A 126,912-nucleotide genomic window follows, 5' to 3' on the forward strand; every position below is an offset into this window, starting at 1 on the left:
TGTGAATTTTTCCTTTTTTAATTGTGCATTGGAAGACCTCTCTGACAGGTGTTTTAGAGAAGTTTTTGAATTTAACAAGGTTGTTCAAGATGAGCGCTTTAATAAGCTTTAAAGATTAAATTTTAGATTTTTATGTCTGAGGTGTGAGAAAGGTCGTGATATAAACACCAGACGAATTGTAGAATTTGCATCCGAAGTTTATGAAAAAATGGTAAGTTATCATGTCTCCTGAGTCACAGGAGTGAGACATCTAGCAAATACAAAAAAATTGAAATAATATTACTAATTTCTTTAATATGAGACTTTTTATAATATGCTGAAAGAATTGATGTATACTCGAGTTAAAAACACAGTACTGCTTTATTACGCAGTTAAGAATTTGTTAATTGTTAATATAAAATTCAGAATAAAATAAATACACCAATCAATCAATATACTTATATAAAGGAGAAGCGAGGGGCGTGTAGGTGGCGCCTCTCACATCGCTCCGTTCTATTTTTCTAATTTTCTGGAATTTTCGGATGAAAAATATCAAAAATTAGAATTTCCTTTTTTAGTTTTGGATATATTAGAAGCAAGTTTCGGAATCTGATTTTGTTTCAGAATATTTATGGAATATAGTAGCTTGAAAGTTTTAATCTGATTTTGTTTCAGATTATTTAATTATGGGAAAGAGTAGCACACAAGTCTCTCTGCACCTATAAATACCCTTATAGGTTGTAGGGTTTTGGATCATCTAAACACAACCTCCTCTCTCTCAATACCACAACCCTACCTCTCTCTACCTCTTCTTTCTCAATACCACAACCCTACCTCTCTCTGTTGATAGTTCTCTTGCTCGATTTCTAACTTGGTGGTGTCGTTCTTCGGCAACGATAAGTGATGGCTGTTTATACGGTATTAAAAAATCAAAGGTTGTTGCAAGCAAAATTAGTTATAGACCGCTACGTGGGAGTCGACAAATCCAAATACGGGAGAAGGTTATAGTCTTGACATGATATTGATGGATGATATCAATAAATTAACTATTAGTGATGTATTTGTTGTTGTTAATTTTTATATAATTTACTTTGTATACAGGAAAATATCATTCATGCATTATCTGTTTGCTCCGTTCAAGCAACTTTTAAGTGAAGGCTGTTTATACAGTATTAGAAAATAAAGTTTGTTACAAGTAAGGGTAGTTATAAACCGCTATCTCACGGATTTAAGTTAGATATTTTTGTGCACAATCAATCCAAAAAAATTGGAGGAAGGTGACAATGTAGGAACATAATTACTTTTTTAAAAAAACACAAATAAAATTAAGATTCGTCGTGCTTTAAATTGTTAATTGCGTGTAGAAATTTATTTACATTTTTTCACCATGAATTGTAATCCAATTTTGCAATTTTATATATTAGTATTGGTATTACATCAAGATTTTTATAATATAAAATTTATTTTATTCTACAAATATTACTTTTGAATCATTAATATTTTTTTATAGACAGCCATAAAATTATTACATTCTACACATATTAATATTAAATTATTAATATAATTTTTATAGGCCGCCGCAACGCGCGGCTTCTCAACTAGTCAAATAAAAGGAACAAAATTTGATACCAAATACAAGTGCCGGATACTTGTGCAGCTGTGCTGATCTTGCTTGGAAAAAGGGGGTTAATTCCTGAAGCAAAGACAATATGCAAAATGCATGTGTTTTATATCTTTCGCAAAGACAGCTGCTTAATTATTTGTTTAGTTTTATCTCGCTGTCTTTGAGATTGAGTATTCTAGTAATACGGCATTTAGTCAATGGCAGAACACGTATAATACATACGTTAACTACTTAACTTACACCAGACCTTTGACGCTTCAGACTTCCAAGGGTGGATACAATACGTGCAAAATGCAAATCGGGTTGTTCTTTTTATAATTTTAACTTCTGGTTTTGACAATAGAGTTAAAAATACATTTTAATCTTTCTGTAACTTAAACAAACGTAAACCATTATATATAGAACCACCATGATTCCAAAAATGGAATTCGAAAATTAATCGGTTAATTATGATCCGAATTTATTAGGTATATAAGTCTTCAAGTCCTGCATATGATATGACAGTGTGTTTGGCCTAACTTAGACCCGGCAAATTTTCACACGACACGAAAATTTAGTGTTTGTGTTTGTATTTTGAGTACACGACACGAAGTATACGATTGAGATGTCGTGTCGGTTTTGTGTTTATCCTTCGGGTACACGACACGACACGAGGTACACGAAATAAATATTATTTAATAGTTAAATATTAATATTTAATTATAAATATGTATATTTATAATAAATATATGTATATTTTCTTTTAAAATAATATATAGTTTATTATATTGTAAGTGTAAATGACTTAAATATATATATTTCACACTATTTTGTAAATTTTTTGCCTAGAAATCTAATATTTACATTAATTTAGATATTTATTTATATTTATATTTAAATTTGATTTTACACGAAATACGACACGAGAACGACACGAAAACAGAGGTACACGACACGAAAATACACGAACGCTAAACGGGTCGGTTTTGTGTTTGGCCTTTGAGTACACGACACGAAAAAGTACACGACACGAGGGTACACGATCTGCACGAATTGCCGGGTCCTAACTGACTTCTCAGAAAACCCTTGTTCTTCGCGCCAGAAAACCTAACTGACAGTGTGTTTGTACTTCTTTTTGGCAGGAGAAGAACCTTGTTCGGAACTTTAGGCTCTTTTGTTAGTTACATTATTTCATTTTTACAGGTAAATCCCTGGCAAAATATAAAACCCAAAGAACTGGCACAAACAAAGTTATCCACATTCCCAAATCATCCTCTCTCATTATAAACAAAGGGCCAGAAATCTTAGGTAGCCTGTTTAGACTGCAAAGGTTTAACTACAAAGACACAGATAATGTTTCTTTCAAAAATATCTGTGTCATCTACAAACAACATCAATTAAGCAGGAGACAATGGTCAACCCCGTCTACTCTCGCCATATAAACCAGTAACAGTAAGAGAGATTGCTAGAACACAACATGATTCTGAAAACCAACAAATCATCCTCTTCACAGTTCCACGACTTTGCTTCATTTTAGATGCATGTCTTCTTCTGTTTTCCATACTACATCATCAAGGCTTGTTGACAGGCTCTTGTAGAACTGTAAAGTACAAGCGCAATATCATATATTAAAAAGTCATCAGATGTCATTTGATGAAATGGAGCATATAGATACAGTACCAGAATATATTTTTAAAGTGTGTATCAACTACTTGAGACAGTAGACTAGATTAAAGCTTTTAATTTATTACAGTATAAGTGTTAGCATCCTACTTCTTGTTAGGTGGGTAAAATAAGTGCAAGTATTGGACTCATCTAGTGTTTTTATGTCAACTCGGGCATATATATCAAATTAGATCAACACATACGGCATTAGTGGTGATCAGTAACTAGAAACATATTTAGTAGGGAGCAAGGACCAACATGTATTACTCACCTACTAGGTACTTGAGAAACTCTTTCCCCTGGTAATAGATACTCTAGTGGCATATATGGCTGAACTTAAAATACAAAATCTATCAATGGATTCTTTCTTCGTTCAATAAACTATTTGCTATTGGCATATAGTTCCACAATCACAGACGCATTGAAGTTATTATGTTCGGTCACTGTTATAACTTCAACATACGACACAATAAATTCGTAGCACCAAAGTAATAGTAGAACCTTTTGCTGCGCAAAAATCACAAATAAAAAAACTCCCCATATTTATAATCAGATGGCGCTTAACAGATTTAGAATACGGTACCTTATGAAATTCCAAAGTGTCGCCTTTAGCTTTTCGCACCTCGACCATATGAAGAGAAGGTGCCACTTGAAACACCTGACCACAAATATCACCATAACTCTTAGAATGTATTAAGATAAAATTTGACTCAAAATTTATTAAATTGAATTGTTGCAGCTTTTACTTACCTCGGTGGCAACATTGAGGTTTCCTTTTCTCCCAGCTTTTATATTTTCAAGCCTCATCTGGAGAGAGTAAAATATGCAGATGAAAATCAATCCAGAATCATCATAGTACAAGTCAGTCATACTTTAAAGAGAAAAAGAACTCAAGTGTTTGTGTGTAAGATGTGCCAATTACAACACATACATTTCTAAATATTCTATGTTTTAGTTGGAAAGTATAGAAAATTTCTGCTCAGCTGAACTGTTGCAAATTATGAATATGTAAAGACATTTTCGTACTCCAGCTACTCTACATTGTAGATACAGAATAAACTCAGGGGGGCTGCTTATTATAATACTGTAACCAAAACAAGGCATTTTTACTGTGGAAAGCAGAAAGCTAGTTAGCATTGATCAGAAGTCAGAACCACTTTATCATTTTAACAAAAGGTTAATTATAAAGCTAATGCAAGAAAGATTGACAAATGAATGTATCTACTTAGAAGTTGTAAGGTTCCTAATTTCCAAGATATTATAATTCATCAATTAAAAAGATGTAATGATACTGTGCAAGTTATTCTACTGTTAGATGAAGTATATAATACCAAGAATTACCAATGAAACTATATGATATTCTCTAACAAATCCACTTCTTATATGGTTCAATAATTAGAGAAAGATTATATATTAAGTTGTTTCACAGCAAAAAATACTGCCATGTATTCCAGTTTTCTGGAATATAAGATATATTTTCTCTGGAACTTCTCTCGAACAGAGCTTAATTTACCTTATAGTTTTTCTTGTGAACATCAAAACCAAGAGGTTTTGCAGCTTCTTCAATCTTACTGATTATCTCGTTGGCTGGGCTTCTGGAAGTAAACATCGTCTCCCTCTTGAATCCCTGTAGCCAAAAATCACATATAGAGAAAAAGGTGGAAAATGAAATTATTATTACACCAACAATCTGAGTGTCTTACAGAGAAATCACAATGTAATTATATAAATTTTCTACTGCCAAGTATAGTCATATAATAAGTGTTCCATCTAACAAAACTACTACAACGTATATTCCAGGAGCAATTAAGAAAATTTCATCAAAAAACCATGTAAGATTAAGATTTTATCAGATACTAATTTTTAAAACTTGAGGGTGACTGGGAGACAATATACGTCAACAGAATGGAAGCAATACAAAATCTTATCTATAAGATCACCAAGGGGAAGAGTTAGTAAAAACTGGCAATATACCTCTGCCATATACCTTGTAAAAAGCTAAAACACATCACAGTAGTGATCTCAACAGAGAGAAAGTCAAAATCAAGAACTTTATGTACCACCACACAGATAAACAGCCAGAATCATTCAGAATCATTCAATATATGTAGCAAATTGTCACATCCAAAACACACACAGATAAAGTAGAATCCTAGAATGCTGAGATGCTACCAAAATCTAACCTGCTCTACATCGAAAAGATTTCCAAGATTGAGCCCCTTTGACATGGATATTAACTCAAATGCATTCATGGCTGCTGGCCTTTCTTCTGTTTTCTCAGTCACATGGAACTCCTGTTGCAAGAAACATCAATGAAAAGAAAAACAAAGGTAAAAAGATTCCAATTGGTCTACATTCCAAATCCCTTATCAGAGTTAAATCAGTCAATCTGATATGTCAAAGTAATCGCACCTCAGAATCCTTAAAAACAGCTTCGACATCATCCAAATTAGTTTCTAATTTTTCGTCAAACACGGGTGGTTTATAGTCTTTCTTAAACCATTCATTCTCCAGAACTTCAGGTATTGTTATTCGCTGCAAATGGATGCATATAAAGTTAAGAAATTGTTTGATGTCAATGACTATGCAATATGCCTAATTAGGAGTAATTATACATTTGAAAACCAGACACAAGTCTGAACTTCTACAAAAGATAAAACAAACAGAGATGCAATATCATAATTTTTCATCTTTAGCAGAAGAATTGTCTTTATAATAAAGCCTCGAGCTTTGAGGCATCGAGCAACTCATTTTCTTTAACCCCAGGTCCTACGTCAGTCAACCTATATAAAATGAATATCCTTGTTGACTTAAATATTGGGGTGAAAATGTCCTGGTTGAGAGTGTTGTTAATGTCCTTCTTTTCCCGATCATTGCTCACTCATTCATATTCTAGAAGTTTCCCAGATTCAAGTTGACATCTTTTTCAAAAATCTAAGTAGCACCTAGAGTAAAAATTGCCAACTTGAGAGAAATTGGACGGTTCAGTAAAGATCGCACAATGGTATGATTTCAATGCCTGACTTATTCTCATTTTGCCTCTTGTTATATAAATTTATTTCTAAAATTTTTATCTTCAACAGTATGTACATATATAATCACTGTCACTAATTATTTTACAAAATATAAAAATGCAATTCATCTGCAAGGCTTGGCTTAGCTTAGCGGATACCCTCTCCTCATGGTAATAAGGGTGAAGGTTTCAAGCCCCAGTGGAGGCATGTGAATTTTGTAATTATTTGAATCTTGTAATTGACTATAACCAAAAGATTTAGTGTGAGCTATTTATCATCAAGTACCAGTCAGCTACATAATTCCAAGGTCAACAATAGAATACAATTTGAGTACAATTTCTTACAGTGGTAGGATTGGGATCCAGGATTCTAGTGATCAATTTCATTGCACCAAAGGAGAGCCAGGGAGGACAAGTGAACTCTGCAGCAGAAATCTACAAACAGGTGTGCAAATTGAGACATACGATAAACTGGAAGGATGAACTGGGTAGAGTGAATGTGTATAAGGCTCACTTTTTTATACAGATTCACAAGATTAGAATCATCAAAAGGCAAGTACCCTGCAAGTAAAACAAAGAGTATCACTCCACATGACCACAAGTCTGCGGTTGACCCATCATATCCTCGATCGTTCAAGACCTGTAGAAAGATTGTGAAGTCATTATCGTATCATACACAAGCAAATAGAATTTGAAACAAAAGAAAGAGATATACAACTGCAGATAGAGCATAAATTACTGTTAACTACCTCAGGAGCAACATAATTTGGAGTTCCACAGGTAGTATGAAGCAAGCCATCATCCTTCAAGAAGAAATCAATATGCGAGAGTTAAAAGCTTAGACCTCTTAGTAACATCTCATTCAAGTTAAGATTCAGCAATCACTTTTTTCAAAAGAACATAAAAGTCATTTGGCATCAAATATTCTTACAACTGTGCATAGAACTCGAGAGAATTGTTGTTTTACAAGTACAACCAATCACAATTAGTTTACAAACGATACATTTAAGTTTTAACAGATGAATTACAACCTATTGTTTATTAATTCTAAACTTGTAGTCAATTGTTATTATCCCTATTAAGTTCTTTTTGTTTTTAGATATTAGTCTGACCATCTACTTCTTTTGTTGTGGGGGAAGGGGATAAAATGCCATTTGGGCCAACTACTTAAAATGAAGAAAGTGACTCATACAGGACATGGTTGAGTAGACACGTACACGATCCAGAATCATGAGCTATGCCAGTAAAGTCTATATAGTTGTGCTTGTAAAGGCTATACAAGAGCGTACAATAATAGTACATCTGTTACTGACATTTGCATATCCAATATTAACTCATCTATTTAGGTCGTGTTCACTTGGATGGAATGGAATGAGGAGAAAATGGAATGGAAGATCATAAAGAAAACTAATAGAGAAAGAAGAATGTATGAGACAATATAGTGAATCAACATGAGTGAGTCTAATTTTTCTATGATGAAGATTGTAGGGGAAATGATAGAGAAAAGGAATGAAACATTCCTTCCAAACACTTGAGTTAGATTTCTAGTTCAATTAGTTTGGAATGGAATTAGGGAAGGAATAAAATTATGAACATTGTCCTCTATTTCCCCCAAATAATAGTACAAATTCCATTCCATTTAAGTGAAAATAGTAGTATATATATTTCATATTTAATCGATCAATCTTTTGATGACTGAAGCTTCCAGCACCATATCATTGGATATTCACATGGCCAACCGCAGGGTGCAGGTACCATACCAGACCCACAAACATGGCAACAGATCTTAGATTTGTGTAGATACCCAATTACGTTACCCTAAGTACAGCTAAGTTAGGTCCCAGCTTTAAGCTCTCTTTGCAAACCATTCAGACTATGTGCAGTAAACGATATGAATATTATTTTCCCACAGAATCCTACAGTGCCATGAAATTAAGACTTCAGTTTTATAAGTTGATTGACATGAGCCACACATGCATTATGCACGTGAATGAAAATGTGACTTGTGATAAAGTGGACACTGTTGGTAAAATAAATGTCAATAGACAATTTTATGAAAACAAAAAACCATGGAATTACTTAGAAGAAGAGATGTGGAGGCTACAATAGTAAGTTTTGGATAAGCAGAAATTCTTATTACCCTGACTTGCTGAGATAATGCGCTCAATCCAAAATCTGAAATTTTGAGGTTTCCAGAAGCATCCAGTAGCAAATTCTCAGGCTGTTAAAGAAATGGAACTTTATTAGGCAAAAAAAGATTAAGTAGATTCTAAACCTAAACAATTTTTAGATATTCGAAGGATAAGGTTAAGCACTTTCAAATCTCTGTGGAAGACACCCCTGCTATGACAATAATCTACAGTATTAATGAGCTGCTGAAAATATTTCCGAGCTTCATCTTCTTGCATTCGTCCATTGTTTACCTTCATAAATAAAAGGCCAGTTAATTATTAATATATGTTTATTACAAAATATCAAAGTTAATGTCAAATAAAAATGAACTTTATTAAGCCCATTAATCTTTATAAATTAAAACTTGAAGAGAGATGACAATTAACTAAGATAAATTTCACTAGCCCCTAAGCCCATTAATCTTTATATATTAAAACTTGCCATAATAAATTAAAAAGTTCTTCTCTGTGTATTCAAAGTACACCAATTGCCATTCCCAGTAAACTCATTTACTTAGTTTGTATAACCAAATACTAATAGCCTCACTGTAATAACAGCCTAATGAGCAGTAAATTTGTTTGCAAGAAATTATTGACTTACAATTTTGTCAAACAGCTCGCCTCCAGTGACAAACTCGAGAACAATAAATATCTTGGTCCTGCTACCCATTACCTGTACAAAAAATCAATCATATGGTTATGCATGTCAAGTCATCAACAAAAAGATAAATACATCAAAAAAAAAAAAACTGCATAAAAAGTTGGTACTACTGAAAATATTGTACAAGTTGTCACTTGGGTTTCGTATGTTAATCTTTCTTCTAGTATCAAACAGACAGTGTGAAGATGTCATAAAACTGAAAATCAGCCAAACTGTTGATGGTTGACTTTAACAGAAAATATGAACATCAAAAGCGAACATCTACGAATAAGCATCCAATTATCACAAAATCAAAAGCAAACATCTACGAATATTGCCTAGACATTCAGATGCCGTGACTGAGACACAAACTTTATTCTCCCTGTACTAGTTTTAAGCAACACAACAGAAACCATGACCATGACCATGACCATGGATTGTGGAACGGTAAAACATAAATTGGTTGTACTTCTATCAGTACGAAGAAAAACCATATATTCAGATGTAGGTGTAACCAAGTAGAACAACAGAGGACGCATTCAGACTTGTCGAATTCTGTTATGGCCTTCTTGGGAATAAGGAATTCATTTTGAATGGTGACTGGGTCCAAATGACATATTTGGATTTTCAAAATAAAAAGGATAGGTCCAACTCCACGTCATTCAAATATAAGCACAAATTTATAAATCTGAAATGAAAACTCAATTCTTCATTTTTGAAATTGATTCCATGATTCCAAACACGACACGAATTATTTTCTTTTCTAATTAATATAAAACAGATCATATCCGACCCTCAATATTAATCATTAGCAACTGTTTAGTGAGATGCCTGCAGACCAAAAACTAGAGACTGAGTGCAACAATAATAACGATGCCTGAGCAATATTTATAGAGGTGGGTACTTTTTGAGGCAGTAATAGATCCTTGATTAGTTTTTTTGTTGAAGAGAGCGTCGAAGAAATATGGTATATACACAAGTAAAGATGATGATGATATGGAACTAGTAATCATATTCTACAACCAAATGAAGCATATAGAGTGAAAACCCCTAAACTCCATAATGAGATTTCAAAACTTCTATTTACAATCATATCTATACTTCTTTCTTTAAGTAAGCAGCTTTTTGATGTAAGAATAACACCAGCTTGATGTTCCCACATTATAACTCGTGATAGCATTGAAGAAGACTTATCATGCAAAGCTTAGTTACATAATTTGACTAAGAAGAGCCACAGAAAACATCTACAGAAGCACATTGCTATTACTTTAAAAAAAGGAACTTAATAGAGCCATAAAAAATATGCTGAGGGAGGGAGACCTCAAATAGACGAACAACGTGCGGATGCTTTATCAGCTTCATTGTTGCAACTTCCCTCTTTATCTGCAAATATTGCCGATCATATCATATGTAAGACCTCTGCTTTTTTTGGGAAATTTCGTACATTAAAGAAGTAAATTCTTTAATAAACATAACACACCAATGAACTTCTTTTAGGCAAGACGAGAGGAAATATGTAAGCAAAGTACGCATAACAGTCAGTCTAAGGCTTAGACATGAGAGCTCAAAGAAAGAATGACAAACCTGTTCAGCCATTTTGTGTTTCAGAACCTTTTCCTTGTCTAGAATTTTGAGAGCCACCGGATCCCCATTCTCTGTATTCCTAGCAAACTTCACTTTTGCAAACGTACCCTCCCCAATAGTCCTTCCGACCTCATACTTACCGACTAAACGCTTAATTTTTGGCTTATTCATTATCAAATAACTCCTTGAATTTATCAACAAATTCAGCCGGGAATGCTTACACCTTCTAACAAACAATCAGCCTTCAATTAGAGAGTCTTATTCTTAAAGAAAATACTACTATCAAGGAATAGGATATATGTTACTCGTAAACATAATATCAATATTTTTCATTACATTAATTTGGAAAGAAGAACTGAAATTAACTATGTCATATATATTACATATATTCGATATGAATCACGACTTGTCGGAGCAGCTAATCTATATTGTACGATAATTAAAAACAAACACTATATTATAACTCTACAGATCACATCGAACATGCTATAAATAATTAAATGACTAACAAGCTGAAATATAACGACAGTACAGGCCAAAACCACGAGTTTAATCGAGCTCACAACAATTAAACTATATAAACTACACGTCTACACACATAAAGACGAGTACTTATTAAGACATACACACATGCAATAATTTGATTCACTGACAAAACTACATAAACTAGGCACAGACTCGTACACAATAATTTGATTTATTAAAACACACAAACACGCAATAATCTGATTAATTAATTACCAAAACATAACATACTCGCACACAATAATTTGATTAATTACAAAGGAATAAAAACTTCACACACACACACACACACACTATAATTAGATTAATTAACAAAACGATACTTGTGAGTGCAGCTAATCTAAAATTAATTAGAGGTGAAAGCAACACTTGAGTCCAAAACACAGCTTATATATATAATAATAAACACAAATACAAACATATTACTATATACACAACTTACGATTATCAACAGAATCACATCGAAATTCTAAACAATCTCTGCAGAGAGGGAGAGGAGGGAGGGAGAGGGAGGGAGAGGAGGGAGGGAGAGAGAGAGAGAGAGAGAGAGAGAGAGAGAGAGAGAGAGAGCAAACCTTGAAATGACACAGAACCGAACCAAGTGAGAGTAAAAGAGTGATGATATATGTTTATATCAGAAACATGTGTATAGACAAGCTTAAAGGTGCTTGTGTGTTTGTGTGTGTATAGGCAGGCAAAATATATTGAGATAGGAGAGAGAGTGGGGAGAATTTATGGAGAACAGAATGGGAAGGAGATAAGAGAGGGTGAGTTGTTTGAGACGAGTCGAGCTGAGTTCACAATTATGGGGTCACCGAGTCGAACTCGAGAGCCAGAGATGATTAGATACTCTATAAACAGATGAGTATCAAGTAGCTGTCACCAAATCATATTTCTGTGACTGCTAAATTTATACCTACTGCTTGCGTACTAAAATAATTTTAATGCGATATAGATTAGTGCGATTAAAAATATAATAATATATGATGGGTTTGTCTAGTGTGTGCCGATGGGCACATGCTAAGTATCAAAATCTATAATTTTGGTAAATTTTGATTGGTGTGATTGATGAATTTGCAGGGGGCCCACCATTATAAAGAAGCATGAACCAATCAAAATCCCACCAAATTTGTAGAATTTGGTGCTTAGTGTGTGCACACACTAGAAAAACCGATATATCATATACTAGAATTCATATCTATTTTTTATCAGTATTAAATTAATTAGTGGGACCTCCAATGTAGTAATGCTCTGGTGGGCTGTAAAGTAATTACGCCAAAAGCCCAAATCATGTAGTTATAGTTTTAAATGAGCCACCTGACATGTACTAATTCGGTAGCGATTAATTGTTGACTATAATCTTAAAAAAAAACGTTTCTAAAAATAAATGAAAATGGAGTGTAACCGAAATGAAAATCGAGATTTCACAGAATGGGAAAGGCATGTGGTCCAGGTGTTCTTGTGGTGCAAAGTACAGGGTGCGAATTTGGAGCTGAGAGTACCAAACAAGAGGCCAAACTATACGGGGCTATGGGTGCAAATCACTTTGCTTTGTATGTGTCCATATCTGTGTGTGTAATGTGATTCCCTGTCTATCGTATGTTTCTCTTCCATCTTAGGAACCTTCCTGCCACATTCCTAGCAAATATTTGGCCTGTTTTCTTGCAGGTGAAAGTGAGCCACGTAGAATTTTGAATTCGATTTTGTTTTAGAATTATGTCGATGGATGAATTTGGGTGTTCTAGAATTATATGTAGTCGACAAATAGATTTTTCAATTATAGAATGTTTTTGGGTGTCGTAGAATTATACATCGATGATAAATAATTTTTCAATTATAGGATATAATATCTAATGTAGTCTGTGTGTGTATAATTATCGACTATCGTTGTGGATAAATAGGATAATAAAGATCAGAAAAAAACAAATTTACAGTTTTATTGAGAAAAAACAAGGCTATTTTATATATATAATGGTAAACCATAGACTTCTCACAAAACAGTCACGGATACAAGAAACTGGAATATTTGGTGGTGAAGTTGAAGAGGTTAAAAATGTGCATGTTGATTGTGGTAGTCTCAGTCTGTGATGAACGAAGGATGAACGTATTTATCACTTTTCAGACCGGTCATGCTACAACATAAATCCCCCCACCATGCTTCCATGGACCATATGCATGTGGTTTAGAACACCTTTCCAATCGTTTCTCGATTTGAATTTTATGAATGAGGGGTCGTTCGATTTGAATTTTATGAAAGAGGGGTCGTTTGGTTCGACGGGTGGTATAAGGTTGAAATGATGAATCGAGTTGAGCTGATATGGGTTTGAGGTATCAAATTTTGGTTGAGTGCTGCAATCAATATATATGATTTTTATAAAAAATAAGTTATTAATTTATATTAATTAAAAATATTAATAAAATTATTAAAGTTATATATTTTTGCATCATTGATTTTATTTTGTAACAAATGTTAATATTTCATTACTTAAATATAGACAAAAAAAATAAAAAATGATTGCATCTCGTACCTCCATCTGATACCCACCTTCACATTTGGGTATCAAAAACTCATACTTGGGAGTTTAAGATATGAGTTTTAGATTATATTTTTTCCAACCAAACACCAGGTATGGGTTTGGAATGGACAAACCCCATATCTGATTCCTCGTACCTATAAATCAAACGACCCTTGAATGTTTTTTTTATTAATATTGATATAATATTGCATTAACGATGTTTTTACATGTTAAAATAAAAATATGTTTCAATTATAACTTCATAACTAATTTCAAATTTAATCATCCTCTTAGTTTTTATTCACTTTAATGTGATTTTAATATTTAGTGATATGGTCTATGTAAGTTTTGAGTCCGTTTGTAGCTACGGACGGCATTGAATTGAAGGATGGATCTATACTGTACAAATATAGGATCAAAAGCACATATTTTTCACAAATGCGTCCAGATCTAAAAATATAATTAAACTTTTTAATATTTTAAATCAATCAGAAATACATTTTATAATCAAAATATGATTTTTATTTCTTTTTATGTTCTAAGCTAAATAAAAAGAGATTTTGTATATAGAATACGATTCTTATTATAAAATTCATAACTACTTTTTTATTTTCTGTTTTCTGATACAATTCAAACGCAATTGTTAAATCAGCACGATCTATTTATTTCATTAAAACGAAATTCTTTACTTTAGTCGTGTATAAATCAATATTTAATATAGGATTTTTTTCCCAAAAATACCCAAGCTGCTTTTCTTATCGTATGTAGTTTGGTAAATTTCCCATTAAAAAAATTAGTAAGATGATTTCTAAAGGAAATCATTTTTGGCTAATAATACATTGTATATATTGATAATAAAACTAGAAAAAATCCGTATATCACGTGAATTATTAAAATAAAATTATACTCCATCCATCCCATTTCAGTCTATACGTTCACTATTTGACACGCATTTTAATGTTTCTATAAAATATAGTTCTATAATTTATTATAATTTTTTTTTATAAAAGTTTAATAATTAATTTTTATTTAAGAAGAGAAAATTTAAATATATAGAACCTTACTTAAAAGAACATTAAAATATGTGCCCCTGCATCATGTGGCAGCTGAGGCGGTAATTTCAGAAAACGCTCATGCATAGCACTGAGTCATAAAATTAGTGTAAATAAATTGAATATGGATCAACCATTTAAGAATCCGAACACGATCTGATCCGATGAAATCGAACAATTAGGATATAAATTTATGCTAACGTAGTGCATGTCAAATCTAGGGACGAACATCGGGTCGTTATTTGGAGCCGTGAAATGTTATTCTCGTTCCCAATTTTGAATCTGATACTTACTTTGGACGGGAGATTGTTTTTTTTTTGAGAATGAGAATATCATTAAAACTCCAAAGCATCCGACAATAATGTCCCCAACAAACATGATGGAGGAGACGTGAAAACAATAAAGCAATTACGCTCACAAGGCACCCTAGCAAGATTATGCGCTACCTTATTCGCTTGCTTTTTAACATGTCTAACTGAGATTCTAGAGTTGTTACTTAACACCTCTTGACACTGCTGTACCAAGTCTTCAGCTTCCAGAGAGCTATCGTGGCCATGGTTTATTGCATTAGTACTGATCAGAGAGTCAGATTCAATGGTTACAGAGCAACCTGCAATTTCTTGAGCCCAAAGAATAGCTTCCAGAATACCTTTCAATTCTGCTTCAAGTACTGAAACCATGCCTGCAAACCTCATTATTTTACCCGCTTTGTACTGGCTGTGATGATTTCTAATAACCATACCAACTGCATATGAGTTCTGGCCTGTTGTCAAAACTGCATCCACATTAATTTTGAGTTGATCAACTTCTGGGGGTTTCCATTTGATGTTGTCTGCTATACTGTTCTCCCTTGAATTCTGCAGAACACCTGATTTTTTGTTTGCTACCTGCCATTCATCAATTTGCCTTTTACTCCACAATATTCCAACTGCTGGAGGCATGTTCTTACTCTCAAATATTTGCTTATTTCTAGCAAACCAAATACTCCACAACACAGTCGAAATCTTTATCAATGTATTTTCAGGCGCCTTAGACAGCATGTTGAGTAACCAGACTATTAAAGACAAGATTACATAATATTCTCCCGTCATTATGTGATTTATTTTGTAACAGTCTGTAATGATTCTCATGCTTAGACTTAGCCTTATTCTTTGCCTTTGTATTCTCCTTTCCATTCATTGATGTTGTAAAGCTTAGTACAGGCTATTTAAAGCCATTGTAATTATGTATTGTATCATTCTGCTTCTTCAATATTAACCAACCTTTATATGATATCAGAGCTCCTCAACTCAAACGAGTCTGATCCTTTTCTTTCTGGTCACTACTTCCGAAATCGCCATGGCACCCCAATCCATTGTCCAAATCAATGCAGTCAACCACTTCAACACCATCCTAACACCCGAAAACTTCTCAGTTTGGCGCAAACAAGTCCAATCTACGTTAATAGGATTTGACTTGGCCCATTTTGTCACCGGCTCAACACCAGTACCGGCGGAATTCTTAGACGCCGAGAAAACCAAACGAAACCCAGATTTTTCTGCTTGGTATAGACAAGATCAAGTCATCCTTGCTGCCCTCATTGGCAGCTGCTCACCAACCATTCAATCACTAATCGCATCAGCCGAAACCTCACAACAGGCTTGGGAACGCCTCGTTATGAGCTATGCGAACTCATCCCGATCCAGAATCATATCCTTAAAATCAAAACTTGCTTCTAACCCAAAAGGAAATCGCCCTGTTGCGGAGTACCTCCGAGATATGAAGAGTATTGCTGACGAGCTAGCTTTAGTTCAAAGTCCTGTCACAGATGAGGATCTTATGGTCCACATTTTACGTCAACTAGGGGAAGATTACAAACCCATTGCAATTTCCCTAAGCCTACTTGACACCAAAATCACATTTCCTGTCTTGTTTGAAAAGCTGATTGATTTTGAACGTGAACTTAACCTCACATCGGTCTCCTCACTACCAATTGTGGCCACAGCTAATTACACGCAACGACAACCACGATCTGGACGGCGCGACAATTATGGAAACTCCAACTTCAAATCTGCCCGCAATCAGTGGTCCACCGGATCTGCCCGCAATCAGTGGTCTCTTGGTTCAAATTCTAATGGTGGTAATCGTGACAATCGTAACAAGCTTTATTGTCAATATTGTCATTTTGCAGGTCATGAAGCGAAAGAATGTAGAAAACTTGCGCGGTTCCTTAAAGAAAATCAAGTTACTACAGAAAGTTCAATGACCCAAAACAAATTCTCTCCCACTGCTAATGTCACTACTTCACCTTACATGTTTGATTCTGGTGCTTCTCATCATGTTGATCCCAATCGTGCGTCCTTCCACTCCATATCTGAATACGGAGGTCCAGATGAAATTGTCCTTGGAAATGGTAACACTCTTTCCATCACTCATATTGGTCAAACATATCTGCAAACACCAAATGGTTCACTTTCTTTAAAAGATGTCTTATGTGTTCCTCATTTCAAAAACAAGTTAATTTCAGTTGCAAAACTATGCAAAACTAATCAGGTTTCTGTGGAATTTTTTCCAACTCATTTCTTTGTCAAGGATCTTCGCACGGGGGCACGTCTAATGCGGGGGGAGAACTACCTTGATGTTTATTATGCAAATCTGCCTTCTTCACCTCAAATAAATGCGGTCTCAACCACATCACCTCTCGATTGGCATCATAAACTTGGGCACCCTTCAGTTCGAATCCTCAAAAAGATAGCCAAATGTTTAGGTCTACAATTTAATCTTTCAAACTTTCATTGTAATTCGTGTTCCATCAATAAATGTCACAAAGATCCTTTTGGTGTGAATTCTTTTACCACCACAAAACCATTGCAACTAATCTATTCGGATGTTTGGGGACCTGTAGAAAAATCAATTGATGGTTTCACCTATTATGTAATTTTTGTAGACTATCACACCAAATACATTTGGTTTTATCCAATGAAACACAAATCTGATGTTTCCGTCTTATTTCCTAAATTCAAGTTGCTAGTAGAAAAATTCTTTCAAACACCAGTAATCTCTCTTTTCACCGACAATGGTGGAGAATATGTCGGTCTCACTCCTTTTCTACAATCTCAAGGCATCTCTCATTTCACTACTCCCCCGCATACTCCAGAACAGAATGGCGTAGCCGAACGTCGTCACCGTCACATTGTGGAGACCGGTCTAGCACTTATTCATTTTGCCCATTTGCCTCTCTCCTTTTGGACACACGCTTTCCAAACCGCGGTGTATCTCATAAATCGTCTCCCTACTCCAATCCTAAATTTTCAATGCCCATATTCCTTACTTTACAAAACAGACCCAACTTACAGTAAATTCAAACCTTTCGGATGCTTATGCTACCCGTGGCTTCGGCCATATGCAAAATCTAAACTTCACCCTCGTTCCGAACCATGTCTGTTCCTAGGATACTCGCCATCCAAGTCGGCTTATAAATGTTATGATTACAAAAGTCGACGCTTGTATCACTCCCGTCACGTGGAATTCATTGAGTCTGCCTTTCCACTAAAACCTTCCATCAACTCTCCAACAAAACCTCTCGTCCATACCACTGTTGATGATTTTCTCGGTTTGACAAAAACCTACTCATCCACTACTGTCTCAAACACCCCTGTCACATCGACGGTACCCTGTACATCACCAGTTTTATCCCCACATTACACACATATTCCTACTGTCCCACCTATATATCACCAGCCACCTCACACTCCTACTGGCCACACAACAGCCCACTCAGACAATACAGCCACACCAACCCCCTCACATACCTCTATCTCTACCTCTCCCGACGACGTCCAACCTAACATACCATCTTCTACACCCGACTTTACTCCTGTTTCTCCTTCGACATCCACAACCTCTACTAATGAACCCATCATCCACAACACCGCTCCCACACCCTCCTCTCTACCTCCTCGCACTCGCATAGCAAACCCGAAGTACTACAACTCAGCCTTTGTCAACCACACCACTACCCATTCCATTCCTTCCACAATTGAACCATCCACCCATCACCAAGCCCTGAAAGACCCAGACTGGCGGAAAGCTATGGATAATGAGTTCAATGCTTTACTAGCTAATGGAACTTGGGAACTTGTTCCGCCCTCCCAACACAAAGCCATCGGTTGCAAATGGGTGTTCCGTGTGAAACGACGTCCTGATGGGTCCATTGACAAATATAAAGCCCGCCTCGTTGCCAAAGGTTTTCTTCAAGAATATGGTAAGGACTATTTTGAAACATTTAGTCCCGTTGCTAAACCTGTTACAATACGTACTGTTCTTACCATTGCATTGTCTCAAAATTGGCCTATTCGGCAAATTGATGTTAACAATGCTTTCTTGCATGGCACCTTACATGAGAATGTTTACATGACTCAACCTCCGGGTTATGTCAATCCGGACTTTCCCCATCATCTTTGTCGCTTAAAAAAATCCATCTATGGACTCAGGCAAGCTTCACGTGATTGGTACCTGGAGCTCACTTCCTTTCTTATTGAACTTGGCTTCCACAAGTCCTTAGCCGATCCATCTATGTTCTACTATAAAAGGGATGGTATTATCTCATATATTTTGGTTTATGTTGATGACATTGTCTTAACAGGTAGCGATGATGCTTTTGTTCAACATATCATTAGTGCTTTATCTAAAAAGTTCTCAATCAAAGATCTGGGTATGTTGCACCATTTTCTTGGCATTGAGGTTATCTCTACCACCAAAGGTTTATTTTTATCTCAGCATGCTCACATTCAAAATATTCTCACCAAGTTTAAAATGGATGGTGCTAAACCAGTTGCCACACCCCTCAACTCTTCTGAACCGCTGTCCCCAGTTGATGGTTCACCTTGTGTCGATCCAACCCCATACCGCCAATTGGTGGGTTCTTTACAATATCTTGCCTTCACTCGCCCGGATGTATCTTTTGCCGTCAACAAACTGTCCCAATACATGCATGCTCCCACTCAACTACATTGGCAAGCCTTAAAACGAGTTCTTCGCTATCTCAAAGGCACCATTCATCATGGTTTATTCCTGAACCGTGCCTCGCCAATCACTCTAACAGCATTCACAGATTCTGACTGGGGTGGAATTACTGATGGGGGTCGTTCCACAACTGCCTACATCATCTATCTTGGGTCCAACATCATCTCCTGGCGCTCGTCGCGTCAAAAATCTGTTTCTAGATCTTCCACAGAAGCGGAATATAAAGCATTAGCCAACGGTGCAGCTGAACTATCTTGGGTCCAGAATCTCTTATTGGAACTTGGTTTACATATACCAAAACCCCCTACATTACTGTGTGACAATGCCGGTGCTACTTATCTATGTGCCAACTGATAAGTGGTATTTATACACACTTATAGGCCTTCATTTCCACTTAAATTGGTTGGTTGTACTTAAGTGATTAGTGTCTTTTGATGTGTTTTTAGTGTTTTTCTGTGCAGGTCACGAGTTGAGGTGATGAAGTGATTTTCTATCATTTTAGGTTGGTTTTGGTGCATTATTTGCAAGAATAGAGAATTGTGGATTCATTACGACTTGGGATTTTGTGGGTACATCTTCTACAAACCCTCACGAGAGCACACTCGTCCACTAGAGCTATCTAGGGGTTTAAAGGGCTTGTTGCATATGCTAAATGCAACCGTGATCACCTACGGAAGTGGTACTAGAGCGAGGAAGGACATGCACGCGAGAACGAGCTGAAAACGAAGAAACAGAGCTGCCAAGGCAGACAGTAGCGCGCCCGCGCTACCTTCTGCTGCCACTAGCGCGCCTGCGCTAGTTTAGCGCGGCCGCGCCCAGCAGAAGTGCCCCGGGCCGATTTTTACAGCTTATCTGACGGATTTTCGCAGCGGTCGAGGCCCGGTTGACTTGGTCAATGTAATTTAATTTCTCGTGTGTAAAAACCCTAGCCTCGAAGAAGTAGTTAGAGTAGAGAACAATATCATAGTTTCAGTTTAATCAGTCAAGCACATTATCAGTTTGTATTAGATCGTTCTTCGCGAGGAAGTGACAGTGTCAAGCGAGATCGTGAACATCAAATCTGTAACGTGTGATCTTTATTATTAATTCAAGCATCTTTATTCCGTTTAATTCTTGTCTTTTATTTATCATGCTTTCATTAGAACCCACGATGTCGATTAGTTCGATTATGAACTAACCGCCTTCATGGGATTTTAATGGATTTATCGATGTAGTCTAGTAACGAATATTAATTACTCGATTTTGTGACGTACGTTGAGTTCTTTGCATGAGCCGTGCTTATTCTTCTTAGGAGCGTAGCTAACTTCTAAGTTGTTTGTTAATTCTTTCTGAAGCGAGAGTGGATGATTGAATTTAGAACTATGCCATGTAAACATAGGATTATGTGAATGAAACATAATTTGTGGTAGACTTGAACTATTTTTATCACCCTGTGTAATCACGATAGACGACTTGCTATTAAACCTCTCTGCTTACACTACCGCTATAGAGATATAGGGTCTGAGCTTTGTTGGTGTCCATGAGATTTCTATCTTTATTGTGGATTTTGATTGGTATGATATGTGTGCAACGAGAGTTGGCATGTATTACTTTCGTGTTGTCTGATTAGGATCAACAGTCACATGTTAATCAGTAATTTCAATTCTAGATGAATTCGATAATGAAGTTAGAATCCCATGTGTTTTCCTATTCTGAATTTGATTAGTAATTTTAGTTATTAGTATAAAAGAAACCATCTTTGTTAATTGTCTTGGCAGTGATAATTGATCATACATTGTTGCATAGGTGCGTATTCTTAATTCACCAGTCTCTGTGGGATCGAACTTAATATATTACTTGTGATCACGTGCGCTTGCGTGTAGATTTTTGCGAACACCAACCCAGTTTACCACTCACGCATGAAACATGTGGCACTTGACTACCATTTTGTTCGAGAAAAAATCGCCAATGGTTCATTAAAGGTCCTTCACATACACTCGGCAGATCAACTTGCCGACATGCTCACCAAACCATTGGGACGGGGTCCTTTTCAGAACTTACGGTCCAAGATTGGAGTCTCCGATGGATCCTCCATCTTGCGGGGGCATATTAAAGACAAGATTACATAATATTCTCCCGTCATTATGTGATTTATTTTGTAACAGTCTGTAATGATTCTCATGCTTAGACTTAGCCTTATTCTTTGCCTTTGTATTCTCCTTTCCATTCATTGATGTTGTAAAGCTTAGTACAGGCTATTTAAAGCCATTGTAATTATGTATTGTATCATTCTGCTTCTTCAATATTAACCAACCTTTATACAGACATGAGCATATTCCTCCTCTCTCGAGTTAAAATCAAGACCTACAGCTTGCCAGCACTCTTTAGCATACTGGCAGTCAATGAACAGATGATTCATGTGTTCTACGTCCCCCTCACACGATGAACATCTAAGTGGGACTATCACACCTCGACCCCTGAGCAGATGTCTAACTGGTAGCGTATTCCGGCAGAATCTCCACAGAAACACCTTGATTTTGTGAGGAACCTACAGGCGCCATATTTTGTTCCAACCATTAGATTGGTGAGCACCTTCTTGCACAGCTTGGTCCTTGCACCATTGTAAATACCCTGATTTCACCGTGTACTGGCCATTGCTAGAATGAACCCAGGCAATCCTGTCTTTAGTACATCTCTGTGGAATACGGGTGTTCAGAATGGCTTCAGCATCGTCAACATTAAAATTAAGTCTCACTTTTGCTTCATCCCAGACCTTGTCATTTCCTAAAAAAATTCACAGACTTTCCGTAGAGCCAACTGGTTTGTCATATCTGAGCTATCAACACAGTATCCTTCCTTTGCTTTTAACCATCTGTCTTTGTCAATGTTAATGGTTTTACCATCACCTAGAACCCATCTCAACCTTTTCTTTATTTCTTCCTTAGCTTGCCAAATACCAGACCATGTGAAGCTAGCACCTCCAGTTCTTTGGGCTTGCAGAAAATGACAATTTGGGTAGTATCTCGCCTTCAAAACTCTAGTAACTAGAGCAGTTGGTCTGTTTAACAAGCTCCAGCATTGCTTACCTAGAAGAGCTAGATTAAACCCTTGTATGTCTCGGAATCCCAACCCACCATACCATGCTTTTACTTTCCGATTTCTGTCTTGAATGGGAACGAGCTGCGAAAATTCAAAGAATTCATCTTCAAGAAAAACACATATTATAATATATTTTAAATGATAACTTTTTAATAACATTAAATAGTAATCATGTTGCATAAATTTCTTATACTTTTATACAATATTTAAGTACCAAATCAAATTAATACTTATTTGCTGAAAAAAAAAAGAGAAGTCTAAATTTAATATAATCAAATTGCAGTCAAATATAAAACAATTTAACCAATAAAATGAAGTAAATTGTTTAAATTTATAAATATATACAAGTATAATATATTTATCATTTTTTATAATATTATATATAAATATTATAGCCACATTATATATGAAAACGAGGACATGTCAGGTTTTAAAGACCCTAATTCTTGAAAGTTGAAACCATCCCGAGTTCCTTGTCTGTTCACACACATTCATGTTGTTGAGATCAATTGGACGGCTGGACTCTGGACGCTGGATAATATTGGAGTTTTATTGTTTGTTCCATTGTGTTGTTAAACGGGCTTGACTGTTATCATTTTCAATCCAAATTTAATTAGTGGGCTTGAGGTTTTTGTAAAGGACTGATCAAGCCACTGTGTTATTCAGGCCCAGTTTCAACGTTAGCTAGCCTTTTTAGCTAAGCAATTGCAACTTTTAGGAAAACAGCCCTTACAAATTCGTCATCTTATTTCTTTTCCCTGTACACGTATTTATATGATTTTATCTAAAAAAATAGTACACGCAAATCTGTTTATTTAAAGAAGGATCCATATATTAAATTCGTGTTGCGTATATTATTAACATCCAAATCTCTATCTACCTTTATTCTCTATTCTACGTGTTTATTTAAAAATATGATAATATAAATATATTAGCTGATAATATATAGCTGTTTGGCTTATAAAATGAATTAAATCATAATTAATATAGATTATATAAAATTACAAAGTATCAATATATATATATAAAGGAGCATGCGAGCGTCTCTAGGATCGTTCGATTCAGTCTTCTAAATTTTCTTGAATTTCGGAGAGAAAATATAATTATAATTCAAAAAATCAGGTCCAAGAATTCTAAAATAATTCTTTTCTTATTTAATTCTAAAGATGATACAGTTCTTTTCTTATTTGGTATTTCTTATTAAATTCTAAAGATGATACTATAGTATTTCTTATAGAATTCTAACGATGATACAATTCTTTTCTTATTTAGTAATCCTAAAAGAAATAGGATTATATTTATTCAAACTAATAATAATAGATAAAATACAATTTATATTTAAGTTATGTAAAGTAATATATACAATTCTTATTTTCGATAATATATAATACATTGAAGATATGTTTAACGGAAACACGACTGAAAATAACTTTTATGGAATTATAATATTATTTCGTATCAAAATTTATAAAAAAGATTATTTATTAGTATTGTGTTTAAGGGGAGGACGGCCCAAATTAATTTTTACCTTAATAATAATATTTTTTTATTAGTATTATGTTTGAAGGGAAAGTAGCTAAAACAATATTTTATCTAAATTTATAAAAAATTCATAACGCCGCCGCGAAGCGCGGAGTCTTCTGATTTTTCTTAAATTTCGGATAGAAACTATATAACTATAATTCAAAAAAAATCAAGTTCAAGGATTCTAAAAATTATACAATTATTTTCTGATTAAATTCTAAAGAAGATAGAATTCTTTTCTTATTTGATTTCCACCTTCAATAACACTATTTAAACACAAAATAGTTAATAGTTATTGAATCTGCTCATATTTATTTATCATTGTTTTTGATTAAGCTACTCATATTTTGAGTAACAAAAAACCGAGCTTTAACTGAAAACACGACGTCGCATCCAACATCCAACACAAGGCACAATCTTATCCGAGTCCGAGCTTTAACTGAAATCAGGTTTAAGAATTCTAAAAATAATACAATTTTTTTCTTATTAAATTCTAAAGATGATACAATTCTTTTTTTTTTATTTAGTATTTCTTATTGAATTCTAAAGATGATACAATTCTTTTCTTATTTAGTAATCCTAAAAGAAATAGGATTATATTTATTCAAACTAACAATAATAAATAAAATAAAATTTATATTTAAGATTTGTAAGGTAATATGCACAATTCTTATTTTCGATAAGATACATAGAAGATGTACGTAGTTGAATTTTATATTATAAAATTTTATTTTCGATAATATATATTGAAGAATAATCTAATACTAGGTCCGTAATCAAAACTGTGTTTAAGAGTCTAAATAGTAGTTCGAATCATAAAATTTATTAACTCAGCGTGTCTAGAATTATTGAATTTAGTCTTATAATTTTTTTAATTATATTTCAAATTGAAAATAAAATTTTAACCTAATCATATATTGATTTTATGATAATCAAAATGATTCTTGATTAGTATTGTGTTTGACGGGCACGGGAGGCGGCCCAAACTAATTTTTATCTAAGTAATAATAATTTTTCTATTAGTATTATGTTTGACAGAAAAGTGGCTAAAATAATTTTTTATCTATGTTATAATATATTTTTTGTTAAAACAGGACCACAGTTCAAAATAATCTTTGTCCAATTATAATCCTCTCAACAACAACTTTCACGTCTTCTCGAACTTAGAGGGTGGGATTGTATCATCATTTTTAATGATCTTTAAAATCTAGGTGTATTCAATTAAGATTTTTAAATACTCTTTAAAAGTAAGTAGGTATTGTATGAGGATTTTTAAAAAGTCTTTCAAAATTTGAGGTATTGAATTACAACTTTTAAAGAGTTATTAAAATTCAGTTATTATTCAATATATCAATGATTTTGGTGGAAAAATATAATTGATAGACTTTTAATGACTTTTTATGAAAAATTGTATATATTTTTTGATGAAATTGTGAGGCCATTATTGAAAAGATTTGACATGACTTTGTATTCTCCCAATTAACCAGTTGCTAGAGCTACAGCTTATCACTTCCGGTTCTTCTATGCCACAAGTTTTCTATCAGTATTATGTTCGACGGGAAAGTGGCTAAAATAATTTTTTATCTATGTTATAATATATTTTTTTTGTTAAAACGTGTACACGGTTTTAAATAATTTTTATCCAATTATAATTTTTAATTTTACCATAATTAAAATAATTTTTATCAGTATTGTTTTTGACAGTAAGGGGACTCAAACTAATATTTAAATTATAATGTTCTGTTATTAGTATTGTGTTTGACAAGAGAGCGGTTCAAACTAATTTTGATCTAAATTATAATATTTAATTTTATCATAAAAATAATAATTATGGATTAATATTGTCTTTGACGGGAGGGCGGTTCGAACTAATTTTATTATTAGTATTGTGTTTGACAGGATGACCACCTAAACAAATTTTTACACTAATTATAATACTTTTTATTAGTGAGATATTTAACCGGAAGATGACTCAAAATAATTTTTATGTTATTGTAATATTAATTCGTATCAAAATTTATACAAAATTTATAACGCCGCCGCGAAGCGCGGCTTTTTTCACTAGTTATATATTATAAATTAGTATTATCTCTATCACACTCAACTGTTTCTTTGGGAGAACGAAATCCGACACAAATTTTAAAACTCTCAAAAAGTATATTTTAATAATTTAATTTGTCTGAATAAAGATTCAATATATAATTTTATACACTGTAAAAGAATTTTAAAAATGTATCTGTATTTTATATCAAAAAAATTCAAAAACTGAGATAGAGCAAGAGTAATTAGTAATTTACCGTTTCACCTTAAAGGGAAAAAAAGAAAAAAAAAAGGGTAAAACAAAAAAAAAAACAAGCTTACGCGTACATACATCATCTCTATTCTCATATACCATTATCATCTGGACTAATCCAATCCAATCTTCTAAACCCTAGCCTCCACATCTTCTTTCTCAACCAAATCTCCGTCTTCTCCATGGCCAAGAAACGAAAGGTCCGCTCCACCCCCGCTGCTCAACAACCAATCAAAACCGAGCACGTGGAGGAACAGCCACAATCAAGCGAGCAATTGGAGCCCCAGCCAATTGAAGATCCCCAAATCGAACAACACGAAGAAGAGATCGAAGAAGAACAAGAAGAAGAGATCGAAGAAGAACAAGTGGAGGAAGATCCACAGGAGAATCAAGACGACGGTGAAGCCGACGCCGATGAAGATGATGAAGACAAGGATGTGAAAGACAAGGGTGTGATTAACGGCTCTGATGTGAAAACGGAACAGGAGGATGACGTGGGGCCGGATGAGCAGGAACCGGTGGAGAAGTTAATTGAACCGTTTTCGAAAGAACAGCTGGCGGTGTTAGTTAGAGAAGCGGTTGAGAAGCATCCCGACTTTATCGAGAATGTGCAGAGGCTTGCTGACGCGGATCCAGCTCACCGGAAGATCTTTGTGCACGGATTGGGGTGGGATACGAATGCGGAGACGCTGATTTCGGAGTTTTCGAAGTACGGAGAGGTGGAGGATTGTAAGGCGGTTACGGATAAGGTGTCGGGGAAGTCGAAGGGGTACGGGTTTATTTTGTTTAAGCATAGGGGTGGGGCGCAGAAGGCTTTGAAGGAGCCACAGAAGAAGATTGGGAATAGGGTTACGTCGTGTCAGTTGGCGTCGGCTGGGCCTGTGCCTGCGCCTGCGCCTGCTCCTGTTGCGGCGCCTGTGAGTGAGTACACGCAGAGGAAGATTTTTGTGAGTAATGTGTCTGCGGATATTGAGCCGGGGAAGTTGGTTGAGTTTTTTAGTAAGTTTGGGGAGATTGAGGATGGGCCGTTGGGGTTGGATAAGCAGACAGGGAAGCCTAAGGGGTTTGCGTTGTTTGTGTATAAGAGTATTGAGAGTGCCAAGAAGGCGCTGGAGGAGCCGCATAAGACGTTTGAGGGGCATACATTGCATTGTCAGAGGGCTATTGATGGGCCTAAACCCGGGAAAGGAGGGTTTCATCAGCAGCATCAGCCACAGCAACATCATCACCAGGGTGGTTATCATCATGTGGCTAAGAAGGGGAGGTATTCGACTGGTGGTGGTGGGCATTTGATGGCGCCTTCGGGTCCTAGTGTTGGGTATAATCCGGGTGTGGCGCCTGCTGGAGCGCTCACACCTGCTTTGGGGCAGGCTTTAACTGCTCTGCTTGCTACTCAGGGTGCTGGTTTGGGGAATCTGCTTGGAGGCTTAGGTGGAGCAGTTAACCAGGGTATGCCGGGGATGAATAATGTTGGTTATGGAAATCAAGGTGGGTATGGAGCTCAGCATGGAATGCAAGGAGGGTACCAGAACCCGCAGATGGGTCCGGGCAGCAGTCGACCTCAGCAGGGTGGTGGATCCTATATGGGTCACGGTCATTAGAAAGGTACAGCTGTTAATTTGTGGATTGTGATTACATAGTTGCTTTTATCTGGCTACTTGTGCAATTTTATGAAGAAATCAATTAAACAAGGTATTAAGGTTTGCACACTTTTGGTACTTGGTAGATGTATATGCACATTACCCGCATAAGATGTACTTGTTCTTTAGATATTAATTAGATCATGAATACCTATTATAACTGGAGGACTACAATTAGAGGTTAATAACAGTATGAATATAGTGGGAAATTGAATTCAAATATTGCTGATCCATTAAGTACTCAACACTCCTCATTAGCTCCAATTTCTCTTTTCAGCTCTTGGCCTTCCTTTTTCTTCATTTTTTTAATATGTTGTTGCCATATTAATTGATAGTATATATTTGATGAGTTTCTTGTTGTGTGGGAGTGTACTCCAGTTATTTGACAAGGGTACTCTGGTCTTTCTATGTGACGTGCGTTAACAATAGCATTTTGCAGAGAATAACCAACTATTTAGTTGCTAATGCTTTAGCCATAGTCTCATAGTTAACTTTTTTTATTTTTTCAAATGTGAAAAATGTAACTTGTAAGCGAATATCCCTCATACTAATATGACTTCTTTGCATTTAACTTGCTCGATCCTCATCCTGGCCATTATCCTGCAGTTTACTTGTAATGTGATGCAGTTTTAGTCTGAATGCTGCCAAATTTTTTCTGTCATATTGCTTTCTCTTGCAACTGTTATTTGATATATGTTAATTTGTGATTGATTTTGTTACAAGTTTTTTTAATTATTGAATTCCTACATGGGCTATTATTTGTGTTTCAATTAAAACTCCTTTTTTGTTTCACCAGGAAACGACAGATTGTCTTGTGCTGCGGTGAGAATTGCTACATAATTTTTGTGCATCTTCTGCTTCTCTCTGTTTTACCCCTACCCTTGATTCCCTTGACATTGAAAGAAAATATTTCGTTTTAGTGTTGAGTAGATAACATATTTTACAACTGTTTTTGTGATTTAAACTAACTGAGCTTTTTGGCTTATGTTTTCATGTGTTCTACTTGAAATTATTGGATTTGAAATAAAGCTGTTTTTGCAAATTCGTTGTGCAGATTGCTTCATATTATGCATCTGTGTTTTTCTTTTGGAATCTGGTGAATCTTCTGAAGTTCCGAGCATCATGCAAATGACGTCTTCATATTTCTAGCAAAAAGTTAGTGTTTGCCAAAAGACGAGAATCTTAAACTTGTATTTCGTTTTTATTCAGTACTTTGGTCTTTTTCAAATACTTTTAAAACGATGTAATTCCATTCTCGTACTTTGTTTCCTAAAAATCTCTGAGAGCATGTGGATGTTCCTACAGAGAAGTCATAACTTTTAACTTTCTAGTCCTTAATCAGATATGTTCTTATTATTAAATCATCTACTTACTGTGCTTTTTTATCATTCCCTGTCTTGTGCAAGTGCATCCTCCTGGTATTATATTGTTAGATTATACCTTTTTTTCCAGAAAACTTCATCACTAAAACATATTAAGTTTATCATTTTGCTTCTATCTGCATATGATTTTTTTTTTCCCTTTTGGCATCTGCATTTGTTGTCAAATTTATTTCATGTGTTGGTTATATTCATGTGCCACCGCAGTTATATTGCCTTAATACAATTATTGCAGGGTAAGAAGTCCCATTCCTACGCAGGTGATCTCTTTTGTTACCTTGTATGAGTTTTGTGACTGCATGCTTCTCGAAAGATATATTTTCTTTTTCGGGCAAATTTATTTTATATTACAAAAAAATAGATAATGATGACTGCACTGGGCGACCATTTCAAGTTAGTTCCACAGAGTTCATCTCTTTTATGACTAGTTATCAATTCCTCAAAAACCAGGGGTACTTTGATACTGTTACTTATAAATATTAGATTTTCAAGTGTGAAGTATTTATTAATATCTACTTTGATCGGTGGTAAATATCATGATTTTGACCGTGGTGATGAGGTTTTGCATCTAATATTTACTTACCTGAGGGGTGGTTTTTTACTTTTTGTCCTTTTAATTAATTTTTACCTCAATGTGAGAGTGAGAGATGTGTATGGTATGAAAAGCCTGACATATGAACCTGAAGTTGAAAGAATCCGTGGTAGGATGCAAGACTATGGTCTCCAAGATTTAGTAATTGAGAAGCAACTTCTCAGGCATACAAAGGTAATGTTTTCTTTCTGAGCTGTGGTGGGTTGGAATTGAAATTAAATGTTTGTTAGAAAATCAGAAGCTCCTTGGTTGACAGTTTGTTTTGTAATACTTGTCAAGAATGTCAAAGTGCTACATTGGACTGCTAGTATTGAGAGAGTTGTTGTCTTGTTGATGCTTTGGTAAACCTCCACTAAGACTCTAAGAGTGCTTTCAAGAAATGTATTGACAACTAGAAAAATCTGTTCGAATTATGTCATTATACAGTTGAACCTTGATTACTAAAAGTAATGATCGATAAAGTAATATACCTACTAAAGTATTTTTTATTTTTTTTCCTGCTTCCAACATAATGTAGATAGTGTTTTTTCACCCTCGATAAAAAGTAATAAACTCGATCAGGTAATATATTTTGTTGGTCATAACATTATCATTACTAAGAGGTTTAACTGTAGTAATAAGCCATTGTTAAAAGTTTGATAGAAATGGCGGAATGTCCACATATCTGACTGGATAATGTCGATTATGGTAAGCTGGTAAGAATCTTTTTGGCGGAAATGATAGAATGTCGACTTATTATAGTTTTTTCAGAAAGGCACACATCCACCTGACTATTAAAGGAAACAGGGCAAGGAGCAAGTCATCTTTAGGTCCAGTTAATATGTGGTTTATATATTTGATTTCCATGCAATTTATTTAATGGTTTATGCTTCAGCCCAAAAGTGTATGGTTTTCTGTATTATCACAAAGTTTAAATGTTTATATGTATATCTTGACCAGGATTAATATTGTGCCAGCTACTTTTCAATGATGTCCAAGATAGTGTCTGTGTCTATCTTGGGTTGTAGTATTGGTGACGGTTAATGGTATTATATAACTGTCACTGTTCCTTTAGCTTTGTTGGTGACAGGGAAAGTTGAATTTCTGGTAGCTCTCCTAATTCATCATATCTGGCTGCATTTCTCCGGGGTCATGGTGCTGAGAAAGTTGTGTATGAAAAGCTTTGTTTGGGCTGGTAATATATGATGGTATAAATACAGTTCTCTTTTGGGTGTGTGCCTTGCATTCTCCTACTAATGATTGCACAATTCCTGATCCTATAGTATAAAAATATTTAAAAACACATACTCCCGAGAGATCTCAGTACAGCCCGAGGTAGGGCTGTAAACGAACCGAGCTGTTCGCGAACAAGTTCGGCTCGACTCGTTTAAAGCTCGACTCGGTTCGACTCGGTTCATTATTGAGCTCGAGTTCGAACAAAAAAATTTGATCGTTAAGAAACTCGAGTCGAGTTGAGTTTTACTAGTGTTCGACTCGTAATCGACTCGAGCTCGACTCGACTCGTTTTATAATTTTTAATGTGTAAAAAAATATGGATAATGAAATGTATTTTTTTTTTCATTTTTGATATTTTTCTAATATCATTAAAATAACTAGATTTTAACATCCTTACGGTTAAATTGTCAATAATTTTTTTGAGAAAAAAATATAACATCAATTCAAGACCAGACATATATACTAGTTATTTCACTAGTTGATTATTAAAATTTCACATTAAAGATATTTTTTGTTTTGTGATATTCTTGTAAAATCATTAAAATAAGAATATCCAAACATTTGTGTGGTTGAATCTTCAAGAAATATTTTAAAAACCTTTTTAATATTAATTATTTTTAAAAAAAAAATCAAATTTTAGCGAACGGCTCGACTCGAATTGTTCGCGACCAGCTCGAGCTCGGCTTGATTCCTAACGAACTCGAGTTCGAACAACAAAAAATGATTGTTTATTTTATCGATCAAGCTCGACTCGTTTAGCAAAAACTCGAACTCGACTAGCAAAAACTCGACTCGGTTCATTTACAGCCTCGGTTCATTTACAGCCCTAGCCTGAGGCAAATGAAACAAATGTGTATCAACGTCTGATATTTTGAATATAGAAGATATAACGAAGATAGAAACAAGTTCGGCGATTGTGATATATTGTCATACTTATCTTTCAAGAAATAAGTCACTTATTTCAGTAAAAGTGTTTAAATGTTTGTTTTATTTAAAAGAACGATTTATTTTTGCAAAAAACAAATATTATATTCTTATCAAATGGTCCTCAATCTCTTTTAGATCTCTATTGTGGTTTTCAAAGAGTGAAATTGACTAAATTTTAAAAATTGGCCGTATTTGGAAGTGTCAGAGGTTTGAGATAAAATTAGAGGTATGAGCTCACAAAGCAATGAGATTAGAGATTTTAGTATGTGTCATAAAAAATTAATTAAACAGCTATTTATTAAACAGTTTTATAAAAAATTGATAGTTCCACTATAAACTTTTTTTGTCAGACAAGTTCCACTATAAACTACGAAATCGGTTGGGTAAACTTAAAATGAGTGTATTTTGTTTAAAATAAAAAAATAAAATACAAATCAAAATTAAGTTAAGACTTATAAGTGATTAAAGTATTTGAAAAAAAAGAGTAAAAGTCATGAACTAAAAGCCAGTATTCTTAAGTTTTTCTAAATATTTTTTGTTTTTTACGCAAACGATATAAATAAGTATTTCTAATTTATAAACTCAAAAGCCAGAATTTTAAGCGTAGCCAAACACAACATGTAATTGCTACCATTGTCATAGCCTTAGAACAAGTCCAACAGTTGTCCTATTTAGTATCCTAACTTGTAATATAGGGCATTTGATAAAAAGAATTGCTCCAACAATGTCCTAGTGATGCCTTAGAGCAAGTCCAACAGTGTCCTAGTTGGAGCCCTAAATATAATATAAAAAATTATGTCCTAGTAGTTTAGGACATATTCTACTAGCTTCAACTCCAACAATGTGCCTTATTATCACTATATGTTTAATATTTTACTATTAAAAGTTCACTTTCATCATTAAAACATAATATAAAATAGAGAGAGAAAGGAAGTGTTAGTAAAAATTTATTATAAAATATGGGATAGGGCAAGGAGAGAGAGTGCCTCAAAAATAGGGCTTGAATGGATTGTCCTAGTGATATAGGGCATCACTAGGACATTGTTGGAGCAAGTTTTTTCATCAAATGCCCTATATTATGACTTAGGACAACAAATAGGGCAGCTGTTGGACTTGCTCTTATATCACTAGCACAACTCATTGAAGCCCTATTTTTGAGGCACTCTTTCCTTGCCCTGTCCCATATTTTATAATAAGTTCTTACTAACACTCTCTTTCTCTCTCTATTTTATATTGTGTTTTAATGATGAAAATGAACTTTTAATAATAAAATATTAAATATATAGTGAAAATAAGGCAAGTTGTTGGCGTTGAAATTAGTAGAATATATCCTAAACTACTAAGAAATAATTTTTTAGTTGTTGGCGTTGAAATTAGTAGAATATATCCTAAACTACTAAGAAATAATTTTTTATATTATATTTAAGGTTCTAGTATGACATGCTCTTACGGGTCTTGTTTGGTCCATTGATGTTGTAGCTTTAGGACTTGTTTTGTTAACTGGTTTTGTAGTTACGGAGTTGCGGTAGACTGTAGTAATAAGTGGTGTGTTTTAGGTCACAGTGTTTTCTACTGTTTTGAATTACTATGTTATTTTAAACATGTCTACAGTAGTGTTTTGTCTAGATTTTTAAATATAATTTAAAATTATGGTTGGATACCACCAAATTTTATTGGATAATTTAAAATTTAATTAAAACTAGTGTAAAATATCCGGAATCTCGTGATGGAAGAAAAAATATTCAAAAATGTCAATTGAATACAACCCTAAACATTTTAACTACTCTATGTTACAAAGTTGATCATTTATATTATTATTTTATCTAAAAAATTGGAATTTAATTATGTGTTTCTGTTTTGAAAATAAAAAATATTGTCTTAACTATACATCAAAACACATAAAATTACGTGTCAAAATTCATAATATCAAATATTAAAAAATATAAATTAATTACAATAATATTTTTCCAATTCTTATCACAGGACAATACATTCTCTTCTGCTCGATACAGACCAGAATATTTTAACCCTGTGCTGTGGAGGACAGAGCAGTAGTAGAGTCCAGAGTACGCAGGGGTCCTTCCGAAATTCAACGGTAAAGTAGTCAACAATCAGAATTCAGAAGGTCGCTCAGCAAAAAGATAAAATAAAGCAGAATGTAATTTGTTCTCTTTGCGAGTATATCCGAAGTTTAGAAGTTGAAGAGTCAGAAAGCCATTTGTTTTGTTACTCTATTTAACCTTGTGCTAGCTGGATTATTTTAAGCCGTATTACACGTGAGTGGCAGTTACGGACTTACAGCTTAGGCGTGATTGCAGGGGAACATAGCTTTAAATATTTATTTTTTTGAGGCAACTGTTTTTAATTCGATTATCACCCTCACATTTAAAGCTGCTTATTCCATTTATGTAAATGCCGTTACGCTTTTCAGTGAACCGTTCAAGTTATATACTGTGGAATTTTTGGAAGAAAAGTTTAGTACTCATACAGTGATACGTGAATTATTTATCTCGTCCATGGTTCAATGGGGAAGTTCTTGATTTTTTAATCCTTTTTTCAGTTTCATAATTTTCAATCTACAATGAAAGGTAACAGCAGGCTCCTAAAAACTCATTAAAATGATAAATTTATAATAATTAGTTTATTATCGATTTTGAATATTCTTGAGATGTTGTCCAGGTTTATAGCCCAACTTAGAACATCTCCAACCCATCAAAACTCTTACCTTAAATCATGCCATAAATAAAAATTATAAAAACTCTTACCTTAAATCATGCCATAAATAAAAATTATAAATAACAGATAAAATTTGCTCCACTCCCACCAGAGATAACCCTTATCAAAAAACATAGCCGACCAATTGATGTTGGCTATATTGACCAACCATTACATGCCTTTAGCAATATCTGTAGTAAGATTTTTTATATCATTTATTACCGTATGATAATATACGTTCTATTTGTAACAACTTGAAGGAGCAATAACTTATTATTTCTGAAATATAGCCAGTACCACCGAAGCAAAATAACTTGCAACTTCGACAAATTTTACGTAATCCAATTTAACCAACCACTTTTAGCGAAAACCGTTGAAGATGCTCTTACAGGTGTATAATTCAGAAGCAATTTTTTCGTAATATTTATTCAACGAATATATGAATCAATATTTTACTTAAAAATTAAAATTCGAGAAGTTAAAATCTTGTTTTTTTTATTTTTAATTTTTGAAATCTAATTTTACAAACATGTAAATGACCACTTTAAAATATAATCTATAATAATTTAATATTAAATTAATAATTTTTATACCCAATAAGTTGTAAACACCCCAAAAACTATCCAAATCTAAAAAAAATAAATTTCTCACTTATAACCAACTTCGCATTTATAAGCCATAAGCACTCATTTTAAATTTCGTCAAACAACATTTGAAGTTTAAAATCTGTAATACTTATTTAAAAATTTAGATTTTAGTTCAAATAAAAAACATTATAAAAATATTTATCAAACAATTCCTTTTGAAGAATTTTGAAAATTCATATACAATTTATATTAATTTTTAAAATCACATAAATATTTCCATATTCAGATTGCATATAATATGGAGTAATTTTTTTGGAAATGTATACATATCATTATTTACGTTATCGATCAAAAAACAATTATTTTGATAATGCCGTGTTGGCTGTCAAATCCCCGATTTCTAGTAAACCAAACCTACTCAGTATATCCCGCTTAGAGCAGGGTCTGAGGAGGGTAAGATGTACGCGCAATATGGGTAAATAAATATGTAAAGTTACCGCTTTTGTGTACAAATAAGGAAAACGAAAGGTAAAGACCAAAAATAATCAACGAGACTCTGCTAAGTAGAATCGAAAAAGATTATGGTAATTATACAAAATCTTTTGAATCAACTGATACCGTGCTATATGATTCCTATTTCTATACACGCCAACAGTTTATATTCACAGAATCACAGTCTAGCCATCAATTACCTTTTCTAATGCCAAGATATATTCTAATTATTATTGGACATTTTACGTTGAAGATACTCATTACTTTCCTTTAATAAATTGGATCAAAACTTTTACACCAATATATCCTGTACACATCGGATAGTTTATGTAACGTAAAGAACATTAAATAAACAAGTTCTGTATATTCGAGAATCATTGAGTTTATATATGGGTTAAATATCAAAGTGGTCACTGAAGTGGAGGTCACATATCACTTTGCTCACTAATCTTATCGGGGTCTCATTTCAATCATTAAAGTCTCAATAAATATCAATTAAGTACCTCCAAATTTCAGTTCAAAGAGTAAAAATATTATTTATAGAGTTTGACACATTATTTTTGAATACTACCACAACCAAGTGAAAGGTTATGATTTCTACTATTTATGATATTATATTTAGATTTTTTAAATTTTATTTACTATTTATTTTTTATTATATTAATACAGTTTTTTGTTTAAATTAAAAATAAATACTAAATAAAATTGATAAAATCTGAATATATTGTCATAAATGCTAGAAGTTATAACCTTTTAATTGGTTGTGGTAGTATTTAAATATAATGTGTCAAACTCTCTAAATAATATTTTTATTCCTTGAACGGAAATTTTGAGGTACTTGATTGATATTTATTGTGACTTTAATGATTGAAATGAGACCCCGATAAGATTAGTGATCAAAGTGATATATGACCTCCACTTCAGTGACCACTTTGATATTTAACCCGTTTATATATATTTTTAAAGAACAAGTTACCATAATTACGATCTCCATACATGAATCATAATTACGATCTTCATACATGAATAATATCTAGATATATGTCACTCGTATATATTTTACTAAGTAAAATAGGATATTTTTTAAGAATACTTTAATCACGCATATAAAAGATGTGATCGTTGTTTAAAAACAATGAAATATATTATTTTTAAGAATAATTGATTCACGCGTATAATATACGGATCATAGGACGTCCATGTCTATTTTTAACAACAATCAATCACGCGCATAATAATAGCGTTAATGTCACGCTCGCAAAACAAAATTTGAAAAATTTTTATCGTAAAATTTTAACTGCCCCTTAATATTAACTATGATAGATGATGCAAATTGCCAAATTTTTATTTTTCCCCGACGAATTACAAATCATTTGTTTACTCTCTACTCGTGCAAGATTAATTGAACATATTTTCTAGCATGATACAGTCATATGTAATGTAACAATCTAAATTGTGGAACATAAACTGTTTAAATACGTGTCATAAAAATATGTTAAAGTAAAGCATACGTGTCGCTTCACGAACATTTCGTAGAGCGTGAGCCGTGATACATATCAACATCCACATATACACACAGACTCACTCTCTATATATACACCACTCCACTCTCAAACGACTCATCCTATTTTCACTTTCTCTCTCTACAAGCTCAGTTTGTGTTTGAGTAGCCGACTCTCAATTAGGGTTTTTCGATTTTTTCGGAGGTAACAATTTACGCCTCTCCGCTCTCAAATCTCTCTATCCCTCTCGTTTACGTCCTTGATTAGCTCTGTTTGCTTCGTTTAATTCGGTGATTTGTGTGTTTTTTGAGGTTTTGTTTGTGTTTTTTAGTGATTTTTGTGTGTTTTTTGTGTTTACATGATTTTAGAGCTTGAATTTGTTGTTTAATTTAATTTATTTGTTTTTGTCGGAGTTATTGTGTTGATTTTGGTGGACATTTTAGGGCTTTGTGGATGAAGTTGTATTTATAGGCTTGCTTTGTACACGTGAGCATTTTGATAGTGTAGATCTGTGTGTATACATGTTTTGTGTGTGTAGAGGTTAGGGTTTGAAAATTTTGTTCGAGGTTTTTGTGTCTTAATTGTGTTTATTATGGAATTTCTGTGTGTGTGTTTGTGTTATTTGAGGTCTGATGTTTATTGTAATAGTAACATGTGTTTGAAAAATTTGTTCGAAATTTTTTGGTTCTAATTTTGTTTATTACAGTATATGTTAGGGTTTGAAAATTTTGTTCGAGATTTATTGTGTTTTACTGTGTTTATTATAGAATTTGTGTGTGCGTGTGTTATTTTGAGGTCTGCTGTTTATAGTAACACGTGTTTGAAAATTCTGTTCGAGATTTGTGTTGTAATTGTGTTTATTATAGAATTTGTGCGTGTGTTATTTGAAAGTCTGCTGTTTATAGTAACACGTGTTTGAAAATTCTGTTCAAGATTTTTTTGTTCTAATTGTGTTTATCATAGAATTTGTGTGTGTTAGTGTTATCTGAGGTCTGATGTTTATTGTAATAGTAACACGTGTGATTTTGTACATATGATGGATAATATACTTTTAGGTGTTGATTTGTAGCATGCATGTGGTTGTTTATTTGATTATATACATGTATGTGTATGAATGATTCAGGGAATAACACTAGCACTTCTTCTCTTGAACAGTTTTTGAAACTTGTACATGCGCTGTTGTCAGTGGATATAGTATGCCATAGTTTTTTAGTTTTTGTTATCAGACATATATATTGTTTTTTGTGTTTTTGTACCTTGTTTGAAGGTCTCACTGCTTTTGTTTTTCATGCTTGAGAAAGAAATATATGTGATGATGTGTAGTTCTTAGAGTCTATAAAAATGATCTGTTATGCTTGTTTATGTTATGTTCTAATACTCTTTTGAACTTTGATGCTTTCAATTGTACCTGCTATTCATGGAAATATTTTCTATATTTTGGATGTAGGAAGTGTGATAATGGAAGCATCTGATGCAGAAGTTAATGGAGCTAATGGTAATGGTGTTAATGGGAATGGTGTTAACGGGACTAACGGTGTTAACGGGAATGGTAATGGTGCAGTAGAGGAGGCTTTGCCACCGCCTCCTCCCATACCTGAAGATGTTGTTCCCATTCGTGTAGTAGAAGATCCTGAGCCGCCTGTGGTGAAGAAGCCTCCACGAGTGCCTATTGCGAGGCGTGGCCTTGCATCAAAAGGGAACAAAGTTCAGCTCCTAACTAATCACTTCAAAGTGAATGTCACAAATGTTGATGGACACTTTTTCCACTACAGTGTGAGTTTCTTCTACCATTGTTTTAAATTGTCAGCTGACTATATATCATGGTGTACCTGCTTTGTGTTTTTCCAATTGTGTTGTACTTTCATTCAGCAAAAAAAATAAAAATAAAAATTGTGTTGTACTTTAACTGTCTTATCCTTGTGCTTTTGTGAATTATGTTGGGCTGGTATGCATATCTAATCCTGACAACTTCATTAGGTTGCCCTGTTTTATGAAGATGGACGCCCAGTAGATGGGAAAGGTATCGGTAGGAAAGTGCTTGATCGTGTGCATGACACTTACAAGGCGGAGTTGGAAGGGAAGGACTTCGCTTATGATGGGGAAAAGAGCCTGTTCACCGTTGGATCTCTCCCAAGGAACAAGCTTGAGTTCACTGTTGTGCTTGAGGACATGTCCTCTAATAAGTAAAATCCTTCTAATTTTGATTTTACAATTGTTTACTGTTGTGCTTGAGAATATCTCATCTAATGTGCCATGTCCTTATAGCATGATGATGATGATTGTTGTTATCTTCAGGGTCAAAGGGAATAGCAGTCCTGCTGCTGATGGAAGCCCCCATGAGAGCGATCGCAAGAGAATGAGGCGCCCATACCAATCGAAGACTTACAAGGTGGAGATCTCTTACGCTGCAAAGATCCCAATGCAGGCCATTGCACAAGCTTTACGTGGTCAGGAATCTGAGAACTCTCAAGAAGCCCTAAGGGTTCTGGACATCATCCTCCGACAGCATGCAGCTAAACAGTATGTTATTGTTCCTGATCATGTTTAGGTTTGTCCTGCATAATTGATTGGTAACAAGGTGAACTGCAGGGGCTGCCTCCTGGTGCGACAATCATTCTTTCACAATGATGTGAATAATTTTACTGATGTTGGTGGTGGTGTTCTTGGTTGTCGTGGATTTCATTCGAGTTTCCGTACCACACAGGGTGGCTTGTCTTTGAATATAGGTGCTTCTGTTAGTATATTAGATTATAAATGAATACATGGTTTATATTATTTACCTTATCAATACTGGCATGATGTCACCACAGATGACTTATTTATTTAGTTTTATTTATGACACTCAGATGTATCTACCACGATGATTATTCAGCCTGGACCAGTTGTTGATTTCTTGATAGCGAACCAGAATGCCAAGGACCCATTCACTCTTGACTGGGCAAAGGTAATCTGAGGTTTACCGTCTTCTCTCTCTTCAGCTATTTGTTTCGAAGTTCTAATATTACCCTCTGTGCAGGCCAAGCGAGTTCTGAAAAATTTGAGGGTCAAGACAATTCCAACTAACACTGAGTTCAAGATTACTGGACTTAGCGATAAGAGCTGCAAAGAACTTATGTATACTTCCAGTGCTTTCTAATACTCCTTTTATTGTAACAACCTGATGGATATGTTCCTGGATCCTCTTAGAAACAACTGTTCACCAGTGACCAGTCTCACCTTTTTGTCATTCCATTTTCAACTTTTTAATTTTACTTGTCTAACTGAATGTTTTGTGTTTATTTTGGTTCTGTAGGTTTTCGATGAAGCAAAGAGGTGAGACAGATGAGAACGGGGAGCCGCTGACGACTGAATTATCTGTCTATGATTATTTTGTGAATGTTAGGAAAATCTCCCTGAAATATTCTGGTGATCTTCCATGCATTAACGTAGGAAAACCGAAGCGACCAACATATATCCCCCTGGAGGTGAATTTCTTTCTCCTTCATTTTAGTTTGTTCTCAGGTTCTTTATACAATAAGAATTACTCTCTGACGTGTGGACTTTTGTTCAACTTTCTGCAGCTTTGTTCCCTGGTTTCCTTGCAACGGTATACAAAAGCTTTGACCACTCTCCAGAGAGCCCAGTTGGTGGAAAAATCAAGGCAAAAACCTCAAGATAGGATGAAGACACTTACCAATGTAATAAAGAACCTTTTGAATCAGACGATTGTGGTGGAATTGTTTTATTTACTTATATCATGGTGTTTGCAGGCTTTGAGAATCAACAACTATGCTGATGAGCCTTTGCTGCGTGCTTGTGGGGTTTCAGTTAGCAATAACTTTACTCAAGTTGAAGGGCGCATTCTTGCAGCACCAAGGGTACCCACTTTTCCAGTGCTCTCCCTATATCATTTACTCTACTGATACCTCTCAGCTTAGTTTTGTGACAGAAGATACTTTATTAGTGAGTTGGTGGTACTTGATGTAGAGAATGTGGGGCTTATGTATACATTTTCGAAGTATCCATAAGCTCACATTCTTAAGTTTCAATGTTACTAATTGTTTTTAGACTTTAATTTTTATACGGAAGTCTTTATCTTTTACATTATTTTATATGTAGTTGAGGGTGGGTAATGGAGAGGACTTCTTTCCTCGTAATGGGCGCTGGAACTTTAACAATAAGGTGTGTATTATGAATATTACATACTACTTAAAGATTTTAATAATCTCCATCTTTCTCTAAAAGATTTTGTATGTGATTGAATAGAAATTGGTGGAGCCCACTACAATAGATCGCTGGGCTGTTGTTAACTTCTCTGCTCGCTGCAACATTCAAGGCCTTATTACTGATCTTATCAAATGTGGAGGGTTGAAAGGAATTGTATGTATGCTTCGTTAATTAATAATGTGCTATGTTCAAGTTTGGAATGCTAATGTTTAGTGTTTTCTCCTATATGTTCTTTTTAATAGAATATCGCTCGCCCTTTTGATGTGTTTGAGGAGAATCCCCAGCATAGGCGTGCCCCTCCTCTTGTTAGGGTTGAGAAAATGTTTGAGTCTATGATGTCAAAGCTACCGGGTGCTCCACAGTTTCTTCTCTGTTTACTTCCAGAGAGGAAAAATTCCCTTCTTTATGGTTTGTTCCCAGTTAAATAAATTTCCGGGCTCTTATAATTTCACATTTATCATTGATAATTCAGTGTTAGCTGATGCAACTCTTCTCTGTTAGGTCCCTGGAAAAGGAAGAATCTGGCTGAGTATGGAATTGTTACACAGTGCATTGCTCCAACAAGAGTCAATGACCAGTATTTGACAAATGTGCTTCTTAAGATAAATGCCAAGGTTATTTTGATATAATCCAAACACTGGTCATTGTGATAATGTGATATTTTATTGGGGGTCTGAAGTTTAGGTTTTTAACTAGTTCTTTTCATTGTCCTGGCAGCTTGGCGGTCTAAATTCGAAGTTGTGCATTGAAAATTCCCCTAGTATTCCGTTAGTATCGAAAGTTCCTACAATTATTCTAGGGATGGATGTCTCCCATGGATCTCCTGGGCAATCTGATGTTCCATCGATTGCTGCGGTAAAGTCTCTTCTTAACTAAAATTTTACATTTGGAGGTAACATTTGTAGGAAGGTTATATTGTTTCTGAATTTGACACAGGTTGTTAGTTCAAGGCATTGGCCATTGATCTCAAAGTATAGGGCATCAGTTCGAACACAGTCCCCAAAGGTTGAAATGATCGATTCTTTGTTTAAAAAGGTTGCTGATGACAAAGATGATGGGATAATGAGGTATATGTTCATTTTAGTAGTTCACTAGTTGTTCTATTGATTGAGCATCATGAATCTTTATTTGATTGGCAAGCCTGTGGAACTGCAGTTTTAGCTGTGAATGATCAAGGCTTCTCTGTTTTTGCAGGGAACTTTTGCTGGATTTTTACACAAGTTCTGGAAAGAGGAAACCTGATCAAATAATCATATTTAGGTATTTTCTGTTCAATATCTTTTTTGTTTGAATAACTGAATCATGAGTTGTCGAATTTCTATATGCACTTGGTATTCAGACAACTCACTTGTCGAATTTTTCTGGAGTGCAATGTCCTTTTATTTGCTCAGTTGTCGAATTTTTCTGGAGTGTAATGTACTTCTATTTGCTCAGCAGTAAGAAACTAAGTTGTATGCTTTTTACGTATTTCAATACTTCTTTAAGTGTGCACAATTATACTAGTATACAATGTATATTTATATGTACAGTACTACAGTAGTAATGTTTTGTTTCTCCCTAAAAACATCAGGGATGGTGTCAGTGAGTCTCAGTTTAATCAGGTTCTGAATGTGGAACTGAACCAAATCATCGAGGTATGTGTGGTGCATGTATGAAATTGTTTCATTTGTGTTCCATAATTGTATAGACTTATTTCTATAATATTTACAGGCCTGCAAGTTCTTGGATGAGAAATGGTGCCCGAAGTTTACTGTTATCATTGCACAGAAGAATCATCATACCAAGTTCTTCCAGCCGGCATCTCCGGATAATGTTCCACCTGGTAGAAATGCTTTAAAATATTGATAACTTCAGAGGCTTATATGCCAATAGTTAGCTTATATGATATGCTTTTTTTCTCTCAGGTACTGTGATTGACAACAGGATCTGTCATCCGAGAAACAATGATTTCTACCTCTGTGCTCAGGCTGGAATGATTGTGAGTACTTTAACCTGCTAGTTTTGAATTTATATAGTCATTTTTCAACTCCCACCAGATTCTCTTAATTTTATGAGATTATGTTTGCTTGATTGACATTGTGAATTCTATATGTTTGTCTGCTAAATTGAACTTTTAAAATTATGTTGCTTGATTGACATTGTGGATTCTATATGTGTTTGCCTGCTAAATTGAACTTCTATCTACGATAGGGCACCACAAGGCCGACCCACTATCATGTTCTGTTGGACGAAATTGGTTTTTCCCCTGATGATCTCCAGGAATTTGTTCATTCTCTTTCTTATGTGTAAGTATTTCTCTCTCTGGTTTTTTGGCTCTGTTATCTTCTGTGATAGATTTGTAACATTTAAGTTTGCGTGATGATGTAATTTCAGGTACCAGAGAAGCACAACTGCTATTTCTGTGGGTATGTAACTTTTCAACCTGTGCAAATCTTTTCTTGACTTGTATATATTTCCACCTATCCATTGGTATTTTTCATTCTGGGATTTGATTTCTGTTCTCTCCTTGTTGCAGTTGCTCCAATATGTTATGCTCACTTGGCAGCTACTCAGATGGGCCAGTTCATGAAGTTCGATGATATGTCTGAAACGTCTTCAAGCCATGGTGGAGTGACTGCTGCTGGACCCGCTCCTGTGGCTCAGTTGCCACGTTTGCAGGAGAAAGTGTGCAACTCTATGTTCTTCGTCTAAAGACTGCTGAATGTTTGAACTTTAGATGGTCTTTTTATGTATATATGGTCTCCAGTCTAAACTTCTAGTCAGTTTGAGCAAGTTGTTAGAATGCTTTTGGACAGCAAGCCTGTATGGCTTTAGTTTATGCTGCTTCTATTTTGCCAGTATGGAATTTGGATGAGATGCTAAGAGTTTCTGATCTCGCAGTGTTTTTTGTTAATGTGCATGGTACTTCTAGTTGAAATTGCTGGGTTTTGATTTGCTATCTGCTATTTTACCTGGCTATATCGTTGCAATGCTGTGAGTATTACTTTTGATTAGGAAGGATAGAGGTTCCAATTTTTTGGATGTGTCGATAGGTTAAGTTTCATCTTGGAGTGCAAATACCTGCTTAGGCAATGTGAATCTTCACTCTCTACTTTCAACTTTCTGGCTAGAAATAAAGTTTTCATACTTTTTCTCGGTCAGAAAACTTCATTTTTAGCCAGAAAGTTGAAAAAACTTGCCTGTTGGTCGAAATTCCTACTCTTTTTAACGGAATTATGTGAAAGTAATATTCCCATCTTATTTTTGTTCATTGGAAATGTATATTTTTTAAAGAAAATTTTAGATAATTGAAAATTAATACTTTTCGTTTATTAAAAATTCTCTTTTTCCCCCCCGGAAACTTTTAGATGTTAGAAAACTAGTGTTTATCATAGATTTTAGGTTCAACCAAAGATGTTTTTCGAGATGATTTCCGGGCCCTTGGACAACTTTCTTCACGTAAATTGTTGTTCATACAGATGATTGAATTTGTACTTGTCGGAATTCTTCATAGTTGGAATAGTAATTTGTAATTTGTATCCGTAACTGATAAACAACGCCAGAACAAACTATTCCGCACTGAACTAAAATGCGGGAGATACAAAATGATACGATGGATCTTTGGAGGACAACAATCCGGATTCTTCACTCGTAAAGAAGCACAACGAAAATTAATTTACGAGGTGAAATCTCCGAACTAGTGTTTCCTGTCCATGAACATTTTTCCTGTTAAGCCGCAAGTCAGTGCTTCCTTTGGTATGTTCTTAAGTCGATAGATGCCTTCTGCAAACACTACTCCCATTCCCATATGCAAATGTGGTTCTATGTGACAATGAAACGCCCATGCACCTGGATTATCAGCCACAAATCTCAATGCAGTCCATCCATACGGAAATATAACCACCGAGTTCCTCAAAGGCGGATTCTTCAAATTAAATTTCACCACGTCTTTGTCCGTAAACTTTTCCTCTCCGTATCCCAACACCCAAAAATCGTGTCCGTGCAAGTGCCAAGGATGGATTTCGCTCACATTATCAGCTAACGCGTTTGCATTTTGTAGTATCACGTCGATAGTTGAGTTAAATTTGAGCATGTAGATCCCGTCTCCATGTGTTGTGTTTGGATTAACCGGCGGTCTCATAACATCGTAAGATGGCGAGAAAGAGTCAGGAGGCTGAGAGTTCGCGAATGCATTTTTGAGATTGTACTTGATAGAACCTAAATAAGGTGTTACCGGTAGACTTAATGAAATATTATTGATCGCCCATTTTGTAAAGCCATCGATTCTGTTTTGAGTATTGAGTAGCATGATGCGACGATTGTAAGTTGTGGGTGGCTTTGGTGATCCACGTAAGGCTTTGATTCGGTTAGTGAATGACTTGCTATGGTAATAATCATTCCAAAGCGGCGTCGTTGGAGGCCTAGAAGTGGGAAGCTTGGTGGACAATGTTGGGCTATAGTTTAGAATGGTTAGGGCTTGTGGTGTGTTGGGCTTTCGGCCTCTTACTCCAACTGAAATCCAGTAGTTCTGTGATGGGTTTTGATCTGCTTTGAACAAGATTGAGTAACTTTCTCCTGAATATATGTCCATGTCGTATACTGAAAATGGCTCAACGTAGTTTCCATCAGCCTCTACTACCACCATTTTGTGACCCTGTGAAAACATCATGAAAAATGAAGTTTAGAAATAAATTCAAATATAATTTTCATGCAAATATAATTTTCGAACATAAATAGTTATTACGTTAGCACAAACAACCGATCTTGGTAAATAACTAAATTAGTTAATATTTAAACTAAAATGATGAAGAACCCCAGAGTAGTTTACTAAACTACTTTAGATAAAGCACAATACAGATACTTTGTTAAGAACCTCAGTTCACAAACAGATAATTTGTTAAGAACTTTTGTGATGAAATAGAACGACGAAGAATGAACTAGAGATCTAACCTACATAATTCAGAGGGAAGACTCATTTCACTTTTTATTAATGTTTTCTTGCAATCTTGATCATAAAAATTTTGTTTCCTACAATTTTCATCATAAATTATTTGTATTCACTCAAATTTATTGATTATTATTTCATAATTTCTTATTTTTCAAAAAATTTATATATTTTTTCATTCAGTTATCTTCCTATACTATACCATTCCATCCATGTTACATTCATGCCACACTTTAAAAAGAAACAAAAGAAGTGACATGCGTGATCTCTCTTGTAGAATCATTACTAGTAATTGAGTGGGGGTATCATCAAGCATGTTCATTGTTCACTCATGGTCTACTATTCCTTTTCTTTTTGTTCCCTTGTCCCTACCCTACCCTCCATGAAGCAACATATATTCTTCATCATAATTCAAAGCACGAAAAGAATGTGTGTGGTACTATGTTGACGACATATATCTTTTCATTTTTTCTTTTCTAGAAAGGAGTAAAAAAAAATGCATACGAGTTTACTTTAATGAGTGAACTTTAAGTGATTTTTGTTATAAAAAGCCATTTTTAATGATCATCATGTTTCATTACGAACATTAACAAAACTATGTTAGCATGGTTCCAAGGTGAGATTTTTTACACACTACAGATCTTCTAGATTTTTTACACACTACAGATCTTCTAAAGTCTCGAGATGTTAGGTAAAATACTTAAAGCGGGGATTTGAAAATGAAACAATTTAATAATTTGAGGTGGGTTAAGAAGTCTCGAGATGTTAGGTAAAATACTTAAAGCGGGGATTTGAAAATGAAACAATTTAATAATTTGAGGTGGGTTAAGACTAGCATGCTTACCCCAATGGCTAAGTTGAGGGAAGCCAAGGCAGTGGTGCTTGCAATGCGGAGCCTGTAAATTTTGTTTGGCTGCACAGTCATGGTCTGAGGTGCACATTGTTCCGTCCCCGTAAACTTGCACTGACTTAACGGAGGATTGCTAAATTGCGCAGCTAAAGAACAATTGTATTGTCCCCTCCCGTTCAACAGCAAGCTCTACATAATTTCACAAATAAAATCAGCAAAAATTTATGTGTATTAAAGATCTTTTGTTAAACAAGCGGATTACTCGTCAGTGTTCTAAAAATCAGGCTAGACAAAACATTTATTCGCTACAAAAGAGATTATTAGGTATTTTCCGATCGAGAGTTGCAACTTGCAAGGCACCTTAACCGTTTCGGCCCGAATTTACTAAATCTTGATTATTATTATTAGCTGTATCGAAACACAACATCAACATATTTAGGAATTTGATACTTTTCTTTTTCGGTTGGTTTGCTAAAGATGCTATGATCTGGGGGAAAGTAAAGCATATCCTATTTAATGGGTAAATATATTTAGGCACATGACTTGGTCTTGTTAATAATGCCTTAACAAGTACTACCAGTTGTTTTGGTGTAAGTTTTATCTTTTGTATCAACATTTTTTGTCTTGAATCATTTGGCTGATTAGCTAGTCTGTATAGTGCCTTTTAAAGTAACAGTATTATATAGACGAACTACTTTCTGTTGAACTATTTCTTGTTGATTTATTTGTGCAATTGCCGAATGCCGATTAGTGTCATTTCATAAATTCGGCCTGCAAAAGTAGTCATTTATCATATTTGTACAAGAGGGGTAGTTAGAAATTTTTGTAGTCCTCTACCATTCTTGTTAAAGAGATTCATATTTCGGTCGCGATTAATCGATGAAATTTTTAAGATTTATCAAATAACCGAGGTATTAGTAGTAACCGTGAATTCGATAAATTACCTGGGGTTCGCCTATCCAACGAAACGGTTTGGATGAGAGATCAAGCTCTTGTTCATGTGCATTTTTGTGCCACCAATCGCTGAGCAGTAAATTGAATTCTCCATCATAATGGAAAGGCTCCTTCTTGTATTCTGCTACATCCACTATGAGTGATCCGTACAAACCTGCAGATCTCTGCATCCCGTAGTGTCCATGATAGAAATACGTACCAGCCTACAAGTGCGCATTGTCACACCGTTATTTTTAAAGTGCAGAACAATTATTCTCGCTTGTAACACATGTCTTCATAGAACGCGTATGTTCCGAAAAACATCATGATTCAATATTTTGAATTAAAATTAGCTGGGAAAAGCAGTAGGTCATGTACTCATGTTGGGGTATATACAAATTCCACTAGTGATTGTAGTGATCCTAGTGCTTTCTAAAGTTACATGCACGTTCTCAAATTATGATGTCAATAATAAAATAAAATATTAAAAATAATTCTTTACCTTGTCAACTATGAACTTATAAATGAAGGTCTCTCCAGGGTTTATAGCACACTGTGAAATGGCTGCAGTTCCGTCTGCCCACGGTGTTCCCATCTGAATTAGTTCGAAAGTAAGTAAATAAATATATTTGTAACGTATCAAACGACGATACTTGTGTCACCTAAATGTTTCGAGAGAGATGCTGGTATAAAAAGTGTTGTTATTGGAAATTTTCGGAAACGTAACAACTAAAAGTGAAATAAACCTGTCTGATTCCATGCCAATGGATCACGACTCCTTCCGTGGGAAGCTTGTTCGTCAATTCGACGACGACAGTGTCCCCGGCACGAGCACGGATCGTCGGGCCCGGAAACTGGCCATTGATCCCCATCACAACGCCTTCATTACAATCCGGTGACCAATGCATGTACTCCACTTCCCATTTGAAATTAACAACTTTGGTACTAGACCTCTTAGCCTCGATCGATATCGACAAAAAACACAAACCGAAAACAATGACAAGAACACACGATCTAGCAGCCAGAGAGGCCAAGGCCATGTTGTGTTGAGAATGAGAAAAAGAACCACACTAGTGGAGATAGTATTGCAAGTAAGATAGAGCAAATTGGAGTGTATTTATATGGTTATGTTGTGGTCTATTTGGCGTACGTAGACATGTTTGTATTGGTGGTATGCGTATGGCTGAGAGCTGTGAGGATATATTCCACTTTATTTGACGAATTATTTTTTCATTCTTTGCTATTTAACGAATCAAAAGAAAACACAAGTTGATCTGTGGGGTTAGATCACTAGTGAACTATAAGCTGCTCTCGAATGGAATCTTTCAAAACTTGCAACTTTAGAATTATAATGTAGACGCAAGACAAACTAAAAGTATATCATTTCCGGAATCACTATTATATTGTGCTAAATGTAGCTTATACATCATTGAAACTTTGATAACTATGGATTTTTAGTATAAATCACTGCCAACACGAAATTGTATAGTCCATTCTGATAATACTTATTGGATTGCGCAACGCTCGTTAACTTCACTACGCTCTGAACCGTGTCAAATTTGGACGGATTTTTCAGAGCTCCTTCATAAAATCCTCGTACTAATAAAGTTTTTTTGACTGCATATGTGTTTAAGATGAATTATTCTTGTATTATCTGGGACTTAGATTGACGCAACATCAAAGTTAATCTTCGTGACAATGAAACAATAAAATTTCAATACTGGGTTTTTGTTTAACAATCTGAGCATATTGAAGATGACATGACTTCAGACATAAGCAATGTGATCCGCGTTTCATTTTTTTCCAAAATAAACAAACAATATAGTCTAAAGGATGGACACAATTACTTTATATCTCAAAACATCCCATGTTTTCTTTTAAATTCACGACTTGCTACAAAAAGGAAATTAAAAGATGCTGCGAAACTTCCACATTGTATGATCTACCTAACAGTAAAATCATTATTTGTGGAATGCACAATAATTGCAAGAGCAAATGTTCATTTCTATTTTAAACTTATTTATTGAATCATCTGTTACAAATATTATATATTATTATTTAAATACTCGTAAACTCGAAATTTCGAGCACTGCTGAAGACGGGTGGATGATACAGGCATGTAAATATTTCTTGGTAAAAGGTACAGTAATCTCTATTCGTCTTTGCTGTTTAATGCACGCTTTGCTGACTAACAATGTACATGTGCTGCAAGATTGTACAATTACAACTTTTTGTCTCTGTGTTTTGTGCTTGAGTACAATGTCCACCTTGCCTCGATTCATTGCATTTGTCGGAAAGCTATTAAAATTAATATTCAAATTTATGTGATGCTGTTGGATTGAAAAAGAACCCATAAGTAGGGCTGGCAATTTCAGACACGACCCGATAACCCGACACGAATTCGACCCGCAAAATACGAATTCGGGTCAGGATATTTCGGGTTCGGGTCGATTTCGGGTCGATCCAAAATTGACCCGAAAAAATCGGGTCATTTTCGGGTCGGGTTCGGGTAACCCGAAATCAACCCGCATATATATTTATTATATTATATTATTTAAAAGTTTATACATAAGAGCATCTCCAATAAGCTCTTTAAACAAGCTCTTAAATGAAAAAATAGAGAGCATTAACAAAATGGAAGCTCCAATAGACTCTTAAAGGCTCTTCAAAACCTTAAGAGTCTATTCTCTCTCCTCTCTTTTAAGAGTCTCTCACTCACTCTTAAGTTATATTTTATTATAAAGTAATACAAGCATCCACTTTCTCTTTCCACTCTAGTATTGTAGTCCTATTCATTTAATAATAAAATATTGTTTAAGAGTGGATGTAAAGAGTGTTATTGGAGATGAATATACATTAAATTGTTAAGAGTGAATATTTTATATTATATTTGAGGAATGACTTAAGAGACTATTGGAGATGCTCTAATATACCAAACCCTACAAACACTCTTTCATTTTCTTTGTTTTACAGATCTGAGGATGCCACTGCCGCCTCAACTTCAAGTCTTAACCCTAAATCTCAAGACTTTTGCTTGCCCTCTCTTCTTTCGGTCTCCAAATAAAAACCATCTCTTCAAATCTTGTCAAAGATTACTCATCCCATCAATATGCCGCTAGATGCTCTGTTATTATAAAACCTGAATATCAAAATCCATCTTCTTGGAATTGTTGTTTTCTTTTTCAGAGATTCTTGAGATCCACTTCAACAATAAACCCCTCCCCTTTTTTGCTCATACTTTCAATTCCGATCCGCCTCTTGAACTTGCAAAAACTGAATAAAGAAGAAAGAAGAAGGAAGGTGGGTAAATACACAAGGAGAGAGCAGATGTGTGGTAATAATAGACGAGTTTCGGGTTATTTCGGGTCGTGTCGGGTAACCCGAATTTAAATCGTGTCGGGTTCGGGTTTGACCCCTGTACCCATTAAATTTTCGGGTCGGGTTCGGGTTGGGTTGAAAGTACTGCCCGAGTATGTTGACCCGACACGAACCCGACCCACGACCCGTAATTGCCAGCCCTACCCATAAGAGTATCTCCAACCATAAAAACCCCTTAACTAAAATCTTAGTTGTCATACCAAAAATAAAATTATAGCCAATGGCTTCAAAAATTTGCGCTCCAACCATCCCCACCTGTTATCTATAATTATAGCCAACCTCCTATGGATGACTATATTTGTCGATCCGCTACAGGTCTGTAAGAAAATATGTAGGAAGATTACACATCACTTATTACCATATTAAAGTGATATATTCTATTTATAACAATTGAAAATATTAATAACATACTATTTTTAAATTATAGCCAACCAATATAGCCAGTACTATCGAAGCAAAATGTCTTACAGGTTCAGCAAATTTTACATAATGTCTTACAGGTCCAAATTTAGCCAACAATTATAGTCAACGCCGTTGGAGATGTAATAGCCGCTATTATTGATATTATATAACTTTTTGGCACGATTGGATAGCCCAGTGGTGGGTTTATCCTCTGTTGACCCGGGGCACCCGGGTTCGACTCTGGCTCACCCCGAAAATTATTAGAACAGATACTAAGTTGTAAGGCATATAAGCCTGCATTGTCAAAAAAAAAAAAAAAAAAAAAAAATCTTGTTTTCAATGTGTAGTTAAGATAACAACTGACTAATTATAAATCTACCTACATTCTGCTTTCATATTTATATAAAACGGATTACCTGGCGTTGCATCGCTATCGTTTTATTTGGTTTAACGATATGATAAGATTGTCTATAATCATATATTTAGAAATTAGTAGGATATTTTTAAAAAATAGAAGTAGACATTATATGTTTTTGGATTTCCAAATGAAAAATTCATTTCTCTACCTTTTTACACGGTCTATGCTATTTTATGCTTTCTCTATTTTTCATCTCCACTATTTTTATGTACTTGTTCAAATATATAATATAAAATTATTGTGGAAATTAACGTATAAAATAATGATACCAAAATACTTAATTTCTTCAATAGAGAATAGCCAGCTATAGATAAAATAATGATCAATGAATAGAATTCTATATTGTAACTGTTACAATTAAATATAGTTATGTATTGATCAGGAATGCATCAAACGGGGAGCTAGACCTAATTATCCAAGTAAAGAACACGTTTTTAATATTGATGCTCGATAAGAAAAATAAAGTAGGTAAAAAGTAATTATCTAATAAAAAGTACCAGAGAGTAAGGTTTCTCCTCATCCGTCCCAGTCAATTTTATACAGTTTCTTTTTTAAGATGTCTCATCATTTTTATACATTCCCAAAATAACAACTTTTTACAATATAAAACACTATTACACCCACTGTATTTTTCCACTATCTCCATTCTATAATAATAAAAATACTATTACACGTACTATATCTTAAATCTATTATTAAAAATAAATGAGTTCCACTATTATACTCACTTTTCATCTAATTTTACTCATTTTTTATATTTTTTTCGGTTTCTGTGTCTAATCCCATTATATATCATTTATTCGGACAGAGGGAGTACTAGAGAAGCAAAAAAACCTGCTTCACTTTTTGAATAGAAGTGATAGAACTGGAGTCTGGATGGAACCTGGCACTTGGCAGTAGGGATGGCATTTTTACCCGACCCGATGGATACCCGACCCGTTTCGACCCGATTGGGTCTATCCGAACCCGATTTTTTTGGATTTGGATCTTATTTTTGGACCCGAAAAAGTTTGGATCTGGATCTGGATCTCAGGTATTCCGAACCGAGACCCGACCCGAAACCCGAAACCCGATTTAAACCCGATCCGAACCCGAAACCCGATAAAAACCCGATACAAAATCTTATATATATATATATATATATATATATATATGTTAAATGTAAAGTATATATATTGAAATATTATGAATTATTAGGTATGAATATTAACATTTTACTTAATTTTATATTTGCAATATAGAATTTATAATTATTTCATCAATATTTTATTTTTCTCAATTATTGTGCATTAAAAATCTAAATACAATAAAAATAATAAAATATAATGATAAGTTGAATGATTGTATACAATTGAGTCAACATGTTTCACGTGTTTATTGTAATAAATGAAGCCTGTAATTCTCTTTTTTATATTTCCAAAGTTGAAAATAATAATCCATAATCACATTTTTATAGATATATAATTTTTAATTTGTATTTAATTTTATTTTTTTATATATCCGAATTAGACCCGAACCCGAACCGAAATCCGAAAAAATCCGACGGATCGGATCTGGATCTTCATTTTTCAGACCCGGATCCGAACCCGACCCGACTCGAAATATAATGGATCGGGTCTGGATCTCAAGAAACCCGACCCGATCCAACCCGTTGCCATCCCTACTTGGCAGTGTTATCGGTTGTGCAGTGATCATGTTGGGCCCATATCAGACCATTGTCTGAGTGGGCTTAAACTTGTTTTGGCCCGATTTGTAAGATGGCGAGATGAAAAGTTGCAGATTGTTAGAAGTTGGCAAGGTGTACCCGATCAGGCTTTGTGAAAAACAATATCGGAATGTGCATCACAAGAGCATTCCTTCCCAAATTGTTGTAAAAAGAGGATAAAGAAATTTTTATGCACTAATTTTAAATTTCGGAAATCAAAATTAATCCGTTGATCTTTCGAGTTATAAAAAAAAGGTGGAATAAAGAAAGTAAAAAACTTTTATGTGGTAATTTGAAAATTGGAAATCAAAACTAATTAGTTGACCGCTCAAATTTGAATTTATTACAAATATATCATAAATTTATTTACAAATCTGAATTTTTTAATCAATAAGAATTAACTAGTAATTCAACAAAATATGTTATAAAAACCAATGAAAAATTATTCAGAATTTTTAAACACCGCTGGGAAGCATGTTTACGTTACATTTGACTCATCTTTTCTTTCTTGGGTGACCAAAGATGAAACAGATTTTTGATTATATTACTCAGCTTCGCCGGCTAAGCAAGCAATTAGCGAGCAATTGATTAAACCGAAGCAGCAATTTCTCCCGCATGAAATGGAAATGGAAAAGGGCGTGAAGAGATGGTTAGTTGATATTTCAAATTGGAATCCATCGCCCCTCGCTTTCTCCCACGCCATTTCTCTGCTCCCCCCGTATACTCACTCTTCTATTACCAGGTATTCCCTCCCTCTTCATTTTTCACACATCAACACCCACCAATTTAACACATCTATTTTCTCTAGAACACGTTTTAGCGCGAGAACACCGAGAACTGATACAAAGATGCTTGGACACCTTACTAGTATATTAATTCTAATTGACTGAGAACTATATATATATGTGTGCTCATGTTTACTAGCTTCTTGAAAATTCGGAGTCTGTTTGATAAATTACTTATAATTATCAACCAACTAACTGTATGATTTGGCTGAAATGAGAGATGCTCTGCTTCTGAGCGGCTCGATGAAATTTTGAGACACGAGTCAGAAATGAGCTCTTGGCATTAAAGCTTGCCAGAGAGCTTGTTACAGGTGAACAAGTTCGTGAGCGATTTGTAGGCAATATTTATACTGAATGCAGACGTTACACGTTTATTTTAAGTATTTACACTTAAAGACATGTTACAAATTTTGTTTGACTTAATTTGTTTATGTATTGATCATCTTAACTTATGTTATGTCCTTTTCTTAACAATATAAGCTCGTAAACACAGTAAATAAGCAGCTCTCACTCTATCATAAGTTTGCAAACTTTATAACACCGAGAATTATATGCTTCTGAATTACATAAATGAATGGCTCGTAAACAAAGTGAATGATAGGGTCACCAAGAACTTGTTTTTGAAACAAGTCAAAGTTGAATGAGATTTAAAGCTCAAACAGAAATTAAGCTCAGCTTTTTGCCAATGAGCCCAGCTTGAGCAGAGAAAAGCTTAGCTCGTCTCAATTATAATCCCAACTGTATTGTGATATCTACATAAGATGTTTGTAAGATAACAAATTATGACTTGTTCAATTTCAATTATTATTTTATAAAAAATGATGTAGGTGCTTATTGAAATGACTTTAAGTTTGGAAAATTAATATCATCTTTGCAACATGTAATTCCTAATTATATACCTTTTCAAACCACATATCCAAACTGATAAGTTACACTTGAAAGTAAACAATATTACTTTTAACAAGTGAGTATTTTGAAGGTTAGTCAAATATGTCCTAAAATGAATGCAAAACATCAAAATATCCGGATTAATATTTTGAAAAAATTTCATGCTAGGAATTTCATGTCACTTAATAGTCCAATATATGACATGGAAAACTAATCACTAAACCCAAACCAGATGGCACATTATTTTTCTAGATTAGGGTAAAGGGGAGTAATAAAAGAAAGTGTTGATGTATAACCCTGCTGGTCTTTCCACGATAATTATAGTTGTTGATAATTTCCCTATGATAATTATTGTATAGCAAGGTATTTTAAGAATCACTATGGAACTGTGTTTATAATACTGATACAGAATGCTGCCATGTATAGGTTTGTGAAACTAGAAGATCAGAAGCGGACACTTGTGAGCCGGTTGCTTCAGTATACGCTTGTACATGAAGTGTTACAGATCCCTATAGCAGAGATTCTTATTAACCGCACCCTTGAGGGAAAACCCTTTCTGGTAACTACTTCTCTGTTACTCTGATTTCCTATAGTCAGTGTGAATATCTGTCCCTTAAGCCTTTAATTCAGTGTGGAAAAGTATGCCATAGCGAACAACAGCTGGTGCTCAATATGAATTATTCAGTTTTGACATCACATGTAGCCTTTTCACATCCCTTTCCCCGAGTGACCATCGAAAAACCTAATACTTAGACATATAGTTTTAAGTGCCTGGTTAATCGTGTTTCCCGCTTGCCAAGTATGGTTTTGTTCTTGGCAGCAATCAAGATCAGCATATGGTAAAATGTTATGCAGTGTAAGTCTACAATCACTAAGTTCCGGTCAAACTAATAGGGATTTGATACAGTGAAATCCTCTTAAATTAGGCCATACTCGTACCTAATTGGTTTATCACTTTGATGCAATTGCACGTGACCTACCTCTAATTCATACATAATGCCATTTTTTGTGAATTTCCCAAGGGTTTACATGACTTATTGCAGTGCTTTCAAGGGTTCAGTTATTATTGCTTATAGTAATGTTAGGTATACTCTGTGTAAAGTATAGTGTATAAAACTTAGTGTATGGTAGAATCGATAGATATGACCTTTACAATTTAGGCCAGAACAAGGTCAAATATTTTGGTCAGAAATATTATTATCTATTCATAGGCCCTGGTGATCATGGCACATCAACAAACTACATTATTAAGATTATCTGCTGGCGTATCAAGTACCAAGTGTTTGTTGTTGGGTGTAAAATTCAATATCATGTTGCCAATCTCTTAATAGTCCGTCTTTTTTGAGTTGGCCTGTTTTTAGAGCTTTTGAGAAGGAGGAGATTCTTGTTGCCCAGCATATCTTTCTGGTGTTCAATCTCCAATTTTATGTTCAGTTGTTCTTTTTTGTTTTTTTCCTTTCAAATACAAAAACCATGTAAAAGTTGCTACATGGAATTATTCCAAGTTCGAACCGGTAAATAACTAGGAAGAGAAAAGGCATGCTTCATGATTTGTGCCTTAGTTCAAAACGTCAATGCATAAGGATATATGATTGAGCTTTACAGAATAAGTAACAGTTTTGCTTTCCTTTGTGTCTAACAAAAAGCACAAGGAAAAAAGTTAGAGGAACCTTGCTTTAACATTCAATCTTCTTAGAGTCTCTCATTAAGGCTAAAGACACATAGATGATTTTTTTGTCATGAAGTCTACCAGCTCTCAGTGAAATTATATTAACTTTATCCGTTACACATTAGGCGCTCTCATAGTATGTTAAAGTAATTATTAGTAGTAAAACTTTGATGTACTGTAATCGTGTGTTGTAGGAATACAAGAAGTCAAAGCTGGCATTTCCAAACTTTAATTTTAATGTGTCCCATCACGGTGACTATGTGGCAATAGCTTCTGAGCCAATATGCCTGGTGGGTGTGGACATTGTCTCTCATTCTACTCCAGAGAAAGAAACAGTGCTCGAGTTCATTCAGAACTTTTCCACATACTTCTCAAGTTTAGAATGGGACAAAATTTATAAAGCTGGAAGCGACGATGATATCTTGCTTGAATTTTATAGGTACATGGTAGTGTAAATTTCTTCACACCGGGGAGGGGGGGGGGGGGGGGGGGGGGGGTGGTGAAGCCCCAGCCCTAGAAATTGAACTGAAATCCATTATTGAAATCAAAATCTACAAAGTGACTACTCAGAACAATCTGTTTAGCAAGTAAAGCATAATAGGTGTGTACCGGTGTTAACATGAGATGAAGGGAGTTCATTTAGACAAATTAAAGCTCATCATGCTTGTCCAATTGTTCTATATTGACAAAAAACATTTTCCTGAAGACCGGCAAGCTTCATATGCAAAAAGAGTGTCTATTCATATGCAATCTCTGTGTGTGTGCAAGCAAGTTTGGAGAGAACAGTACAAATGAAAGCCCCTCAAATAAAATATTAATTAGAAAGACAACATTATTGAAGAAAATGTTGCCACTGCTGATGCATGGTACTTGTAGGTCTTTTCTTTAGTGCCCAAGGTGGTGGTAATTTCTTTTCATCTCTCCTACATACGGATTCCTGACTTACAGGAAAGATCTTATAAGATGAACAGGCAGGTCCGTTCTTCCATTAACACTCTCTTGAGTCCTCTCTTCTTGTCCTCAGCAATTCGCGAACCTCTTTTTATATGTCAAACAATTGGGAAACATATTTCGTCGAACTGGTGCTGTAAAGGTATAATAGTGCTCTTGGAGAGGACTTTTACTTGATAGTTCTGCTTGCTTTAATTATTCTTTCTTCATATATTGATTTTCTTCTTTTTCTGTCAGATTATGGTTTTTGCTCACTCCAATCTATCAACAATGTGTTTTTTTTCTCCATTTTTTAATGAGTGTGTATAGTACACAAGCACAGAGGCATATATAACTACTTTTTAGCTGAAGCATATTCTGTAACAGTCTACACTTTCACAGATACTGGTGTGTGAAGGAATCATTTGTCAAGGCAATAGGAAATGGAGTAGGTTACAAGTTAGATGGCGTGGAATTTCATCACAGAGAGTGGACCAATATACGTGTCAATATCAATGGAGCAGAATTGAAGGATTGGAAATTTTGGCTTTCTAGTATCGGGAAAAATCACATGGTGAGATATTAACTATACGCCTCTAAATTCACATGCCTTTCCCTTTATCAGTCTCGAATAAGCTAATATCATTTAATATAGCGATACATTGTAAGAAGTCTGAACATGACCAGACCTGCATTAGGCGAGGCATAATATTTACTAGTAAGAAGTTATTGATCTCATTCCTTGGCGGTTTGTTATAACATGTCAAGTGTTCTGCTAAAATTGTTGTCTTGCTTAGGCATTTTCTTATTCTGCATATCATAGGTTGAGTTCTGTTTACGATACTAGGTAAAAGTTTTCTGATTTCAGGGGCTTGTTGCAATTAGACAATTATGCATATATCACTACCTCATCTACCATGCGTCATCCTCAGAAGACTAACACAATTTTATTTTATTTTCAACTAATTGCAGTTGTCTGTAGCTAGGGGCCACCCGAGGATTGCTGCAGAGAGTTACAGGAAAACACTAGACAAAACTCAGTTTGATGAAAATGAGTACAAGTTCGGTCTTAATCTCCCCAATTCAAGTTTTGTGCTGCGAACAGTTGAACAACTAATCTCCATCTTCCTCCAATCACCAAAAATAACAAGAAATATGTCACGTAAGTCTGACAACTCTGAAGATAGATCTCACGGCCAGTTATTTTAGTACTCTGATTTCTATTTTTTTTTATTCAATCTTGCCTAAACTGAGATACACTTGGTGGGATGCTGGTGTCTGGTGACATTATAATCCTTAATATTATTGCCTGTATTATTGCACATATGCAATAAAATTCATATGAAGAGCTTTAGATGCCTGTATTATTGCACATATGCAATAAAATTTTGTCTTTTTGCATGTACTGTAATATCTTACCTATTTATTATTCTCACTTACAAAACAGAGAGAAAATAGTTCTTCAAAAACATTCAAAGTTACAGTTTTAAATGTTGGATATCATAATTATGAATTATTAGACAAAAATGTATTATAAAAAGGTGCAGCGTGTAAAAATCTGTTAATACATCTCTTGTTGAATTAAAATTTCGGATCTTAAATCCTACTGCTGATTTGGGATCTCTGTTGCTGAAATTTCTCATTATAATCTATATTCTCAAACTTTATTTAATTTGAAAAATAAAAAAAGCAAGATATTATGTGATAAGTTTATTAGTTCCACACAAAAAAGTAAACATAATTTGATACATGTTTACTGAGCATTAAGTTTGGATACACCCCAAACAGAGATCACTCGACAGAAACGTTACATCGTCGCAGCAAAATTCAGACATAATATCTAAAAAATTTACTAAACACTATAATAACTAGTAAATATGATCAAACAAATTAAGTTTAGTGGAGACTCCTACGAAATTCTCTTCCTCTTCCTCTTGCGTATAAACTTCTTGATTTTTTCGGCTATTGCGGCTGCAGGGCATTATCTTAGACACGGAGGAAAGGATCAACGATGACATAATAGTTTTAAACTCACATCAGTGGATATATTATCAGAGTTTTTATGTTTTTCCACCAACTAATTTTGGGAGAATTAATGTTTTCCGATTTTAACTGGTCAAAAATAGTCCTTTTTAATTAAAATAAAATCGGTCGAAGATAAGTTATTCGATAATAATTGGTCGATCGAAAATATTTAATTTCCATGGGCTGTTGTTGACCAGTCATTTTTGACTCTTCTTGATTTCCGATTTTGTTAATCAACCGCGGTCAAAAATATTTTTTGTCGGAAAATTGATTTTCGCCGCCGAAATTTCTCCCAGAAGTTAAATATCCCGTTTATGTTACATTTCGGTCGAATTTATAATTTCGACTATCTATCAATTTTTTTATTAAATTTCCCATCTTTTTAATAATTTTGACTAAAACCATTCAAAATTAAAATGCAAAATATGGTTGAATTTATTGGTGATTTCCATATGAATTCATAATTTCGGCAAGAACTAGTCGAATTTAAAAGAGGGGACTTGTATATCCTTTTGGTCTAGGTTTGACTCCCGAAAAAAGCAGAATTTGTGATTATATCTCCTGGATCAGAGCCTGTCGCTTAATTGCGGTTTACCTGGTTCATGTAGTTTGCAGGCTATTCCGTGAACTCGTGGGTTTACCTAGTGCGCACCCGAAGGGTAGCGGCTGCGGGTTCCTACGTAAAATAAAAATAATAAAAAATTTAAGTTACCAAATAATATTAATTTTTTTTGCTTATTTGCTGCTCAAATTAATAATTTGGACCATAATTTCTCGAAATTAATATATGTTTGAATTTATTGACCATTTCTAATCAATTTTTTTTAATCATTTTCTAAAATGATTTCATTTATACCGATTATTTACCTAGTATAAACCTGATTACAATTGATTCAAATCATAATCATAATTAACTTGACACTTAAATATAATATAAAAACACAAATATAGATTATTAGCCAAATAAACAACATGTAAGGGCAAATCCAACAGTGGCCTAGAGGTCCAAATTTGGCCAGTTTCGGCCTAAATCTTCTCAACAGTGGTCTAAATCTTGGTCCAAATTTAGGCCGGTGAACAGTACCGGCCTAAATTTAGGCCGGCACCGTTCACCGGCCTAAATCTTTTTAGTATTATAATAATAACTTTTTATCTTTTGTATATTAAGTTAATTAAATGATTGTATGTTAATATAATTATTATATAGTTATAAATTATATTTAATATATTTTACTTAAATAATTATATATATATTAATTATGAAATATAATTAAATTAAACACTATTAAAATAATTGAATTTAACAATACATTAAATATAAGATAAAGATTACATTTGGTAAGATAAAGATTACATTCGATAACGATGAAAATACTAGATTTCAACAATTTCTTCGACGACATCGAAAAAAAAAGAAACTCTTTGCACACCGAGATGCATTCATTGAGCATTTGTGGAAATAATATATTAATTCGAAGTAGTATTGAATCTTTATAATTTTTATTTTAGTTTATTAAATAAAATGTTAAGTTTTTTTTTTTATTTTCTTTGTTTAAATGTACTTTTTCTAATTTAATGAATTTATTAAGTTTACTATTAATATGAAATTTTATATTATTGGTAAAAGATTAAAATAATAATATAAAAATAGTTAGAAGAATAAAACATTGATATATGAATTTAGACCAAATTTTAGGCCAAACTGTTGGAATGAAAAGATGATTCGATTTAAATTTGGACCAAGATTTAGGCCAAAAATAAGTTCCACTGTTGAAGATGACCTAAGTAAAAGTATTCGCATTCATTCGGTACCCAAATATAGTCGAATTTTCGTCACTATATTACGATTAACTAAATTAACAAAATCAGTTGATATTAAAACATAAAATATGGTTGAATTTATGGTGATTTCCATTCAAATTTATAATTTTGACCAAAACTAGTAGAATTTAAGTTATCAAATAATATCAATTTATTTGCTATTTTCTGCTCGAATTTATAATTTCAACCACAACTGATCAAAATTAACATACAAGATATGGGCGAATTTAATGACCCTTTAGGGTAGAATTTATTTAACCGACTCTCAAAATCATTTCATATATACCGATTCCTTATAACCTAATACCAATATGATCACAATTGATTCAAATCATTATCAAATTTAACCTACCACTTAAATATCATACAAAAAAAATATAAATATATGATGTGAGATGAATAATCGATATGTAACTAAAAGTTATTACATTCATTCGTTATCAAAATCACCGGAAGAAACTGGTCATTAGCGACCGCAAAGTTGTTCACTAGATTTGATCAATATCGATTGTCTTCTGCGACGATATATATATATATATATATATATATATATATATATATATATATATATATATATATATATATATATGGTCGAGTTCCAGGGAGACCTTACATCTCAAGAGACCCAAGAGACCATAGATCCACCGTTGATTACATCAGTACAATCAGATTACTGACAAGGGCACGCTAGTCAGAACATGTGACAAAATACAGAGAAAAAAATTAAAATACGAATCTTATACGAAGCCATGAAGGAAAGTTTTAATTTGATTATTTACCAGCGTCAATCTTGGGATATTGTATTATTGGAAGCTCTATACCAATCAACAGCTACGTTTTTGGTACAAAAAATCAACATCAAAGTATAGGCTCTAGCGAAAAACTCAATAGAACCCTAGTTTAGACGACGACTGAAGCAAACATGGCTGAAAAAAGGTTCGTTGTTTTGAAAAAACTACTTCTGCATAGTGTTCCGTTAGTGCGAACCGTTAATGGAATCTTAACACGAATCTCATCTCTTACTTTTTTGTGTTTTTTTTATGTACAGGCATGATAGATCGATTGTTAGGCTTAGACCTTGTCTGCTTGTAGAAGTTTTATCGTCTCTGACTGACGATCAAAAATCATGGATTTGCTCGTGGGTCGAATACCGTGATGATCTACTATCACTCCACCTTTGGTGTTAACCATGTTTGGGATTAACGGTGTTGTTGTCGGATGGATCAATCATTATATTTATCTTACATCCTTTCCCTGTTTGGTAGCCAAACCAAAAGAATCTGCAACATTGGTCTATGGCGTTTGTAGCTAGGCATGGACCAGTTATATTTATCAAGTATGGTCGTCTTCTTGTGTCGTTATTCTTTTCTGTTGACCTTCACAAGAGAACTGGTTTTCCATAAAATTCATGTAGAAGAAAAGATGTAGATTTTGTACCTAAGTTGTCTGGTGTTTTCAAATTTTTTAACGCCGTTGGAGTTTGTTCTTGGATTCTTGATTGTGTTCCACCTATATTGAATGTTAAGTTGAATTCTTAACCGAACACCTTTAAAAACATGCCACCACCAACGTTGCAGTTTGTTGAAGTTTCTTTTGGCTATACCCACCCCAGATAACCTCATCTACAAGAACATTGTCGCAGTTTACAAATAACTTAGAACAACATATATATTACAATAAGAGTTCAAGGAACACTTTGCAGAACTTCACCAAATTTAAATTAAAAGAACATATTATTTCAAAAATTATTGAACATTTTAAAGAATCCGAGTAATGTAGTTTAATACATAGTTATTTATAGTCCAAATTAATTATGAGTAATGAAAATTGAAACAGACATATATCTATCTATATTTAAAAAATTCTTTACATTAATGGAAATACTTTTTGATTTTAAGATCGGTTATACAAGAATCTTTATATTTTTGGTAATGAATTGATAACAAACTTTATATTTTTGCTTAGAACTCATATGATATGGTTTCTCTTATGAGCTCAACCTCCAATTCACTGAAGTAAAAAAATCACATCAAGATTCTTTAATCTACTAAATAATATAATGCTGATATATGTAGATCACTTAAAGAACTCAAAATATTTATAATATATTACGGTAGAATATTATAAAAGGAAAATTAAATTAAAAGTTGTAGAACACTCACTTGAATAAAGTGTTTATATATACTGAAATTTAATAGCTACTCTGTAAAAATAAAAAAAATTATATTGCAGAAAAAATTATATATACTAAATTTTTTAAACAAGTACTCGATTAAAATATTTTTATAGAATTTTAATAGTCACTTTGTAGAGCTAAAAAAACAGTTATAATGAATTTTTATAGATTTTTTACTTGAATAAAGTGTGTATACTAAAATTTAATAGTCAAGGTCTAAAATTCAAAAAAATATTATAATAAAATTAGGTAAAATATTGTAGACAATATAATATATTAAAAAATTTAAACAAGTACTCGATTAAAATGTTTGTTCTGATATTTAGTAGTCACTTTGTAGAGCTAAAAAAATTATAATGAATTCTATCAATGACAAAATAATATATTACACTTTTTTAAAACACGTACGAATTAAAAAATATATACTGAAATTTAGTAGATCACTTAGTAGAACTAAAAAACACATAATTAGTATTTATAAAATATTTATTGATAACTGAAACTTTTATTAATTATATCTTTCAACATTACTATATATTTCGAATAATATTTATTATTATATTACATGAGACTCATTAAATTACTATGTAGATCTCAAAAAGATTATATTAAATTTTGGTAAAGTATTTTTGGCTAAAAAAATATTTAAATATTTTCACAATATTTACTCGATTTTAGATCTTATACTGTAATTGATCGAATAGTAGAACACAATATTTCAATATGGAATCATATGTTAAAATTCATTACTCCCTCCGTCCCCCAATAGTTTACATTGAGTTTGGGCACGGAGGTTAAGAAATATGTATAAAGTAGTGGAAAAGAGAAAGAAAAGTGGGTGAAGTGGTGAGACCCATTGATTTTTAATATATAAAAGGGAGATAGTGGAGTAAAAGTGTGAAAAGGAAGAAAAAGTAGGAAAGTGGTGGTACCCATTAACTATTTTAGGAAAGTTTTGTAATGTAAAGAAATGAGGGGACAAAGAGGAAACCGTAAAGAATCCAGAGGGACAGAGGGAGTATAAATTTTAGTAATGACTCTTTGAAAACTATAATTTAGTGGAGTTCAGCATTACGTTGAAAAAAAATTGTATTTAATATTTAATTTAAAATGATATAGTGAAATACTTGAATAAACATTTAATGGAACCTTAATTGTAAAAGAACTTTAAGTAATAAAAATAATGTTCCTTTAGGTGTTCTTATAGAACAAGAAAATTTAAGTGCAACATGTTTAATCTAAACCTCAAAATTTCAAAAAAAAAAAATGTATTATTTTAAATTTATGACTTTGATTTCCATCCTACTAACTCAACATATGTAATAGTTTAAGAAATTTAATCTCTAAAAGATTCATTACAGTATTTCTCCAAATACCTTTCCATTTATTTTATTTAGCAGAACTTAATAATATATTCTTCATCAAGACATTAATAAAGCTGAAGAATCCAAGATCACCTATGAGATTAAAGAATCAAAAGCACTTTAAAAATAATAAATTATAAAAAAAAATTCATCTAACATAAACTATAAATTAGTAATTCAAAAATATTTAAGAGAATCACAAATAAAGTAATATAAGAAAATATTTCGAGATTTATCCAAACCATATAGTAAATTATTCTCCAAATTACATTATCATATTTTAATTTTTTTGATTTCATAATGTATATTATTTTTTAAATAAGATTCTTTAAAGTGTTTTATTAGCATTATATATCTCTTTCAATAGTTTTTGCATAATAACATTTTCTTGGAAAAGTAGTTGAAATATGGAATTTTCTAAAAATACTAAGAAGTTAGATGACATGGTATAAATATTTTAATTATTTCAATAAGATTTATATCATTCATGAGTTTTTCACCAATGTAACATATCTTATTGAATGATTTATATTTTCTTACGGATTTTATAGATATTCTTTAAGATGTTACTTACGATAAAAATTGCATTTCTGTTTGTTATTTATTTTGGAAGATAAATATTAAAAACGAAATTATTCATTAAGTGTCATGCGTGCCAAGTGTGAGATATCTTTATAAATTATTTTCATACTAATTTAAAATTTTGAGATATTAATTCAATATATTTTTTCTTAGAGATTCTTTAAGGTGTTACGTAGTTATATAATAAAAATATATGGTTGTGTTTTCTTAAAATTTACTAATATAGATTTATTAATTCAATTAATATGGAGATTCATTAAGGTATTCTAAAAAATACTAAGGTTCTAATGAGAGATCTAACCGTATTTTTTTGCTCGTAAAATGTTTAGGTTTGTGCATAATATATAAATTGTTCTAATATAAAATTTAATATATTTTTTTTGAGTAAATATTGTAAATATTAAATTTTATGTAATTTTCAAATTTGTTTATATTCTCACTTATCTTATCACGGATTCATTTCAGTGTTCCGGTGTAAAATTTAAATATTATAGTATAAAGATTAAATATTTTATTATTTCAGAATAAAAATTCTATTAAGCCGTTGCTTTTTTATTTGTTAAACTATAACGTTAGCTTTGGAGGTAAGAATCCGAAGAGAATCCTTAAAGAATGGAAAGAAACAAGCAAATCGTACTACAGTAAATAAAATTTAAATTTCAAAATCATTAAATACAATGCATACATTGTGAGATTGTAAATGTATGCATTAATGTACACATAACACATTGATTGCAAATATGGTAAAATTTTAATACAATCTCTTAATTATAGTAAGAACCTTGATTGACTATGTACGTTGCATGTATGTAAATAAAATCTGTATGAAATCTTTATAAAAAGGCAATATCATTGATTGCATTCAAGACAATTAATACCTCTACGTATTCTTTAAAAAATACGATACATTGTTCTCATTACTACCCCTGTACAGAATCTATGATTAATATATTGCATTAATTGATTTAACCATGACCACTAGATTAATACAGATCCAACGGCTGATTATATGGTCTCCCAGGTCTTTGGCTGAGCTTCGGTCTCTTTTGAACCTCCCCCTATATATATATATATATATATATATATATATATATATATATATATATATATATATATATATATATATATATATATATATATATATATATATATAGGGCAAGTAGAACTTAAAACATCTTTGAAAGTAGAGCCCCAACTCTGGATATATAAGTTGTTACTCAACCTCAACTTAATTACCCAGATGACATATCTCCCCTACATCTGCTGTGTATAATTTTTTGGACTTGTTTAAGTTGCCAAGTACTTTCACTAACCATCTCATATCTGCTCTATAATGAATAAGCTTGAGAAGATTATGAATAGCTGTAGCACATTGTTCTAGGGGAAGTGGCTCATATATAGATTTGAAAACATAAAAAACCTAAAATAGAGGGTGAATGATTAATAGAAAGTTTTTGAAGGGTGTTCAAGTTATTTTCAGTTTCTGATCTTTTAAGAGGACGCCTGTATGAATCCTAAAAAAGTTTCTTGCAGTGTTCAAAAAGCCCAAAAAATTTCGAGCATATATGCTGAGTAACTAATTTGCTGAGTTTAAGATTAATCCCAACAGTCCCAACAGTTAACTCTAATGTAAGTTGGGTGCCAATCTTCTAGCCGAGCATGCATTTTGGGGACCAATCTAAATTCTTAAGTATGAAATTAATTTCTGCCTTGGTGTGAGAGTATGCCCAAGTGATGAAGAAGTTTGCAAAATCTGTAAGCTTATACTTCAGCTGTATTGAAAAGATGACGAGAACTACCTACATTCAGCTTTAATATGGAAGCACCACCACCACTAACCAGGTTTCCCCTCCCCTCGGGCCTGCCTCCTGCCGTCCTGTGTTGGGGTTGTTTTGCTCAATTTTAATCTCTGCATGCATGCCATAGCATTAAGCCTATACATTAGTTATATGGTTATATTAGGAGCATAAAATATTTGCAAAAAAATGTTCCAGGTATAAAATGGAGCGGAACACCTTTTCACATTTTAATTTTAGTGCTTCTCATTGTAATATCATTTTATTGACATATAATATTAGAGTTGTGAGAAAATTCTGATATATTTGATATAATATTTGTATAATATCCGAGATAAAGCGGATAATATCTGTGTAACCGAGATAAAACGATATTATTCGTATCCGAATCCGATAATTCTGAATACGGTATGGATATAGACATATTCGTATCCGATAATATCCAAATCTGAAATTAAACATATATGATATTTGAATATTAAATATATATTCTATAAACTTCGTAGTGTGTATTTTCTTTTGTATTCGTAAAATAATATATTTATATGACCTTTATATATTTATAAAAATATTATAAGTATATATCATTATATCATTTGAATTAATATGTTAAAGATAACAAATTTTTATTGAAAGATGAATAAAAATTAATATTTGAATAAATATAAATAGTCTTTATTGACTTTAACTTTTTACTCGATTTTTATAAAACTAATTTTTAATTTTTACTATATATATTGTCTCAGAAAAATTGGAAATGGATCATATATATAGATTTAAAAAGATAAAAAACCAAAATAAAGGTTAATGGTTAATAGAAAGTTGTTGAAGGGTGTTTAAATAAATTATTCTCAGTTTCTTCTCTTTCAAGAAGATGCCAGCATGAATCTTTAAAAAATGCCTCGATCCCTTTTCTCTCCTGCAGTGATACATCCGGTGCCAAACTTCATGCCGAGCATTTATTTTGGACCAATCTGAATTCTCATCAAGTATGAAATCAATTTCTGCTCAAGTGATGAAGAAATTTGCAAGATAATTAGACTACACAAGTAAAGATAAGATATGATGAGCAGTACTACAGCGATAATCAGTTTGAGTTTGAGAAAGTATGTTTGGGTTGTTTTGCTTCACGTGATCAGGCTAATGTAACATGTATAGTAGATTAATGTCCTATTAGACATATTTTTTTTCCCATCCTAGCAGTTTGAAGTTTAATAAATTTTATTTTGTGCCTGACGGGCTATATATGGTGCCTAACTTTCTTTATATTTTAACTGATGGTCTTTCCTTATTTGAATTCATGGTCTAGGTCTTCAAATTAAGACATTAATTATTTCTTCACGATTGTATTTTACCTCATATCATAAAAGATTCTTCTTCTTCCACTTTTTTTGTGCGATGATCAAGATCTAGCCTCTAGTTCATTCGTGCAATTTTATATGATGATAATCCATTGTAGATAGTCTTCAATCAAGAATCTTAGTGTTCAATTTAACGATGACTGAGCGTTTTAAAAGGAAAGATTCATTGATCGCGGAGTATTCATCGAGAATTGTTAGAGTTATTTCATATAATATGAGTTTATACTTGTATAGATTTGTATAAACATGTAATTAATTTTTGTCATTGATGACCACTTCAACTTTTTTCAATAAGGATAGTAGGTTTGATCAACTAAATGATACCCCTTGGACACATTTTCATGTGGTTTCGTTGTTTGGCTCTTACATCACCAACTATGTCCACTAAACACTTGAAGCCCTTTAATTCACAATATATTTGAAATGATTAAAAAGTATATATTATATATTTTATTACCAAACTTGAATGTATCATATTGATGATTTAAACCCCAAGAAAACAAGATGCATGATACTATTTTTGTATTAAATTCGAGAGTCTCATGAACAATACATAATGTTGAAAATTTAAATTCTAAGAGAACAAGATGCTAAAACTCTTATTTTCTACTATAAATCCTTAACTTGGCTCTAATAATTCCAGATCATCAACAACTGTACATGAATGAATGTTATCCTCTTGTTTCTCTAATAAATTCACAGATATTTCTTGCGGACATACTGTATAAGCATAGGGCAACTAACCAGGAAAGCACCCTGCACAATCGTGAAGAATGAAAAGGCTTCTAAAAATGTCTATCTATGTACGTTTTGTGTAATTTAGATGTTTCAGTTTTGTCGTTATGAAATATTGACTTTACACCATTATCAAGGAATATGTCTCTTCTTGTATAGGAAAATGATTACTTTTTGGAATTAAAATTTAGGATTGGATATTGTGATTGGCTATCAAATTGTTAAGATATATGTGTTTATCAATAAAATTAAAAAATATAAATGTTGGAATCATGAATACAATACATAAAAGGATTTTACTCTTGAGGGGTTTTAACGAGGCCTTTTTTAATGAGTTATCTCTTCTGATTTGATAGACGATGTTCTAAACATCCGAAGTACTTGCTTACTTTTGGTTAGATAATATACTTTGTTGAATGAAGGAAACTATGTACATAATACCCCAATTTTAAACTCACATCAGTGGATATATTATCAGAGTTTTTATGTTTTTCCACCAACTAATTTTGGATGAATTTATGTTTTTTTTTAACTGGTCAAAACAAGTTCTTTTCAATTAAAATAAAATCGGTCGAAGATAAGTTATTCGAAAATAATTAGTAGCTCGAACTCGTTTAAGTGGGCTCGGCTCGACTCGACTCGTTAAACGAGCCGAGTTCGGACAAAGGTTTCGGCTCGTTTAATTAAACGAGCCCGCTCGACTCGACTCGTGAAATTAAACGAGTCGAGTTCGGGTAGAGGTTTGGACTCGATTAAGTGTAAAATTATACGAGCTGGCTCGCTCGACTCTTTAAAACCGGCTCGTTTAATTAAACGAGCCGGCTCGACTCGACTCGTGAAGTTAACCGAGTCGAGTTCGGGCAAAGATTTAGGCTCGATTAGTTAATCGAGCCGGCTCGGCTCGACTCGATTAATATAAACTTGGCTCGAATTAGGCTCGGCTCGAAACTCGCCCGACTCGGCTCGAATTACAGCCCTAGTTGTTGTTGACCGGTCATTTTTGACTCTTTTTTTTTCGATTTTGTTAATCAACCGCGGCCAAAAATATTTTTTGTCCGAAAATTGATTTTTGCCGCCGAAATTTCTCCCAAAAGTTAAATATCCCGCGTTTATGTTACATTTCGGTTGAATTTATAATTTCGACCATCTATCAATTTTTTATTAAATTTCCCATCTTTTTAATAATTTTGACTAAAACCAGTCAAAATTAAAATGCAAAATATGGTTGAATTTATTGGTGATTTCCATATGAATTCACAATTTCGACAAGAACTAGTCGAATTTAAGTTACCAAAAAATATTACTATTTGCTGCTCGAATTAATAATTTCGACCATAATTTGTCGAAATTAATATATCAAATATTTTCGAATTCATTGGTCATTTCTGATCAAATATTTTTAATCATTTTCTAAAATGATTTCATTTAACTGATTATCTACCTAATATAAACCTGATCACAATTGATTCAAATCATTATGAACATTTAAATATCATATAAAAACACAAATATAGATTATTAGCCAAATAAACAACATGTAAGTAAAAGTATTCGCATTCATCTGGTACCCAACTAATATAGTCGAATATTCATCACTAAAATTACGATTAACTAATTAACAAAATTTGTTGAAATAAATATATAAAATATGGTTGAATTTGTGGTGATTTCCATTCAAATTTATAATTTTGACCAGAACTAGTCGAATTTAAGTTACCAGATAATATCAAATTTATTTGCTATTTTCTGGTCGAATTTATAATTTCAACCACAATTGATCAAATTAATATACAAGATATGGTTGAATTTAATGACCCTTTAGGGTCGAATTTATTTAACCGACTCTCAAAATCATTTGATATATACTGATTCTTTATAACCTAATACAAATTTGATAACAATTGATTCAAATCATCATCAAATTTAACCTACCACTTAAATATCATACAAAAAATATAAATATAAAATGTGAGATGAATAACCGATATGTAACTAAAAGTTATTATCAAAATCACTATAATAAACTGGTCCATCAGCGACCGCAAAGTTGGTCACTAGATTTGATCAACATCGATTGTCTTCTGCGACTTATATATATATATATATATATATATATATATATATATATATATATATATATATATATATATATATATATATATATATAATTGTGAGCGTGCAATATATGAAACATGCTCAATAATGATTTTTTAACTGATAAAATTGTATAATATTATTTTGAAAAATAAAAAATAATTCTTAATTTCTATATTTTCATCGGTGTAGTAAAAAATGTACGTAAATTTATTTATTTGAATATTCTCAAATAAATATGATTAATAATAGTAAGAAAAATGTCCTTGAAAATAATATTCTGCCAACTATAAAGGGGTAGTTGCTTTTATATATTCTGTTAGATATAATTGATGATTACTAATGTTCTTAAAGTTTGTTTTAGAACAGGAGTGATCAGAGTTTAAACTGGAAGCTGATCAGAGTTTGATGAAGCTGATCAGAGTTTAGTAAAGTCTGACCAGAGTTTGATAAAGTCTGATCAGAGTTTACATAGTTAAGACTCGTCAGAGTTTACACGTGGAAAGAGCTCAGAAGCGGATATACTTCAAGGAAGGATAGAAGCGGAGGAGTGATTTGCTGACTATGGAAACTAAACAGAAAACTGGAGCAATCTTTGATTGATAGAATACATAGCTGATTTATAGGATATCAAATCAGAGATTGATTTTGTAACTGTGTCTATATAAACACAGATTAGGGTTACTCTATAAGAGTAGAGTTATCGAGTACATTGTTAAGAACCCTAGCAGCATTGATGGTAAAAAGTTTCAAGAAGTTGGCTTACAAAAAGTTCAACAAAGGCAAAAGTTTTTCAAGGAAAGACAGAAACTCTGACAGAGTTTATGACAAGAAGAACTTCAGGAAGAATGAGGGCAAGGAAGGGAAAGCTGGAAAAGCTGACAAGTATACCTGTTTCAACTGTGGTGAAAAGGGTCACTTTGCATCTGAATGCAAGAAAGCCAAGAAAGAAAAAGAAAAAGCCTTTATCACCAAGAAAGGAAACTGGACAGATACATCTGACTCAGAGGAAGAAGTCAATTATGCTTTGATGGCAAACACTGACAACAACTCTGAATCTACTGTTAAGGTACCTCATTCTACTCTTGCCTTTGATACTGAAGATATAACTGAGTTAAGATTGTTCCTTAAAACTTTGCATACAAGCTTTAGAGATCAGACTTTAGAGAATGAAAGATTAAAATCTGAAACTCTAAGTGTAAAGATAAGGAATGATTACCTAGAAAAGGAATTAGTTCAGATGTTAGAAGTTCAGAAAGAGAGAGATGATGCTGTCATTATCAAAGATGAATTATCAAAGAGGTATGCATCTCTTCAATCAGAACTTGCTAAGGAAAGGGATATCATTAAAACATGGACTAGTTCAGGCAAAACTACTCAGGATATCTTAGGTAGTGGAAACTGGAAGAAGGGACTAGGTTACACTGATAACTCAGAAGCTGAGTCATCAAAAACAGAGTTTGTTAAAACTCAAAAACCTAAGGTTAAACCTGTTAAATTTGTTGCTGAATCTTCTAAGTCTAAACAGAGTAGACCGGAATCAGAGAATAACAACAATTTAAAATCTGAGAAGCCCAAACAGGTTAACATAGGACTGATGACTCAGAAACAGCTTAAACATAAGCTTAAAGAGGTAAAGTCTGATGACAAAAACAAGGAGCCTAGGAAAAATAGAAATGGCAAGATTGGAATAGACAAGAGTAATAACTACATGCCTATTCCAAATGCACCTAGGAAGACATGCCATAACTGTGGGAATACTAATCAACTTGCTAATTTTTGCAGGAAGAACAAGGACATTAACTCCTTACCTACAAAGTCTGGAGTTAGAAAAAGTAGTATTAGATATAAACCACAAGATCCATGTTTTCATTGTGGTAGTTTATGGCATTCTATTTATACTTGCAAAGAATATCATAGTTTGTATTATGATTATTATCAATTGAAACCTTCTTTAAAGGTTAATAAAAACTCTGCAAGTACAAACTCTGTTTCTAGTACAAACTCTGTTACAAAGTCTGTTAGCTCAAACTCTGATAATAATAATAATTCCGCTGCAAAAGCTAACAAACTTAATAAGGCCAAGGGATCCAAGCAAGTCTGGGTCCTTAAAACTAACAATTAGTGGTCTTTGTGATTGCAGGGCAACAGGAAGAATATCCTAGTCTTGGACAGTGGATGTTCAGGACACATGACTGGAAATAAGACCCTGCTGTCAGAGTTTGTGGAGAAGGCTGGCCCAAGTGTTTCTTATGGAGATGGCAACATAGGAAGGACTCTGGGATATGGCAACATCAATCTTGGAAATGTCATCATATCAAATGTAGCTCTTGTTCAAGGGCTAAAACACAATTTACTCTCTGTCAGTCAAATCTGTGACAGAGGATATCATGTTGATTTCTATGAAGAACACAGTGAGATAGTAAGCAAGTCAACAGGCAAGGTGGCAGTGATTGCTCACAGACATGGAAATATTTATGAAATCCACTTGCCTACAAACTCTGAAGGAAAAGCAATTTGCTTGTCTACAAGAATCTCTGCAGAAGAAAGTTGGAAGTGGCATAAGAAGCTCTCACACCTGAATTTCAACTCCATAAATGAGCTTATAAAGAAAAAGCTTGTGAGAGGACTCCCTGAATCACTACTCACATCTGATGGATTATGTGATTCATGTCAAAAGGCCAAGCAGAGAAAGACATCCTTCAAGAGTAAGACTGAATTCTCAATAAAGAAGCCATATTATCTTCTACATGTTGATCTATTTGGACCAGTCAATGTACCATCCATTGCAAGGAAGAAATATGCTCTTGTCATTGTTGATGAGTATACCAGATATACTTGGGTATATTTTCTTCACTCTAAAGATGAAACAGCCTTGCATCTGATGGATCATGTGAAGCAACTGGATCATGGATCTGAAGACAAAGTGAAGATCATTAGAAGTGATAATGGAACTGAGTTCAGAAATTCAACAATGGAAGAGTTCTGCAAAGAAAGAGGTGTAGTGCAACAATTTTCTGCACCTGGTACACCACAGCAAAATGGTGTAGTTGAGAGGAAAAACAGGACTCTTATAGAAGCTGCCAGAACTATGCTTGATGAGGCTAAATTACCTACTTATTTCTGGGCAGAAGCTGTTCAAACAGCTTGTTTCACTCAAAATACAACCTTGATAAATAAGCATGGCAAGACCCCATATGAGATGGTGAAGAAAAAGAAGCCAAATCTGAAGTACTTTCATATATTTGGGTGCAAATGCTTTGTATTGAAGACTCATCCAGAACAGCTTACCAAGTTTGATTTAAAAGCTGATGAAGGCATTTTTGTAGGGTATCCTCTGACAACAAAGGCCTTCAGAGTCTATAATCTGAGAACCAAGGTGATCATGGAATCCATACATGTGTCATTTGATGACAAAAGAATTATGGGCTTAGCAGATATGGATGATCATGAAAAACTGCATTTTGAAAATGAAGAAATACTCTCTGATTCGACAAACTCTGATGAACAGTCAAACTCTGACTGTGAACAAAATACAGCAAACTCTGATGAAAATTTACAAGTTCATGATGATGAAGCACTTGTTGAGGGGGAGCATCAAAATGTTTCAGACTCTACCCAAGACTCATCAGAGAATGCTGACTCAAACTCATCAGAGAATACTGATTCAAACTCTGATAGCACAAATTTAGGGGGAGCTACAGAGAATGATCAACAGAATCAAGAGAGCATGGATCAAGGGGGAGGATCCAATGATGAAAATGGTCAACTTCCACATGCTAGGAAGTGGACAAAATCACACACACCTGATTTAATAATTGGAAATCCAGAAGCAGGTGTGCAAACAAGGACAGCTACAGCAAATATGTGTTTACATCATTGCTTTCTGTCACAAACAGAACCTAAAAAGGTGGAGGAAGCTCTTCAAGATGCTGACTGGATTCAAGCAATGCAAGAGGAGCTAAATGAGTTTGAGAGAAACAAAGTATGGACCCTAGTACCAAGACCTAAAGATAGATCCATAGTTGGTACAAAATGGGTTTTTAGAAACAAAACTGACAGTGAGGGTGTCATTACAAGGAATAAAGCAAGGCTTGTGGCAAAAGGGTATTCACAACAGGAAGGTATTGATTATGATGAGACATTTGCTCCAGTTGCAAGATTGGAGGCAATTAGAATCTTTCTGGCCTATGCTGCTCACAAGAAATTCAAAGTATTCCAGATGGATGTCAAGAGTGCTTTTCTTAATGGGAAACTGGATGAAGAGGTATATGTTGAACAACCTCCAGGCTTTGTGGATCCAAAGCATCCAGACTATGTCTATAGATTGGACAAGGCACTTTATGGACTAAAGCAGGCTCCAAGGGCATGGTATGAAACTCTGGCTCAATTTCTTCTTGAAAGTGGATTTACTAGAGGTACCTGTTACATATTTGATGATGTCACAGGTATCTAACTTGTTTAGTGTGCAGAAGCAAATATCAGAGTTTAGCTGGAAATCAGAGTTTAACGACTAACAGCTGGATCAGAGTTTAAACGATGATCAGAGTTTGCAGGCGGCTGATTTTCAGGAGCATATCTGACTAAGTAAGGAAGATAAAGATCAAGAGAGATTGTGCAGATCAGGACAGCAGAAGGATAGCTACTGATTAGATTATTTTAGGAAGCAAATAATTATAAATAAATCAGTAGATATCATGTAACTGTGTATATAAACACAGCTTAGGGTTTACTCTAGATGAGTTATCAATTGAATATCATTCGTGTAACCTAGCAGCTCTTAGTGATAAGATATAAATCACTAAGAGATTATTTGTAAGCTACTGTGATTTGTGAATAAGAGTTTAGTTGAATTATTCTCTTATACTGGTGTTTTGTTTTTGATTGTGTTCACTATATTATCTTATATAGTGAGTTTATTCGGCCTAACAAGTGGTATCAGAGCCAGCTCTGTTAACATACCTACAGTGAGATCTTAATCACACAATCATGTCTGAGAAATCACAAACCAGTAGATATGAGTCACTTAGGGTTCTGATCCTTAAGGCATCTGAGTATCCTATCTGGAAGGTCAGAATGACTATGTTTTTGGAGTCTACAGATCCAGAATACCTGGACAGGATTTATGATGGTCCACACATGCCAACAAAGCTCTCTGTTGCAGTTGGAGATGAACCTCAGAAGATGATTCCCAAAGAGAAGAAAGACTATACTCCTGAGGACATCTTATCAATCAGTAAAGATGCAAAAGTGAAGCACTTGTTGCACAGTGCTCTTGATAATGCTATGTCAAATAGAGTGATTGGCTGTAAAACTGCAAAAGAAATATGGGATGCTTTGGAAGTCAGATGTCAGGGAACCAAAGCCATCAAGAAAAACAGAAGAACCATACTTACTCAAGAGTATGAACACTTTGATGCAAAGTCTGGTGAATCACTGACTGATCTTTATGACAGATTTGTCAAGCTGCTGAATGATCTGTCTCTAGTGGATAAAGAGTATGATTTAGAAGATTCAAATCTCAAATTTTTGCTTGCTCTTCCTGAAAAGTGGGATTTGAAGGTAACCACTATAAGAGACAACCATGACCTTGAAGAGATGTCTCTGGATGACATCTTTGGAAGGTTGAAAACTCATGAACTTGAAATGGAGCAAAGAAGCAAACGACATGGTGGCAAACCCAAACCAGTTGCTCTAAAAGTTCAAGAACAAACAGTTGTGAAAAGCAAAGGAAAAGCTCATGTCAAAAAGTCTGATACTGAGTCATCAAACTCTGATGATGACTCAAACTCTGATATACTGTCAGACTCTGATGACAGTGATACTGAGATGATGCAGCTGGCAGCACTGATGGTGAAAAGCTTCAAGAAGATGGCTTACAAGAACTTCAACAAAGGGAAGAAGTTCTCAAGGAAAGACAGAAACTCTGATAAGAAGGTCTTCAAAAGGAATGAAGGCAAAGAAGAAAAATCTGGAAAATCTGATAAGTCTAAATACACCTGCTTCAATTGTGGAGAGAAAGGACATTTTGCAACTGAGTGCAAGAAAGCTAAGAAAGAAAAGGAACATGCCTTTATCACAAAGAAGGGGAGTTGGGCAGACTCATCAGAATCAGAGGAAGAAGTCAACTATGCCTTGATGGCAAACATGGACAACAGCACTGAGACTGTTGAAACTAAGGTACCTCATTCCACTCTTGCTTTTGATACTGAGGATATAACTGAGTTAAGATTGTTTCTTAAAACTCTGCATGTTAGTTATAGAGATCAGACCTTAGAAAATGACAGACTAAAATCTGAGATCTTGGATGTTAAGAAAAGGAATGATTATCTTGAAAAGGAACTAGTTCAGATGCTAGAAGTTCAGAAGGAAAGAGATGATTCTATCTTTGTTAAAAATGAACTCTTAAAGAAAAATGCTTCTCTTGAATCAGAACTTGCTAAGGAAAGAGAGATAATCAGAACTTGGACTAACTCAGGGAAGACTACTCAGAATATCTTAGAAAGTGGGAACTGGAAGAAAGGGTTAGGTTACTCTGATAAAAATGAAGCTGAGTCATATAAAAAGGAAACCATTAAAATTGAAAAACCTAGGGTAGTTCCAGTAAGATTTGTTGCAGAATCAAAGACTGATATACCTAAACAGGTTAACATTGGTTTGATGACTCGGAAACAACTTAAGCATAAGCTCAAGGAGGTTAAGAAAGAAAACAGGATTAAGGAACCTAGGAAAAATAGGAATGGAAAGGTTGGAATAAACAAAAGCAACAGTTATATGCCTATTCCAAATGCTCCTAGGAAAACTTGTCATAATTGTGGTAATCCTAATCATCTTGCTTCTTTTTGCAGGAAAAATAAGGACATAAATGCTATGTCTCCAAAATCAGAAGTTAAGACTAGGAATACTAGATTTAGACCAGAGAATCCTTGTTTTCATTGTGGTAGTTTATGGCATTCCATTTACACTTGTAAGGAATACCATAGTTTATATTATGATTATTATGAATTAAAACCTTCTTTGAAGAAAAAGATTGATTCTCCTAGTTCAGCATCTGTTAAAAAGTCTGTTAGCACAAACTCTGATTTAAACTCTGATAAATCTTCCGCTGCTAGTGTTAACAAACTCAACAAGAACAAAGGATCCAAGCAAGTCTGGGTCCTTAAAACTAATCATTAGTTGTGTATGTGATTGCAGGGCAACAGGAAGAACATCCTAGTTCTGGACAGTGGATGCTCAGGACATATGACAGGAAATAAAGCCATGCTATCAGACTTTGTGGAGAAGGCTGGCCCAAATGTTTCTTATGGAGATGGCAACATAGGGAAAACCTTGGGATATGGCAATATCAATCTTGGAAATGTCATCATTCAATCTGTAGCTCTGGTCTCAGGACTTAAGCACAATCTGCTGAGCATAAGTCAAATCTGTGACAGAGGATATCATGTTGATTTCCTAGAGGAACACTGTGAGGTTATCAGTAAAACCACTGGAAAAGTTGTTCTAAAAGGATATAGACATGGGAACATCTATGAAGCCAAGTTATCTTTAAACTCTGAAAGCTCTGCAATCTGTCTACTTGGCAGAGCCAGTATTGAAGAAAGCTGGAACTGGCACAAGAAATTATCTCACCTGAACTTCAATAATATAAATGAGCTTGTGAAGAAAAATCTTGTGAAAGGACTTCCAAAATCAGTTTTCACTCCAGATGGACTCTGTGATTCCTGTCAGAAAGCAAAACAGAGGAAGTCTTCATTTAAAAGTAAAACTGAGTCCTCAATTCTTGAGCCATATCATCTGCTTCATGTTGATCTTTTTGGACCAGTAAACATAATGTCCATTGCAAAGAAGAGATATACTCTGGTCATTGTTGATGAATTTACCAGATATACATGGGTCTATTTTCTATACAGCAAGGATGAGACACCATCTTTATTGATTGAGCATGTCAGACAGCTGAATAAAATCTCTAAAGATGCAGTAAAGATCATCAGAAGTGATAATGGCACTGAGTTCAAGAATTTTAAAATGGAGGAGTTCTGTAAAGAAAATGGCATTAAACAGGAATTTTCAGCACCTGGAACACCTCCACAAAATGGTGTTGTAGAAAGGAAGAACAGAACTCTGATTGAAGCTGCTAGAACCATGTTGGAGGAAGCAAAGTTACCAACCTACTTCTGGGCTGAGGCTGTGCAGTCTGCCTGCTTCACACAGAATGCAACTCTGATTAACAAACATGGGAAAACTCCATTTGAAATGGTTAAAGGCAGAAAACCAAATCTCAAATACTTCCATATTTTTGGATGTAAATGTTTTGTTCTGAAAAATCATCCTGAACAGCTAACCAAATTTGATTTAAAAGCTGATGAAGGAATTTTTGTTGGTTATCCTTTATCAACAAAAGCCTTCAGAGTTTACAATCTGAGAACAAGGGTAATCATGGAATCCATTCATGTGTCCTTTGATGATAAGAAAATTACTGGAATGGAAGATTTTGAAGATCATGAGCAACTGAGATTTGAAGATGAAGATGCATTCTCTGATTCCATAAACTCTGACTCTGAGACAATATCAGAGCATGTCACTTCTACTCACCAACCTCAAGCACATGTTGAGGGGGAGCACTTTCAAGATGAAAATCTGGATGAAAATGTTGCAAACTCGGCAGAAAACACAAACTCTGATTCTGACTCCTCAAACTCTGATCACTCTGCATCAGAGAATCAGGAGAACACATCTTCAGGGGGAGCATCAGAAACTCAAAATGCTCATGGAGATAGCATGAATAATGGGGGAGAGGCATCAGAGAACCGAAATGATACTGGCATGGATTATGGGGGAGGATCTAGTTCCAGGAATCAACTGCCACATGAAAGAAAATGGACAAAGTCTCATACACCAGATCTGATTATTGGGGATCCAGATGCTGGAGTACAAACCAGAACTGCAACAGCAAATGAGTGTTTATTCCATTCATTTTTATCTCAGACAGATCCAAGAGAACCACACCTTGTAGCAGTCAAAAGGATTTTCAAATATCTCAAAGGAACAGTTGAGATGGGACTCTGGTATCCCAGAGAATCAGACTTTACACTGATTGGTTACTCTGATGCAGATTTTGCAGGATGCAAAATAGACAGAAAAAGTACAAGTGGGAGCTGTCAATTTCTAGGAGGAAGATTAGTTTCTTGGTTCAGTAAGAAACAATAATCTATCTCCACATCCACTGCAGAAGCAGAGTATATTGCTGCAGGAAGCTGCTGTGCTCAGATCTTATGGATGAAGAATCAACTACTGGATTATGGGTTAACTCTAACTCAAATTCCTATTTATTGTGATAACCAAAGTGCTATTGCTATGACAGGAAATCCAGTACAGCATTCCATGACCAAACATATCAGCATAAGGTATCATTTTATCAGAGAACATGTGATGGAAGGAACAGTAGAGCTTCACTTTGTTCCAACAGATCAGCAGTTGGCAGATATCTTCACCAAACCTCTGGCTGAAGCAACATTTACAAGGCTTGTAAACGAATTAGGGATGATTTCTGGTCCTCTCTAAACTCTGATACATTGCATGATACTATATCTGTTAGTATTTGTTGTTATAAATCTGATCTACAACTGCATCTGTTATTCTCTGATCTAAACTCTGATGATTATACTCTGATTTGATAAACTCTGATATTTAAACTCTGACCCGACAAACTCTGATGACTTGAATTTTTCATGATGAAAGATACTCCAGTGAAGAATATGTTGCAAATACCTGAATTAAGTCATAAACATCTCTAAAGTCTGATTTTTGTGATATTACAGCTGTGGAAACTTTTGACACACAACACATGGTTTAATTTGTTACTTAGACTGTCTTACTTCTTAAATATTAGACATGTACTCAGTAAAGAACCTGTTTTATTTCCCTTATGAGCTAAGAGTTAATTAGTTTCAGTTATGGATCCTCAAGATATCTCTTCTCAAAAAAAAAAAAATATCAAATCAATCAATCAATCTCAGGTACTCCTTTGAGATCTTAGAAAAATTGTGAAAGGAAAGATCCAAGTGCACTGCTGGTATTAAGCACATGCATCAAAAATTAAAACAATTTTTTGGGGACTTTTCACATTCTCTGATTACTGGAGAAATACTCTGAGAAAACAAAAGTCTGACAAAGGTTATGACTCACTTACCATGAGGAGTTTCCTTCCAAAAGACAAGTACGATTCAAAAGAGAAGAAATGATATACTCTGATCCATCTTATGAGAAACTCGGCTTATGAGGTGTTTAAAACATTTTCTGATTATCTGATTCCTTCTAATATTATTTAAGAAATTTGACAATCTCTGTGACATTAGAGAATTCATGTTAACACACACCTCACTCCACTTCTGTGATTAACATTTTTTTTGACTTCGAGTAATTTTTGACTTAGAGAATAAATATTTGCAAACTCTGAGGAGCAAGTGTCATTTAGACCTTGAATATTTATCTCTCATCATTACAAGATTCTATGATCACTCGTTGATTTGTCATATTATAAGTCATTTATTTAAACTCTGGTCAATGGTCAACTTCTGATCGAAGTCCGAGTTAAAATAAATATTCTGGTCAGATAATATTAGTTTTTATTATCAAACGGTAGAAAAACCATTTGTATTCCTGAGTGGAGAAAAACACGGTAAATTATTGTGTTTTATTGGTAAATGGTGCACAGTTGTTCAGATTCACACGCCACTCATTATTACTTCTCCACTACCAAGTTTTTTTTACCGTTCAGAACCTGCCACGTGCCCCACTAACGCAGAAATCAGATTTTCGTGTATACACTCATATATATATCGATTTTGAATTTTTAACACTTCACTTTTCACACACGATTTTTACTCTCTCTCTCAAACCCTCTTCTCATTTTCTCTCAAACCTTTTGTCAAACAACTGACCTGCATAACCTCAAACTCTCATTTTCTTTTCAGAAATCATGACGACAACTGCTTTCGAGTTCAATGGAGCAAAGTTCGTCACCAACAACTACTCAGCCATACTTGATAACAATGAAGCTCCCAAAGAGTTTCATCTTATTCAGGACTTCCTGGCTCACAGTGAGCTAATGTATGCTCTGACTCAGCCGGAGTCCATCTCTCCTTCTCAGGTTCTCACTTTCTGGAGGACAGCAAATTACGATGACGGAGGGGAAAAAGGTTCTCCATCTCTGACCTGCGATTATGAGGGTCAAGAGTATGTTGTTTCACCAGCGACTATCAGGAAGGCTCTTCATCTTCCTGAAGAGAAGAAGTTTGATTCCTCAGTCCCTACTCAAACTCTGAGGGACATGATGATTTTTCTTGGGTACACAGCAAGTACTGACAAGATGGGAGAACTTAAGCGTCCACATCTCTGCAAGGAGTGGAGCTTCTTTTATGATTGCATCACCAGGGCTTTCGGCAACAAATGTAGCAACTTTGATGCCATCCCCATCTTCAGTCAACAGATTGGGTACTCTCTGATTCATAATCTCAAATTTGATATTGCTACATCTATCTTGAGATTCATTGGTGATAGGAGACAAGAGAATATGAATATAGTCTATTATGCTAGATTCTGTCAGCTTATATTCTCTTATTGCTTTCCTGATGTGCCCATTCCTGAAACTGGTAATGAATTACCCTTTAAGATCACCAAACGTGCTTTTACTGATCTTATTAAGAAGGATAGCAAGAAACCACATGTGCCTGTATTTGCCATTCCTGTGACTGTACAGGATAAATTAAGAGTAGCTTTACCTGATAAGTATTCAGCTCTATTCTCTGATGAGAATATACCACAGCCTTCACCTTCTACTGTTGATCCAGATCAAGTACCAACCTCTGGTCCTTTCCAAAAGGGGCCAGTTGTAAAATCTACTCAACCACTACCCTCTGGCTCTTCCCAACAAGGGCCAGTTGAAAAATCTTCACCCAAGAGGATTCTCAGGTCCACTAAATCCCCAACCAAACCCTCCCCTCCTCCCAGAAAAAGAAGATTTCTGCAGAAAATATCAGACTCTGACTCTGATGAAGCACCTCCACCTTCTCCACCAGCAAAGAAACAGAGAAAGAAAATCAAGCCAACCACAATCACTGATCTGACTGTTGAGCCACTTCAGTCAGAGAATCCAGCACAGGCTTTGATCCCACTCTCTGACCAACCCTCTGGTGCAGAGCCTGTTATGATTGAACCTATCACTGCAATTCCACTTGACACTTTGGCAGCTGACACACAAATGTCAGAATCATTCTCTGAGCACAATGATCAACCAACAATGACAATTGCAACTGATACTTTTGTGTCAGAAATAGCTCCTGATGTCCCCAATAAATCAGAAGATTCACAGATAGAGATGGTCTTGAAAATGATTCAGGATTCTCTGCTTCAACCTGAAGTTATTATTGCAGCTCCTGCTCAGGAGATTCCTAAAACTGCAAACTCTGATGCAGCTACTGAAGCTCTGGAATCTCATACTCTGAGCCTCTTTGCTGATGATATTGATGATGATGGTGCAACAGAAGTCACATCCACTCCCATCCAGACACCTGGTCTTCACCTTGCAATCTCTGAGCCAGTCAGAGACATTACAACTGAAAGGGCTGATTCTCCAATTAAAGTACTATCACCTGTCAGAGAATCTTCTCCTCTCAGAGCTCCCACAGCTCCAAGCTCTCCGCTTCCATTCTCTATGCCTGGCAGAAGAAAAGTCTGCAATTTAACTTATTATCAAAGGATGTGCAGAGCTACACCTCCTTCTATTGAGGACAGACTCACTTCCATTGAGGCCACTCAAATGTCTATGCAGCATACTCTGACTGATTTGAGCTCCTCTGTAGCTCAGCTGGTTCAAGCTCTTACCTCTGATAATGTCAAAAAGGGGGAGAAAGTGTTCAAAGACAAATGCAAAAATGACCAGTTATTAATAAACAAAAAGTCAGATGATGATGATGAAGAGGAAAAGAAGGAAGCTGCTAAGGAAGATGTAAATGAAGACAAATCCATTAAGCAGTTGGTACAGATCAGGAGCAATAAGGATGCAAACTCTGAGAGATCCAGAGAATCAAAACAGAAGAACAAGTCTATGGAACTGACTGTTATGTCTCAAGCTCAGAGCATAAGTAAAGCAGTCAGAGATTCAGATGTCATATCCAAAGAAATAGCTCTTGTAAATTCTGAGGTTGAAAAACAGAAAGAAGTTCAAATTTCTGGAACTGATAAGCTGATTAAAGCTGGAGACCCTGAGTCTCAGAAGTTCTGTCAAACTCTGAAGTTTAGAGGCAGAGAAACCACTCTTTTCTACAAATCTCCTTCCTTGCAAGCAATTGATGAAGCCATGGCAAGGAAAATATTTGAAAAGGAGAATCCAGGAGTTGATATAGAAGCTATCAGACTTGAGGAAGAAAGACTGGCTGCTGAGAAGAAGAAGATCAGCAAGACAAAGTCTGATGAGCAAAAACAGATTACTGATCCCTCACAAAAACAGAAGATTCCAAAGCAAAAGGGAATAGTAATCAGTGAGGTGAACTACACTGACATCAACAGACCAAGAACCAGGTCTCAAACTAAATCTGAGTCTGATGCAGTAGACAAAGAGAAGAAACCTGTTGATGGAGTTCCTTCAGTTCCTCCTGTGATAAAGAGATCAGTGATCAAGATAGCATCAGAGAATCCTTCTCAGAGGATGTTAAAGCTGAGCAGAAATGCAAATATAATTACTGATGTATCTGATCAAGTAGAAGAAAATGAAGCTGGTTTAACCAGAAGAAGAAAGGGTGATGACAGATCAATCTCTGACATGACTTTAACCTCTGACAATGCTCAAGTTAAAGCTTCAGTAACAAAAGAAAAGATTGACAATGCTAAAGCCTCCTGGCTGAAAATAAACTCTGAGAAGATCCAAGATCAGAAGAAAAGGAGTCTCTATGGAAGCCTTGGTACAAGTCTGTACAAGGAAAGCTCAATGCTAACCAGAGTAAGAACTCATGGAACCAGAGGAAAGGAAGCCTATGATACAACTGGTCTAGGTCACAGGAAAGAGAAAATCCAAACAGGCTCAGCAACTACTTTCAGAGATCCTTATCCTCTGACTGAAAAGTTGGGAGATGCTGTCACACAGAAGGATCTAGACAAGGTTGAGTCAGTACAGATCCTTATGGATACTCATGATGGCACAGGAGACAAGGAGAAAATTGCTATATTTCTGGAGTCTGGCAGAGTTTACAGAATCTCAGAAGCTGATCTTTTGCTGAAATCTCTGAGAGAGCTGGAACATTTTCACTACATGTTGGAGATCAAGAATGAAGCTACTCAGAGATGGTCTGATCTGATGAAGAGGACTATCAGTGAAAAGAGAAGATTTTATGGAATAAAGTCTGATGAGGAATACATTCCACAAATAGCTCAAGATGATGGTACTGAAATTAGCATGGAAAAGAATAGCTCTGTAATGGAGACTATTGCAAACACCAGAATTTTGGGTTATAACAATGAAGCAGACAGGCCTAGAGTCATTCAGCTTGGAGAAGCCATGAAAAGAAGCAAGGCTAATGCCTTGAGATCAGCTATATACCAGACAGGAGATGAAGATGAAGAATTAAAGACTGTCAAAGCTCAAATGATATAAACTCTGAAACAAATTGAAGAAGATCTGATTACTAAGTTTGTTAAGGAGAGCTATGGATATAAACTGATTGAATAATTAGTTCTGCTATGATCTGTAAGTTGTAATTAGTTCTGCCTACTCTGTAAGTGTTAATTTATTTATGCAGATTAGTTACTTCATGCATTTGTCCTTGATTGTTTTTGACATCATCAGTAAATATATAGAACTTGTTCATTCTGTCTAATGCACAAGTTGGGGGAGATTGTTACATATTTGATGATGTCACAGGTATCTAACTTGTTTAGTGTGCAGAAGCAAATATCAGAGTTTAGCTGGAAATCAGAGTTTAACGACTAACAGCTGGATCAGAGTTTAAACGATGATCAGAGTTTGCAGGCGGCTGATTTTCAGGAGCATATCTGACTAAGTAAGGAAGATAAAGATCAAGAGAGATTGTGCAGATCAGGACAGCAGAAGGATAGCTACTGATTAGATTATTTTAGGAAGCAGATAATATAAATAAATCAGTAGATATCATGTAACTGTGTATATAAACACATCTTAGGGTTTACTCTAGATGAGTTATCAATTGAATATCATTCGTGTAACCTAGCAGCTCTTAGTGATAAGATATAAATCACTAAGAGATTATTTGTAAGCTACTGTGATTTGTGAATAAGAGTTTAGTTGAATTATTCTCTTATACTGGTGTTTTGTTTTTGATTGTGTTCACTATATTATCTTATATAGTGAGTTTATTCGGCCTAACAGTACCATAGATAAAACCCTGTTTTATTTGAATCATGGTAATGATCTGCTTTTAGTTCAAATCTATGTTGATGACATTATCTTTGGCTCCACTAATGCTAAACTCTGTCAAAGATTTGCCAAGCTCATGCAGTCTAGGTACCAAATGAGCATGATGGGGGAACTCAGTTATTTTCTGGGTTTACAAGTTAAACAGACTATAGATGGGATTTTTATAAATCAAGCCAAGTATACCAGAAATCTTTTGAAGAAATTTGGTATGCAAGACAGTTCAGCTGCAACTACTCCTATGGCAACAGCAACCAAACTAGACAAAGATACTGGTGCATCAGTGGATATCACAAACTATAGAGGAATGATTGGATCTTTGCTTTATCTGACTGCAAGTAGACCAGACATCATGTATGCCACATGTCTATGTGCAAGATTTCAGGCAGATCCAAGAGAGCCTCATCTGATTGCAGTAAAGAGGATATTCAGATATCTCAAGGGAACCACATCATTGGGATTATGGTATCCTAGAGAATCAGATTTTAGTCTAATTGGATACTCTGATGCAGATTTTGCAGGTTGCAAAATTGACAGGAAAAGCACAAGGGAGTTGTCAATTTCTGGGTGGAAGACTTGTTTCTTGGTACAGCAAGAAGCAGAAGTCCATTTCCACATCAACAGCAGAGTCAGAGTATATAGCTGCAGGCAGCTGCTGTGTTCAAATTCTTTGGATGAAGAATCAACTGTTGGACTATGGGTTATCCTTTTCTAAAATTCCTATTTATTGTGATAACCAAAGTGCTATTGCTATGACATGAAACCCAGTTCAACATTCTCTGACAAAGCACATCAGTATAAGATATCATTTTATAAGGGAGCATGTGGAGGAAGGAACCATTGAACTTCACTTTGTTCCTACTGAACAGCAGCTAGCAGACATTTTCACCAAACCATTAAGTGAAGCAACTTTTACTAGGCTGGTGAATGAGCTAGGAATGATATCAGGAACTGAGTAAACATAATGGTTAGATCTTTCAAATTTAAATTGTCAATTTACCATATGTATTGCTCACACATTTGCCATGATATACTCTGATTGTTAAACTCTGATGACATTCTCTGATGATATACTCTGTTTGTTATACTCTGATTGACATTCTCTGACGCCATTCTCTGACGATATTCTCTGATGTTTGTAAACTCTGAATCTTGATAAATGATCTCATTTTTATTTCTCTGAGACACTTAACCTGTGAAGATACTATGAAGCATGATCTGAATTAGTAATCATGAATCTTAGTTAAGTTCCTTAATCTTGATCTCAATTTTGTGCTACTATTTTACACTATCTGCATATTGATATCATTGAGACTCTATTACTTCACATATCTTAATTATAAGTGAGACTGATTAATTTGCATTTTCTCTCAGTAAATTAGACAGTGTTTCTAAACTCTGATGCTATACACACCCCTGGAAATAAGCATAGTACTCCTTTGAGATCTTAGATGTCTATATGACAGTGACTGGGAAGACCCAAACATTTACTGGTATTAAGTAATTGCCAAGATTTTATAATCTATGGTGACCAGTCACAATCTCTGATTACTGGAGAAATACTGTTGCTAAATTATATTTAAAGGTCGTGATTCATTTACACTGAAAAGCGTCCTTGAAAAAAAAAAAGAAAAAAGAAAAAAGGGGGGGGGGGGGTTAGTTTATTTTATTCTCCATCAGAGTATGTCTATTGTCTATGTCATGAGAGCTTAAATAAATTATTCTTGTCTACCTTATAATTACGAAATTGTGAAATTCTTTAGTCTCTGATTTAATATGTTAAATCACACACATTATTTCACAAGCACATTATTGAGCTATGGATTTTATGACAAACTCTGATTTATTGATGAATATTCTGCAAATCATGTCTCTATTCTGAGGTCCTTAGAAATTTATTTTCTTTGATTTAAATCTCAGAGTTTAAAATTCGAGAGATTTGATCTTGATTTTTTTTTAAAATCTTGTACATTTCAGGAGTTTCAAATATTCAGAGAATGTGAAGAGAGTGTTCCAAACGGATGTATTATTCGTGGGTTTGCATGAAAAACATTTTAATAGGAGAACGTGTAATCAGCATTTATTACTGCACATGTTTTACTGCGCTCATGATTATTACTCTCGTTTCTCCATCCCACTAACATTCATCTACCAGTTAAAATCTGACAGGTGTCCAAGTGAACAAAGAGCCCAAGCATGTACAGCTAAACAAAATCTGAAGAGTTTATCATCAGATTTTATTGCTTATTCTTCACTTATACACTTAATCTTTACACACACTCTCTCAACAAACTCTTACGCTCTTCTCTCTGAAATTCAAATCTTCTCCTACACACCTTCTCCAACACCTTCATTCACAAACTCTGTTCTAATGGCCACTACAGCTTTTACCTTTGCAGGTGTGGAATTCGTTCCAAACAACCATGCTGCCATTCTCAACACTGCCGACGCTCCAAGGGATTATCATCCCATCCAGCAATTTTTGGCACAGAGTGCCCTTGCTAACGCCCTTACCGCTCCTGCCAGACTCTCAGGAAGCCAAATCATCAATTTTTGGAGGACGGGTAAATATGACAATGGTGGTGCAGATGGATCACCATCAATTGTGTTTTCATATGAAGGGGAGGAGTATTCTGTTACTCCAGCCACAGTTCGTCAGGCATTCAACCTGCCAGAGCATACTGCTTATATCACTAATGGAGATGCAAATTTGAGAACAATGATGACTGATTTGGGCTACAGTGAATCACTTGAAAAATTGGGACAACTGAAGCGTCCAGGGCTCAGAAGGGAATGGAGTTTCTTCTTCGACTGCATCACCAGGGCCTTTCAAAAGAAGTCTACTAACTGGGATGCCATACCAATGGACATGCTGCAGATTGGGTATTCTCTGATCTACTATACTAATTTTGATTTTGGTAGATTAGTTCTTAGAAATATTGGTGAAAGAATGCATGAGAATAGACAAGTCATATATTTCTCAAGATTCTGTCAATTATTGTTTAATACTACTGTTGGTGAGGTAGATTTTGATGTTGATGATGAGATCAAGCCATTCAGGCTTCATAAAAGAGTGTTTAAGGACCTCATCTCCAAGGATGAGAAGTATCCAATTCAGAGACCTCTTCTAATTCCAGCTCAGGTTAGAATCAGGATGGATATGCCCCCAGTACAACAACAACAACAACAACAACCACAACCACAACAGCCTCAACCTCCAGTCTCTCCTACAATCCCCAAACAACCCAGAACTTCTGCATCCGGTCTAAAAGGGCTACAGACTCTGAAGAAAACCCCTCTACTAAAAAGACCAGAACCTCTGTTGCAACACAAGTTCTGAAGACAAAGTCTGATAAACCAGCAAACTCTGATGCTGTAAACTCTGATGCTGTAAACACTGATCCTTTAAACTCTGAAGCTGCTTCTCCTCAAAAGCAGAAAAGAAGGAGACTGGTTGCAGCCTATGATTATGATGATCTTGAACCTGCACATGCACCAAACTCTGAACCTTCTCCTACAACAAACTCTGAACCTGTTCAAACCAGTCCTCAACAAAAGCCAGCTAGATTCAAAAGAAGGGCTAAAAAGCCTGCGAGGGCAAAGGTACCCATAAAAGAGATCACAGATTTTACTCTTGAGGAAGAGCAAGCACCATATACTACACTTCCAGAATCTTCTCAAGCTCTGATGGTGCATCCTCTTCAGGCTGTTCCACTCTCAACTGCTACAGCATCTTCTACTTCATCTGAAGTAGATGAGGAAATTATATGCAAGGAGCAAGCTACAGCTGAAGCTGAGACTACTGTATCTGATTCTCAAATTCCAATCTTTGATCATGGACCCTCCACTCCAATTCCTCATTCTCCAATGAAAATTCCTGAGGGTGCCATTGTTCATGATACAGCTCCAGAAAACTACAAGTCAGATGTTGTAGTTGAAGAACCTGATAAGGTAGCAGTGGAAGCACTACAGTCTCTTGCTAAGGCTGGTGCAGAGCCTAGTAAAACAAACTCTGAAGCTCAAGAAAAACCTGTTCAAGATCCTGTTGAGAAAGTTGCTAATCCTGCATCTGATAATGATGAGGATGATGACAGTTCAGATGATGACAATGATGAAAATGATGATGAAGTTCCTTTGTCACATCTACAGCAAAAGTGGGAGTCTACCAGCCAATATAATGCCAGGCTGCAAACTCTGAACACAAACTCTGAGCCACTTCCCAGGGATCTTCAGGTTGATCCACCAAATGAGGTATGGGATAAACTCTGGCTGAGCCACCAGCATTCTCTGGAGCCAACTAAAGCTGAAGAATTCTTATCTATGGCAGAGAATAAAATCACAAACTCTGATGTCATGTCAAGCCTCAAGGCTACAGTTCTTTATCTAAAGACATTTCATCCTGCTCAAGCTCAGACATCTAAGTCTATAGATGGTCTTAGAACAGAGGTAGCCAGTCTCAAGGAAACTCAAACTATGGAGAAGAAAAGGACTCTACTACCTCTGAAAGATGATGTTAAGAAGCTGGTGTCTGCTAATGAATCTCTGGAAAAGAGGATGACCACCATTGAGTCTACTCAAGAGAAAATGTCCAAACAGCTTGAAGCCATCCAATCTTCACTTTCTCTGATCACATCAATTCTGATTCCTGATGAGGATGATGTCAAAAAGGGGGAGAGAGTAACTAAAGTCAAATGCAAGTCTACTTCTCAAACTCTGAAGAGAAAGAAGAAGGATGATGATGATGATAATGATGTGGATGACTTCACAAAGCACAAGAGATTTCAAGCAGGAACTGGTGGAAAAGCTATAAACTCTGACAGTTCAAAATCTAAGCAAAAGTCTGTTCCAGTGCCAACACATAATGTCACATCTGGATCAAAGCACAGACCAGTGGTTGGATCAGATAGACCATTGACTGATGAAGAACTTGCTAGATTGATCTTTGAACAAGAAAATCCAGAAGCCAAATTGGATTTGGAGTTGATTGCTGCAGAGGAAGCTGAGCTGAAGAAAGAACATGTTGAAGCTATAAACTCTGGAAAAATTCAAAAGCCTGCAAAATCAACTACCAAGCCAAAAGAAAAAGGGATATTGATCAAGGAAGCTACTGTTGCTGATCAGAGTTTACCAGTCAAAAAGGTATACTCTGAAGATGAGTATACATCCAAGGGAAAGAGCAAAATAGATGAACACCTTGAGAAAGGATTGATTAAAAAGAAGCCCACAACCTCTGACAAGGCTCAAGTTGTAAAGGAAAAGAAATCAGAAGCTGCAATCTCTGACAAAGCTCATGTTGCAGAATCACAACAACAAAAATTAACCTCTGACACAGCTCAAGTTAATAAGGAAGCAAAGAAAGACACAACCTCTGACAAAGCTCAAGCTGTGTTCAAACCAACAACTACTCCACTGGCAGGATTTGCAAAGCCAAGTCTGATGACTGAGATAAACTTTGAAAAGGGCTCAATTCAACCAATCTCTCATCGTAAAGCAGGAAGAGATAAAGGAGGGCTGGGATCTAAATATGAAAAATTTGATCAGAGTATAGGATCAATGTCAACAGACCCCTCATCTCTCTGTGCTCCCAAGACTGGAGCATTGCAAGAAAAAATGGACAAACTTGATTCAGTCCAGCTGGTGAAGAATGACAGAGGAGATAACATTCTTATCTACTTCATGTCTGATGGAACAGTGTTTAGAGTAATTGAAGCTGATCTGTATGCTAAACACTGGGAGGAATTGAGATATGTCTCACACATATTTCTAGTAAAGAACAAGTCATGTCAACACATCTCCAATCTGCTCAAAGATCAAATCAGAAGAAAGATGGGTATTACAGGAAACAAAAATGCTGGACCTTTCATTCCTAAATACCTCAATCATAAAGGACAGCTGGTTGAGATGAAGAAAAATTCAGCAAAAATAGTAACAATAGGTGGAATCAGAACTCTTGCATTTAATGAAGAGTCTGATAAAGCTTACAATATCAGGCTGGATAGAGACTTGAGAAGAAACAAGATATATGATCTCAGAGCTGCAATTTACCAAACTGGAGTTTCAGATCCAGAGCTGAGAGAGATCAAGAGACAGATGATTACAGTACTTGAAGAAGCTGAAAGAGAACTCCTCAGAGGATATCTAAAGACAGCAAATGGTGTCTATGAAGCTAAGGAGTAAAGTATCTGTAAGTTGTAAAAGTTTTCTGTTATGTAGTTAAACTCTGTTGCATTTGACTTAATTGTTTTGACATCATCAATTATCTGTTAACTTGCACATAACATATTTATGCACAAGTTGGGGGAGATTGTTAGATATAATTGATGATTACTAATGTTCTTAAAGTTTGTTTTAGAACAGGAGTGATCAGAGTTTAAACTGGAAGCTGATCAGAGTTTGATGAAGCTGATCAGAGTTTAGTAAAGTCTGACCAGAGTTTGATAAAGTCTGATCAGAGTTTACATAGTCAAGACTCGTCAGAGTTTACACGTGGAAAGAGCTCAGAAGCGGATATACTTCAAGGAAGGATAGAAGCGGAGGAGTGATTTGCTGACTATGGAAACTAAACAGAAAACTGGAGCAATCTTTGATTGATAGAATACATAGCTGATTTATAGGATATCAAATCAGAGATTGATTTTGTAACTGTGTCTATATAAACACAGATTAGGGTTACTCTATAAGAGTAGAGTTATCGAGTACATTGTTAAGAACCCTAGCAGCTCTTAGTGATACAATATAAATCACTGAGAGAGTTTTTGTAACCATTCAAGCTTTGTGAATAAGAGTTTATTGTTTTCAACCTCTTATATTGTCATTCTTCTTTACTGATTGTGTTCACTATATAAACTTATATAGTGAGTTTATAGGACCTAACATATTCCATCAATTGGTCGCTTTTGTTTTTTCATTTCTCGTGAAAATTTTCCTGCTCACCACAGAAAAGCTAAAAACGACCCGCTACTTTATGTAGTCGTTTTTATATTTAAAATCAACCAAACAAAAGAAACCACCAATAATAGATACTAATGGCTTTTATTTGTCAATTAACACAAAATTGTGTTATCCGTAAAAGCAACCACTTTCAATAGTTTTTATCGGTGGTCGTTTTTATTTGATGATTTTTAGCGTTTTTTCTCGTAGCATTCTAATGAATATTATATGATAAAAAGATTAAAAAGGAGAGAAGAAAAACATATCATTCATATCAATAGATGACTGAAAGATGAACACTAAGATATTAGTATGCAAGTAGGGTTTGGTATTTGAGAGAACGCGGCCTCTCTTACTCAGTAAAATTGATTTTTATGTAGGATTTTGGTAGCGTATCGATTACATTTTCATCCTTCCAAACATTACACTTATGTGATTTATAATTTAATGGCCTTCACGCTTTTTTTCCGATCCCTAGCAGTTTAAATCTATTAGTTTTATATGATGCTTGACGGGTTTTATATCATGCCTATGATATTTATATTTTGCCAGACCATCTTTTGGATGGGCGTAATTAAATACCTGGTCTAGGGTGACGATTTATGATAATAAATATATATTTAGAAATGTATTTTAGCTCATATCGCAGAATATTCTTTCTTGTTCTTTCACTACTTTGTGCAATGGTCAAAACCTAGCCACTACATTGATTTCGTTCATACTATTTTACATGATGATAATCCATTGTGGATAGTCTTTAATGAGTCTTATTGTTTGATTGAACAAGTGTTGAGTATTTAAGAAGGAAGTATTCATTGATGGCGGAGTTTATCTAGAATTTAAGAAATTTTATATTATGTGTAGAGTTTATCATTGTATAAAAAATTTGTATAAACACGTAATTTGTATTATTAGACCGCTAACACTGTCATTGTGGATTGAGATGCAACTCTCCCACTAAAGTACTGTATTACTCCTAAAATATCAACCCTCTAGAATTTTTTCACTACGGATAGACGGATAAATAGGCTCGGTAAATTAAAGCAAAAAAGTCACCAACCCTGTCTGCTAAAAAATTGGAACTCTTTAATTTACAATATTTTCAAACCCAGTAAAAAGTGTGTAGTACATATATTACTTTTTTAAATAGGAATATATTATCTTGATGATTTGAACTCCAAGAAAACAAGATGCACACACTATTAATATATGTATTAGGTTCCAGCGTCTCATGAACAATAATATATATATATATATTATAATGATGATTTCCTCTCTAATAATACCAGATCAACAATTGTAAATGAATGAACGTCATCCTCTTGTCTCTTTGGTGAAATTGCAGGTATTTCTTGCAGTCTGTAGGGCACTTAACCACGCACTAGTACAAATATAGGTTTAGAGACCACCTCAAAATTCACTTAGAGACCACCTCAGTGGTCTCTTATGAAAAAAGACCTCTTAGTTGGAGGGATTTCTTAAATTGAGAAAAGAGATCATTTATACAAGATCAATGGTTAGTTAGGTAGAAGGAGAATTAATCACTTATCTAAAATAAATGATCTCTTTGATTTCAATAAATAATCATATATTTTAAAAAGGTGATCTCTTAGACTCCATTTAACAAATCACATATATCGCATAGATGGTCTCTTTGATTCCATCTAAGAAACCACTTATATCTAAGAAATGATATCTTTTCTAATTTTTAAAAGAAACCATTTGTCACTAAAATGTGATCCCTTTTTCTAGTATTCATTATTATACATTACATGATTATTTTTGTTCACATCTCAAACACAAACACTGTTATAAGATTTTGATGACAAACTAATTTCATTCAAGGAAACAAATCAATTACAATATAATATTATTGTTTTAAAAATACACAAAATTTGAACTTACATGCTTCCTAATAAATTACTAGCTAATAAAAACATACTAAGAAAAAGTTTTAAACAATTAAAATAATAAAAACATACTAAGAAAAAGTTTTAAACAATTAAAATAAAAAAATGTTGACTAGCCCTCCTCATCTGCTACATTTTACTCCTCCACAAATTTAATCAACATGTCCCTCGACTCGTTAATCTTTATTTGAGAATAGGCCTTCAAGCTCCACCAAAGTACTACACATATAAAAAAGCATTAAAAGTACACATGAATTACAATATGCAAAATATATACAAAAAGACAAGTTAGCAAAGTTGTACAAACTAGAAGATAAGAAAAGCAGAATATAAATAAAAAACTGTATTACAATTATTTAATAGATATAAAGAGCTTACATATTTGCAGGTGAACCTCCAAAAGTATCCATATGAAGATCAGAGTCCATTTTCATATCCAAAAAAAACATACCTGTAAAACATAATAATGTAACAAATATAATGGTTACCAACCGTTCAACTGGAAAAAACTTCTGAAGCTTCTTCAATATTTTTTACTTGCTGTGTCTTGACCCGGAAAGGTTGCCAAGAAATAATTATGGATTATACAATCCCAATCTTGTCAAACACAGAGAACTAAGGGTTAGTCTCTTTGGCACAAGACTACCATAATCACCTGTATGAAGTTGTAAATTCTCGTATTTCTAGCTTGAACTTTGATTGATGATCCTTTGGCTGGAAGGCAAGTTAAGAAAGAACCACATGATCACTTAATATAGCAATAATAAATCTAAATAGGCGTTATACACAGTATATTAACTAAAGGCAGAGGACAGTACCGATGTGACTTCTAAAACTTCTGGGATACTAGCTTTGCAAGGTCCTTTTCACAATTCCTGGAGTGTGCAAGTGATGGAGAAGGAAGACGTGCTTTATGTAGTTGGCGTGGACCAGTTACTAGAGCATAGCGGTTACTACTTAGGCCATTTCCTAATTTTACTGATTTGAAATGAAAATAATTCTACTACTCTAGACAAAAAGAAAATATATAATATATAATAAAATTGTTTTTTTAAACTTGACATAATAAAATTGTTAACTTTATGTATAAATAAATTTCTTTAAATAATATATATATATATATAATATATTTTACTTTTTACATAATAGATTGTAATTGTTCGATAAAAATAATATTATATATAACTTATAAATATTTTTTCAATTATATATTTGAAAAATTTATTTATATAATAAAATATTAATTTACTATATCAGATAATCATAAATATATCAATGTATTTTATTTTTTTATGTAGATATTAATTGTTCGATAGAAAATAATAATACATGTAAAATATAATTTATAAAAAATTATTCCCAACATATATATTTGAAAATACATGTTTTTCGATAAAATATTAACTTTTACTATTCAATCACAAACTCTGCTACTACTATTTCAAAATTAAAATAAATTTTACAATATATATAGCATTATTTTATTTGAAATTAATTTAATAAAATTATTAACTCAGGATATTATATAAATTTATTTGAATAGTAAATATAAAATATATGATTTTATTGTAATTATTCAATAGAAAATAAGATTACATGTAAAATATAATTTATGAATATAATTTTTAACTATATATTTGAAAATATGTTTATTCAATAAAATATTACTACCCTGATTGATTCACCTTTATATTACTACAGTTTTTAGTTGATTATTAAGATTGATATTATTATAGTGAAAAATACTTACATTAAATCTATTTTAAATTTTTAGAAGTCGCCAAGAAAATTTTTATAAGAGGCGGATAATTTCTTACTTATAATTTGAGTTACTAAATTATTTATAATTTATTTTAGATGCTTTGTGTGTGTGTGTGTGTATATATATATATATATATATTCTTTTTATGTTAAATAGAATATATACTTTAATATCTTCTAATTAAGATTTTATTAAGGTTTCTTTATTAAGAATTTTTTTCTGGACCAGTAAGATTAATTTGAATAATTTATCAATTATGTAAATAAAAAGAGCTCTTCCGAAGAAATAGAGGTATCGTTATCAAAAGAATCATTTATTTAAAAGAGAGGCTTTTTTTTCTTCCATCATAAGGGATTTTTTTTGAAAGAAAAGAGGTATCATATGAAAAAAATCATTAATATTTACATATATATATATATATATATATATATATATATATATATATATATATACATACATACATACACATATACATAATTTCATATTCAATACAATATATATTTTAATACATGTAAAATATAATTTAAAAATATTGTTTTGCAACTATATATTTGAAAATTTAAGGTTATCAATAAAATATTAATCTATAATGATTGATTAACATTTGCCCCCTAATTCTATTCAAACACAAAGACTTCTCCTATTATTTTTTTTTAAAAAAAACCATACAAGATATAATAAAAATATTTTTTTCAAACTCGATATAATAAATTTGCTAACTCCAAATATAAAATAAATTTATTTGAACAATAGATATAAAAAATTATTTTTTATATGGATTTTAATTGTGCAATAGAAAATAATATTACATGTAAAATATAATTTTTAATATAATATTAATTTACATTACTACAATAACTCACATTTATCGTACCACAGTTTTTAGTTGATCTTTATAATATATATTAAAATATTAAAAATACTCATGCTAAATCTTCTATAAAATTTTAGAAATCACCAAGAAAAATTTATAAGGGTCATTTTAATTTCTTACCTATAATTAAAGTTACTAAAATAATATTTATTTTATTTTAAATGTATTATATATATATATATATTATTTTATTCATATTTAATACAATAAACTTATTTTACAATTAAAATTTTAATTTCTATTAATAATTCTTTTATCAAAATTTCAATTAATAGATTAATGAACAAATAGTATAAAAATTTTCTATTTAAAATAATTTTATATGTTTATGGCCACATTCGGATCATCAAAATATTAATACATAAAAGAAATTCTTTTAATGAAAGATGTCATGAATAAATAAGGTTTTTTTTTTCCAAAAATCCTTTTTTTAGAGAAGTAAGCTTAATTTGAATAACTAATTTTTTTTCCGGTTATTAAAAGAGATCTCTTCTCAAGGAAAAGAGATACTGTTATGAAAAGAATCATTTATTTTAAAAAAAAGATTTCTTTCTTTTAGAGACCCCTTATGAAGGAAAAGTGGTACCTCGTAAAAATGAATCATTTATTTTAAAAAGTGATTTCTTTTCCTAGCATTATAAGAGACCTTTTCTGAAAGAAAAGAGGTACCTTATAAAAATGAATCATCTATTTAAAAAAATGGTTTCTTTCTCTTCAATGATAAGAGACCTCTTCTTAAAGGAAAGAGGTACCTTATGACAAGAAACCATTTATTAAAAAAAAAGAGAGGTTCTTTCACTTTCATTATAAGAGATCATTCTTCAAAAAAATAAGCTTCCTTTGATTAAGAAACCACTTATTCAAATCAGAAGATTTCTTAGTAGTGGTTTCTTTTCCTATATTTGTAGTAGTGACGAATCGAAAGCTTCTAAAAATGTTTATATATAATAGTTTGTATGTCCATGGGGAAGTTTCAGTGTTCCTGTGGTGGATTCAGGAATGAAGCCTCTTGAATTTATGAGTTTACACCATTAATATCAACGAGTATGCCTTTACTTGTAATGGGAAATGATTACATTATGGAAATGAAATTTAGGATAGGATGATGTGACTGGTTATCATATTGTTACGATATAGGTGCTTATCAATAAAAATAAAATATAAATGTCTAAATCATGAATGCAACCGATAAAAGTGAAAAATATTCGACTAAACCAAAAGTTGCTCCATAAATTGAAAACAAGGAATAACATTCAAATGAGAAGAAATACATTCCATCTGCCAAGAGATAGGAAATACAGAGAACTACTAATATTACCTGCCAAGAGATAGGAAATACAGAGAACTACTAATATTAGCTGCCAAGAGATAGGAAATACAGAGAACTACTAATATTAGAGAGCTACTAATATTAATGCTCATCGAATATCATGCACCAAATCATTTGTAGACGGCATAGAGGGCAAGTAGCACTTAGAACCTCTTCAAAAATAGGATGCCAACTCTGGACAAAGAAATGGTTACTCAACCTCAACTTACCCAAAGGACATATTCCCCCTACATTTGGAGTGTATCGCTGAATTGTTTTGGACTCGTATAAGTTGCGAAGTACTTTCACTACCCATCGCAGATCTGCTCTATAATGAATAGACTTGAGATGGTTATGAATAGCTGTAGCACATTCTTCTAGGGAAAGTGGCTCATATATAGATTTGAAAACATAAAAACCTAAAATGGAGGGTGAATGGTTAATAGAAAGTTGTTGAAGGGTGTTCAAGTTATTTTGAATTTCTGATCTCTCAAGAAGATGTCTGCATGAATCATAAAAAATTGCCTGGTAGATCCCTTTTCTCTTGCAGTGTTCAAAAAAACCAAAAAATTTCGAGTATGCCCAGCGGTCCCAACAGTTAACTCTAATGTGTGATGGATGCCAATCTTCTTGCCGAGCATGCATTTTGGACCAATCTAAGTTCTTAATTATGAAATTAATTTATGCCTTGGTGTGAGAGTATGCCCAAGTGAGGAAGAAATTGGCAAAATCTGTAAAATTATACTTGAGCAGTATTGAAAAGATGATAAGAACAACATCTGCATTCAGCTGCAATATGGAAGCACCACCACCTCTAACCAGGTTTCGAGTGCTACCAGCCCTTGCGCCTGCCTCCTGCCTTCCTGTGTTGGTGTTCTTTGGCTCCATTTGAATCTGTGCAAAAAAAATATATCATACAATATTAGTTACTGTAACACAAGAAACATTAATTATTGTTTAAAAAATGTCATACTAGAATGTATGTATAATTCCGAGAAAAAAGAACAGAATTTATGCTATAATCATAACAAAATATTAAAATATTTAAATTTGGTAGGTGATAATAAATTAATAAATTATCGTTATATATGTGTGTGTGGATTCATTTGGTTAAATGTGTCATTTTAAAAATTATTTTATTATAATTTATTTTAGCTATCAAATTCATTAAATAAAATAAGAGATATATAAATTAATATAACAAAATTGGAAATGACAGGATGTAAAAGATAATATAAAAAAGAATCTGGAAAAGAAAGTAATTGATATCACGTTGGGAATCATATTTTGATTACATTTTATTTTAGAATATAAATTTTTCTTCAAGTCAAATAAACTAAAAATTTCTCACTCATATAAAATACAATTTTTTGATGAATTAATAAGATAATTCGGTTTCAAATAAATAAAAAATATTAAAAGAGAAGATAAAATACATGAATGATATGTATATCTTACACGGAGTAAGAAAATAGTATCTTATAATTAAAAAATAGAAATATATAATACAAAAAAAATCATATTTTGGTAACAAGTATTATGCGCCACTATCCAACCATCTGGCACATCACACATCACGTGGAGTTTTGACAAATTTGACTTGAAATTTATACTAAGGAATTATAGTATTTGTATATTGGTTCATAAGTGTATTGATTGTAAATGTCAATAATAAATATACAAATGATATGGATAGATTTCAAACACCAATAGTTGTATGATGCTATCAATTGAAAATGTCAATAGCAAAATATACATATGACACCAATAGCAAAATATACATGTGACACCAATAGATGTTATACACTAACAACTATATGATGTTATAACTAAAATATATGAATAATGTTAAACATCATAATAATATGATGTTATAATAGAGAAAAATATGAGTGTCATATATAACATCACCTCAAAGACAATAATCAAATGGTGGTTAAATGTAAAGAAATATGAAGGTGACTCAAATCTATATAATCTTTTGAAATGGTGATTGAGCAATAAAGAATTGTGGGTTGAGAATTACTTGGGTGCAAACACGCTCTTCTATATATAGGACGGGATGGAAATTTCTAGAGAAAAAAACGCTAGTAAAAAGATAAGATCGAATCTTAAATTTGATTTTATAAAAAGATAAGATTGAATCTTATATAAATTTGATTTTAAAAATATATCGGCATCTATAATTTTTCCTGTTACTTTTACATACATGTATCTTTAGATATTCTCACATCAGTGTGCGTGTGATTTTGGATTTTCCAAATTTTAACAGTAAAATCTTAACAAATTAAAACTATGTACATATATATTCTATCAGAATCATTCTGTTAGAAAAAATCATTATATATGCACAAAACACATGTACCAATCAAATATATATTTAATAATAATAATAATAAAGGTTTAATCATTTTTCATAAAAAAAACGTTGAAAATTAATCTTAATATTTTAACCGGTTCTAGGTACTATAGGATTGTCCAAAGTGGTTCTGCAATATAACAAAATTTAGTGTTATGTACGACTAGTATTCTACAATAAAATCAAATTTTATGCATAAATATGATTAATTTTGAAATTATATGTGAGATTTTAAAGCAGAATCAGATGGTTATATATATATATATATATAGGTCAACATTCAAGAGAGGGACTCCTTATATGGAGTTACATAGTGCGCCACTATAAATCATCAATTTTATTATAAATTCTGTTATAGAATACATATAAAACGTGATTTCAATATAGAATACTATAAAATAAATCTATTTTAAGTAATTTAACACTTAAAATGTGATTAAAAAAAGTATATTTTCGAAACTGATTCTACAACAGAATAATTCTGGATGATTATTATTCTGTTATAGAATCATGTTGAGATATTGCATAATTTTAGATGATATTTGGAATAAAAAATTGTATAACTTCGTTTTCTATTTAATAATCAAAATTTGCAATTATATTTAATTAAGAATATAATAGAATATATATTATGTATATATTTATAATGGTGTGCTACGTAACTCCATATAAGAGGGTATGATATTGAGTGCTACCCTATATATATATATATATATAGGGGAGGGTTCCGGTACAAACTTTTTTAGTTAAAAACTTACAAACTTTTTTACACCATCAGATCTAAACAAAACAAGCGGCTGAGATTAAAAGATTTTGAAAAGGCGCGGTGGCAGTTTTGTAAATAACTGCAAGCCGCTCGTTTTCTGACACATTAATTAAAACGCACGATCTCCTAAATATTTAACTGCACGAAACCGCCATAACACTCAAACGGCATTACACACAAACTCACTGCTACACACAGCGATTTTCGATCATCATCTTCAACAAATCTTAACCAAATCTTAATCAACTGCAAGTCTACATTCTCAAGCGAAGTCGTCGTTCAACTTTCAAGATCTTGATCACTAACAATGGCTCCAAAGAGGAAAAGTGATGAATTACAGAGCGTCGCTGGTAATATCTCTACATTATTTCGTAAAAGCTTTGATTTTATAGTTTCAGTAAATTTAGGTTAAATGTTTGAGATATTTGTGCATTTTTTTCCAGTTAGAGATTTTAGGTTAATTTTTTTGATTTTAGGTTATTCGGTTTAAAAAGTGTTGAATGTTTGATATAATGTTGAATGTGATAATATACGTTTTGAACTGTGTTGAATAGTAAAAAATGTTTTGAAGTATTGAATATTTCGATTTTTATTTGTTGAATTTGTACCTAAAGTATGTTGAACATGTTTGAAAACCTTGTTGGAATGCTGTTGCCAGTAGATATTGTGTTGAATTTGTTAATGATTTGTGTTGAACATGTTTGAAAAACTTGTTGCAATGCTGTTCCCAGTGGATATTGTGTTGAATTTGTTATTGATTTGTGTTGAACATGTTTCAAAAGCATGTTGCAATGCTGTTGCCAGTAGATATTGTGTTGAATTTGTTAATGATTTGTGTTGAACATGTTTCAAAATCTTGTTGGAGTGCTGTTGCCAGTAGATATTGTGTTGAATTTGTTAATGATTTGTGTTGAACATGTTTGAAAACCTTGTTGCAGTGCTGTTGCCAGTAGATATTGTGTTGAATTTGTTAATGATTTGTGTTGAACATGTTTCAAAATCTTGTTGGAATGCTGTTGCCAGTAGATATTGTGTTGAATTTGTTAATGATTTGTGTTGAACATGTTTGAAAACCTTGTTGCAGTGCTGTTGCCAGTAGATATTGTGTTGAATTTGTTAATGATTTGTGTTGAACATGTTTCAAAACCTTGTTGGAATGCTGTTGCCAGTAGATATTGTGTTGAATTTGATAATGATTTGTGTTGAACATGTTTGAAAACCTTGTTGCAATGCTGTTCCCATTGTATATTGTTATTGATATTGTGTTGAATTCTGTTGAACCTATAGTTAAATACTTTAATTTGAAGAATAAAAACAATGATTTAATAAAGAATATAAGTGATTAATTTTTGTCAGATGCACCTATTCAGGAAAATCCTTTACTAGCAATTCTGCAAAATCCTACAAGGACATCATCACAAGAAAGATATGTTGTACAATGTTTAACTGAAATCTTTTCTAGTGAGAAATCACAGAATGTTCAGTTATCAACATCGATATGTCCTACAAAATCACTAACTGGTATAGTGATGATCTCTGTATCCACTAGTATATATCAAACATCGATATGTCCTACAGAAGCTGCCATTGCTAATGATGAGGAATTTGATAACTCATACTTATCTGTTGAGTTACAGAATGACTCTGATGAATGGTTAACACTACAGGTGGAAAGAGGTTTGATAATTGAATTATTTAAATGTTATGAATTTTTAATAGCTGTATTGTTCATATTTCATTATATTATCTTTGAACAATATGTTCTTATTTAATTGCAGGGAAAAAATCATCAGTTCATGATGATATGGAAAAATCTGATACATCTGAATATCAACCTACTGATCAAGAAGAATCAGAGGCGTTGCAGACGGATGATGAGCTAGTAGAGACGTCAGATGAAGATCAGCTCATTTCTACAATGAGAGATAAGATTTTTTTTAAAAAAAGGGAAAAGCAGAGTCAAGTACTGGTGCAAAAAAAAGAAAGGAAAAAGGGAAAGCTAAGGCAAAAGAAAGGCAAAAGGGAAAGCAGAGGCAAGATGAAGATGAAGATGAAGATGAAGATGACGAAGATGACGAAGAAGACATACCAAAGGCAAGTTCTGCAAGGGATTTCTCCAACAGAACAAGAACAAGAAATTCACCTTCAAAATTCTGTGAAGTTTTAAATCAACTATCTGCAGAACAAATACAATGGATAAGAGCAACAGGATTTCATGAGCTCCTTAATTTTTCAATTAAGGAGCTTCCACATAGATTGGGATTTCAACTGCTCAAATCGTTTGATGAGGACAAATGTGTCCTAAATTTGGAATGTGGTGAAATTCCAATTACTGAAGAAGATGTACATCTGGTTCTAGGATTACCAAAGGGCACTCTTCCTGTTGAACTTGAGACAGATGAAGATTCACAGGCAGAAAAAGAGAAACATTTTAGAGCACAGTTTGGAAAAAGTCATGTTAGGACAAGTGATCTTGTCAGTGAGATTAAGAAAGGCACTGCTGATGATCATTTTAAGACAAACTTTCTGGTTTTAATGGGGAACACTCTCATTCAAACAGTGTCGAACGGGCTTGTTGATCAGCGACTCGTTCGATTTAAAGGAGATATCAATCGCTGCAGTGTCTACAATTGGTGTTCTTATCTTTTGCAGAGTTTAAAAAATTGTAAAAAGGAATGGGCAAAGGATCCAGCAACAAAGTACTTTTGCGGACCTCTGGTTTTCCTCATTGTAAGTATATATTATCTATATTTTGTTGAATCTAATATTACAATTTGTTGAATCTAATATTTTGTTGAATCTAATATTTTGTTGAATCTAATATTAAAATCTGTTGAATTCTTGTTTCCAATGTTGAATATGTTGAATTTCTTTTTGAATTGTGTTGAACATGTTCAAAAATATATATTGTCATTATAACATATTTTTTTATGTTATATGTAGTTGTTCTATGTGGATAGAGTGTGGATTAAAATTGAAACTGAAGTTGTCCGCACCATACCAAGATTCACAGCTTGGTCAGATAAAGATTTGAGAGCAAGAGAAAGGAAGGAAACTTCTGAAAATTTATTTGGAAAAGGAAGAATCAGGTCTGCAAATGAAAGCACTGAACAGACACAAGAAGTTGATAGAAATCTTGATGAAGAAAGAAAGAGAGTAAGTAAATATATGACTTTGTTTTTTTGACTTGCAATATTTTGTTGAATATATTAGTTTGTTTCTTTTCGTTGAAATATGATGTTGAATCTGTATATCAATTTTGTTGAATATGTTAGATTGTTTTTTTTAGTTGAAATATTTTGTTGAATCTAAAATTAAAATTTGTTGAATTTGTTAGGTTATTTCTTTAAGTTTCAATATTTTGTTGAATATATATATATATCAATGTTGTTGAATATATGATATTGTTTTTTTACAGGAACAAATGATTGTTGAATTAGAGAATTTGGCTTTTATCTTGGTTGAAAGTCGAAAGCAATTTGATGCTGCAAACAGACAATTCAACAAATGTTTGAAAAGTTGTATTGATTACAACACTGTAAATAATAATGAAGAGTTTCTGACGAGGGTTGAAGCTGCCCAAGTTTTTGTCTGTAGTGAGGCTGACCAATTTGAAAATCAATCAAGGCAACAAGAAAAAGAAACTGAGGGAGCTTCTCAATATAATTTTGAACCATTGGGCAATCCGGTTTCTGAAGAAAGAGAAGTTCAAGCAGAAAAACAAGCTGAGGAAGAAAGACAAGTAGAAAAGGAAATAAATATTCAGGAAGTTGAGGAAGAAAGAGAAGTTGAATCAGAAAAAGGAGCTGATGGAGTGCAAAAAGAAATTGAGAAAGAAAGACCTGTTGAAAAGACTGTTTCTCCGGTTCAGTCATCAAAAGAAATTGAGCAAGAAAAACCAGTTGAGAACACTGTTTCTCCGGTGCAGTCATCAATGGGAAGTGAGGTGATCAGAATGCTTGATGCTGCTGAAAAGGATTACCAAGAAAAAATCAGGGCCCAAGAAATGGCAAGCAACGTAAATGTTGTTGGGATAGCAACGGAGGCTGTATCTGGGCTTCACGATGAACGCACCAGTGATACTGAGATGCCTGTTGCTGAACACGGAGCTGATGAAGAACAAGCAGCACCAGAAGCTCTTGACGTCAGTTCACGTAAAGCAGCACAGCTTGTTAAAAAGGTAAACTATTAAGAATTTTTAATATAATATAGTCGTGGGTTTAATATCACTTTATTCAACTAGTTCAACTGCCCAATAACCCATGTTCAACTTTTGTCTGTGTTGAACTTGGGTTCAATCCAGGTTGAACATGGTTTATTTCTATAAACCAACTCAACCCCAAACATTATCTCGTAAGTGTGTGGTTAGGGTTATAAATTGAAATAAAAAATGACATCTTTCTATACCCCCAACCAAACCCTTAAGAGTTTTTGTTATGTAGAGATTGGATCCATTTTATTCTCTATTTTAATTAATTTTACTGTTTTAGTATATTAAATTTGTTTTAGTTCAACAGCCGATTAACCCATGTTCAACATTTGTCTGTGTTGAACATGTGTCCAAAGGAGGTTGAACATGGGTTACTTCTATAGTGATTAACTGAATGTTATAATGATCAATAGGATGGAAAGAAAGTAAAGATTATATTCAACACATCAAGAAGGATGAATGTAGTATCTTCAACTGTTCCTCCTCCACAGAAGCTGACAATAAAAACAACTGCCCAACCAAATGTGCAAAGCTCTGGAGAAGTCCTTCCTAGTTTTTCTTTAGGATTGACTCAAGTTGAAAAGGAAGCAAAGCTTGAAAGACAGCGAAAATCAGAAGAAGAAGCTGCACAGGTGGACAAGGGGAAAAGAATAATACATGCAGCTGGAGTGTTGAAATCTCCCTGGAAGATAAGGTTAACAAGAATCAGCACAAAGATTAACAAAGAAGAGCAAAAGTTGAAAGATTGGCTTCTGACAATTGATCCAGAAGGATAGTAAGTTTCTTTTAACCTCCAGTCAAATTAAGATTTTTGTTGAATATTGTATCATTTTATGTTGAGTATATGGATAATATTTAATCATTTTTGTGTTGCAACAGTTTCCTTTACTTTGACACTGCAAACGCAATTCTGGACAATTCAAATTGCATTTCTTTCCCGCCGAAACAGTTGGTGACAACACAAGTTGTTGATGCTTTCTGCCACATTCTGAATATGAATGAAATGTATAAAGCAGAACAATCACCTCTGAGACTATTTGTTCCTCATCATGTGACTGTAAGTGAATTGTCAATAGAATTTAAAAAGTAAAATATATCATTATACCATGTGAATAACATTTTATGATTACTTGTAGGTCTATGTTTTGAGACATTCAAATTCAGAGGAGAAAGAGCAACATTTCAAAAAGTTTGTAAGAGATTTTGATGATGTTCTGGCTGCTTATGATCACATCAAATTCAACGATGTTGACTTGGTAAAATATTTAATTCATTATTTAGTGATATTATATATATGATAACTATAATTTTAACTTATTTTAATGTTGCTGCATGAATGACTAATTATCTGTATATAATCATGTATTTAATATCACTGTATTCAACTACTTCAACAGCCCAATAACCCATGTTCAACATTTGTCTGTGTTGAACATGGGTGCAAAGGAGGTTGAACATTGGTTATTTCTATACCCCAACCCAACCCTAAACCGTATCTCATAAATATGTGACTTAGGGTTGAAAATTAAAATAACAAATGAGGTCTTTCTATACCCCCAACCAAACCCTTTTGAGTTATTGTTTTTATCTTCTACTGATCAGAAATTTAACAGTGTTGAACATGGCTACAAAAGGGGTTGAACATGAGTTATTTCTATACTCCAAATCAAACCCGAAACACTATTTCGTAAGTATGTGATAAGAGTTAGAAATTGAAATAAAAAATGACATCTTTCTATACCCCCAACCAAACCCTTATGATTTTTCATTATGTAGAGATTGGATCCTTTATATTCTCTATTTTAATTAATTTAAATGTTTTAATATAATTCTTTGTTAAATATCACTGTATTCAACTAGTTCAACAGCCCATTAACCCATGTTCAACATTTATCATTGTTTTTACTGTTTTGAGTTTTTGTTTTTTAGACACAACATTCATTATATACTCTATTTTTATTAATTTTACTGTTTTAATATTTTCCAACAGATTTTCTTCAGCATGACAGTTTCCGACCATCACTACCTCTTATGTTTCAACATTAAAAAACCAAGTTTTGAGGTTATTGATAGTAGTGCTCTGCAGCCAGATTTCGATGCAAAGTACCAGCAAATACCTCAAAATATTGTAAGTAATTACTACTTTATTAAAATGATCATATTATTTTTTGACTTGAATTTGACATGGAATTCTCTCAATTAATGTATGCTTTTTAACAGAGAAACTTCCTTGTAAGATACATGGTTTTAAAAAATCATTTAAAGGCGAAGGACATAGCTTCTCTTGTGCCTGTTAGATTGGAAATGAAGTGGAGAACTGAGCACAATCATATTGATTGTGGTCTTTTTGTCATGAGACACATGGAGCACTACCAGGGTGTTTCAAAAAGTTGGGATTGTGGACTCGTTGTTGAGGGAAAAGTCCAAGACCAACAGCTAGATGTTCTGAGGACAAGATATGCACACCAGATTCTATTGCATGAATGCAACAAACAGAAGCATCATGTGGAGTATCAGATTTTTGAAGAACATGTGAAAAAAGCTGAATTGGAGAAGCAGACAGCGAAAGAAAAAAAGGAAAAGGATACTAAAGCTCCTGCAAAAAGACAAAGACGTGCCTAAGCACAATTTGATCAGACTTTTAAATGTTTTGCTCGTAAATATTTTGCTATTATGTGCATTTTGCATAATACATAATTCCTTGGTCACCAAGAAACAGATATGTAATTGCATGAATGCTAATTGATCTGTATATAATTGTTTCTTTAGTATCAATGTATTTTATATGTACTATTCTTCCCCAGTTCAACAGCCCATGAATCCATGTTCAACATTTATCTGTGTTGAACATGAGTACAAAGACGGTTGAATTCATGAGTTATTCTATATCCCAATTAAAACCCCAAACAATATCTCGTAAGTGTGTGATTAGGGTTATAAATTGAAATAAAAAATGACATCTTTCTATACCCCCAACCAAACCCTTAAGATTTTTTATTATGTAGAGATTGGATCCATTTTATTCTCTATTTTAATTTGTTTTAGTTCAACATTATTTATATACAAATTCAAGAAAGAAAATATATGTGTTCAACATTATTTATATAGAAATTCAAGAATGAAAGTATATGTGTTCAACATTATTTATATAAGAATTCAACAAAACAAAACTTCAAAATAACAAATATTCAACTATACAAAAACTAGAGTTCAAAATTGTCACCCATGCCACTTTCACTGTTGTCTGTACTTTGTTTTTGTTTCTTCTTCCCAGCAGAATTCTCATCCAAATTTTGCATTTTTCTTACAGGACAATTCCTAAAGTCATGATAAACTTCTGTCTTGCAATACCTGCAAATCCTCTTTAGTTTACCAGAAAGTATAGTTGATTTTTCAGCAGCACTCTTAATTCTCTTTGTTCCACACCCTTTGTTCCGACATTGATTTGGAGGCTTGACTTCAATGTTAACTGGAATCTCTGATCCAATAAACTTTTCAACAACATCTTTCTTGTTTCCCACAACTAGCTTCCCTTCAAATTTCCAACCACGTAACTTCTGTTTTACATCTTTTAGACAACTTTGAATCAAATCAAGTGCTTCTTTATTGTCACCAGCCAACCCCATACACGAATTGAAATCAAACCAAATATCATTCACAATAACACTAAATTTCTCTTTATCATCACTTGATGTGCTTGAAACAAATCTTGTTGCATTTTTCTCAGCATTTTTCATCCATCTATTCAGAACAAGATGCCTTGGCAGCTTGTGCACAGGAACTTGTTTTAATGCAAGAATCAAATGACTGCATGGCAAACCAATTCTTTCAAACATCCTACAAGAACACTCAAGTTTATGATTTTCCAAAATGTGCAAAACCTGTACCAAATATAAGTGATTTAATATCAAATATAAAATACATACAAACATGAAAAATAAATTACATATATTCAACACTACTAAAACATATAGTCAGCACAAATTGAATTGTATTTCAACACAAACTAAAATATATTCAACACTACTAAAACATATATTCAACAAAAATAAATATATACAACACCCCTAAGACATGTATTCAACAACCCTAAAACATATATTCAACACCCCTAAGACATTGTATACGAAATGTACAATACATGCAAACATAAAAAATAAATTACACTAAAAAAGGCATTAAATAATAATCAAATGCAATCTACTAGTACTTCAGAAATACATGAAATTCTTTAGCAGCTTTAAGATCATGTAAAACAAACTTCTTTACTTCAACACCACTCATATCCTTTATTACCAAATGGAAACAAGCATCTCGTACTTGTTTCTGGAATTTATAAAATATTTCACGTGTGTATAACTCTGCAGCATCCTTCTCCAAAAATAGTTCTGTATCAGTACTTGGGAACGCAACATTAGACTTATGATTCAAGTCTGAATTGATATTACGTTGCTTATCCATTGCAGTCTCAAAACGTAGATAAAACTGAGATAGAGTATCACCAGGTTGATGATAATGACTAAAAAATGAATTTGCACTTTCTGACCAAGATGTTGTCCGTAATATTCCTAATAAAGGATCTTCTTTGAAATATGCTGGAATCCATAAATGTCGGCATTCATACATATCACACAACCACTCATTGTCAGTCATCTTAAACTCATCCATCAAAGATTTCCAACCAGCTTCAAACTCAGATATATCCAAATTTTCACCCCATACAAAAGGTTTAAGCTTTGATAAAAATCCACCATCCATTGCCAATACCACACCAACCTAAAAATACATTTTAAAAAAAAAACTAACAAATATCAGGCATACAAATTTCTCAACATAAAAAATAGATATATTCAACACTACTAAAACACATATTCAACACAAATGAATATATTCAACACCCCTAAGACATGTATTCAACACCAATAAAACATATATTCAACACAAATACATATATTCAACACAAATGTTATGGAGGTTCAACAGAAGATACCTTGGATGGAAATTTTTTCATGATGTGCCACATACAAAGACGATGCCTTGTCTTTTCTTTATCAAACACATCAGCAATTGCTTGTTTCATTGCAGCACATTGATCAGTCAATATGCATAATGGATGTCGCCCCATACAATTTAGTAAAGCTTGAAAAATCCATTTGTAATGAGCTATATCTTCTTTTGAAAGTAGACCAGCACCAAAAGTTACACACTTTCTATGATTGTCAACACCACAGATTGGAACAAAAACCATGTTATACCTGAAAACAAATATATGTTTATTAAGAATTGAAGAAAAAAGAGAATAAGCTATACACAAAATACTTTAGAAAATAACATAAATTTCTTACTTGTTAGTATTAAATGTGGCATCTACTGAAATAACATCACCAAACACATCATAGTTTCTACGACCAACACAATCTGCCCAAAATAACTTTGTCAATTTTACAGACTCATCCACATCATGTTCATAGTAGAATATGCCATTAGAAGAATCCTTCAAAGATTGAAATTTATTCAATATTACTTGTGCATCTGCATTCCCAATTATGTTCTTCAAGTCTCTATTCCAATTTTTAAAATCAACAACTGTTGCACCAATCTGGTCATACCCTCCTACAAACTCTTTCATTAAACCAAACGCACGAGCAGGACCTATTCTGACTTTTGAACAATCAAATGCAAAATTTTGATGTGCAACAGTCATTGACCGGTTTGCCTTCAAAAACTTCTTACCATCAGCACTAGCAAACCTATGATTATGTTGTTCAATAAACAAAGTAATCTCATATATTGAACCCTTCGTATGTTTCACCACAATCATAGCAGGACATCCACATCTAGTAAACATACTTTTCCTCTTTTGTTTTGAACAAAATGAGCCATCATCAGTCTTCTCACCATTTTTAGAATAAAAGCCTTCTCGTGAACAGTGAAAACGTTTCGATTGAATACGTCCATCTCGATATCGCTTCTCACTACCACGCCTAATATCAAATCCACAAGAACGACCATAATCAACATAAAAATGCGCAGCCTCATATATACTCCTAAATGATTTTCCAACATTAGGTTTACTATCAACCATACAAGGCAACCAATACGTTGTAGAACCTGGAGATACATATTTACGCGAAGACAAATCATCAACTTCTCCCAAAGACAAATCATCATCTTCTATAGCCACAACATCCATAGGCAATGTATTAGCATCAAAGTTTTGAGCAATTTTATCACCAAAACCTGAAAAAGTTAGACAACTAAACTGAAAATCCCAAAACATTATATTCAACAGTTACACATAAACAAAGTTCAACATAAAGAAAACAAAGATTCAACAAATATCTTGTTCAAATCCCAAAAAGTACTCAAGTAAGAGTAATCATACAAAATTGATACTTATATTCAACAAACACTTATAATTACAGTCAACAAATTAAATACAATTATAATTCATACTTATAAGTACACTTATAAGTCATTATATTCAACAGATGCACATAAACAAAGTTCAACATAAATACAACCAGAATTCAACATATTTAAGTCATATACATATCGTTCAACAGAATTCATACTAATATTCAACAAACACTTTATAATTACATATAATAATTGATTCATATACAACTCGTTCAACAAAAGTTAATCATACATTCAACGAAACAACAAACATTCAGATTAAAAAAAGAATCAACAAACTAAACTCAAAGAAAATCATGTCGTACCTGAATTCAAGTCCATAGCACAATCGCATAAAAGAAGAACAATCGAACAGAGTAATAACCAAATCACCACCTAAAAAAACAAATTTTTTATTATAATATTCAATCGAACACCACAAAACACCTCCAAACAACCTAATCCCGACAAATACAGTACAGGCGTCAAAGACGGATAGACGGATAAATAGGCTCGGTAAATTAAAGCAAAAAAGTCACCAACCCTGTCTGCTAAAAAGTTGGAACTCTTTAATTCACAATATTTTCAAACCGAGTAAAAAGTGTGCAGTACATATATTACTTTTTTAAATAGGAATATATTATCTTGATAATTTGAACTCCAAGAAAACAAGATGCACACACTATTAATATATGTATTAGGTTCCAGCGTCTCATGAACAATAATATATATATTATAATGATGATTTCCCCTCTAATAATACCAGATCAACAATTGTAAATGAATGAACGTCATCCTCTTGTCTCTTTGGTGAAATCGCAGGTATTTCTTGCAGTCTGTAGGGCACTTAACCACGGAAGCCACCGGAATCCTGACGAATCGAAAGCTTCTAAAAATGTATACTCCCTCCGTCCCAGTGAATTGTATACAGTTTCCTTTTTGGGACGTCCCATCAATTGTATACATACCTAAAATAGTAAATTTTTATAATATAAAATACTATTACATCCACTACTTTCTTCCACTATCTTCATTTTATAATAATAAAAACACTATTACACCCACTACTTTCCTCCACTATCCCAAATCTATTATTAAAAATAAATGGGTCCCACCACTTCACCTACTTTTCATCTAACTTTACTCATTTTTTACCATTTTTCTTGATCTCCGTGTCCCAACCATTTGTATACAAATGATTGGGACGGAGGGAGTATATATAATAGTTTGTATGTCCATGGGGAAGTTTCAGTGTTGCTGTGGTGGATTCAGGAATGAAGCCTCATGAATTTATGAGTTTACACCATTAATATCAACGAGTATGCCTCTACTTGTAATGGGAAATGATTACATTATGGAAATGGAATTTAGGATAGGATGATGTGACTGGTTATCATATTGTTACGATATAGGTGCTTATCAATAAAAATAAAATATAAATGTCTAAATCATGAATGCAACCGATAAAAGTGAAAAATATTCGACTAAACCAAAAGTTGCTCCATAAATTGAAAACAAGGAATAACATTCAAATGAGAAGAAATACATTCCATCTGCCAAGAGATAGGAAATACAGAGAACTACTAATATTAGCTGCCAAGAGATAAGAAATACAGAGAACTACTAATATTAGCTGCCAAGAGATAGGAAATACAGAGAACTACTAATATTAATGCTCATCGAATATCATGCACCAAATCATTTGTAGACGGCATAGAGGGCAAGTAGCACTTAGAACCTCTTCAAAAATAGGATGCCAGCTCTGGACAAAGAAATGGTTACTCAACCTCAACTTACCCAAAGGACATATTTCCCCTACATTTGGAGTGTATCGCTGAATTGTTTTGGACTCGTATAAGTTGCGAAGCACTTTCACTACCCATCGCAGATCTGCTCTATAATGAATAGACTTGAGATGGTTATGAATAGCTGTAGCACATTCTTCTAGGGAAAGTGGCTCATATATAGATTTGAAAACATAAAAACCTAAAATGGAGGGTGAATGGTTAATAGAAAGTTGTTGAAGGGTGTTCAAGTTATTTTGAATTTCTGATCTCTCAAGAAGATGTCTGCATGAATCATAAAAAATTGCCTGGTAGATCCCTTTTCTCTTGCAGTGTTCAAAAAAACCAAAAAATTTCGAGTATGCCCAGCGGTCCCAACAGTTAACTCTAATGTGTGATGGATGCCAATCTTCTTGCCGAGCATGCATTTTGGACCAATCTAAGTTCTTAATTATGAAATTAATTTCTGCCTTGGTGTGAGAGTATGCCCAAGTGAGGAAGAAATTGGCAAAATCTGTAAAATTATACTTGAGCAGTATTGAAAAGATGATAAGAACAACATCTGCATTCAGCTGCAATATGGAAGCACCACCACCTCTAACCAGGTTTCGAGTGCTACCAGCCCTTGCGCCTGCCTCCTGCCTTCCTGTGTTGGTGTTCTTTGGCTCCATTTGAATCTGTGCAAAAAAAATATTTCATACAATATTAGTTACTGTAACACAAGAAACATTAATTATTGTTTAAAAAATGTCATACTAGAATGTATGTATAATTCCGAGAAAAAAGAACAGAATTTATGCTATAATCATAACAAAATATTAAAATATTTAAATTTGGTAGGTGATAATAAATTAATAAATTATTGTTATATATGTGTGTGTGGATTCATTTGGTTAAATGTGTCATTTTAAAAATTATTTTATTATAATTTATTTTAGCTATCAAATTCATTAAATAAAATAAGAGATATATAAATTAATATAACAAAATTGGAAATGACAGGATGTAAAAGATAATATAAAAAAGAATCTGGAAAAGAAAGTAATTGATATCACGTTGGGAATCATATTTTGATTACATTTTATTTTAGAATATAAATTTTTCTTCAAGTCAAATAAACTAAAAATTTCTCACTCATATAAAATACAATTTTTTGATGAATTAATAAGATAATTCGGTTTCAAATAAATAAAAAATATTAAAAGAGAAGATAAAATACATGAATGATATGTATATCTTACACGGAGTAAGAAAATAGTATCTTATAATTAAAAAAAAGAAATATATAATACAAAAAAAATCATATTTTGGTAACAAGTATTATGCGCCACTATCCAACCATCTGGCACATCACATATCACGTGGAGTTTTGACAAATTTGACTTGAAATTTATACTAAGGAATTATAGTATTTGTATATTGGTTCATAAGTGTATTGATTGTAAATGTCAATAATAAATATACAAATGATATGGATAGATTTCAAACACCAATAATTGTATGATGCTATCAATTGAAAATGTCAATAGCAAAATATACATATGATACCAATAGCAAAATATACATGTGACACCAATAGATGTTATACACTAACAACTATATGATGTTATAACTAAAATATATGAATAATGTTAGACATCATAATAATATGATGTTATAATAGAGAAAAATATGAGTGTCATATATAACATCACCTCAAAGACAATAATCAAATGGTGGTTAAATGTAAAGAAATATGAAGGTGATCACTCAAATCTATATAATCTTTTGAAATGGTGATTGAGCAATAAAGAATTGTGGGTTGAGAATTACTTGGGTGCAAACACGCTCTTCTATATATAGGACGGGATGTAAATTTCTAGAGAAAAAAACGCTAGTAAAAAGATAAGATTGAATCTTAAATTTGATTTTATAAAAAGATAAGATTGAATCTTAAATTTGATTTTAAAAATATATCGGTATCTATAATTTTCCTGTTACTTTTACATACATGTATCTTTAGATATTCTCACATCAGTGTGCGTGTGATTTTGGATTTTCCAAATTTTAACAGTAAAATCTTAACAAATTAAAACTATGTACATATATATTCTATCAGAATCATTCTGTTAGAAAAAATCATTATATATGCACAAAACACATGTACCAATCAAATATATATTTAATAATAATAATAATAAAGGTTTAATCATTTTTCATAAAAAAAACGTTGAAAATTAATCTTAATATTTTAACCGGTTCTAGGTACTATAGGATTGTCCAAAGTGGTTCTGCAATATAACAAAATTTAGTGTTATGTACGACTAGTATTCTACAATAAAATCAAATTTTATGCATAAATATGATTAATTTTGAAATTATATGTGAGATTTTAAAGCAGAATCAAATGGTTATATATATAGAGAGAGAGAGTCGAGTTCTATGGAGTACAAAAAATATTGGAGTATTAGAGTACAAAATTGATATAATATAAATTAGTCATTTAAATCTTAATTTTTTTTGTTCTACAATATTTGTAAACATCCGACAACCTGCACATTCTACAACATAAACATTGTAATCAAAAAAAGATAGAACAGTTACTTTTATAAATCGGAGAACTGCAATATAACTTATAAACAGAACAACAATCTTAATGCTTGTTAAAGTTGAAAGATATTAATGATTAATTGATAATTATGTTTAACACTGCTTATAAATGATAAATTACATATAAATTTGGATAATCAGTGATATTATTCATGATTAAACAAAAAAATTATGATTTGTACTCCAATACTCCAATGTTTTTATTTACTCCATATAACTTAACTCTATATATATATATATATATATATATATATATATATATATATATATATATATATATATATATATATATATATATATTTGTATTACTCTTTCGAAATTCTATTTAATGTTTTATAAATTGAATTAATTTTTAGTTATTTTAATTCTCTTAATTACAAAACATAAAATTTTCATCAAATAAAATATGTTATTTTTTAGTTTTTTATTTTAGTTTTTTGAATCAAATTTTAAAAAATAAAATAAGGGATACATAAAAAAACAAACCAAAACTATATATGTGTGCATAGTCATTAAACATTATTTTTTTGAATACGAAAATTCAGAAACTAAAAATAAGATATACTCCCTCAGTTCTCAAACTTTTTACTTTTCAACACATATGTTCAAAGTGATTTAATTATATATATAGTCTAAAATATTATTTTATTTTATAATTTTTTATGAATAAAAATATTACATTAATAGGGATCTTTTTAAAAATGCCCATCTGTAAAATTAGTTTTTTAAAAATACTACCATCTTTTTCATTGTTTTTAAAAATACCTTTTCATAAAATTTTTTTTTCAAAAATACGATTTGCAAATTTTGCAACCTCATTTGCAACCTTGGGCGGCGCAGCCGTAAAAGTTGCAAATGAGGTTGCAAAAGTTGCAAATGAGGTTGCAAAAGTTGCAAATAAAAATGGAAAGTTGCAACTGTTGCAACTGTTGCAACCTTGGGCGGCGCAGCCGTAAAAGTTGCAAATGAGGTTGCAAAAGTTGCAAATGAGGTTGCAAAAGTTGCAAATAAAAATGGAAAGTTGCAACCGTTGCAACTGTTGCAACTGCAATTGCAACTAGTTCAACTGAAAACTGTAAGTTGCAAATGAGGTTGCAAAAGTTGCAAATGAGGTTGCAAATGAAGTTGCAACTGCAGTTGCAACTTTTGCAACTGCAGTTGCAACTTTTGCAACTGCAGTTGCAACTTCATTTGCAACCTCAGTTGCAACTAAATGCAGCCGTAAAAGTTGCAAATGAGGTTGCAAAAGTTGCAAATGAGGTTGCAAAAGTTGCAAATAAAAATGGAAAGTTGCAACTGTTGCAACTGTTGCAACCTTGGGCGGCGCAGCCGTAAAAGTTGCAAATGAGGTTGCAAAAGTTGCAAATGAGGTTGCAAAAGTTGCAAATAAAAATGGAAAGTTGCAACCGTTGCAACTGTTGCAACTGCAATTGCAACTAGTTCAACTGAAAACTGTAAGTTGCAAATGAGGTTGCAAAAGTTGCAAATGAGGTTGCAAATGAAGTTGCAACTGCAGTTGCAACTTTTGCAACTGCAGTTGCAACTTTTGCAACTGCAGTTGCAACTTCATTTGCAACCTCAGTTGCAACTAAATGCAACTGAAAACTATATATAGTTGCAAATGAGGTTCCAAAAGTTGCAACTGCAGTTGCAAAAGTTGCAAATGAGGTTGCAACTGCAGTTGCAACTTTTGCAACCTCAGTTGCAACTAAATGCAACTGAAAACTGTAAGTAACAACAGATGTATGGTGTGCCCCTGGCGGGGCCATTAGATTACAATAGAATCAACTGAATGCAACCATATGCAACTGAATACAACCATATGCAACCATATATGCAATTACAAATCCTGATTTCAAGTTCCAGTTTTCAAATGTCATTTTCGACCTCATTTGAAAACTGGAACTTGAAATCAGGTTGCAACACGGCTGGTGCCGTTTGTAGTTGCAAATGAGGTTGCAAAAGTTGCAAACAGTATTTTTGAAAAAAAAATTTTATGAAAAGATATTTTTAAAAATAATTCTGGAAGGTAGTATTTTTGAAAACAATAAAAGAAAAGGTAGGTAGTTTTGTAGATTTCCCTTAATATTTTTATTTACAAAAATATATATTCATAAATGATATTTTTAGTTATGTGTCAAATTATCTCAAAATGCTTGCTAAAATTTTAAAACACAGATATTAAGAAGAGGATATCTAAAGATTTTATCCACCTAGGTGGCTCTCTATTTTGTACTAATAAAAAAATATTTAGAATTTCATAGTACACGAGCCAGGATAGAGTTTGGATATATTTATATGCTCAATAAATTTAACTAATTTCATGGCAAAAGCCTCTACTCTACTCAATTCCAAAAAATATATTAGTCATAACTTGATGACCAAAAACTCAATACATAAAATTAAAAAATATTATATCCCTAAATCCAAAGTTGCTCCATAAATAAAAAAGTTAAATAACAAATACTCTGGATATATAAGTTGTTACTCAACCTCAATTTACCCAAATGACATATCCCCCTACATCTGCTGTGTATAATTTTTTGGACTTGTTTAAGTTGCCAAATACTTTCACTAACAATCTCATATTGCTCTACAATGAATAAGCTTGAGAAGATTATGAATAGCTGTAGCGCATTGTTCTAGGGGAAGTGGCTCATATATAGATTTGAAAACATAAAAACCTAAAATGGAGGGTGAATAATTAATAGAAAGTTTTTGAAGGGGTGTTCAAGTTATTTTCAGTTTCTGATCTTTTAAGAAGATGCCTGTATGAATCCTAAAAAAATTGCCTGGTCGATCCTTTTTCTTCAAAAAGCCTAAAAAATTTCGAGCATATATGCTGAGTAACTAATTTGCTGAGTTTAAGATTAATCCTAAAAGTCCCGACAGTTAACTCTAATGTACGTTGGGTGCCAATCTTCTAGCCAAGCATGCATTTTGGACCAATCTAAATTCTTAAGTATGAAATTAATTTCTGCCTTGGTGTGAGAGTATGCCCAATTGATGAAGAAGTTTGCAAAATCTGTAAACTTATACTTCAGCAGTATTGAAAAGATGACGAGAACTACCTCTACATTCAGCTTTAATATGGAAGCACCGCCACCTCTAACCAGGTTTCCCCTCCCCTCGGGCCTGCCTCCTGCCGTCCTGTGTTGGGGTTGTTTTGCTCAATTTTAATCTTTGCATGCCATAGCATTAGGCCTGTACATTAGTTATGGTTATATTAGGAGCATAAAATATTTGCAAAAAATTGTTCCAGGTATAAAATGAAGCGGAACACCTTTTCACATTTTAATTTTAGTGTATCTCATTGTAATATCATTTTATTGACATATAATATTAGAGTTGTGAGAAAATTCTGATATATATGATATAATATTTGTATAGTATTCGAGATCAAGCGGATATTATCTGTGTAACCGAGATAAAACGATATTATCCGTATCCGAATCCGATAATTCTGAATACGGTATGGATATAGACATATTCGTATTCGATAATATCCGATCCAAATCTGAAATTAAACATATATGATATTTGAATATTAAATATTTATCCTATAAATTTCATAGTGTGTATTTTTTTTTTGTATCCGTAAAATAATATATTTATATGAACTTTATATATTTATAAAAATATTATAAGTATATATCATTATATCATTTGAATTAATATTTTAAAGATAACAAATCTTAATTGAAAGATGAATAAAAATTAATATTTGAATAAATATAAATAATCTTTATTGACTTTAACTCTTTACTCGATTTTTATAAAATTAATTTTTAATTTTTACTATATATTGTCCCAGAAAAATTGGAAATGGATCATATATATAGATTTAAAAAGATAAAAAACCAAAATAAAGGTTAATGGTTAATAGAAAGTTGTTGAAGGGTGTTTAAATTATTCATAGTTTCTTCTCTTTCAAGAAGATGCCAGCATGAATCTTTAAAAAATGCCTCGATCCCTTTTCTCTCCTGCAGTGATACATCCGGTGCCAAACTTCATGCCGGGCATTCATTTTGGACCAATCTGAATTCTCATCAAGTATGAAATCAATTTCTGCTCAATTAAGTGATGAAGAAATTTGCAAGATAATTAGACTACACAAGTAAAGATAAGATATGATGAGCAGTACTACAGCGATAATCAGTTTGAGTATAAGAAAGTATGTTTGGGTTGTTTTGCTTCATGTGATCAGGCTAATGTAACATGTATAGTAGATTAATGTCCTATTAGACCATATTTTTTTTCACATCCTAGCTGTTTGAAGTTTAATAAATTTTATTTTGTGCCTGACGGGCTATATATGGTGCCTAACTGTCTTTATATTTTAACCGATGATCTTTCCTTAATTGAATTCATGGTCTAGGTCTTCAAATTAAGACATTAATTATTTCTTCAGGATTGTATTTTACCTCATATCATAAAAGATTCTTCTTCTTCCACTTTTTTTGTGCGATGATCAAGATCTAGACTCTAGTTCATTCGTGCAATTTTATATGATGATAATCCATTGTAGATAGTTTTCAATCAAGAATCTTAGTGTTCAATTTAACGATGGTTGAGCGTTTTAAAAGGAATATTCATTGATCGCGGAGTATTCATCGAGAATTGTTAGAGTTATTTCATATAATATGAGTTTATACTCGTATAGATTTGTATAAACATGTAATTATGTTTTGTCATTGATGACCACTTCAACTTTTTTCAATAAGGATAGTAGACTTGATGAACTAAATGATACCCCTTGGACACATTTTCATGTGGTTTGGTTGTTTGGCTCTTACATCACCAACTGTGTCTACTAAACACTTGAGGCCCTTTAATTCACAATATATTTGAAATGATTAAAAAGTATATATTATATATTTTATTACCAAACCTGAATGTATCATATTGATGATTTAAACCCCAAGAAAACAAGATGCACGATACTATATTTGTATTAAATTCGAGAGTCTCATGAACAATACATAATGTTGAAAATTTAAATTCTAAGAGAACAAGATGCTAAAATTCTTATTTTCTACTATAAATCCTTAACTTGGCTCTAATAATTCGAGATCAACAATGTACATGAATGAATGTTATCCTCTTGTTTCTCTAGTGAAATCACATATATTTCTTGTGGACATACTGTATAAGCATAGGGCAACTAACCAGGGAAGCACCCTGCAGAATCGTGAAGAATGAAAAGGCTTCTAAAAATGTCTATCTATGTACGTTTTGTGTAATTTAGATGTTTCAGTTTTTTCGTTATGAAATATTGACTTTACACCATTATCAAGGAATATGTCTCTTCTTGTAATGGAAAATGATTACTTTTTGAAATTAAAATTTAGGATTGGATATTGTGATTGGCTATCAAATTGTTAAGATATATGTTTTTATCAATAAAATTAAAAAATATAAATGTTGGAATCATGAATACAATACATAAAAGGATTTTACTCTTACGGGTTTTAACGAGACCTTTTTTAATGAGTTATCTCTTATGACTTGAAAGGTGATGTTCTGAACATCCGAAGTACTTGCTTACTTTTGGTTAGATGATATATTTTGTTGAATGAAGCAAACTCTGTCTAACTTTCAATCTTGGTTTAATACAATTGTTTTATGACAAAAAAAAATCATATGTAACTCCATAAATGAAAATTTAAATGAGAACAAATGCATTAGATCTGTCAAAAGATAAAAATTACAACAAACTACTAATATTAATGATCATCGAATATTATGCACCAAATCATTTGTAGACAGCATAAGGGCAAGTAGAAATTAGAACATCTTCGAAAATAGGATCCTAACTGGGGATATAGAAATGGTTACTCAACCTCAACTCACCCAAAGGACATATTTGACTTGTCTAAGTTGCAAAGTACTTTCACTAACCATATCAGATCTGCTATATAAGAAGACGCCTGCATAAATCAAAAAAAGAAAAAAGAAAAAAATGCCTGGTCGATCCCTTTTCTCTTGCAATGTTTAAGGAACCCCAAAAATTTCGTGTATGCTGAGCGGTTCCAACAGTAAACACTAAGTACATAGGATGGCAAGCTTCTTGCCGAGCATGCAATTTGGACCAATCTAAATTCTCAAGTATGTAATCAATTTCGAGCATGCATTGTGGGTATGATCAGAGTATGCACCAGGTGATGAAGAAGTTTGCAAAATGGGTAAAATTATACTTCACGAGTTATTGAAAAGATGACGAGAACTACATCTACATTCACCTATAAGATGGAAGCACCAACACCTCTAGCCAGGTTTCCACTGCTACCAACTCCTCTTGGGCCTGCCTCCTGTCATCCTGTGTCGAGCTTGTTCTGCTCCATTTCACAAAATCTTCATCAATCAAAATCTTCTGCCTCAGTAGATAGTTGTTGGTGTGTGTTATTGATTGGACACACACTAAAATAACAACATATATAAGATATCATCAATACTTAAGACATATAAGATAAACTTATAAGATGACTTAATAAAAATCCAAACCCAAATCTGTTACAATGGTTCATTTCATGTTTGATAATAAATCACTAAAAAAACGATGTGAAATAGGAAGTACACCCAAAAAGCCTTAGGTTCATTCTCCATCCTCTTGATGCTGTGGGTGGTCAGGTTGTGTAACTCCATCCTGGTGCTGTGGGTGGTCAGCTTGTGCAACTCCATCCTCTTGGTGCTGTGGATGGTCAGGCTGTGCAACTCCATCCTCTTGGTGCTCTTCGTGCTGTGGATGGTCTGGTTGTGCAACTCCACCCTCTTCCTGTTGTAGATGGTCAGGTTGTGCAACTTCGAGAAATTGCATGAAGCTTGGAGTCTACATTATGAAAAGAAATAAAGATATTAGCTCATTATTTATTATTTTAATTGAATTAACATAAACGTTTGCCTCTCAAAATTAATATTACCTCGGGACTTCCAAGCAATCTCCCATAATATTCAATGTCTTCCAAGAATGACTGGACGTCCCCACTACTATTGGCACATGTTGCATTTAGGAAAATAATACAACTATAAATTAGCAGTTAACACATGACATACACAGTAATAACACAACTACTATTTATACCAATTGCCTCTTAGACAAGTGAAAACCAAGTGTCATATGTATAAATCTAAAGGGAAATTATATAGCATGTATATAAATATGATTTTTTACTTACTCATTCAGACCCGTGTCTGAAGACGCCTCCCCTGGCGGGAGTTGAGCATTGTCTGAGCTACTCTGAACCACTGGATGTGAGTACACAAATTTTCAAGTTAATTATATTCTAGTTAGAGGACGATGATTGAAATTTCTACATATTGAGCCTGATCAGCAAAAAGTTAAAAGAGTCTCACCAGCAGGTTCTTGATCCACAGGTTTGGGTCTGGCTTTGGATCTAACTTTCTGCATTAAGAAATTATCACAATTACACAAAAAAAATTCATATTATTATTATAATTTTATGACATCATTAATAATCTTGAATAATATATTAAGAGTGTGTATATATTCACTACAATATTAATACAACCTGCAGGTGGCTTTTGATGTGGTCGTGCTTAAGCCCCTGCACCTTCATCTTCTTCAAAATTGCTTTTGGCCTGGCACCTAAAACATAATAAAACAATTAATGTTAATACAATATAAAGATGATACAAAGAATAATATAAGCTAGAGTTAGATTAATTACAGAGTAAATAATTGAGCTGCTTGTGCACATACATACATGAATGATAAGCATTGAATTTTATACTTTTAGCTGGACTTTGATTTGTGTAATTTTTGTATATGTAATGGTCCGCCATTATTAACAAGTACAAATCAATTAAAAAATTAAATTTA

At 33.3% G+C, this 126,912-nt stretch overlaps 7 protein-coding genes across 12 annotated transcripts; 3 read left to right on the top strand and 4 right to left on the bottom strand.

The window, feature by feature from the left end:
• Positions 1-2,819: 2,819 nt before the first annotated feature.
• On the bottom strand, positions 2,820-12,109 carry LOC108223093 (CBL-interacting serine/threonine-protein kinase 3). Of its 2 annotated transcripts, none has more exons than XM_017397161.2 (15): positions 11,756-12,109; positions 10,656-10,881; positions 10,392-10,454; positions 9,033-9,104; positions 8,576-8,683; positions 8,401-8,481; positions 7,010-7,063; positions 6,775-6,900; positions 6,606-6,695; positions 5,660-5,782; positions 5,431-5,541; positions 4,761-4,874; positions 3,998-4,054; positions 3,831-3,905; positions 2,820-3,182 (listed from the first exon to the last, which is right to left on the bottom strand). In XM_017397161.2, the coding sequence occupies exons 2-15, from the start codon at positions 10,824-10,826 to the stop codon at positions 3,111-3,113; spliced, it is 1,317 nt and encodes a 438-aa protein (XP_017252650.1). In that variant the 5' UTR covers positions 10,827-10,881; positions 11,756-12,109; the 3' UTR covers positions 2,820-3,110. The 2 variants fall into 2 exon arrangements, with proteins under 2 accessions (XP_017252650.1, XP_017252651.1); XM_017397162.2 differs by having other exon boundaries at positions 10,656-10,878; positions 11,756-11,896.
• Positions 12,110-15,083: 2,974 nt separating this feature from the next.
• LOC108221760 (uncharacterized) lies at positions 15,084-15,839 on the bottom strand. The gene has a single exon (XM_017395618.1). The coding sequence runs from the start codon at positions 15,837-15,839 to the stop codon at positions 15,084-15,086; it is 756 nt and encodes a 251-aa protein (XP_017251107.1).
• Positions 15,840-26,724: 10,885 nt separating this feature from the next.
• On the top strand, positions 26,725-30,221 carry LOC108222969 (UBP1-associated protein 2A). Of its 3 annotated transcripts, none has more exons than XM_017396970.2 (3): positions 26,725-28,252; positions 29,084-29,109; positions 29,342-29,648. In XM_017396970.2, the coding sequence occupies exon 1, from the start codon at positions 26,830-26,832 to the stop codon at positions 28,246-28,248; it is 1,419 nt and encodes a 472-aa protein (XP_017252459.1). In that variant the 5' UTR covers positions 26,725-26,829; the 3' UTR covers positions 28,249-28,252; positions 29,084-29,109; positions 29,342-29,648. The 3 variants fall into 3 exon arrangements, with proteins under 3 accessions (XP_017252459.1, XP_017252460.1, XP_017252462.1); XM_017396973.2 differs by lacking the exon at positions 29,342-29,648 and adding an exon at positions 29,902-30,221 and having other exon boundaries at positions 26,737-28,252; XM_017396971.2 differs by lacking the exon at positions 29,084-29,109.
• A 7,507-nt stretch (positions 30,222-37,728) lies between these two features.
• Positions 37,729-44,819, top strand: LOC108223044 (protein argonaute 4). The gene is made up of 23 exons (XM_017397093.2): positions 37,729-37,900; positions 39,144-39,469; positions 39,674-39,879; positions 39,992-40,216; positions 40,286-40,422; positions 40,543-40,640; positions 40,713-40,810; positions 40,989-41,160; positions 41,257-41,373; positions 41,446-41,553; positions 41,795-41,857; positions 41,942-42,055; positions 42,145-42,310; positions 42,404-42,516; positions 42,620-42,757; positions 42,839-42,969; positions 43,097-43,162; positions 43,473-43,536; positions 43,613-43,724; positions 43,807-43,880; positions 44,093-44,187; positions 44,276-44,307; positions 44,418-44,819. The coding sequence occupies exons 2-23, from the start codon at positions 39,155-39,157 to the stop codon at positions 44,591-44,593; spliced, it is 2,820 nt and encodes a 939-aa protein (XP_017252582.1). The 5' UTR covers positions 37,729-37,900; positions 39,144-39,154; the 3' UTR covers positions 44,594-44,819.
• A 566-nt stretch (positions 44,820-45,385) lies between these two features.
• LOC108224123 (L-ascorbate oxidase) lies at positions 45,386-49,755 on the bottom strand. Its single transcript, XM_017398688.2, has 5 exons — positions 49,356-49,755; positions 49,112-49,204; positions 48,621-48,833; positions 47,671-47,865; positions 45,386-46,535 (listed from the first exon to the last, which is right to left on the bottom strand). Exons 1-5 carry the CDS (start codon positions 49,647-49,649, stop codon positions 45,579-45,581), a joined length of 1,752 nt encoding a protein of 583 aa, XP_017254177.1. The 5' UTR covers positions 49,650-49,755; the 3' UTR covers positions 45,386-45,578.
• A 1,756-nt stretch (positions 49,756-51,511) lies between these two features.
• LOC108219815 (uncharacterized) lies at positions 51,512-60,185 on the top strand. Of its 3 annotated transcripts, XM_017393343.2 has the most exons (6): positions 51,512-51,909; positions 55,035-55,254; positions 56,612-56,744; positions 58,049-58,293; positions 59,172-59,358; positions 59,757-60,185. In XM_017393343.2, exons 2-6 carry the CDS (start codon positions 55,133-55,135, stop codon positions 59,991-59,993), a joined length of 924 nt encoding a protein of 307 aa, XP_017248832.1. In that variant the 5' UTR covers positions 51,512-51,909; positions 55,035-55,132; the 3' UTR covers positions 59,994-60,185. The 3 variants fall into 3 exon arrangements, with proteins under 3 accessions (XP_017248832.1, XP_063950605.1, XP_017248833.1); XM_064094535.1 differs by lacking the exon at positions 51,512-51,909 and having other exon boundaries at positions 54,051-55,254; positions 56,595-56,744; XM_017393344.2 differs by lacking the exon at positions 51,512-51,909 and having other exon boundaries at positions 54,062-55,254; positions 59,187-59,358.
• Positions 60,186-111,503: 51,318 nt separating this feature from the next.
• On the bottom strand, positions 111,504-117,154 carry LOC108212222 (protein FAR1-RELATED SEQUENCE 5-like). Its single transcript, XM_064094046.1, has 5 exons — positions 116,497-117,154; positions 113,646-114,540; positions 113,291-113,555; positions 112,522-113,076; positions 111,504-112,181 (listed from the first exon to the last, which is right to left on the bottom strand). Exons 1-5 carry the CDS (start codon positions 117,152-117,154, stop codon positions 111,504-111,506), a joined length of 3,051 nt encoding a protein of 1,016 aa, XP_063950116.1.
• Between the last annotated feature and the right edge of the window lie 9,758 nt (positions 117,155-126,912).

Source organism: Daucus carota, chromosome 5 (genome assembly GCF_001625215.2).
Source record: "Daucus carota subsp. sativus chromosome 5, DH1 v3.0, whole genome shotgun sequence".
NCBI classification, from domain to species: Eukaryota; Viridiplantae; Streptophyta; class Magnoliopsida; order Apiales; family Apiaceae; genus Daucus; species Daucus carota.

What these genes read in the sequence shown, in the direction of transcription:
- LOC108219815 (XM_017393343.2), top strand. Translation starts at nt 55,133, where the DNA reads ATGGAAATGGAAAAGGGCGTGAAGAGATGGTTAGTTGATATTTCAAAT. An exon ending in ATCTTGCTTGAATTTTATAG is followed by an intron (nt 58,294 to 59,171) that starts GTACATGGTAGT and finishes ATTCTGTAACAG; the next exon opens with TCTACACTTTCACAGATACT. An exon ending in GTATCGGGAAAAATCACATG is followed by an intron (nt 59,359 to 59,756) that starts GTGAGATATTAA and finishes AACTAATTGCAG; the next exon opens with TTGTCTGTAGCTAGGGGCCA.
- LOC108224123 (XM_017398688.2), bottom strand. Translation starts at nt 49,649, where the DNA reads ATGGCCTTGGCCTCTCTGGCTGCTAGATCGTGTGTTCTTGTCATTGTT. An exon ending in ATTGGCATGGAATCAGACAG is followed by an intron (nt 49,205 to 49,355) that starts GTTTATTTCACT and finishes GAACTAATTCAG; the next exon opens with ATGGGAACACCGTGGGCAGA. An exon ending in ATAAGTTCATAGTTGACAAG is followed by an intron (nt 48,834 to 49,111) that starts GTAAAGAATTAT and finishes GCGCACTTGTAG; the next exon opens with GCTGGTACGTATTTCTATCA.
- LOC108222969 (XM_017396970.2), top strand. Translation starts at nt 26,830, where the DNA reads ATGGCCAAGAAACGAAAGGTCCGCTCCACCCCCGCTGCTCAACAACCA.
- LOC108221760 (XM_017395618.1), bottom strand. Translation starts at nt 15,839, where the DNA reads ATGACGGGAGAATATTATGTAATCTTGTCTTTAATAGTCTGGTTACTC.
- LOC108223044 (XM_017397093.2), top strand. Translation starts at nt 39,155, where the DNA reads ATGGAAGCATCTGATGCAGAAGTTAATGGAGCTAATGGTAATGGTGTT. An exon ending in TCACTCTTGACTGGGCAAAG is followed by an intron (nt 40,641 to 40,712) that starts GTAATCTGAGGT and finishes CCCTCTGTGCAG; the next exon opens with GCCAAGCGAGTTCTGAAAAA. An exon ending in CACAACTGCTATTTCTGTGG is followed by an intron (nt 44,308 to 44,417) that starts GTATGTAACTTT and finishes TCCTTGTTGCAG; the next exon opens with TTGCTCCAATATGTTATGCT.
- LOC108223093 (XM_017397161.2), bottom strand. Translation starts at nt 10,826, where the DNA reads ATGAATAAGCCAAAAATTAAGCGTTTAGTCGGTAAGTATGAGGTCGGA. An exon ending in AACACAAAATGGCTGAACAG is followed by an intron (nt 10,455 to 10,655) that starts GTTTGTCATTCT and finishes CAATATTTGCAG; the next exon opens with ATAAAGAGGGAAGTTGCAAC. An exon ending in GCGAGCTGTTTGACAAAATT is followed by an intron (nt 8,684 to 9,032) that starts GTAAGTCAATAA and finishes TTATTTATGAAG; the next exon opens with GTAAACAATGGACGAATGCA.
- LOC108212222 (XM_064094046.1), bottom strand. Translation starts at nt 117,154, where the DNA reads ATGGAGCCAAAGAACACCAACACAGGAAGGCAGGAGGCAGGCGCAAGG. An exon ending in AGGGGAAATATGTCCTTTGG is followed by an intron (nt 114,541 to 116,496) that starts GTAAGTTGAGGT and finishes TAACTTTTTCAG; the next exon opens with GTTTTGGTGATAAAATTGCT. An exon ending in TGAAAAAATTTCCATCCAAG is followed by an intron (nt 113,077 to 113,290) that starts GTATCTTCTGTT and finishes ATGTATTTTTAG; the next exon opens with GTTGGTGTGGTATTGGCAAT.